Source organism: Lolium rigidum, chromosome 4 (assembly GCF_022539505.1).
Source record: "Lolium rigidum isolate FL_2022 chromosome 4, APGP_CSIRO_Lrig_0.1, whole genome shotgun sequence".
Classification (NCBI taxonomy): Eukaryota; Viridiplantae; Streptophyta; class Magnoliopsida; order Poales; family Poaceae; genus Lolium; species Lolium rigidum.
The window spans coordinates 222,369,038-222,512,518 of record NC_061511.1 but is presented as its reverse complement, the minus strand read 5'-3'; the positions used below and the strand labels follow the sequence as shown (position 1 = coordinate 222,512,518).

The following is a 143,481-nucleotide window of genomic DNA, read 5'->3' as shown; positions in this document are numbered from 1 at the left end:
TCATCCAGAGTCGGTTTGTTGGCGTTAGCCAAACATGTAAGCTTATGCCTCGGCAATCCTCCTCTCTGCAGTCCACCAATAAAGGCGTACATGGCGGTGGTGTGATCGACGTTTTCGCACTCGTTCCTGCATGCCAACCATCGTGTGAGGAAGTTTCTTGAGGTTTCTCCCTTCTTCGGATACAAGCTTGTAGGTCGCTTCTGTGTGGCGGGTCTTTTGTAGGTGCCCTCGAAGTGTTTCTCAAAAGCGGTCTTCGGGTCGAACCAACAAAAGATGGAGTTTTTCTCGAGGTCAGCGAGCCGGATCCGGGCTGGTCCTACAAGGTACAAGCTGGAGCATGCGGCGGGCGATATTAGGGGTTCCTCCGGCAAAGGTTCTTGCGTTGTAGTAGTCCTCAATCCAGGTATCCGGCCTTTCGGTGCCATCATAATGCTTCAGATTTCCGGGTAGCTTGAGGGAGCTCCTTGGCTTTGGTTCCTCTCGAATCATTACTGCCAAAGCACTTCGGACCAATGTAGTCGGTTACTGTACTCGTTAAGGCGGTCCCGTGCGTCGCGTGAGCCGTGGCGGGGAGACTTTGAGCGCGAGCGAGATCTCCGGCCATTGCCTCCGCCTCCACCTCCGCCGCCACCGCTAGGTGGTGGTGAGAGACTGCGAGGTGGGCGGTCCGACTTCTTGCTTCCGCCATCTGAATCTCCACGACCTTCCTGGTGCGACTCCGGCTCCGTGGCTGCCTTCGCCTTGGCGGCTGGCTGCCCTGGTCATTCCGGCGAGGCTCGGGTCACGGCTCCGACGAGGCTGCGGGTCGCGGCTTCGACGAGGTTACGGATCGCGGTTCCGGCGAGGTTACGGACCGCGGTCTTCATTCCGACTCCTTCGGGCTCGGGCTCGGGAACATTGCTCCGGTTCGGCGAGGTTCCGGCGAACGCTCCCTGTTTCGTTTCTTGGCAGCACGTTGTCGCGGATAACAATCGCACCGTGCCCTATGGGCCTGGTGTTTCCGGCTGGACTACGGCGGCGAGGGGGTCGCGGGTAACCGTTGGGCGGAGGAGAGGGTTGCGGTATCTGTCTCGTCCGGAGTACATCGCATCCTTTCCCTTTCTTGGATCCGACGGAGGCGTACGTGATGGGACGGGGATCGGATTTGGGTGTTCCACGGCCCTTCTTCCGCGCTCCGAGGATCCGGTGTGTGATTCATCGTCGGGATGCCGATCGGCGCGGGCGTCCTTACGCGCGGTAGATACACGGTTATCCGGATTGGATTCCAACCTGCGCGAAGTATACGCCTTGCTCTGCTGCTGCATTCTTTGAAGCGACAAGTGTGCGGAGATGGTTGATATCAACTTCTTCGTCCTTCTTCTTCGGCAATTCCGTTGCTTTCGGCATGTTGTCCTTTGGAGTTTCCGGCGGGCTGGTGAGCTGCGGGCGTGTTGAAGGCTATCCTGCGAGGCGGAATTGCTTCTCGACAATACGATCAGCCTCGCTCTGCGCGTAGGTCATCTTTACCTCCCACTCAGCCCTCATGCTCTTGACGTGCTCGAGTGTGTTAGTAATCTCGCGGTCCTGTCTGTCGAAGTTTTCCAGCCAGGCGGCATGATCTGCCCTTCCTATCTTTAATGCGGCTTCGGCGTCGGCGAGCCTCTTGGCTGTGGCCGGCATCTCCTTTCACGGCGGTTTCTAGAGCCTCCGGATCTGCGGCGTGGCCCGGAGTTATAGGTGTGTTAAGAGCTGCTCGCGCGGCCACCTCTTCTGGCTGACGGGATTTCCTCCGAAGGAGAATCCCTTTGGGGTCGCACCGAGACATTGGGGATCCTTGTTGAGATGGCTCAGATTGGCTAACTTGGTCTCCGGATCCGGTTTGTCCCAGTGGCTGCTACCGTTGCGAGAACACCGCTTCGGGCTGGGCGGAGTTGACTTCGAGTCTGATCGCCGAGACCATACTCCTCCAACTTGCGCACGAAGTCATCGAGATTCCATGGACGGAGTGTCTCCGGAAGTGGGCTCGGATGCCCAAGATCGACTCTTCGGCCGGAGCTTCGCTTTCTCAGACGGAGCTGAGCCGATCCGGATCTGCGTTGTTTTCCGGTGCCTCTTCCTGCTCGGGACCAGCTCCGACTTCATGAGGGGCGGTTCCGGCGGTATGGGCCAAGAAGTGTACGAAGTGACACCTTTGCTTCTCTAACACACGGAGACCCGGGCGGATGCGCATTGGTCTTCCACCTTTGTTTCTTGCTCGGGGCGGATTGGGTGGGCTTTGATTTTTCCGGATCTAAGGCGGAATCTTCGCTAGGAAGTTCCGGCGTCTCGAGATCGGATCTTCGCGGCTGCGTCTGCTCGGCGGCGGTCGCGTCGGCGCTACTTACCGGTGGGTTTCCATCGGAATCGGCGGTTTCCCCGATGAAGATGTGTATGCCGCCAGCTTGGGACGATGGAGAGCTTGATGGGGTCGGTTTTAGCCGGAATCCAACACTCATCGGGAGGGACGATCGGCAGATTTCCGGCGTAAAGGACACGCCCCACAGCGATGGAGTCGTCGTAGCTTCCCATGGCGGAACCCTCCCGGTTCCGGCCTCCGAGCGCCCGCAGGCCCCACGGTGGGCGCCAGCTGTCGTTGCCCTAATCGACGGTACCTCGGAGGAGGGATCCTCACGAGGGGAGAAGAAGTAGGGGCCATAGGGCGGAGTGCACACGGGACGGTGGTGCGCGAGTTACCCGGCTTCGGAACACTGCACGATGACGGGGCCTCACTGCTGCTTGTGCCGGAATTATGCGGGCGCTTTCGCGTTGTTACAATGAGTTGTGGTTGTCAACGTGCCTCTAGGGCTCCGGGATCCGGCTTATAAAGGCGCACGGATCTAGGGTTTACATGAAGAGTCCTAGCCGGATTACGAGACGGCCTAACTACGGTACAATATCTTGCCGTGCACGTCACGGATCCGCCTTCCATATACGTCGATCTTGGATCCGGGTTCCTCATGGGCCTCCATGGATCCGGGTTACTCCTATGTCGGTACGGATCCGGCCTGCCGATCTGGGCTGGACTTCTTCCTTCATGATCAACAGCAACTGGGCCGCCCGATGGGCCACATGCCTCATCACCGTCTGTGGGCCACCCGGGCTTGCCGGATCTAGGCACTGTCGATGGTACACCCATGAAGTATACCCACAACAGTAATGTAATCAATAACTACATCCTCGGACATAGCATCAATGTTTTATCCCTAGTGGCAACAGCACAACACAACCTTAGAACTTTGCAGTCCATCGATCCCAGGTGTCAATGCGGGCATGAACCCACTATCGAGCATAAATACTCCCTCTTGGAGTTAAGAGCAAAAACTTGGCAGAGCCTCTACTAATAACGGAGAGCATGCAAGATCATAAACAACACATATGCAATAACTTGATAATTAACATAACATGGTATTCTCTATCCATCGGATCTGACAAACACAACATAGAGTATTACGAGATAGATGATCTTGATCATGTTAGGCAGCTCACAAGATCCAACAATGAAGCACAATGAGGAGAAGACAACCATCTAGCTACTTGCTATGGACCCATAGTCCAGGGGTGAACTACTCACTCATCACTCCGGGAGCGACCATGGCGGTGTAGAGTCCTTCGGGAGATGAATCCCCTCTCCCGGCAGGGTGCCGGAGGAGATCTCCGAATCCCCCGAGATGGGATTGGCGGCGGCGGCGTCTCTGGAAGGTTTTCCGTATCGTGGTTTTTTTGCATCAGGGGTTTCGCGACGGAGGCTTTAAGTAGGCGGAAGGGCAGAGTCGGGGGGCTGTGGAGAGGTTGTACTGGTTCCATTATACTGTTAACTAATGATGAGTACTATGAGATTTAATCAGGGCATTACGACAAAGTACACAAACCGCTATCCAGCATGCATCTATGCCTAAAAAGTCCACCTTCAGGTTATCATCCGAACCCCCTCCAGTATTAAGTTGTAAACAACAGACAATTGCATTAAGTATGGTGCGTAATGTAATCCACACAAATATCCTTAGACAAAGCATCGATGTTTTATCCCTAGTGGCAACAGCACATCCACAACCTTAGAACTTTTTGTCATTGTCCCAGATTTAATGGAGGCATGAACCCACTATCGAGCATAAATACTCCCTCTTGGAGTCACAAGTATCAACTTGGCCAGAGCCTCTACTAACAACGGAGAGCATGCAAGAACATAAATAACATATATGATAGATTGATAATCAACTTGACATAGTATTCAATATTCATAGGATACCACTTTATCATACTCTCTTATGAACATTGCAATCCTGCTTATATACATGATTCATGATGCTTATTATTAATTGTTGGTACCTCTTCATGATTGACATAGCTGTTAGATGATCTTATTTGCATGTATCCTATTATGAACTGCTTAAGTATTAGCCATATCATGAGAATATATACATCATATGAACAAATGTGTTCGTGAAAGTTCTTTTATCGCTCAGTTGTTAACTGAATTGCTTGAGGACAAGCAATAAGCTAAGCTTGGGGGGAGTTGATACGTCCAAAACGTATCTATAGGCAGCTCCCAAGATCTAACATGATAGCACAATGAGGAGAAGACAACCATCTAGCTACTGCTATGGACCCATAGTCCAGGGGTGGACTACTCACACATCGATCCGGAGGCGATCATGGCGATGAAGAGACCTCCGGGAGATGATTCCCCTCTCCGGCAGGGTGCCGGAGGCGATCTCCTGAATCCCCCGAGATGGGATTGGCGGCGGCGGCGGCGTCTCTGGAAGGTTTTCCGTATCGTGGCTCTCGGTACTGGGGGTTTCGCGACAAAGACTTTAAGTAGGCGGAAGGGCAGGTCAAGGGGCGTCACGAGGGGCCCACACGCTAGGGCCGCGCGGCCAGCACCTGGGCCGCGCCGCCCTGTTGTGTGGCCACCTCGTGGCCCCACTTCGTTTCCTCTCCGGTCTTCTGGAAGCTTCGTGGAAAAATAGGACCCTGGGCGTTGATTTCGTCCAATTCCGAGAATATTTCCTTACTAGGATTTCTGAAACCAAAAACAGCAGAAAACAACAACTGGCTCTTCGGCATCTCGTCAATAGGTTAGTGCCGGAAAATGCATAAATATGACATATAATGTGTATAAAACATGTGAGTATCATCATAAAAGTAGCATGGAACATAAGAAATTATAGATACGTTTGGGACGTATCAAGCATCCCCAAGCTTAGTTCCTACTCGCCCTCGAGTAGGTAAACGATAACAAAGATAATTTCTGAAGTGACATGCTATCATAATCTTGATCATACTATTGTAAAGCATATGAGATGAATGCAGCGATTCGAAGCAATGATGAAGATAATGAGTAAACAAATGAATCATATAGCAAAGACTTTTCATGAATAATACTTTCAAGACAAGTATCAATAAGACTTGCATAAGAGTTACTCATAAAGAAATAAATTCAAAGTAAAGGTATTGAAGCAACACAAAGGAAGATATAAGTTTCAGCGGTTGCTTTCAACTTCAACATATTTATCTCATGGATAATTGTCAACGCAAAGTAATATAACAAGTGCAATAAGTAAACATGTAAGAATCAATGCACACAGTTGACACAAGTGTTTGCTTCTGGGATAGAAAGAATAGGTAAACTGACTCAACAATAAAGTAAAAGATAGGCCCTTCGCAGAGGGAAGCATGGATTACTATTTTTGTGCTAGAGCTTTTCATTTTGAAAACAGGAAATAATTTTGTCAACGGTAGTAATAAAGCATATGTGTTATGTATAAGATATCCTATAAGTTGCAAGCCTCATGCATAGTATACCAATAGTGCTCGCACCTTGTCCTAATTAGCTTGGATTAACACGGATTATCATTGCATAGCATATGTTTTAACCAAGTGTCACAAAGGGGTACCTCTATGCCGCCTGTACAAAGGTCTAAGGAGAAAGCTCGCATTGGATTTCTCGCTTTTGATTATTCTCAACTTAGACATCCATACCGGGACAACATAGACAACAGATAATGGACTCCTCTTTAATGCATAAGCATTCATCAACAGTTAATTTTCTCATAAGAGATTGAGGATTAGTTGTCCAAACTGAAACTTCCACCATGAATCATGGCTTTAGTTAGCGGCCCAATGTTCTTCTCTAACATTATGCATACTCAAACCATTTGATCATGAAAATCGCCCTTACTTCAGACAAGACAAACATGCATAGCAACTCACATGATATTCAACAAAGATAAAAGTTGATGGCGTCCCCAGAAACATGGTTACCGCTCAACAAGCAACTTATTAAGAAATAAGACACATAAGTACATATTCTTCACCACAATAGTTTTTAAGGCTATTTGTCTCATGAGCTATATATTGCAAAGACAAAGAATAGAATTTTAAAGGTAGCACTCAAGTAATGTACTTTGGAATGGCAGGGAAATACCATGTGGTAGGTAGGTATGGTGGACACAAGTGGCATAGTATTTGGCTAAAGGATTTGGATGCACGAGAAGAATTCCTCTCAATACAAGGCTAGGCTAGCAAGGTTGTTTGAAGCAAACTCAAGTACAAAAGGTGCAGCAAATCTCACATATGAACATATTGTAAGTATTATAAGACTTTACATTGTCTCCTTGTTGTTCAAACACCTTAACCAGAAAATATCTAGACTCTAGAGATCAATCATGCAAACCAAATTTTAACAAGCTCTATGTAGTTATTCATTAATAGGTACAAGGTACATGATGCAAGAGCTTAAACATGATCAATATGAGCACAACAATTGCCAAGTATCACATTATTCAAGACATTATACCATTTACCACATGCGGCATTTTCCGTTTCCAAGCATATAACAATGAATGAAATAGTCCAACTTTCGCAATGAACATTAAAGATAAAGCTAAGAACATATGTGTTCATACGAAACAGCGAAGCGTGTCTCTCTCCCAAACAAAGAATGCTAGGATCCGATTTTATTCAAACAAAAAAAAACAAAAACAAACAGACGCTCCAAGTAAAGCACATAAGATGTGATGGAATAAAAATATAGTTTCACTAGAGGTGACCTGATAAGTTGTCGATGAAGAAGGGGATGCCTTGGGCATCCCCAAGCTTTGACGCTTGGGTCTTCTTAAAATATGCAGGGACGAACCACGGGGGCATCCCCAAGATTTGACTTTTCACTCTTCTTGATCATATTGTATCATCCTCCTCTCTTGACCCTTGAAAACTTCCTCCACACCAAACTCAAAACAAACTCATTAGAGGGTCGAGTGCATAATTCATATATTCAGAGGTGACATAATCATTCTGAACACTTCCGGACATTGCACAAAGCTACCGAAAGTTAATGGAACAAAGAAATCCATCAAACATAGCAAAACAGGCAATGCGAAATAAAAGGCGAGAATCTGTCAAAACGAACGGTCCGTAAAGACGAATTTTTTAGAGGCACCAGACTTGCTCGGATGAAAATTCCCAAATTGAATGAAAGTTGCGTACATATCCGAGGATCACGCACGTAAATTGGCAGATTCTTTAAAATTTTCTACGGAGACTACTTGCTCAAATTCGTGACGAGCAAGAAATCTGTTCATGCGCAGCAATCCAAATCTAGTATTGACTTTACTATCAAAGACTTTACTTGGCACAACAATGCAATAAAATAAAGATAAGGAGAGGTTGCTACAGTAATAACAACTTCCAAGACTCAAATATAAAACAAAAGTGCAGAAGTAAAATAATGGGTTGTCTCCCATAAGCGCTTTTCTTTAACGCCTTTCAGCTAGGCGCAGAAAGTGTGTATCAAGTATTATCAAGAGATGAAGCATCAACATCAATAGGTATCTTAGATGCTCCCCCATCTGTAGTGGTGCTAAGAGCTTTATCAATTTTAGGCCTATAATAGCTTTTTGGCTTAGGCACTTTAGATGCATACATGAATTTTTGCTCCTTACCCACATAAGCTTTCTCCTTAAACTTAAGAGAAGAAAAAGTTGAACCCAAGGTTACCATAGCTTCTTCAAGTTCACTAATCCTTTGGGTTCGATTACCATGAGTAGCACAAGTTTCTAAAACAGCAATTCTCTCATTAATTCCACCTAGAGATTTATCAAGTTTATTAGTGCTATTAAGTAATATTCCCAATTTAGTCTCAATACTTGGAAGATCTTTCTCTATGGCTTCCAACTTTTTCATGACATCTTCAAGAGAGATTTCAATTTTAGCTTCATTAACAGGTGGTATTCCAACTAGACTCTCAATAATGCAACTAGCTTCTAAAGCGAGGAGTGCCTAGGAAATTACCTCCCGCAAGAGTATCAAGAACATACCTATTCCAACTAGAGATACCAACATAAAAGTTCCTAAGTAGTATAATAGTGGAGTGTTTCTTAATGCACCTATGATGAGCATCACTAATTCTATACCAAGCATCTTTAAAACTTTCTCCCCCTTGTTGCTTAAAGGAATGAACTTCAACTTCCGGATTACTCATTTTTAGTAGTAGTAAATAAAGCAAACTAGATAAAGTAAATGCAAGTAACTAATTTTTTTTTGTGTTTTCAATATGTAGAGCAAGACAGTAAATAAAGTAAAGCTAGCAACTAATTTTTTTGTGTTTTTAATATAAGAGCAAACAAAGCAGTAAATAAAGTAAAATAAAGCAAGACAAAAACAAAGTAAAGAGATTGGAAGTGGGAGACTCCCCTTGCAGCGTGTCTTGATCTCCCCGACAACGGCGCCAGAAATTTAGCTTGATGACGCGTAAAGCACACGCCCGTTGGGAACCCCAAGTGGAAGGTGTGATGCGTACAGCAGCAAGTTTCCCTCAGTAAGAAACCAAGGCTTATCGAACCAGTAGGAGCCAAGAAGCACGTTGAAGGTTGTTGGTGGCGGAGTGTAGTGCGGCGCAACACCAGGGATTCCGACGCCAACGTGGAACCTGCACAACACAATCATAGTACTTTGTACCAACGTAACAGTGAGGTTGTCAATCTCACCGGCTTGCTGTAAACAAAGGATTAGATGTATAGTGTGGATGATGATGAGTGTTTGCAAAGAACAGTAAAGAACAATTGCAGTAGATTGTATTTCAGATGTAAAGAATAGGACCGGGGTCCACAGTTCACTAGTGGTGTCTCTCCCATAAGATAAACAGATGTTGGGTGAACAAATTACAGTTGGGCAATTGACAAATAAAGAAGGCATAACAATGCACATACATATACCATGATGAGTACTATGAGATTTAATCAGGGCATTACGACAAAGTACATAGACCGCTATCCAGCATGCATCTATGCCTAAAAAGTCCACCTTCGAGGTTATCATCCGAACCCCTCCAGTATTAAGTTGCAAACAACGGACAATTGCATTAAGTATGGTGCGTAATGTAATCAACACAAATATCCTTAGACAAAGCATCGATGTTTTATCCCTAGTGGCAACAAGCACATCCACAACCTTAGAACTTTCCATCACTGTCCCGGATTTAATGGAGGCATGAACCCACTATCGAGCATAAATACTCCCTCTTGGAGTCACAAGTATCAACTTGGCCAGAGCCTCTACTAGCAACGGAGAGCATGCAAGAACATAAATAACATATATGATAGATTGATAATCAACTTGACATAGTATTCAATATTCATCGTATCCCAACAAACAAAACATGTAGCATTATGATGTGCGTAGATGTCACGTCCATTGGGAACCCCAAGAGGAAGGTGTGATGCGCACAGCAGCAAGTTTTCCCTCAGTAAGAAACCAAGGTTATCGAACCAGTAGGAGCCAAGAAGCACGTTGAAGGTTGATGGCGGCGGAGTGTAGTGCGGCGCAACACCGGGGATTCCGGCGCCAACGTGGAACCTGCACAACGCAATCACAGTACTTTGCCCCAACGTAACGGTGAGGTTGTGAATCTCACCGGCTTGCTGAAAACAAAGGATTAGATGTATAGTGTGGATGATGATGATTGTTTGCGAAGAACGAGTAAAGAACAATTGCGGTAGATTGTATTTCGGATGTAAAGAATAGGACCGGGGTCCACAGTTCACTAGTGGTGTCTCTCCCATAAGATAAACAGATGTTGGGTGAACAAATTAGAGTTGGGCAATTGACAAATAAAGAAGGCATAACAATGCACATACATATATCATGATGAGTACTATGAGATTTAATCAGGGCATTACGACAAAGTACATAGACCGCTATCCAACATGCATCTATGCCTAAAAAGTCCACTTTCAGGTTATCATCCGAACCCCCTCTAGTATTAAGTTGTAAACAACAGACAATTGCATTAAGTATGGTGCGTAATGTAATCAACACAAATATCCTTAGACAAAGCATCGATGTTTTATCCCTAGTAGCAACAGCACATCCACAACCTTAGAACTTTCTGTCACTGTCCCAGATTTAATGGAGGCATGAACCCACTATCGAGCATAAATTCTCCCTCTTGGAGTCACAAGTATCAACTTGGCCAGAGCCTCTACTAGCAACGGAGAGCATGAAAGAACATAAATAACATATATGATAGATTGATAATCAACTTGACATAGTTTTCAATATTCATCGGATCCCAACAAACACAACATGTAGCATTACAAATAGATGATCTTGATCATGATAGGCAGCTCACAAGATCTAACATGATAGCACAATGAGGAGAAGACAACCATCTAGCTACTGCTATGGTGTTATCACCAGAATTTGACCGAGTCAGAGGTGGGCCGCGATCAAGATGGAGTCGAAGAATATACATAGAAGGAATACGTGAATCGGCCTTTTATACCAAGTTGGGCTAGACTGCCCATGTATCTGTAACATATTAGATCGCATCTTAGTTTAGAAGTTAAAGTTTTACCCGTGCACGGTTTAGTGCACGCCCACATTAGAAAGTCCGCTGGACTATAAATATGTATCTAGGGTTTATGGAATAAACAACAACCAACGTTCAACACAAACAAATCTCGGCGCATCGCCAACTCCTTCGTCTCGAGGGTTTCTCCGGTAAGCACCATGCTGCCTAGATCGCATCTTGCGATCTAGGCAGCACAAGCCTGCCCACGTTGTTCATGCGTTGCTCGTGTCTGAAGCCTTTTGATGGCGAGCAACGTAGTTATCTTAGATGTGTTAGGGTTAGCATTGTTCTTCGAATTACATGCTTTCGTTATGCAACCCTTGCACATCTAGCCGCCCTTACACCTGTCTCGGGTGTAGGGGCGGCACCCCGCTTGATCATAGTTTAGTAGATCTGATCCGTTACGGTTGCTCCTTGTTCATCAAGGATTAGTTTAACATCCGCAATAGTTAGGCCCTACAAAGGGTTGGAGGATCCAGCGGCGTGTAGGGTGACGTTTGCTAGCCCTAGAAAGGATGTTCCGGGGATCAACCTCGTGTTGGTTTTTAGGCCCTGTCTAGGATCGGCTTACGGTCACCGTGCGCGAGCGCGAGGCCCAATCGTGAGTGGGATGTTCCGATTATGCGGTGAAAACCCCAAATCGTCGTAGATCTCATTAGCTTTATCTTGATCAAGCAGGACCACCATATATTCGGACACCTTGTACGAATCATGGGTGGATCGGCTCTTTGAGCCGATTCACAGGATAACCTGAGAGCCGATCGAGGCTCGTATTTAATGTTTACGTGTATGCCATGCAGGAAACTAAGCGAGGCATCATCCACACCTTCCCGACCAGGTATAGGTCAGGTGGCACGCCCTTGCGATAGCATCGGACGTGTGACCGAGGAGGCTTTGCGGGCCGTCGCTCCGAGGGACCGGGGCCAGCCGCAGCCCTAGTTGTTCCCGGCTCTACTGTGTTGCCCGTCTCTGCCCGCCAGGGGGTTTCTGACGTCAACACATTCTGGCACGCCCGGTGGGACAACCTTCGACATCCACCACATCGCCATCTACATCCGAGATGGCGGAGGGCACTCCGGTCAAGTACGAGGATCTGCCTGATGAGCTCAAGAAGAAACATGACGAGATCAAGGCAACCCTCGAAGCCGAACTCATCGGCTCTTTCCACCGAACCCGCTCCCATGGCGTCAGGTGGAAGGGGTTCACACCTGAAGGCGCACTCGATGGAGTGGACCTGTCCGCCCCGTCAGAAGAACGCACCAGGTCGCTGCGTCGAGAAATCAACTACATGGTGGCTCATTCGCTGCACCGCCACTCTGAGAGCCTGGTGAACACCTTGGAGCGTGTCGCTCTGCGTGTGGTCCAGGAAATCATGAGCCACCGATATTCTCCGTCGGGACCAGCTCTGGGGACTTTCAAAGGAGAGATGCCACTCCAGCCCCAGCCTTTCGCATGGGCAGCACCGGAACTGCCGAACTCATCGGCATACGTCGTCTACAAGATTGGTGGTGATCCTAGTGACTACCAATTCCTACCTGAGGCACCCAAGGAGATCCTGCACGGATACGCGTGCGCATACGTGCCAGACTGCAACACCTGGGCACTCTCAAACCAGGCTGCGACGGCAGGGGCCTCTGGGACGGCAGGAGGAACGTCGGGAGCCGATCCTGAGAAGCAATCGTGGCTAGCTAAGTACGCCACTCCGACAAACCTCCAAAGCCCAGCTCCTGCAGTTGGCTTAGAACCAGAAAAGCAAGAATGGCTGGTTAAGTATGCCACCCCGGCGAATCTTCAGGGTTCGACACCTTCAGCCATCACAGCGGATCAGATTTGTGCAATCCTAAAAGATCAGTTCGGCATGATGCCGAAAAGGAAGACGTTCGGCTACACCAAGCCGTACCCCAACGACTACGAACTGATCCCGCTACCACCCAAATATCGGCTCCCGGACTTCACAAAGTTTAGTGGATCAGATGGTTCCAGCTCCATCGAGCATGTGAGCCGATATTTGGCTCAGCTCGGGCACGATCTCGGCATCGGACGAGTTGCGTGTGAGGTTCTTCGCACGAGTCCCTCACAGGATCGGCTTTCGGGTGGTACACATCGCTGCCACCGAACTCCATCCGGGCTTGGAAGCAGTTGGAAGAGCAGTTCCATGAGCAGTATCACTCAGAGGCTTCCGATGTCGGTATTGCCGATCTAGCACAAGTAAGACAGAAGCGCGGGGAGACAGTGGCAGAATACGTCCAGCGCTTCAGGACCATTAGGAACCGATGCTTTTCGGCTCATGTAAGTGAAAAAGAAGCAGTCGAGTTGGCGGTGGTGGGTCTCTCATCATCGATTAAGGACGTGGCCTCCCAAGCGGACTACCCTTCATTGGCGCACATGGTGCGAAGGCTGTCGGCATATGAGCAGCGCCACCCAGATGTTTACCAGGACAAATTCAAGCGTGCGGTGACCCTGGTTGAGGCAGACGAGGATGAAGGTGCTGCGGGAGATCGAGAGGTAGCAGTGGCTGAATGGACTCGAGCGACAGGCCCCGTGACCCGCAAATGGGTGAAGCCACAAGGCCCTCCAAAAGGGTTCGACTTCGACGTGACCAAGACTGAGCAGATTTTTGATCTCTTACTCACGGAGAAGCATATAAAGGTACCCGAAGGCCACAAGTTCCCCACGGTGCAAGAGCTGAACGGAAAGCCATACTGCAAGTGGCATAACACGTTCACCCACACCACCAACGACTGCAGGGTGTGGCGGCAGCAGATCCAAATGGCGATAGAAAACGGACGATTGATTTTCAACCAATACGCCATGAAGGTCGACACACGCCCCTTCCCCGCCGTAAACATGGTGGAGTATACTTACCATGGAGGGTGCTAGCCGGATTTCTCGTACAATATCAACATGGTAGGACCGGGACACCACTCTGGTAAGGACGGAGATGAGGGCAGCTGCTCTCATAGCAAAAATACAGAGGAAGCCGCTCCACGCGATCGGTTCCGCCAAGACGGCAAGCGCTACGTCACAGAGGGAGAGGTGAAAAACATAAGGTATCAACGACCTCTCTCTGATCACCTCCTCAACAAGTATGTGAGTCAGTATGACCAACGCCGGCGATTCAACGACGATGATGGAGAAGATCGTCTGGCTAAGGACGACAGGAGACGTCGTCGGCAGGATCGTGATGAGGAGGAGCACGTGCGCCGTGCCAAGGAAAAGTTGGGGGAGCAAGGCGACGAGGATAGGCACTGGGACTGTCCCTTCTTCAGACACTGCTGGGATTCAGGAATGAGCCGATTGCCCACAATCGGCAACTGCCCGTAATGCAACCAGAAGAAGAAGGAGACAGCCAACGTGTCCGTGTTCAAGCGCCTAGGGCCTCTCCCGCCACAAAGCAAACGAGCTGAGTCCCCTCGGTTGGAAGATCTCGAAGATTCAGAAGACGAGGGAGAAGAAGAAGACAGGTACCACCGGCCAAGGTGGTGCCCTGATGGACTCAGCCGTTCCCAGAAACGCAGGGTTCAGCGATTGCGCGGCCTGGAGGAAGCAGAGAGGTTATACTTGCATACATTAAGGAAGGCAAGGCCTGATCTGGCTGCAAAGGTTCAGCGAACCCTGGATGAAGAGGGTCGTCCACGGAAAATGGAGTGGCGCCCCAAGCAAAGGAAAGCCAATGATGAAACATCGGCTGGCACAAACATGGTGCTCGTTCTTCCAACGAAGCTTAGTGCTCCACGATTACACGATGTACTCAAGGTGAACGACAGCAAGCGCACCAACATGATAAAGTCAGAGATTGGGCTGGTTTCATCAACCGGCCTGAACGAGTAGCAAGAGCAAATCAATGAGCAAACATGGCGAGGCTGATCCATGTGATCGGCCCCAAAAAATTTATGAGGGGACATTACAAAACCTTCACCGAGCAAGCAACGTGGAGGCCGATTCCAGCAATCGGCCAAAATTATCCTCACCATCCATTCTGCCTGGGTTCAACATGTAATCCAACAGAGCCGATACCATCAATTCTCTTGACAGAATCGGCTCGGGGGGCACCCAGGTGGACAAAACACGAGGATATGCAGTAGAAGTGTCTCATCCTTTGGTGATGGGTATTAAAGTATGGGGGCCGATGCATAAATCGGCCGTAAAAAATCCAAAAATCCGAAATTTTTTGAGCACAGCCGATGTAGCAGACATCGACTTAAGGATATAAAAGCCGATGCAGGGCCATCGACTCAAGAGGGTCAATGGGCTATGAAGAGAAACACTAATGGAAGAACTCCTTAATGGAGTGGATCCTCTCTTCAAGAACAATGTCAAGAGCAGCGTTGGATGTGCAGATCGGGTTGAAGGGGGGTTGCATCAGATCCACCAAAGGAAGGAGCCAATCTGACCTGCAAAGGCAAAGAAGTGGATTGAAGAAGTTTGGGGGGCAGCTCACCCTGAAGTTTCTCTGCTCTGGGAAGCCGATTTTGTTGAAATCGGCTGGCTCTGTGTTATGATTTGAGGCCAATGGCGGCATATTGGGCTGACTCACTACCTTTCTCACCTCGACTAAGGCTCGGGGGGCAGCTTGCCCCGTAGGACCCTTTGTTACAGTGAGCCGATTTGGTTGAAATCGGTTGGTTTTTCATCTCAGCTTGAGTTAGCAATGGTCTCAGAGAGCCCCTGGAGGTGAAGGGGATTTGGAAAAGGAAGGGTCTGATACGTTGTTGTCGGCCTTGGTGTGATAAGTTGAAGGATTGAAATTGAACTAATTGAAAGATAAATCGGGAAAACAATTATCATTAGTTCGAAGGAGCAGCTTTACAAGAAGAGCCGATGGCTCTCAAAAGAGGGATCTGGTGCCTAGTGCACTGCTACTACTAGTCCTGCCCTACTAGTCGTCGCTGTCCTCATCATCGCCGTCGTCGAGGTCGTCGGCGCTACTCCCGGGAAGCTCCTCGTCGCTGCTGCCCCAGCCTTTGGACGGAGCTTCGTCCCCCTCGTCATCATCATCATCCTCGCTGTCCGCCCAAGAGCGGAAGCGTTTCGTCGGCGGGTACCCAGCGGAAGAGGAGGAATCATCTTCCTCCTCCTCCTCCTCTTCTTCCTCGTCATCATCTTCGTCCTCGCTGTCCGCCCACATGCGGGAGCGCTTCTTCAGAGGGAGCTTGGTGGAAGGGGAGGCCCTGGTCTTCTCTACTTCTCCTTCTTTCTCCTCCTTGTCGGAGGAGATGGGGTTCGCCCCGGAGTGGAGGGCGTCCTCATTCTTGTTCTTCGGCGACGGTTGGAGGGGGAGGCCTGAGGGGGAAGAGGAAGAGGAAGACATTGCTACAGGGAAGAGGGTTTTTGGGTACCGATGGCTAGAACAGAGGAAGAGAATGAAGAGGGCTAATCGGTCGGCACGGTTAAATAAAGAAGAAGCCCAGTGGAAATTTAATGCTGTTGCAATTTTCGAGGGAGTGATGCCGAGGCTATCGAAGATTTTTGCAGAGAAGCCCAGGAGGCGAGGCGAAATGATGAAAGATTCTGCGGCAGTTCTGCTCTGCCACGACATGACCCGACGAAAGGAAAGCGTAATGATTTTGGAAATGTCATTTCCAAAACCAGGGGGGCATGTGTTATCACCAGAATTTGACCGAGTCAGAGGTGGGCCGCGATCAAGATGGAGTCGAAGAATATACATAGAAGGAATACGTGAATCGGCCTTTTATACCAAGTTGGGCTAGACTGCCCATGTATCTGTAACATATTAGATCGCATCTTAGTTTAGAAGTTAAAGTTTTACCCGTGCACGGTTTAGTGCACGCCCACATTAGAAAGTCCGCTGGACTATAAATATGTATCTAGGGTTTATGGAATAAACAACAACCAACGTTCAACACAAACAAATCTCGGCGCATCGCCAACTCCTTCGTCTCGAGGGTTTCTCCGGTAAGCACCATGCTGCCTAGATCGCATCTTGCGATCTAGGCAGCACAAGCCTGCCCACGTTGTTCATGTGTTGCTCGTGCTCGAAGCCTTTTGATGGCGAGCAACGTAGTTATCTTAGATGTGTTAGGGTTAGCATTGTTCTTCGAATTACATGCTTTCGTTATGCAACCCTTGCACATCTAGCCGCCCTTACACCTGTCTCGGGTGTAGGGGCGGCACCCGCTTGATCATAGTTTAGTAGATCTGATCCGTTACGGTTGCTCCTTGTTCATCAAGGATTAGTTTAACATCCGCAATAGTTAGGCCCTACAAAGGGTTGGAGGATCCAGCGGCGTGTAGGGTGACGTTTGCTAGCCCTAGAAAGGATGTTCCGGGGATCAACCTCGTGTTGGTTTTTAGGCCCTGTCTAGGATCGGCTTACGGTCACCGTGCGCGAGCGCGAGGCCCAATCGTGAGTGGGATGTTCCGATTATGCGGTGAAAACCCCAAATCGTCGTAGATCTCATTAGCTTTATCTTGATCAAGCAGGACCACCATATATTCGGACACCTTGTACGAATCATGGGTGGATCGGCTCTTTGAGCCGATTCACGAGATAACTCGAGAGCCGATCGAGGCTCGTATTTAATGTTTACGTGTATGCCATGCAGGAAACTAAGCGAGGCATCATCCACACCTTCCCGACCGGGTATAGGTCAGGTGGCACGCCCTTGCGATAGCATCGGACGTGTGACCAGGAGGCTTTGCGGGCCGTCGCTCTGAGGGACTGGGGCCAGCCGCAGCCCTAGTTGTTCCCGGCTCTACTGTGTTGCCCGTCTCTGCCCGCCAGGGGGTTTCTGACGTCAACACATGGACCCATAGTCCAAGGGTGGACTACTCACACATCGATCCGGAGGCGATCATGGCGATGAAGAGACCTCCGGGAGATGATTCCCCTCTCCGGCAGGGTGCCGGAGGCGATCTCCTGAATCCCCGAGATGGGATTGGCGGCGGCGGCGTCTCTGGAAGGTTTTCCGTATCGTGGCTCTCGGTACCGGGGGTTTCGCGACGAAGACTTTAAGTAGGCGGAAGGGCAGGTCAAGGGGCGTCACGAGGGGCCCACACGCTAGGGCCGCGCGGCCAGCACCTGGGCCGCGCCGCCCTGTTGTGTGGCCACCTCGTGGCCCCACTACGTTTCCTCTCCGGTCTTCTAGAAGCTTCGTGGAAAAATAGGACCCTGGGCGTTGATTTCGTCCAATTCCGAGAATATTTCCTTACTAGGATTTCTGAAACCAAAAACAGCAGAAAACAGCAACTGGCTCTTCGGCATCTCGTCAATAGGTTAGTGCCGGAAAATGCATAAATATGACATATAATGTGTATAAAACATGTGAGTATCATCATAAAAGTAGCATGGAACATAAGAAATTATAGATACGTTTGGGACGTATCACATGTTAAGTGAGCTTGCATGCTTGTATTATGCTTAGATAAGTTGTTTTGATGTATGTTTAGTCCTCTTACAAGTCTCCATAGTGTTCTACTTCATTTGTTTGTCTCAAAATCATTTTTTATGTGGATTGTTATAAATTTCAGAGATGGAAGCAAATGTACACCAACTCATTCAGCATGAACTGGAGGTGGATGAAGTCATGATGGTCCGTCATGAAGAAGGCGTTTTCCCTTCTCTTTATCCATGTTCAGAGTTCATGAGGGCTGCAGGGATTCTGCAGGATTTTCAGACTTTGATCTCTAATGCAGGGATGGAACGTTTTGTTGATGGTGAACCTTACCAATATGAGAAACTAACTATGTCTATGATGCATGATTTTAGATGTAGTTAAAAATTTCCTAACTCCATGGTTCACTATAAAATTTACAATAAAACTATCAACTTGCCCTTTGATGATTTTTGTGCAGCCATTAGAGTGCCACAATGGGGATCGCGCGAAAGGATGAAAGAGCGACCTAAACTTTTGATGGGCCTCTATAAATAAAATTGCCAGGGGAGAAGCTTCTCAGATGAGAGTGGTAAAATTCGAAGTATTCAACTTCCATTGATTTGATATTTTGACTATTTCATTGCCAAGTGTGTTCTAGCTAGGAAGAATGCAAATAAATTATCTTCATATGATTTAGGTTTCATCGCTGCTGCCTTGAGAAGAGATAGGACCTATAATTTGGGTGCTTTGATAGCTTCTCGTCTTACTACTAACCGTGAGAAAGGAGGAATTTGTGGAGGCCTCATTGCCTCTCGTTTATTAGACTTTCACGGTGTATTCGCATGATTTAGACATTCAATTTCCATTAGAGAGGTTTGATCTTGATTCCATGGCACAACACAAATTTTTTTCTCTTCAAGCCAACATGGACAACCTACCTTATGAAATAACCCTTTTCAAGAAACCTGGGTGGAGAGTAGTTAAGTCTGGTCGTTTAGTCAATTTGCCTGCACCTCTTTTGTTTAACCTTGATGTCAGGGAAGGATCGTCGCTCATGGAGCATGAGCTTGACCCATACATAGAGGAGCACTGCCAGCACGTAGAGGATGATGGAGGGAAGGCCGAAGACAATCTTGTCTAGCCCTCCAACACTACAGGGTTCCCATATCAGCAACCTAACTATGACTATGGGCCTTTTGCTTCTTCTTCCTCACGAGAGCCAGGGTACGATCATGCTAGGGATGACCCGACAGCCTGGAGCTACTACTCGCGCTGGGATTGATCTCCACTTAGGCCAAAATCCTAAGCTTGGGGGGAGGTATATCGACATCTCACTCATCGAGACATCATATTTCGTCGGAACTTTGTATATCTATGTTTCGCTTTCTTTTGTTATTGTTCTTGTTTAGTTTATTTCTGAAATTTCTATTTTATTGAATCTTGGAAGTTATTACCACTGTAATAACCTCTACTTATCATATTTATTTCATTTTTATACCAAAGATAGCCTCTAATAGAAAGGAGGTAAGAATTGGGGAAGTTGCTGTCCCAAAACAGACTCTATGTTGTCACCGAAAAAAATCGTATTACCATCCAGAACGTCGTATTGAGCTGACAATTTTTGAGCATATGCCCCAGATTAATGTCTAACTTTCATTAGTTTTGCACTTTTCGATTTGAGCAACAGAAGATTTTCGAAAAAACCGATCTTTACCTGTTTGTTCTGTGTTGGCAGATTTCTGCCACTATTTGCATTTGTATATCTATGTTCATTTTCTTTTGTTATTCTTGTTTTGTTTCCACTTTCCAAAAACAAAAAAAAAACAAAAATATTTATGTTGTTTCTCTTTCATTTGATTCTTTAGTTTCTAAGCCTTAGTTTGTTTTATTTTCTAGTTATGGTTTGTTATTCGAAAATCCAAAAATATTTTGCTTTGATTCAAAATCGAAAACTCAAAAATATTTGTTACTCTTCTTTGGTTTTGTAGAGTTTACTGCAGGGTTCAACAGTCTTCCGTGACTCTATTGAAGCTTGGTTTTCATTTCATATTATGTAAATCACACAAGTAAAGAGCAATAATAACGATATGACAATTCAAGATGTGGTGAGAGGCTGGTATGAACTCTATTTGTTTTCGTTTTTGTACATATACTCATTTATGTGGACATGTTTAGTTTGTTCATGTAAGGTGTATGCTACTTAGTGATGCTTAGTAGTTTTTTGCTCTCTCATGATCAGTTCCAATTTACTAATAGTAGGTAACATGTCATATATATGTTTGCTTGCATTGCTCTATTCATAAAACGGTATGACATTGTGGTATTATCCTCTAAATGTTTCATTTTAATCGACTTGGCACATGTTCATGCATGCATAATACTAAACAAAAGTCATTTAAGACTTGATGTTTTATTTTGCCTCGGAGTTCTTGTATTACTTTTATGCTTCTGTTTATTTTTTTCTATCGCAAGCATGATTATGACAGTTACTGCTTTTTTGATTGTCGCTTCCCAGTCTATTGCTAGCATTCACTTGTACTGAGTATGAGCTCTACTCGTGCATCCAACTCCCAAAAACCAAAGTTTGCCAATTGTGTCCACCATACATACCTATATGTGGTATTTCACCACCACTCCAAAGTGAATTGCTTGTGTGCTACCTTTAAAACCTTCAAACATTACTACATGTTTTATGTTTTGTTTTAGCTCATGAGGAAGTATTGAATGCTTTATTGTATTTTCATGACTTCATACCGTAACTAGCATGAATAATGTGATGGTCCTTAATATTGCAAAAAGTGCAAGGCAACTAGGTGCCCAGCCCACAAAAATATAAAATAAACAAATAACCAAATAAAGCTCTGCACATTATGTACTGGAGAGATCCTAAATAATGGTGTGCAAATGGAGAACTACTTGGGAGCCGCTCTTGAAGTCACTATATGAAAGGATGATAAATCATTTGATGCCAGTCGTTGACATAGACATGCATACCTCTCAAAATATATTTTCAACACCTCTATATTATTCAAAATAAAAAGATCTAGGACATGAGTAATCTTGGTTCCCTCTGCGCAGGGCCAATCTTTAATTTTTATGTTGAGTCACCACCCTTTCTTTGAGCACCTTCTCGAGAGCATAGCTGCCATTCTTAGTGTAATATGCTTGTCCTGGAATAAGATTAATTGTGGTATAACTGTGATGCTTGAATCTTTCGATAATTTTACTTCTAGTCTTCTCTTGAACTTCAGTGCTGCCTTGGCATTTATGTTTTGCTTCACAAATAAGGGCAAGTGAGATGCCACTTTATCATATCATGTTATGAGCATTGCAATCCTACAGATACTTATGTTTCATGTTGCTTATTATTATGTTGGTATCTTTTCATAGCTTGCATGACTAACACGGACTAACGTTGTTTTCAGCAGAAATGCACTGATGTCTCGTTTTTGTGCAGACATCCAACTTTCAGGAAAATTCCCGGAAAATATCGCAAAGTCTCTATTTCACCGAAGACTCACGGAGCCAGAAGACGAGACGGAGAAGGGCCACGATGGGCCCACACCCATCCTAGGCGTGGGCCAGCCCTGGCCGCGCCTAGGGGTGGTGAGGCCGCCTCGGGCACCCCCTCGACCTCTCCTCCTGACTATATAAGAGCCTCTGACCTGAAAACATAGGGGGGTTCGACGTTTTTCCAGAAAGAGTTCCGCTGCTCCGCCGCCACCAGAAACCCCAATCTGGGAACCAGAAACTCCGTTCTAGCACCCTGCTGGGACGGGGAATTGGATGAGATCATCGCCATCATCATCACCGACGCCTCTCCATCAACCATTCATGATTCCCCCATCCATGTGTGAGTAATTCCCCCATTGTAGGCTGTAGGGGATGGTAGGGATTGGATGAGATTGTTCATGTAATAACTATAAAATTGTTAGGGGCATAGTTCCTAGTATCCGTTGTTAGTATTTTTGACATTGTTGCCGCCTATTATGCTTAATGCTTTTCACTTTGGGCCCAAGTGCCATGATCTCATATCCGAACATGTTATTAATTCATGAGGATACTTATTGTTTTTTATCATACATGCAAGTTGTATACACATATCGTTGTCCAGAACACGAGGCCTCAAAGTGACAATAATTGGGATAATCGGAGGGGATGGCTTTGATGTGAGGATCACGTGTGTTCACGGAGTACTAATGCTTTGCTCCGATATTCTATTAAAAGGAGTACCTTAATTACCAGTAGATTCCCTTGAGGCCCCGCTGCAAACGGGCTGGTAGGATAAAAGATGTCGTACAAGTTTCTCCTTGCGAGCACGTACGACTAAATAGGAACACACGCCTATGGTTATTTTATACTAGGATGTTTTTATCATTATTACCTGCAAATGCCCATGTCTTGCTTATTATATGAATTATCTTATCCATGCAGCGCCCATTCATCCATATCTATGCTTACAGTATTTTAATCCTGCTGTCTACTACAATCATCGCTACTGTTATTTTTATTTCATTACTGCTATTACTTCACTACTGCTACTGCTATAAAACTGTTACTACTGATAAACTGTTGCGATCAAGTCTATTTTCAGGTGTAGCTGAATTGACAACTCATCTGTTAAAGCTTATAAATATTCTTTGGCTTCCCTTGTGTCGAATCAATAAATTTGAGTTTTACTTCCCTCTAAGACTATTGTGATCCCCTATTGTTGTGGTCAGAAACCTACCGGCGAGCAACGACGGGCAACACAGTAGAGCCGGGAGGCTCCCAGAACTGCGGCTGGCCCTGGTCCCTCGAGCGACGGCCCGCAAAGCCTCGGCACGCACGTCCGATGCTGGTGCAGGGCGTGCCACCTGACCTATACCTGGTCGGGAAGGTGATGGATTTGCTTCGCTTAGTTTCCTGCATGGCATACACGTAAACATTAAATACGAGCCTCGATCGGCTCTCAGGTTATCCTGTGAATCGGCTCAAGGAGCCGATCCACCCATGATTCGTATGAGGTCTACAATCACATTGTGGTCCCGCTTGATCAAAATAAAGCTAAACGACCTACGATGATTTAGGGTTTTCACCACATAATCGGAACATCCTACGCGTGATTGAGCCTGGCAGCCACGCACGGTGATAATAAACCAACCCTAGACAAGGCCTAAAAACCAACATGAAGTTGATCCCCGGAACATCTTATCTAGGGCTAACAAACTACACCCTACGTGCTACTGGATCCTTCAACCCGTTTGCAAGGCCTAACTATGCAGATATTAAACTAATCCTTGAAGAACAAGGAGCAATCATAACGGATCGGATCTACTAAACAAAGATCAAGCGAGGTGCCGCCCTTACACCTAAGATAGGTGTAAGGGCGGCTAGACGTCTAAGGGTTGCATGGACAAAAGCATGTGACACGATGAAGCAATGCTAACCCTAACACATCTATGATAACTACGTTGCTCGCCATCAACAAAGCTTCAAGCACGAGCAACGCATGAACAACGAATAAACGTATATCGCCTAGATCGCAAGATGCGATCTAGGCAGCATGATACTTACCCGAAGAAACCCTCGAAACAAGGGGTTGGCGATGCGCCTAGATTGGTTTGTGATGAACGTGATTGTTGTCTTTCTCAATAACCCTAGATACATATTTATAGTCCGTAGACTTTCTAACGTGGGAATAATCCCAACCGTGCACGAGCCAAATTCTATCTAACCGACACGTATCCTACTATATTTACGGATACACGGGCAAACTAGCCCAAACTTTGTATACAAGGCCGATTCATGTATATCTTCCGTGTATATTCTTCAAGCCCATCTTAATCGCGGCCCACCTCTGATCCGGTCAAATTCTGGTGATAACACATGCCCCCTGGTTTTGGAAATGATAATTCCAAAATCACTCTGCTTTTTCTTCGTCGGGTCATGTCGTGGCAGAGCAGAACCGTCGCAGTACCCTTCATAATGATGCCTTGCCTTCTCAACTTCTCCGCGTGTTTTCTTTGGGAACCACTTCCTCAGAAACTGCCGTGGCATTGAATCTCCACTATATCCCCTTTCTCTGTTCTGGCCATCGGCACCAAGAAACCCCAATCTCAGAGCAATGTCTTCCTCCTCTTCCTCCTCCGCCTCGTCGGATCTCTCCTCCCAGTCCTTCTCCTCCTCCTCCTCCTCCTCCCGCGAACCCACGCCGAGTGGGATCCGATGGCGGCTTCGATGGCGGCGCACGACGAACGCGCCCCGCAGGAGTGGGACCAGGAGGACCACGCCTCCTCCGTCTCGGTCCGAGGACGACAAGTCCTTGACCAGCGGAGATGAAGACCTCCAGTTCCTCGCTGATGGGGAACTGGAATCGGAGAGCGAGGACGACTCGTTCTCCTGGGACGATTACACCTCCTCCGAGGAAGAGGAGGAGGAAGACGACGACGACGACTCCCTCGAGGATTACCCGCATGCGAAGCGCTTCCGCGCCGGGTCCGACGACGACAACGACGACGATGATGAAGATGAGGAGGCCCCCAATGAGGGCCACTGGAGCAGCGACGAGGAGCCCGCCGGCAGCAGCGCCGACGAGAGCTCCGATGCCGACGACGAGGGCAGCGACGGCCCGTAGACTAGGATCTACTAGTACAGGCCTAGTAGTAGTAGTAGCAGATTGGTCAATAGACCTTTGTTTTGTTCTTCCTCCCTTGAGCAATCAGCTCTTTCTTTGTAAGAAATCCTATTATTAATGAAGAAAATATTCCCCTATTAATTTTGCTTTCTTGTCAATTTTGCCGATTGTCAAACGAAGTCGCTGCACAAAGAGCCGATGGCAGGGCATCGGCTTGCACTATAAACACGATTTGAGGCCAAACAGCTTGCCTATTCACACGGTCAAACAGATCCAGTCCATGTCCAAACCATCCTCCAACCTCAAACGCGCGAGATTCAACTCCTCGACAAATCCACCGGGAGATTCATCTCGGATGTCATGATCTCCGGCTCCGAAACCGACTTGTTAACCTGCTCAATTGAGCTTGTTCCTCTAGAGTCGATGGCAATGCATCGGCTTTTTTATTATTCTGAAGTCGATGTCCGTGCATCGGCTGTACTAGTATACTTATTTCTCAAGTCGATGTCATCGGATCGGCTGTGATTTGTATAATTTTTTTTTACTGGCCGATTTCATGAATCGGCCCCCACATTTCACTGTTCGTCATCCCACATGCTTGGGAAATATTTCTTGAGATGTTGACCATTGACAGCTGTACTGGCCGATTTCATGAATCGGCCCCCACATTTCACTGTTCGTCATCCCACATGCTTGGGAATTATTTCTTGAGATGTTGACCATTGACAGCTGCTGGGAACTTAGCGCCGTCCAGCTGCTCCAGCATGTATGCATTACCCTTCAAAACCTGGACGACTTTGTAAGGACCGTGCCAATTAGGAGACCATTTGCCATATGCTTTATCCTTGGTTCCTAGTGGCAACACGGCTTCCCATACTAGATCACCAACTTGAAACTCCTTTGGTCTCACCTTCTTATTGTATGCACGAGCTACCCCGGCTTTGTTCTCTTTAATCTTCTCCAACGACCAAAGTCTAAGTTCCGTTGCATCCTCAATAGTGTCACTCATCAGGGCTGCATATTCTTCAGCTGTCAGGTCATTCTGAAACGTGACACGTCTCGATCCAGCCGTAATTTCCCAAGGTAATACGGCTTCCTGCCCATAGACAAGCTGGTATGGCGAAGTCTTTATAGCTCCATGGCATGACATGTGATAGGCCCACAAAGCTTCTGACAATGTCTCATGCCACACCCTAGGGTTCTCGTCAATCTTCGTCTTAATCAGCTTGATCATGCTTTGATTGGACGCTTCAGCTTGCCCGTTGGCTTGAGCATAGTATGGAGATGATCGGATCAGCTTAATCCCCATGTCATCGCAGAACTTTCTGAATTCTTTAGAAATAAAGACCGAACCTCCATCGGTCGTGATGGTTTGGGGAATCCCGAACCTATGAATGACGTGTTCATTGACAAATTTGATAACATCTTCCGATTTTACCTTCTTCATAGGAACGGCCTCCACCCATTTGGTGAAGTAATCTGTAATGGCCAGAATCCACTCGTGGCCTTTGCTCGACGCAGGATGGATTTTGCCGATCATATCCATGCCCCAACCTCGAAACGGCCAAGGCTTGATGATGGGGTTCATCACTGATGCGGGTACCATCTGAATCTTCCCGAACATCTGACACGCTTGGCATCCCTTGTAGTACTTGAAGCAGTCCTCAAGCATGGTGGGCCAATAAAACCCTGATCGCCTAATCAGCCACTTCATCTTATGAGCCGATTGGTGAGTTCCACGAGCGCCTTCATGCACCTCATGTAAGAGCCGATTAGACTCAGTTGGTCCCAGGCATTTGAGTAGTAACCCTTCCAACGTCCTGTAGAACATGTCGTCTCCTATAAGGACATATTTCATAGTCTTGTATCTTATCCGTTTAGGTGCCCCCCCGAGCCGAATCCTTCAAGTAATTGAAGATATCGGCTCTCCAGTCATCCTGTTCCGAGAACCGCACTCGAACTTCGACCCGTCTGGTATGTCCTTGTATCCTGACGCCATCTGCGCGAGATCATTGGCGTCGGTATTCTGAGACCTTGGGACCCAATTGAAATTGATGTACCGAAAATGTGTCATCAGCTCACGACATTCCATCCAATATGGGAAGAGTGACTCACTCTCGCACTTGTATTCGTCCGTGAGCTGGGAGATCACCAACTTCGAGTCTCCAAAAAGCTCTACCGCCTCTGCCCCGGCTTCCAAAAGCAACTCCATTCCCTTGCGCACTGCCTCATACTCAGCGATATTGTTGGTGCAAGGGGTAGATAGCCTGATGGCGAAAGAATATGTTGCCCCCGAGGCGACACGAGCAGTAATGCCGATGCCACAACCATCATCACAAGCCGATCCATCGAAGAACATAGCCCATGCACATACAGTATAGTGCTGCTATATTAGTATTAATCCGTTCAGCTATAAGATCGGCCAACGCTTGTCCCTTGATTGCTTTCGCAGGCCGATACCGAAGATCGAACTCCGACAACGCAAACATCCACTTACCAAGTCGGCCTTTCAAAACAGAGCCGACAAGCATGTGCTTGACAACGTCCGACTTGCATATGACGATGATCTCTGCCGTCAAAAGGATATGATGAAGCTTGGTGCAGGTGAAGAACAGTGCAGAGGCATAGCTTCTCGACCTCAGGATACCTTGTCTCTCGCATCCAACATCCTTCTGCTGAGGTAGAAAACGACCTTTTCAACACCCTCATAGAGTTGCACCACCACCGAAGCGATGGACGTGTCAGCTACTGATAAGTAGATATAGAACGGCATGTCTTGTTGGGGTGGAACTAGCACAGGCGGCGTTGTTAGATACCGCTTGATCTCGTCAAACGCCTGCTGCTGTTCTGCCCCCCAGTGAAACTCGTCATCACATTTAATCTTCACCAACGCCATGAACGGCTCAATTCGTCCTGACAGGTTAGAGATGAATCGTCGGACGAAGTTGATCTTGCCGATAAGACGTTGGAGCTCCTTCTTCGTGGTAGGCGGCTGCATGGTACGTACTGCCTCTTGACTTTTCGAGCCGATCTCAATTCCTCGTTCATGAACCGGAAAACCTAGGAACCGACCGGCCGTCACACCAAAGGCACACTTCTTTGGATTCATTCTCGGTCCGAATTTCCGAGTTCGGTCTAGGATGCGTCGCAAATCATCCAAGTGTCCCTCCATGGAGACAGACTTGACCACCACGTCATCGATGTAGATTTCCACCAACTTGCCGATCAGATCATGAAAAAATTCATGGCTCTTTGGTACGTTGCACCAGCATTCTTCAACCCAAAGGTCATGACTACATATTCAAACAAGCCCACTGACCCTGGTACTCTGAATGCAGTCTTGTGTATATCTTCTGGAGCCATGAAGATTTGGTTATAGCCGGCATTGCCATCCATGAAGCTCAACACCTTGTGGCCAGCAGCTGCACCGATCAACGTTTCGCCACGGGCATTGGATATTCATCCTTTGGAGTGGCTCGTTGAGATCTCGGAAATCTATGGCCACACGCCATCGGCCGTCCTTCTTCTCTACGAGTACGATATCGGAGATCCATTCAAGCATACCCGCATGGCCCGATGAACCCGGCGGCCAACATCTTCTCGATCTCTTTCTTGACCTCTTCCGGAATTTCGGCCTTCATCCGACGTGCTCGTTGTTGGAATGGCCGAAATCCTTTCTTAAGAGGGAGCCGATGCTCAATGATGCTCCTGTCTAACCTGGGCATCTCCGTGTAATCCCATGCAAAGCAATCTGGGTACTCTTTCAACAGAGCTATCATCTGGCTCCTGAGATGTGGATCTAACTTCTTGCTGATAAAAGTTGGTCGTGGCTTATCCCCAGGACCAATGTCGACTTCTTCTAGCTCATCAGCCGATGTAAACCTATACCCTAGCTTTCCGTCACCTGTGAGATCGACACTGAATACAGGTAAAACGTATGGTAAGGATAATATGGGCCGATTGCCTGGAATCGGCCCCCATTTTGATTGTATTGCTCAATGAAGGTTTACATCTTGGTCTTGCTTTACTATAACTACGTGACATGCTTGAGACAAGATTATCCCTTTTTATTTTTTGGGGCCGATCACAAGGATCGGCCTTGCCACGTACGTCCATAGATTTTGCTCTTGTTACACGGTCAGGCCGGTGGATAAGACCAGCCTCACCCCGTTTTTTGTCACGTCGATGCGCTCGCAGTCGTCCAAAGTGATGCCTGAGAGTGGCTCTTGGCCTGCCGTCTCCCAAACGTTCATGCCAGCCGTTGAAATCTCGGTTGTGTCATCTGCGTGGACGACCTCTACTTCATCTCCATCCCACTGTATTAAACATTGGTGCATCGTGGATGGAATGCAACAGTTGGCGTGGATCCAATCTCTCCCTAGCAGGACAGCATAGGTGCTCTTGCTATCGACAATAAAGAACGTCGTAGGGATGGTTTTTCTTCCTACGGTCGGATCCACGTTCAGAACACCTTGTGATTCAGATGCTTGGCCGTTGAAATCGCTCAGTGTAACGTTGGTCTTGATCAGATCCGAGCTAGAGCGTCCCAACCGACGTAGCATGGAGTATGGCATAATGTTGACTGACGCTCCGGTGTCCACCAACATCTTGTTGACAGGCTGCCCATTGATATAACCTCGTAAGTACAGGGCCTTCAGGTGTCTGTAGCTCCTTTCTCGTGGCTTCTCAAAGATAACTGGCCGTGGGCCGCAGTCAAGTTGTGCCACGGGTGCTTCGTCTAATCCTGGAGCACAAAACTCCGCTGGAAGGATGAACACCATGTTTGTACCAGCCGATGTCTCATCATCGGCTTTCCTTTGTTTGGGGCGCCACTCTTTCTTTTGTGGTCGACCTTCTTCGTCCAGAGTTCGCTGAATTTTCGCGGCCAGATCAGGCCGCGCCTTTCTTAACGTGTGCAGGTATAACCTTTCGGCTTCCTCCAAACCACGTAGTCGCTGAACCCTACGCTTTTGGGAACGGCCGAGTCCATCGGGGCACCACCTTGGCCGGTGGTACTTATCTTCTTCTTCTTCATCGTCGTCTTCTAACTCCTCGAGATCTTCCACCCGAGAGGACTCGGCGTGCTTGTTCCGAGATGGGAGAGGCCCTAGACGTTTGAATACCGACACGTCTCCCGCACCCTTCTTCTTCTGTCTACATTCTCGGGCGTTGCCGATTGTAGGCAATCGGCTCATTCCTGAATCCCAGCAGTGTCTGAAGAAGGGAAAGTCCCAGTGCCTATCCACGTCGTCTTGCTCTCTTGACTTTTCCTTGGCGTGGCGCTCATATCTCTCCTCGTCGCGATCATGTCGACGATGTCTCCTGGCGTCCCTGCTAGCCAGACGATCTTTTTCGTCATCGTCATCGTATCGTCGGCGTTGGTCGTATTGACTCACGTATTTGTTGAGGAGGTGATCAGAGAGAGGTCGCTGATATCGCACATTCTTCACTTCTCCCTCTGTGATGTAGCGCTTGCCATCGTGTCGGAGCCGATCGCGTGGAACAGCTTCTTCTTTGTCCTTGTTATGAGAGCGGCTGCCCTCATCTCTGTCCTTACCAGAGTGGTGCCCAGGCCCTACCATGTTGATGCTGAACGAGAAACCTGGCTGGCACCTCCCAGGGTAAGTGCACTCCACCATGTTAACGGCGGGGAAAGGGTGTGTGTCGACTTTCATGGCGTACTCGGCTGAAAATTAGACGCCCTTGTTCTATCGCCATTTGGATCCGCCGACGCCACACCCTGCAGTCGTTGGTGGTATGGGTGAACGTGTTATGCCACTTGCGGTATGGCTTTCCGTTCAGCTCCTCGTGCCGTGGGGATTTTGTGGCCTTCGGGTACCTTTAGTCGCTTCTCCTTAAGTAAGAGGTCGAAAATTTGCTCAGCTTTGGTCACATCGAAGTCAAACCCTCTTGGAGGACCTTGTGGCTTAACCCATTTGCAGGACACGGGGCTTGGCCCCCGAGTCCATTCAGCCACTGCTACCTCTTGATCTCCCGCAGAACCTTCATCTTCATCTGCCTCAACCAGGACTACCGCACGCTTGAATTTATCCTGGTACAACTCTGGGTGGCGCTGTTCATATAATGACAGCTTCTGAACCATATGCGCCAGTGAAGGGTAGTCTGCTTGGGAAGCCATATCCTTGATTGGTGATGCGAGACCCACCACCGCCAACTCGAATGCTTCTTTTTCAGTCAAACGAGCCGAATAGCATCGGTTCCTAACGGTCCTGAAGCGCTGGATGTATTCTGACACTGTTTCTCCGCGCTTCTGTCGTACTTGTGCTAGATCGGCAATGCCAGCCTCGGAAGCCTCCGAGTGATACCGCATGTGGAACTGTTCTTCCAACCGCTTCCAAGTCCGGATTGAGTCCGGTGGCAGCGATGTGTACCACCCGAAAGCCGATCCCGTGAGGGGCCGTGCGAAGAACCTCACACGTAGTTCATCCGATGCTGAGATCGTGCCCAGCTGCGCCAAATATCGGCTCACATGCTCGATTGAACTCGGAGCCATCTAACCCACTAAACTTGGAGAATTCAGGGAGCCGATATTTGGGTGGTAGTGGGATCAAATCGTACTCGTTGGGGTACGGCTTGGAATAGCCGATTTCCCTCCTTTTCGGCACCATGCCGAACCGGTCTCTCAAGATTGTACCGATCTGATCCGCGGTGCTGGCTGCAGGAGTCGAGCCCCGAAGATTCGCCGGAGTGGCGTACTTAGCCGGCCACGCTTGCTTCTCAAGCTCCGAGCTAGCCGTAGGAGTTGAGCTTTGGAGGTTTGTTGGAGTGGCATACTTAGCTAGCCACGTCCGCTTCTCACGATCCGAGCCAGCTGCAGGAGTTGAGCTCGGAGGTTCGTCGGAGTGGCATGCTTAGCTAGCCACGTCCGCTTCTCAAGATCCGATCCGAAGCTCCTCCCCGCCGTTCCGAAGTCCCTCGCTGTTGCGGTCCGGTTCGTGAGCGCCCGATCATCGCGAGTCCGGCACGTATGTGCACGTGTACCCGTGAGGGATCTCCTTAGGCGCCTCATACAAGAACTGGTAATCACTAGGGTCACCACCGATCTTGTAGACGACGAATGTCGGTGATCTCGGCACTTCTGGTGCTGCCAACGCGAACGGCAGCGGCGGTCGGGACTGGAGTGGTATCTCTCCTTGGTGAGTCCCTAGAGGAGGTCCTGACGGAGAGTACTGATGCCTCATGATTTCCTGGATCACCCGAAGGGCGACACGCTCCAAAGTGTTCACCAGGCTCTCAGAATGGCGGTGCAGTGAATGAGCTACCATGAAGTTAATCTCCCGACGCGAGACCCGGTGCGTTCTTCCGAAGGGGTAGACAGGTCCACTCCATCGAGCGCGCCTTCGGTGAGAACCCTTTCCACCTAATGCCGTGTGAGCGGGTCCTCTGGAAAGAGCCGATGAGGTCGGCTTCGAGGGTAGCTTTGACCTCGTCATACTTCTTCTTGAGCTCCTCAGTCAGATCTTCGTACGTGACTGGAGTACCTTCCGCCATCTCAGATGTAGATGGCGATGCAGTTGATGTCGAAGACGGTCCCATCGAGCGTGCCAGAATGTGTTGCGGTCAGAAACCCACCGGCGAGCAACGACGGGCAACACAGTAGAGCCGGGAGGCTCCCAGAACTGCGGCTTGCCCTGGTCCCTCGAGCGACGGCCCGCAAAGCCTCGGCACGCACGTCCGATGCTGGTGCAAGGGCGTGCCACCCGACCTATACCCGGTCGTGAAGGTGATGGATTTTCTTCGCTTAGTTTCCTCGCATGGCATACACGTAAATTAAATACGAGCCTCGATCGGCTCTCGAGTTGTCCTGTGAATCGGCTCAAGGAGCCGATCCACCCATGATTCGTATGAGGTCTACGATCACATGGTGGTCCTGCTTGATCAATATAAAGCTAAAACGACCTACGACGATTTAGGGTTTCACCACATAATCGGAACATCCTACGCGTGACTGAGCCTGGCAGCCACGCACGGTGATAATAAACCAACCCTAGACAAGGCCTAAAAACCAACATGAAGTTGATCCCCGGAACATCTTATCTAGGTCTAACAAACTACACCCTACGTGCTACTGGATCCTTCAACCTGTTTGCAAGGCCTAACTATGCAGATATTAAACTAATCTTTGAAGAACAAGGAGCAATCATAACGGATCGGATCTACTAAACAAAGATCAAGCGAGGTGTCGCCCTTACACCTAAGATAGGTGTAAGGGCGGCTAGACGTCTAAGGGTTGCATGGACAAAAGCATGTGACACGATGAAGCAATGCTAACCCTAACACATCTATGATAACTACGTTGCTCGCCATCAACAAAGCTTCAGCACGAGCAACGCATGAACAACGAATAAACGTATATTGCCTAGATCGCAAGATGCGATCTAGGCAGCATGATACTTACCCGGAAGAAACCCTCGAAACAAGGGGTTGGCGATGCGCCTAGATTGGTTTGTGATGAACGTGATTGTTGTCTTTCTCAATAACCCTAGATACATATTTATAGTCCGTAGACTTTCTAACGTGGGAATAATCCCAACCGTGCACGAGCCAAATTCTATCTAACCGACACGTATCCTACTATATTTACAGATACACGGGCAAACTAGCCCAAACTTTGTATACAAGGCCGATTCATGTATATCTTCCGTGTATATTCTTCAAGCCCATCTTAATCGCGGCCCACCTCTGATCCGGTCAAATTCTGGTGATAACACCTATACTTGTGGGTCATCAAGAATGCGCTCACCAAACTCACCGAGTCACATGAGCAACTTAAAGCTTCTTATCTAAAAGAGCATGCCAACTTGGCTTCTCCTATTGCTATTAATGATGATGCTTGTGCTACTAACTCTACATCTTGTGAAGCATCTATATTAAAGGAGAATGTTAAGCTAAGGGCTCAACTTAAATTGCTAACTAGCAATTATGGGAAATTGGAAGAAAGTCATGGAAAGCTCTCTAGCTCTCATGATGAACTTCTAGTCTTCCATGAGAAGCTAAAGTTAGATCATGAGGCTATCATGTCAAAGATAACATCTTGTGAGCTTCATGTGGACACTAGCACTATTTCTCAAAATTCTATATTGTCATGTGCTAGTCCTATTAATTCATCCACTCATAGTAGTGCAAAATCTTGTGATGAATTATCTTCCATGCATTGTTACTCTAACAATAAAGTCTCTACTTCCTCTAGTATTTGTGTTGTTACTAACCATATAGAAGAAATCAAATAACTCAAGATTCAAGTCACTTCCTTGAAGAAAGACTTAAAAAAGGGTCACGAAGGGAAATACAAACTTGGTACTGACCATTTTTGCAGAAGTTATCCTAAAGACTAGGCATCTGATATATACATGGTCTTTTCTTCACCCTTCAGAAATGTGTGTGCTTTTGAACTTTGGGCGCAACTATTTCAAGATGGTTGCACGAGGTATGTTCAACCAGTTTGGTTGGCGGCTAAAAGAATATAAATACGAATGCGTAAGGGTGCAATCTATTTTCTATTGTTTTGATTGAGCTATGTATCCATCCTTAATTTTGCACTTTCTGTATACATACACTAATTCAGTACTTTACAATCAATCATATCACGCATCTTTATGCATACGAATTACTACTGAAACTGAGATTAAATCAGCAGGGAGATCAATGCAGCTAGCTAATTGCTATCTACTGTCATCCACACACACAAACACAACCATATAGTTAACTCTACAAATTGATCACCATCCCGGCCCTACACGATAGGCGGGAACAGGTAGTCCCAATACTCGCTACCAATCTCCTCCAACTCCATCACCCGATTTGCAGCTCCTACATCACCGCTCATCATCACGTATCGACCCTGCACTGTTGTCCCGTGATCTCTCCCCGAGCCGGCGAACGACACCATCTGCATGTCGGAGCTTCCAGCCGCCCCAGCGTCGACGGTTCTTGCATAATCGGTGGCGGCAGCACCGCTCATCCTCCTCCTCTTGCGGCGCGCGCGGCTGGTGGCCTGGTGGCCGTCTGAGCCGGCAGCCAGGAGTTGCTCGTCGCGCTCCAGGCGGCGCTGCACGGTCTCCAGCGGGAAGTTGAGGTGCGCGCGTGGCCCGCGCATGCGCAGCGCCGCCACGTCGTATGCCATGGCGGCCTCGTCCGCCGTGGCGAAGGTGCCCAGCCACACCCGCGCGCCCCTCCTTCGCGTGTCCCGGATCTCCGCCGCGAACTTGCCCCACGGCCGCCGCCGCACCCCTCTGTAGCTCCTGGACGACGGCGCCTTGCTGGTGGTGCTCTGCGCTTCACCTCCAGGCGAGGCCGGCACCAGCGGGGGCTGCTCGTCGTCGTGGGACGGCGCCGCGGCTAGGTTGAGGAGCTCGTCCCACTCGTCGGCTCCCATGGAGATCCACCTGCCCAGGCTGGGCAGCCGCCGAAGGATGTCCGCGCCGGCCTGATCACCCGACGATGTCGACAGCGCCGCAGTCGACGATGCTGGCGTCTGCGTGCACCCTGACGGCGTCTCCGCAATGATGGTCGCCCACACATTCTCCAGGATGTTGCTTGCGTCGCGCGGTGGCTGGTGCGACGACCCTGGTGCTCCGATCGCCATGACTCCCTTGATTGTGGAGCAGTAATCTTGAATTAATTCCTTTTGTGATCAAGGGAAGAAGAGAATTGTGTGCGGTGCACAGGGGCTTATATACGTCTGGACGATCGGCCGAGCTCGTGGTGTCATGGCTGACACGGCCGGGATGGCTGGCTGGTAGTTGGCGATTCCCGACGATGCAAGTCAGAGCGTGGCCGCACTGTGAAGCTAGCTCGAAGAAGCTTAGCTGGGATGCAATGCAGAACGAGTAAATTCAAACGGAATTCAGTCACCGCAGCCGCCGCGCCGCGCAAGATCTCTGCACGAATTCAGCGACGTTCCTACGTGCATGGTATCTTTTGCACGGGATATGCTTTCTTTTCCGCTACAGGGTTGACTAAACGCATGGATGCCATGTTATGCAAGGTCAGCTTCAGCTCACTCAGCTGCTGTTTTTCTGTGCCCACAGGTCTGACTCACAGTTGCATTATTTGTTCTAGCTAAAACCAATAACATATTTCCATAGCAAAAGAAACTAGTATCCTACACTTTGAGCTTATGTATACTGCTAGTCTCAGTTTATAAGTTTGATGCAATTCGGTGCGGTTGAGGTTACAACTGAATACCGCTGCTGTTACCTGGTCATCTGAACTCTGAAGAGAATTTGACTGCAAATATTATAGTGTTCCGTCAGTCATGTATTGTACATTTCTACTAAACTATTGTATTGCCATACAACATCCACATCGATTCTCCAAAACAACAAGCCCCCGGGCCTCGATTAATCAAGTACTGATTCTCTTCATTGCCAAGGAAACCTGCTAATGATTGGGTCATCAAGACATCAACTGATCAACAGAACCAACACAGCACGGAAAGAGGTTTGGTTTTCTTCCCTGAATCCCGCTGCTTGATGTGCTTCGCAAGCCATGCAATGTACAGCCACTTGTTTCCATCATTGTATTTGCGTTCACATCGATATACCTCTCTACGTAAGTCTTACTCTTATCTCTGAACGCGCTCGATCATGATTTGTACAAAATTATATAGTTCATCCTTGCCTCACAAGTCAAATGCCCTGACAAAATCACTCAACGTGAACATTGTTTTCTTCTTCTTCTTGCTCTTCTTCGTCTGGGACACATATGCATGGAAGACTGCCATCAAGTTGCATTGCTTCTCTTTGATTCTGTACCGTACAATACGTTTAGTTTATTTGTCTATCAGCTTGAGCGAGAAGTCAGTTTAGTTAGTTTCATTATGTTTAATCATGTTGAGTTGGAAGCACTTCGCTGAAGCTGTAAGCTTGAAGCTCTGAATTTGTGGAGGAAATCGCGTTCGATCCATCACACGTACGTTCATTGGTTCGGGGGCTTCTGCCTGAAAATTTCCACGCGATGGGATGCTTCCCGGTGCAGGAACTGACCATGATACGTGCGTGCACTGGTAAAATATACAGATTGCACGTTCGCAGGTGGCTTGGGGAGGGAGGTTGGAGCAGAAGAATGTTTGAGGTTTCTGTGTCTGGACGCACGACCCGCTCTGGATTAGAGGAGGAAAATTTGCGACGAATACTCAAGAACGGTGGAGACATGAGTGCAGTGTGCTCACTCTAAATTCAAATTCTTGTACCGATTTTTGTTTTGTGTTTTTTTACAAAGAACATATATTAATATCGCGAAGAAACTAATTACACTCATCTTCTGCAATAATGCATTGCCCTAGAGGTATTACGGATGCACACTATCCAAAAAATTACAATAAAGAAAAGTCCCACTAAAATGATCTATTCCTTTTAGTAACAGTTGACTAACACCACCAAGACAGCATCAGAAGTCCAGCTTCTCCAAAAACGACGCTTCAAAAGGGCATAGTGCACAAGCGTCGTCGTCGCTCGATCATGGATCGTAGTTTTTCACCTTGGAGAAAGTCCTCCTGACAAAACAGGGTCTTCAACAAAGTCATTGCTAGGCACAACCAATTAAAGCCAAACCTTGGATTTACAGCCTGAAATGTAAGAATTTGAATTTCTCTTGTGTTATCGCCCCCTCTTACGGTACCACTGCTGCAAGTCACGAATCGCCAAGTCAATTCCTCATCGCCACGAAGACTCGAACCACCACTACTAGACGCTTGATGCACACAACTATATAGTATTATGTGCCAAATGCAGAGATTGCACAAGATTCAAGAAATAAAATCGTGACCAATTCTTTTGAGAAGAAAAATATCGAACAACTTGATATAAATGGACCAAGATTCAACATATGGTGCTCGACATTATGCATGCTTTGTTGAGCATATTCTTCAACTTCTATGTAAAATGTGAAGCATGTTTGCTTTTGAAACGTGTGCTCATACCTACATAATGACCGTGTAAGTACCTCCATCAACCGTGAAACATTTGAAGAAAACAATCGTGAAACATTTGCAGAACTATGTGAGTATATGAAAACATAATGACATGCACACGCTAAATGTTAGGTAGAACATCAGCAAAGAGAGTCAGCGGAGCAAAAGAGACGGAGAAATACTAGAGTAGTGTGAACTATGTAGTGGAGGAGGTCTAGGAGGTGGAAAGGCAAACAAGGTTTGTCTAGTCTAGAGAAAACACGCGAATGTATTTCACATATGGTCGATATGAGGGAAACAATTACATGAATGAGAGCAAGAATATAGAGAAAATGAAAACAACCAATAACAAGCACAAATGCCTAAACAAGCTACAATTATCCGATGGCTTTTGAAGATTGCAACGGAAGACGGTACAAAGTCAAGTCAAGCTAGTGCCAATAGTGTTATGGCTCAAGCTTGTGGGCGCTCCTCCGCGACCACTCTTGAAGACTCTAACTCTTAACATAATACCTAGCCAATCATTGTGAAGCAAATTACATCCTTATCCCTTATTATGACATAATCTTCAGTGCTACCAATACTTATAGCATGCCAGTAATAGCTAAAGAAATAATGTCGATATGAGAAAGTTATTGGAATCAGAGTATTTGGTGAACAACCACCTCCACCCATATAGGTCAAAGCACTGCCCAAGCAGTGGCGGCACCATGGGTATTCACGTGTATTCATATGAATACCGAAGATTCGATCATGTCTCTCCGCTATACTTCTATGGTCCATCGAGCATGACCGAAAGCCCTACAGGCTATCATCTTGTACACAGAATAAAAGTAAAGCAAACCGCTAGTCCGTCCAAGCATATTCGCACCCCTGCCTTGCACTGCTCCCATATGTTTATTTTTTCCTTGATTCTAGGGCCCGCGACTTGGTCACTTGATGTGGGGCATCCCATAGGCACCAGATCCAGGCAGCAGCAACAACAACAACGCTCGACTCAGGAAAACCAAGAAGGGCCCTCAAAAAGAATGCAAACCAAGAAGGCTGCGTGGGAGAAAAAGGCTCGACAACGTGAATCTACCTCTCCACCCAATGCTCGACTAAAACACAATCCTAGCAATTCTTCATATATTGTGTTGAGAACAATTTTTTACAATGAATACCAACCCGCCGCCTTCTCCATCTCCCGATGTATTATAGACTTATAGTTCGAATGCCTTTTTTCTGTTACGAGAAACGTGATACATCTTTTATACTTACAATACTCTTTTTTGATAGCCAATTCTTTTATACTTCCTTGAAAGTAGTTATTACATCTTTTTATGGAAAAAGTGGAGCATTAGTGTATGTACATTTTTTTTAGCAGAATTAGTGTATCTACATAGACTCCATCTTTCCATGGTGCGGCAGCTATCGGGGGCCCATATCTTATCAGGCGCAACTACCACCGGCCCAAAAGGGACCCACTTGTTCTGCTCATCACTCTGCCTGCCTCTCTCTGTCACAGCCAGCTTCACACAATCACACACCTCCTCCGTCGGCACGGAACGTCGTCCAAGTCAAAGGTCAACCGATCGACGCTCACCATGGGAGGCGGCCAGGACGACCCGGAGGCCGGCGCCGGCGGCGGCGGCAAGACGATGGGCCACGCCTCCTCCGGCCCGCTCCCGACGTCGGAGCCGCCGCACCTGCGGGGCCAGGCCCCCGCCCAGTACCAGTACGGCACCTTCCACCCCCCGCCCGTCGGCTACCCCCAGCCCGCGCCGCCTCCCGGATTCGGCGGCGGCTACCACAACCAGCAGCAGCCCTACGCGCACGCCGAGCCGTACCACGCGCAGGGGTACCAAGCCGTGCCAGGTTCAGGTACCGTCCGTCTCTCACTAGAACTACCTTCCGTGCTTAGTTGTAGTTGGGAAATGGGGAATTCTTGCAATTCGAGGTTTTGGTGATCCGTAGAGCAGTTACGCTCTCCTCGGAGATTCCATCCGTGTCGCGTGGATGCAGAATCTCACGGTTGTCTCTGAATGACCGGAAAGTGTCTGATCCTAACTTGCGTGCGTGATCCTAATTCTAAGTTTATAACACTCACCTTTTTTCTCATCGGATAGAAAATCATAGAGTGCTCAAATTTATACTCTGGTGAATGGACGCTAGGTGTAGGCGAATCAAATTCAGCACCTCGCCACATGGACTCTGAGCTAAAAAGGGATAACTGATGTTTAAACTGAAGCTACAAATTGGTACATGCTGTGTAGTCCTCTAGGTACTGCTAACTTTTGGTAATTTTGGTTAGTACTTGTAGCAGCAGTTGAGGTGTGGATCGTTACTTCGAAGCACATTTTGGGTGGTTGCAAATACATATAATTCAACAAAGTCGATAGCTGAATTCACTAGCCCGAAGACAATATTTCAAAGCCTATTGCTATTCATCTGTCGGTTACCTTATACCTCTAGAAGCAAACCTAGATATATAACTTCAAATCCTATTTGCATTGATTACCCTGGGGAAAAGGAAAACAAGTATGTTCTTAAGACTCACAAAATAACAAACAAATGGACCCAAGGCTGAAAAATAGACATCCATGCCGTATGACCATCCTCTTTCTGCTGTCTCAGGTTATGGGCCTGTTGCTGAAGGAAGACCCGTGAGAATGCATCGCCTTCCGTGCTGTGGACTCGGCATGGGCTGGCTTCTGTGAGTGCCTCTGTACACTTGCTATTTTACCTTACTTTCTAGTAAAATTAAACCAGCCTACTCACGAAGTTCCATTATCTTGCTGAAACAAAGGTTCATTGCCGGGTTCTTCCTTGCTGCCATTCCATGGTACGTTGGGGCTTTTATTCTCATATGTGTCCGGGTGCATGACCACAGAGAGAAACCAGGATATGTAGCCTGCACTATCGCTGTAAGTTACATTTCCGATACAGTTACACAATACGATACTATGCCGCTGTACTATTTTGATTTCACTTACTATACGGAAGAAGTTATGTCGGGTCGACCAGTACGTTAACTAAAAAAAAACAGCTGAAAGGCATATGCTCAGATGCTGCTTGGAATCTGCAAACACTCTTTCAATAAAGTAGATGTTAACTGTACAAGTTTAGCATTGCAAGTACTAGCACAGAAACTTTTAGAATAGCAAATTACGAGCTAAATGAATTCCTTTTTCTTCTAATACTTGACTAACTTTGCGCTGATATATTCTTTATCGTTCAAACAGGCTGTAATTGCGGCAATTGTTATGCTCCTTGGATTAGCGAAACACGAAGATTGGTGAATTGCCAACCAGGTCTTGGCATTGGCAGCTGTTACCGTAAAATTATCTTTGTCAGTTCCCAGTTACTTAGCTGGTTGTGTTTCATGTATGAGTATCATGTATACGTATCTGTACATTAAAGAGTGGAGCTGCATGGATTATGGGATGTCCTCTTGTATCTATGTTGGGTATTTCTACTTTGTAATAAAAGAATCCTACGTTTCAAGTTCAGCACTTACGTATGGGATCGAGTTCACAATAGTTCCTATAGTTGTTTACCCAAATTTCATCTTTTGTGTGCCTCGTTTAACCAAATTTCATGGGACATTATATTCTTAAAAAGGAAACGAGGGTAAACAAGTTCTATAAGCAACTGACAAACGCTAGCTAATTAGGAAAAACATGACCAACAGAAACTAACTATTAACACACGCAGATAATAACAGCCCATTTATACATGAGAGAATGCCTAATTGGGCCGGCCCACCGGATGCCAACGAATGAGAGTGGTAATAAAGCCCATAAAGCACGGCCCGTTAGGGTTCCTCGTCCGCCAAAGATAAATAGACCTCTGCTTCCGGCTCCTCCCCCGTCGCCGCCATCTCGTCCTTAGGTTTAGGTCTCCTCCGCCGCCGGTCTCCAGAGCTCGCCAAAATGGTCGCCCACAGGGTAAGCTTCTCCCCGGCGCCGCCGCCGCCGCCTTCCTGTTACCGCGCCTTCGATGTTTGACGGTGTGTCTGATCTCTGTGTTTGTTCATGCGCGCAGTTCCACCAGTACCAGGTGGTGGGTCGCGCGCTGCCGACCCCCGGCGATGAGCAGCCCAAGATCTATCGCATGAAGCTCTGGGCCACCAACGAGGTCCGCGCCAAGTCCAAGTTCTGGTCAGTCTCCCTCCCGAACCGCAGTGACAGAGCCATGAATCTTCGTTTTGTGCCGTTTTGATCTGTGGTCTCATGGAGCTTGTGTGTTTGCACCCAGGTACTTCCTGAGGAAGCTCAAGAAGGTGAAGAAGGCCAATGGACAGATGCTCGCCATCAACGAGGTATTACCCAGATACCATAATCCGTGAATGAAACTTTACACTGTTGGCTCGGACTAGATGTCGTGCTAGTGCAATAGATCAGATTTTTACTCTGGGAAGATGTTTGGTGTGCTGGATTGCTGTGTAGCGTTTGGCAGTCTGTGCTTTGCTGTTTAGGTTCTCTCGGCCTCATCTGTATGTGTAAGTTTATGGTGAAATAGGATATTTTGTGGATTTGATTACATATGTTGGTATCAGCCTCATTTGGTGCCAATGTAAGTTGAGTTTATAAATATACTGACAGAGTAGCTTCTACATATGCATGTAAATCAGAGGAGAGTACATTACAACATAAGAGCTGTTAGCCATCTTTTAGGATTAGTTGGTAATGTTGAAGTTCCACCCCCAGTTTTAGAACTGTTAGCTCTGTATGCACATTGATTTTCATTGCACAAGAAAATATCAATCTATTCCTGTTCCCTGTCATGCCAATTCTTCCCTGTCATTCGAGCTGTCCCAGCCATCTTCTCAGCAGTATGTACCCGTCATGAACTGATGTCCGTGACAGCTTGGCATCAAAGCTTACGGGATCATTCGCACTTGACACCATTGGGCTATCTTATTTGTGGGATATCTTAGTGGCCAGATGCTGGGCCACGACAAGTACAATGTTAAAAGTGCAATGACATCGTAAGCTCTGATACCAACTGTAACGCTCATACATTTCATGATGTGTATGTACAGTCATGAATATCACTGGGTCAGCTTGGCTGGTAGGGAGGCTAGATTGAACTGGCTGAGAATAGATTTGTAAATGTTCTTGTCAATAAAAATAGATGTGCCTAGCTTCTATAGAGCTGGTCTGGTCATGACATCAAATCAAACATATAGTTAGCAAGATCACTTGGTGTGTTCTGTGTTATTGCTGAGATAGGGTACTTGGTGGATCCATAGTAGATCATGTACATTGGTATCAGCCCCATTGGGTGCCCATACAAGTGGAGCTGAAACAGCAAGGGGACATTCTACTATGGCCAACTGTACCATTTTCATTAAAGAACTAACATAGTAACTTCTATATCTGTTAGCCACCTCTTTAGTTTTAGTTTGTAATGTTTGAAGTTCCACTTCCAGTCTTAAAGAGTCGTTAGCTCTGTATGCACATCTATTTTCATTAAGCAAGGAAGATGACAATCCATTCCTGGTTCTCTGTCATGCCAATATTTCATATATGATATATCCCTTCCTTCTCATTCGAGTTGTCCCAGTCATCTTTGCAGCAGTATGTACCTGTCCTGAACTGATGTTTCTGACAACTTGGTATCAAAGCTGATGATGTCTGTTGCACTTGATATCTTTGGGATATCTTTTTTGTTGAGTTCATAATGATCAGATGCAGGCCCACCTAAAGTAACACAGAGTCAAGTGCAACAGCATTGTGAGCTCTGATACCATTTGTTGGGACCATACAGTTCAAGATATGTATGTACGGTCATGAAGATCACTGGGTCAGTTTGGATGGTAGGGAGGCTAGGTTTAGAGTTGGCTGAGAACAGATTGGTACATGCTCTTGTTGAATAAAATTAGATACGTGTATCTTATAAAGCTGGTCACGACATCAATGCAAACTGACAGATAGTAGTATCCTATGTTCTTTAACTTCTTGTCCATAATTACTGTGACTTGCATGGTCTGCACCCTTGAGAAAGCCTTTATGTTCTTGTTTAGGCACTATGTTGTTATTTTTGTTTGTTTAGACTAGAATTTTAGAGTCACCAACTGTTTACCGCTATTAGTTGCTACTATTGTTCAAAAATTCATCAGCAACAATTTTATTTAATTAATTAATGTGGCTCTGTTCTATAGAATGCTGCCTAGCATGACTATTTCTCTTGAAGAAAATGCCAACTAATCCTATTTGTTTGCCATTTACGGCGATTGGTTGCTTAGAAGTGATTAAACTGGTTATTCTGTGCTTGTTAGGTGTTGCTTTCTCAGTAATTATCAGTGCTGTATAGTGTATACCATTCCCCTGTTTTCTAACAAGTATGCTGTACATCTTTCTCAGATCTTTGAGAAGAACCCGACCACCATAAAGAACTTCGGCATCTGGCTGCGCTACCAGAGCAGGACCGGTTACCACAACATGTACAAGGAGTACCGTGACACGACCCTGAATGGTGCCGTGGACCAGATGTACACGGAGATGGCTTCCCGCCACCGCGTGCGTTCCCCCTGCATCCAGATCATCAAGACGGCGACAGTCGACTTCAAGCTGTGCAAGAGGGAGAACACCAAGCAGTTCCACAACTCCAAGATCAAGTTCCCGCTGGTCTTCCAGAAGGTGAGGCCCCCCACCAGGAAGCTCAAGACTACCTACAAGGCGACGAGGCCCAACCTGTTCATGTGATTGGTTGCAGAAGTCTCACACCTGCTGTTCTGTGTTCCTAGATTATAAGTGTTTAAGATTGTTGTCTTCGAAAGTTTTGGTGCGCTGTGGTTTATGCACTTTGATGTTTTCAGTTGCTGCTGTGGATGATGCTTTGCAACTCTTGACTTTATTCGGTATTAGTAATGAGCAGATCTATTGTTGCTTCAGTATGGCTCTAGTGGTGTGAACGTTTGCAATTATACGTTTACTTTCTCTCAAAAACTCTTGCCTAGCTCCACCACAGGGAAGTAAGGCATCGACAGACAGACTAGACAAATTATGGTGAGTATGACCAGTTTACACTTAAAACCATCGCTGAACTGATGGGACGCTGTACAAGCTGTTGACCTAGCGGTCGTGCCAGAGTAGCTGCTATCGCCCGAACCAACTATGCACTTGGTGGAGGAAGAGTCCTCCAGTGTCTGGTGCGTTCATCCATCGGTCCGCAAGGCGTCAATAAGCGCAAGTATGTAGGTTGGGAGTACCCAAAGCAACCAAGAGATTTTGGTCTGTATACTTGTTTCCATTTGGTTTGGTTTATGTCTGCTTTCAAAGGCAGATTCTGGTGGTAAGTTGCTCGATTTGGCTCTATGCCGATCGACGGGTGATTGCTAGCGAATGGTGGTTGTTTTTTGGTTTATATCAGATCAACGTGCATGATTACGCTTCAGGTAGCTGTCTTGCTCCGGATTCCGGACCCTGTCACCTACTCCCATACTACGATCTCCGCAGAAAATCTCTTTGTTTAGACAAGGCCAAAGTTGCTACCCTAACATAGCTCCAAAACTCATCACAGGAGGAGACAGACAGGTGTGGTATTCCTGCAGTGAAATGATCGTTCATCATTTCTCCAATGTTTTGACCATGGCACAATGCCGTCCAGTTGTCTTCACATAACGTTCGACCCTAGTTATATAATGTTGTGTTTGGTTTTGTTATTTAGTCTAGTGAAGAGTTGCCTTCACCCAGTATCAGCGACGTCCAAACTAACATTTGCAGAACCATTTCAGAAAAAAAGAGCTATATGTATCTTAATTTTTCCATCACCGCTCTTGTCATAGCAGGGGAAGCAGATGATGGTGGCATGGACAATTGCAAGGCTGCCGCCCCAATCCACGCTTTTCCCATGTCTCTTGATTCGTGTGGACTTATTGAGCATGCTGGCCCATGACCTAATAAGTGCACTCGACGAAAAACAATGCAACTCATTGCCTCTCACCTTTGCCTCTCCTTTCTGAAAATTTCCTCTCCGGTGCTGAAGCCCCGAACCATGGCTGGCATCACCACATCGCATGTGACCGCGGCAGGTTACGTGCACCGGTGCTCGCTGGATTCTTCGCAGCCTAAAACTAGCTAAAGGTTTGCTTTGGGAGAGGAATGATTTGTTTCTCCTTTGGCTCGAGAAAAGGCTAAAAAGAAGGTCCAGATGGTCGGTTGTTCATTCATTACCCATTATTACCAAAAGATATATGATCATCATAGTCCCTTAGCTAGTTAATTAATTTGCTCGTACTGTCATACAGTTTGAGAAACCTATGAAGTGCTGCTGTTGTATCTGGAGTCCAAAACCACCCATCATTTGGGCATAAGTGGATTTGATACCCTTATCAGGACAAGCACACGTACCAGCGTATCACGGTTCACGGCAAACTTGTATATTATTCCTCAAGGCTACGGCGAGAATTAGTGGCAAACAGCCGGACAGCAAGAGGCGATAGACAGGATAGCGTCAGAGTGAGATGTAATCATGGATGCTGATCGAGCTCGTCGCTTTCCCGCTTGTTAGTACAGGAAATTCTCTATATCTTGACCTAAGCAGGACCCATTTAGGTTTGTCTGTCGTTGACATGGACTCCCTAACAGATCATCCCATTAGCAACAACTCCTGCTACGAACCTTTGTTTGACAACCATGCAAATCTCTCATGCAGCTTCGTCGATCAGCTTCCTTTGCTCCACCCTGAGCTTTATGCTTTAACTAATCTCCATGCAAAATCGATCACATCATCTGCCTAAAAGTGATCTACGATGGCTCCTCCTGATCAGACATACAAGGATCTTGCATGGGGATTGACATGGATGTAGAGAGGTAGCTAGGTACGTAGCAGACATGGAGTTGTTGGGAGACCGTGAGGACGCAGAGAGGCCGGACCTAGAACTCACTAGCTACCGTTGATTTGCGGCGTCGATGGTGGCGGTGTCTGCATCATTAGCCCGCTGTTTAAGCAACCTGAACCGGAACCGCTCAACTGCTAAGATCTGGAATCGTTCATGGGGTCTCGAATCACAGTGTACTAACTGTGATCAATCGACACGCAGGGCTACTAGCTGCACGTTTTTTTGGCAAGTTCGATGTACCCATGTGTGTGGATGGTGTCATGAAGCAATAGTGTGACGTTTCTTCAGAAAAAGAAAAGAGATAAAAGCAAATGCCATGACCCAAAGCAGCAAATGCTACTGTTGAACAACTCCCTAACTTTCAAAATGCTTTCTTCAAAAAAAAAAAAGGGTAGGCTCTGATACGACATCGAATAATATCTTGCTGGGGAAATTTGATTTTTTTGCTCCGACTTAGTGTGCACTTGATGTTTTGTGGTTCTGCCTTGTATGGTAATGAATTGAAGGGTACCTCTGGCCATCCTTTTTTATTACTACCTTAGACGCATTATAGTTGTAGATACATCCGTGTCTAGAAAAAGTTGAGACCCTTATTTTTAGACGGAGGAGTATTTCATATTTTGCACTCTTACTTTTAGGCACATCATGTGATCGATTTGTTATTTTATTTTTTTGATAAAGGAAATATATTAATATCCTCTGCAACAACGTAACATCCTAATGTTAGCACATATGCACACAATCAAAAATGAAAAGAAAAAAACTAAGAAAAGAAAAAGTCCCGCTATGGTATTCGAGCACTAGCAGCAACAAAAGAACCACCAGCAGAACAACTCCTGAACCAGTCTCTCCAAAAGCGGCGTCTCCAAGAAGTGAACAGTGCACAAGTACCGTCGTCGTCCGATCAAAAGATCTTAGGTTTTCATGTTAAAGATATTTCTCACTCTCAAAACAATGCCTTCAACAAGGTCATTGGCAGGCACAACCAATTAAGGCCAGACCTTGGATTTTCACCTGAGAAGTAAGACTCTGAATTTTACCTGCGCTGCCGCAGAGATCGCCGGTTTCCATGCCTCCCCAACTTGCCGTCAGGACTCGGTGATAGATCATCAGACCCACCACACCATCCTCAGGCCGACCATCTCCGGCGAACAAGAGGGCCGCCTCCACCATCATACCCGGGTTGCTGCCCCAGGCATCCTCATGCCGTGGGAGAAGCCTAGGAGCACCATATCGCTTCGTCAGGAGGCGGGGAGATGCAGCAGGTGCTACGACACAGATCGAAAACCTAGCCGCCGTCTACTGCTGGCCACCGCCGGCGTGTCGTCGCTTGAGAAAGGGGGAGCGGCCTGTACGAGACCTACGTCGCATATCAAGTCGCCACCGTCCACCCACCCTCCGCCGCTAGCATCGAGGAAGGTCCTGGCCACCGCTACCCAACGCAGCAGGAGGAGATCAGGCGGTGACACCGGCAGCGGCGAGAGGAGGGGTGCGGGAGGGTGGGCTAGATTTTTTTATTTCATATTTTGCACTCTTACAAACCGGGACCACACAATGGCCAGAGTATCCTTGTTCCATCGACGCATTTTATTTCTCTTGCCAGCCCTTGTGTGCTATCTTCCTGCAGATCCACCACAAAAGCCATATGTGTATGAATGGTGCCATGAATCAATGCCATGGCGTCTCTTCAGAAAAAAAAGGGAAAGAAATTAAAGTGAAAAATGCCATGACCCAAAGCGGAAGATAGATGACTTTGCTATATGTTGTGCTGGTCTTGATCGAAGGACATGTGCACTTTGCCTGCAAACCTGTACTGCTGAACAACACCCTACTTTCGCAACTGCTTTCTGCAAAAGAGAAATTCCTAGCAAGACGCTGAAACAACATCGAACAATATCTTGCTACCGTCAAGGCTTTGCGGCGTCGATGGAGGCATCATTAGTCCGCTGTTTAAGCAATCCGAACCAAACCACAACCGAGATCTCGAATCCCGTTACGACGACATCGATCACATTGTTACCAACTGTGAATCTGTGATCAAGCAACAGGCAGGGCTACTAACAACACGTTTTTCTGTCAAGTTTTTTTTGAACAAATTCTGTCAAGTTGATGTGCAGCGTAAACGTGTATGGATGGTTGTCACGGAGCAATACCATGACGTCTCCTCCACAAGAAGAACATTAAAAAAGGGATAACATGGACCAAACAAAGCAGAGATACCTTGATCTAGAAGGACTAGTGCACTTTGCCTACAGACTTAAGTGCACAGTTGAACCTCACAATTTGCTTTTTGCCAAAAAAGAAAAAAGGAAAAAAAAGAAAATGGTAGCTAGATGCTGATACAACATCCAACAATATCCTGCTTGCTGTTTGGGACCTTGGGTGCTTCCTGCTGCTCCACCACAAAAGCCATCCTTTCACACCACCATGATACACACAGAGCTGTAAAAGCCAAATGTGCTCAAAAGCGCCCGTCCCTCACCATATCCCATAGTCCATTCCATTCCCCAACAAAAGTCCACTATGCTACTAGGCAGCTCCTAGCTACACTACATAGTTGCTAAGCAGCTTCTGATTCCCAAATCATTCCATCCATCCAAAGGAGATAGCTAGCATAGACAGGCATAGGACAACTCCGTCAAGTTATCCTCGTAGACCAACTAAATCTTACATTCCTGAAAGATTGCTCGGCAGATTCTTGCATTCAGCTGCAAGTCATCCGGGAAGAAGAACATCGGTCGGAGGGTTAGCGGCTTGAGCAGGCATTGGTTTCTGCTCATTGTTTAGTGCAGTCAGGTCTCTTTTTTACTCTTGTTCGAATGCTGGTATTTAAGGTGAGGGAGAGCTCGCAAGGAAGGAATGGCTTGGAGTGCATTGTAGCATGAGGTGGCAGTGAGGGAGATTAGAGGGTAGAAGCTTTCCCTGTTCATCTTCTTCCCCTTCTACCACTGTTGGCGTAAGTACCTTAGGTGTGTGTCGATCGATCGATCTTGTTCAGCTTGGGTGCTTGCTCCTTTCGATCTTGGTGGTGCTGTTCTCGCTGAGAAGAGACGGGATTTGATCGGCAAGCATCAATGTTGCTGCTTGGAAGACGGAGACTGTTGTTCCCTGTACTGTCAGGATGTGTCCTGATTCTCTTGCTTGTAAACCCAGCCCTGGGTGCTTCAGATAGCCTGGAGGATTTGAATTTAAGCTACAGGACTGCTCAGCCTTTGGAGGTAAATTTCAGAGCTCATTTCGATTTTCACTACTGCATTTATCTCTACAAGGGTCATCTGAATGTCTGAATATCACTCACTGCCTGACAACAACACTTGTTTTGGTTGAACTGTTGTGCTGCAGCTGACGCCCAAGCTGTCGCTCCAACTGAAGCTGCACGCCTTCCTGCTGTGGTCGTCCGTCGGCTTCCTGATGCCGGTCGGGGTGCTGCTGATCAGGGTCTCGAGCAACGTCAGAAGCGCCAAGTCCGTCAGGGTCCTCTTCTACTGCCACGTCGCTGCGCAGATCGCCGCCGTGGTGCTGGCCACCGCCGGCGCGGTTCTGTCGGTGAAGAACTTCGAGAACGCGTTCAACAACACCCACCAGAGGATCGGGCTGGCCCTCTACGGCCTTATCTGGCTCCAGCCAGTCATCGGCTTCATCAGACCCGACAGGTTTAGCCTGAGCTCCATCAAGATTTTACATTTCTTCTGCATCTTCTTGTGTACTGTTCAGTGAAGCTTATCATCTGAACAATTTGTTTGATCAGGGGCGTGAAGGCGAGGAGCGTGTGGTACCTGGCGCACTGGCTCCTGGGCATCGTGGTGTGCGTGGTGGGGGTGGCCAACGTGTACATCGGCCTCCACACGTACCGGGAGAGGACCGGGAGGAGCGTCGGGCTCTGGACGGTGCTGCTCACCGTCGAGGTGTCGGCGGTGGCGCTCGCCTACCTCCTCCAGGACAGGTGGAACCACGTCGTGCGGCTGCGGCAAGAAGAAACCGCCGCCGTCGGAGACGGGCGGTCCGAGACGACGACGGAGGAGCCGGCGTACCCGGCCAACGATCACAAGGAGGTGGCCGTGATGCCGTAGAACGCCGATGGGAGCGGACTGTTCATGCTCGGTGACCGTTCCTGGATTATTGCATTTTCAATCGCTAATCGAATGGGCGTACGGCTCGCCGGCAGTAGATAGATGTACATATACACGTACTGTTGCGGTTTGCCCGGCCGGTGATTGCATGATTAAGACGAGATTTATTGCTGGTTGCGTGTCTAAAGAAGTCCACATACCCCCCCTCAGGTTTCAGTGTTGGGATGTTTAACCCCCCCAGGTTTCAGCTAGGCCACTTAACCCCCTTAGGTATCAAATACCGGGTAAATTACCCCCTCAGCCATTTGATGGCTATTTTAAGCTGATCTGGATAGCGGTTTTGCCACGTAGATCAAAAGAAAAAAAGATGGGAGAAAAGTCCAGTCCAGCGCTCGTGGCTCTCCTCCCTGCATCCGAGGTCAGCGCCCACCACCGACCCGCTGCTGCGCCGGCGTTGGTGCGCCGCCGCCCACACCATCCTGCTGCTGCACAACCATTGTTTCGCCTCCGCGCACACCATCCCGCCGATGCGCTGCCGTTGTTGCGCCAGAGTACGAGGTCTCGATTGATAGCGACTCGCTGGACGGAGGCTCACGCGCGGCCGCCCTTGCCGCCGGCAATGGAACCGCGTTGGCGGTCTTGGCGATTTGATAGCGGCCGCCCCAGATTTGCATCCCCAAATCAACCCGTCCTCGAGTCCGTGCTCACCGATTCCGTCCGTCCTCGGGTGCTCCTCGACAGAAATAGGAAAAAGGGGGAGGGGAACGAACTTCGACTGGTTCGAGGACCTCCCTCGAATCGCTGAGCATCGGAGCGGACGGGAGCGGCGGCGGGATCGGCTGGGATCGACCAGTTCCAACGCACTATTCCACGTGGACCAATACCACTCCCGAAAACTGCTAAACCAGTCTCAAACAGCCTAGAGGGGGTAATTTACCTGGTAATTGATATCTGAGGGGGTCATATGCTCCACTTAAAACCTGGGGGGTTAAACGTCCCAACCCTGAAACCTGAGGGGGGTATGTGGACTTCTTTCGTTGCGTGTCCTGCACTAACAGTTCCTGGTTGCTGAGGGGATGCCGAATTTGCAGGCTTGACAAGGCTCTGCAGACTAGGCAAATCGCGTAGAATGCATTTTACAGGCAAGCCAAACGACTTTTAGTCTACTGGGATATATACACAGCCACGCGAGCTCGGCATGGGGAAGGAAGACGCGACGCGGCCCGCCGTCGACGAACCGCCCCGGCGAGGTGAAAAATCCGTCGCGGCCACATTTTGGTGCCTGCTATAGATCAGTGTTTCGGCAGCAATGCTACACATACTGGCTGAAAACTAGGCACTAAAGTTACGGGATTAGGTGGAATCAGCCGATTGGTACAAAAATTAAGGAGAAGGTGGGCCACGTCTTTTTTCTTTGCCCCAAATTAAGCCATTTTTCGATAAAGGTAATATATTAATATTAGAAGATACCAATTACACCTAGCCCTGAAACAAAAGTCCTGCTACCAGTAATACATTCACCACCAGAACAACACTTGAAATACAGACTCTCCAAAAGCGAAGCCTCCAAGAAGAGAACAATGCACCAGCGTCGTCGTCGCCCGATCAAAGATCTTAGGTTTTCACCCTGTAGATAGTCCCCGCTCTCAAAACAATGCCTCCAACAAAGTCATTGCTAGGCGCAACCAGTTAAGGCTAGACCTTGCGTTTCCACCCTGAAAGGTAGGATTCTGAACTTCACCTGTGCTGCCGCCCCCACTAGCCCCACTAACATACCACTACTGCAAAGCCCGAACACCAAACAAGCCCCTCAACATCACGAAGACTTGAACCTCCTTAGCTAGTCCTCCAATTCGACCTTCATGATATTCTCTTCTTGTGAATTCACCATGGACCAAGTCACTTGTTGTCTACACATAACAGAGCTTTGTGCCGCTCCCTTCAGAACCAAACGGTCGGAATAAAAACATGGGTGCGCGCGACCGAATTCCACCCGATCCAGCAAATTTCAGGCAAAACATGCACTGTTCCATTCACCGGTGGAGCCTTCTGAAACTAATCACTCCGGCTAGATGAAGAAGGACCGGTATCCAGAAGATCTTCTTCTTGGCGCGTGAGAAACCCTAGGACCGCCGCCTTTGTGCAGGCCGAGCCCCCACGGAAACGGCCATCCTCACCGCCCGAAGATCCGGCAGGACAAATGGCTACACCGCCGCTCCCGACAGCCGCGAAACCGTAGTCCAACATGGGCCCAGATCAGGACCTGGCCGCACTATCGCGAGATGCAACCGTGGCCACCGCCGGTAGCAACCGCCGAGGGCCGCCGCTGCCGTAGCACAGCCTCCGCATCCCTCCACCAGCCGATCCACCACCCTGCACCCCTCCGTGCCGCCACAGGACAACGTGCCTAGGTGGGGGGCCTAGACCTGCGGCGAGCCATCACCATCCGGCGAGTAGCCACCGCCGCCAGGCCGGGGACACCGTCCCAACCTCCGCCCACGACAAAGACGTCGATGCCGTCCCAGCCGCACCAACGAATCGCCGCCGCTCCTCCATCCCAGCACCTTCGGTTCCAGAGGCCGCCGCCACCGCGGTAGACGCCGGCGGAAGCGGCGGGAGGGACTCCGCTCGAGGGAGGGTGCGGTGGTCGGGTCTGCCCCCCCCCCCCCGCACCCTGGGGAATGCCACTGGAGGGAGAGAGGTTCATGCGCAATATATTTCCCCCATATTAAGCCATGTACACCCCGTAACTCAAACCCGTAAGTTTAGCCTGTAAGCTAGCATTTTTTGTGCTTAGGTGGCTCGAATCCATCCGCAATTTGCGAGGTCAAAATCGAAGAGATTTAAGGGTACCTACAATGGTAGGGAAGAAACGCCTTCTCTTAGCAGTTTCACGTAATTTAGAGAAAACACTAAATATATATGTCATCTCTAGTAATCAATGAGAATTAATTATTTTTAGAAGGAGAATGGGTTGCTAAGGGAAGACAAATGGTAGTATGGTACTATGGAGATAATAGCCTTCTCTTATATTATAAAATACCATTCTTTAGCTAATGGAATAAACCCTTCTTTTTCTTCAATCTCTTTTCTCCAACTAAGTAAAAAATCTGATGTGATAATCGTAAGTGAAGGTTGACGTCACCCCATTATACATGCCCTGAGGTTACAGGAAAATAGCTACAACTCAGGCCTCCTTGAAGTCTCTATTCGGATTATCTTCTACGGAAAAACCGCATACCGGTCCAAAATTCGAACATGTATATTTCTTTTAGTTATATATTTTAAAAATCCTACAAAAATTCGTTTCGATAATATATAAATTTTGATTTTTGAAACACATTCAAATATGATTATAGACAATAAAACTCAATGAACCTAGTTTAAAACAAAGCAAGACTAAATGTTTCAAAACCAAGTTTCACGAAGTATCTACATTTTTCATCAAGTTTGAAAAGTTGGTTCTCTATAATCTCTGGAAAATTATTCACTTTTTGCAGCAAATCCTTAAATAGTCCTCTCGTACTCTAGAACATGTAGGGCCAGGGCGCGAGCTCGGTCGAGGGCCCCCCGATCTGCGTTTGTTGGAGGAAGAAGACGATCGAATATTTCCGATATATTACTTTTTAGGGTTTGCCAATGCAGGATCTTTTTCGCCGCAACACTTTTTGCACGTAAAAAACTTGATAAAGTTAACCGCAGATGTGTTTAGCGATTTTCCGTTTGCTGCTAGAGATGACTCAAGTATTCAAACAATTCGCAATTAAACTTGTGATTCAAAATGTAGAGTAGTTTTAAGTTTTAGTACTAGATGTAGTAATGGAGAAAGAAAAGCCGTGTACGGCAGAGCTGCATTTCTAAAACAAATTGCGCTTCAGGCAGATATGCGGTATCTAAAAATTTGCGGTTCAGACAGATATGCGGTATCTGAAAGTTGCTCAGCTCCCCGATCCCTAAGACTGCTCATAGTGGGAGTAACTTAGGTAGTAACATCACACATTTCAGTCAGTGAATGGGTTGATTCAATTCAGCTACCATACCAGATACCTGGAGGAGATTGTACATCAGCTCCGACAGCCATCATTAGAGCTCTAGATGCTGAGGTTCAGGCTCCTGTTCCCTTGCATGTCCATGCTCAGAGTAGTCCTATGGTGGAGTTTGATCAAGCTTCTAGAAGGATGGAGAAGAGGAGTCAAAAAACATCGAGGTTGGTGCTCTGGAGGGGTCCAGAGATCAGTGACACTCAGCAGGTGGGTGGTGGAGAATGCTCTGGTGGTGTGGAGGACTTTTTCCAACAACTTTGGCATATTCCATGGCATCCATCAACCCTTCCTCCACGCAAAGCTACTATAAAAAAGGGAGCCTCCTCTTTTAGGGTTCCTATTTTGGCCTCTTGGGTGGCGGCGGAGGAGATCTCTGGGGAGAGTCATTTTGGTGTGGAGATCTGTTCTGAAGATACTACAGTTATCATGGCTGGTAGAGGGGGTTACAAGGGTAGAGGTAGAGGTGGGGGTGGGAACATCCAAGATCAGTGGCAGCAGCAGCCAGGGCAGATGCAACCCCAACAGCAGCAGATGCCTATGGATTTCCCTCAACCAGGAGCTTTTGGTTATCCTCAACATCCTTTTGGGTTTGTCCCAAATCCCATGCCTCCTCCTTGGGCGTTTAATGGTTCATACCAGCAGTACCCTCCTAATACTGGCTTTGGTATGCAATCTAATCGGTGGCTGGCCTCCCAACAACCTGGTTTCCAACGGCCTCCTCAACAACCCCCGGTGCAGCGAGCAGCAGCAACAAGCAATCTCAGCAAGCAACAACAACCTCAACAGCAGCAGCAGCTGCAGCTTCCTGTTTCTGGTGGTGAGGGTTTGGGCAAGGCAAAGAACACAGCTAGAGGGAAGAAGAAGATTGGTGCTGTCCAACAGAAGTCTCCTTCTGCTAGCTCCTCCAATGCACTCCAGATGAGTTATACCAACACCATTTGTATGTGATGTGGAGAGCCTGGACATCATCAAGCTGCTTGTGGGAGAACTCCTATGTGTTTCATCTGTAAAGCCACTTCTCATCTGGTGGATGAATGCCCAGTCAGGAAAAGGCCACACCAGCTTGCTAAGTATGTTGGAAGTGGAGCTCCAGGTCTGGGTTTCTATCATATTGAGATGCCTGAGACAGTGATCAATCCAGTTGGGTCCACTAGAAACTGTGGTATTGTGATCATTGAGGGTGGTGAAGTTTCTAAGGAAGAGTTGTATGCTGAATTTGCTCAGATATACAAAACCAATTGGCCTTGGCAAATCAGAGGACTTGGACAGTCAGATGTATACCTGGTGAAATTCCCACCCCATCTTAAGGTAGAAGAGGTGATTGGCTACCCCAGATTTGGTCTTAAGAAGAAGGGCATCTGGGTCAAGGTGGAAGCTTGGAATGATGACCCAGAACCTGTGGAAGTGCTCAAAGAAGCCTGGATCAAAGTAACTGGGTTACAGACAAAATGGTGTGAATGGACTAGTCTGGACCAAGCTGTTTCAGTCTGTGGTTTGTTACAAGATGTAGACTGGCTAAGTGTGTTCAGGAACAATGCTCAAGAAGTTAGGGTTAAAGTTCTCTGCAGGGATCCCTCCAAACTACCTCCAGGAAGATTGTTTGGGTACCATGGGAACCTTTTCCACCTAGGCTTCACTCTAGAGAGTGTTATTTCCAGCAATGATGAGGATGATGACCTGCTTGGAGAAGAGCTTGATGATCAGAGCAAGAGAGATGCTGAAGGAAATATTCAAAGTGGTCAAGATAATGGGAATGGGTCTGGTGCTGCTGCTAGACCTCAATCCTTTTCTCTTGGGAACATTCAGCAAGCTTCTACCAATGACCAGTATTCCTAGAAGGACCAAGTGTTGGATGAGCCTCTTGGAGAAAACTGTGCTCCTCCAGAATCTAGTACTGCTGAGGTATATCAGAAGCTTCTTCAGAAGGGACTAGTTGATCAAGAGGGTGCTTTTGTGTGGGACAAAACTCCAATCTCTGCAGCTGCAAGTGAGGAAGTGAAGAAGTTCTGGTATAGTGAGAAAATGCTTCAAGGTAACCTGACCAACCAGTTTGAAGAGGCTGTGCCTGATGGTGATGATCATGAGTGGGAGCTTCCTGATGATATTATGCCAGAGGTGGAACTTCCCTTCATAGCTGCTGATCAAGTAACTGAGAAACAGCCAGCAAAAAAGAGATCAAAGTGGGGACCTGTGCAACCTGTTAGACAGAGCAACAGGATTGACAGGTCTAAGAACATCATGGAGAAGGCTCAGGAGATGAAGAAGATTAACAACCTGGAGATTCCAAGGATGAAAGGTATTATGTCCACCAATCCTTTTAATGTTTTACCTGTTGATGAACTAGATAATGCTGCCAAAATAGTTGGTATCAAATTAGAGCTAGAATCTGATAACATGCATTCAGCTTGTTCTTCCCCTAGAGCTGCTTCCTTGTCTGATAAGGACCAGCAAGAGGAACTGGCTGAGGAATGGATAGAAGTTATTAGGAAATCTCGGGGCAAGCACCCCAAGAAGTTTTACCCATGATATGTGGTTTTTGGATTAGCAGGGGTATTTCCGCCCCTGCGATGACAGCTTTTTATTAATGATAACTTAGTGCCTTTGAATCTAGATTACATTGGCTTTCAGGAAACTAAAAAAGGAGAGTTTAGTAACTCCTTTCTGAAAAACCTGCTAGGAAATAGGAATTTTGTTTGGAATTTATTACCTGCTATAGGCTCTGCTGGTGGTATCTTAGTAGGTATTAATGCTGACCTCTTAGAGGTCTTAGCATGGGAGATTAAGTCTTTTTCTGTTAGTGCTGTAGTTAAGAATAAGAGGAATGATTTTATTTGTAGAATTACTACTGTCTATGGATCTGCCTATGAGGAGAGGAAACAGGAGTTTATTTCTGAGCTTCATGAACTCTGTCTTAATTGGGAAGGTCCTTGGCTGATAGGTGGTGATTTTAACCTAGTTAGATTTGTTGAAGATAAAAATAATGGTAATATAGATTTCAAGTGGGCTGATAAATTTAATGCCTGGATAGAAATGTGGGCTCTCATGGAGATAGGGGTCGCTGGTAGGAATTATACTTGGGGGAATAATCGGGAGAACCTCGTCATGTGTAAACTTGACAGGATCTTCCGTTCCACCTCCTTTGATAGTTGCTTCCCCTTAGCTAGTGCAAAAGTGTTATCTAGATCGGGTAGTGATCATACCCCTCTTGTTTGGGACTCGGTGAGAGCAGAATTCAAAAAAGGGAGGTTTTAAGCTTGAGAAGTGGTGGTTAAATATTCCTGAATTTGCTGTGTTAGTAAATAGAGCTTGGAACCTAGAGGTGGCTGGTGATAATGTTGTTGATATTTGGCAACAAAAACTTAGACTATTTAGGAGATTAGCTAAAGGGTGGAGTTATAATTATGAGGCTGCAGTTAGGAAGCAGAAGAAAGAACTTATGAAGGAATATGATGCTCTTGACATTAAGTCTGAAACTTGTGTCCTCTCTCAGCTCGAGAGAGAGAGATGGGACTTCATCCTTAGAGAGTTGAACTCATTCTGGATCTTAGAGGAAACTAAAGCTAGACAGAGATCTAGAGATAGGAATATTTTAGAGGGAGACGTAAACACAGCATATTTTCATGCAGTGGCCAATCAGAGAAGGAGAAAAAAATGTATCCAGGTCTTAGATGGGCCTGAGGGCCCTGTGACTGAGGCTGGTGCAATGCTCAAAGTAGCTACAGACTTTTATAAAGATCTGTTTAAAAAAGAAAATAGACCAGATATCAGACTCCAAGATAATTTCTTCTCTGAAGATGAGAAAATATCTCTGGAGGAAAATGTTATGTTAGGGAGTGCCTTTACTGAGGAAGAGGTCAAAACTGCAGTTTTTGGGTCTTATGCAGATGGAGCCCCTGGCCCTGATGGTATTCCTTTTATGTTTTACCGAAGTTCCGGGATGTGGTCAAGTTTGACTTGATTAATATGTTTAATGCTTGGTTTGATGATAACCTAGATCTATATAGGCTGAATTTTGCCATGATCACACTTATACCTAAAGAGAATGAGGCTAGATCTATGAAAAAGTTTAGACCTATTAGCCTGTTAAATTGCTCTTTTAAGATTTTTACCAAAGTCCTAACCAATAGATTGGCTAAAGTCATTGATAGACTTATCTCTTATCACCAATCAGCCTTCATTAGGGGGAGATTTATTCTAGAAAGTGTGGTCACTGCACATGAGGTTATTCATGAAGTGCATAGGAATAAAGATAAAGGTTTAGTTTTAAAGCTTGACTATGAGAAGGCTTATGATAAAGTTAACCTAGATTTCCTATATGAGGTTTTGGAGCTCAGAGGCTTCAACCCCACCTTTATTAGATTTATTAAACAAATTACTCAAGGTGGGTCTGTTGGGGTAAAAGTTAATGATATTGAGGGAGATTTTTTCTTGACTGGCAAAGGATTAAGACAGGGGGACCCCATTGCCCCTCTCTTATTCAATTGCATTGTAGATGTTTTCTCTAGGATGTTAGTTAAAGGTGTAGATGGTGGTTTAATTAGTGGGCTCTGTCCCAATTTTTTACCTGGAGGTATTGTAAGTCTTCAATATGATGATGACACTCTTTTGTTCCTTAAAAATGATCAGAGAGTTGCTCTAAACTTAAGATGGATTCTTACTTGTTTTGAACAAATTTCTGGCATGAGGATTAACTTCCATAAGAGTGAGCTGATCCCTATTAACATGGATGCTAGTGAAACCCAACCTTTCTTAGATATTTTCCAATGTGTTATGGGAGTTTTCCCTGTTAAATATCTTGGTATCCCTCTGCATTATGACAGATTGAGAAGAGAGGATTTGCAACCTCTCATTGAAAACATTCTTAAAAGGATTACTGGCTGGAGGGGGAAGCTTTTATCCTCTGCAGCCAAGGAGAATTCTCATTCAATCTCGTTTAGCTAGTATTCCCATTTATCTGCTTTCTTTCTTTAAATTCCCAAAGTGGGCCCCGCATCCGATTGATTCCCGGATGGCTAACTTTATGTGGAATGATGAAGATGGCAACCATAAAATTCATTTAGCTAATTGGTCCTCCATCCGCATGAAAAAGGAGTTTGGAGGTTTAGGTATTCCAAATCTTCAAGATCTAAACATCCGTTTGATTGGGTCTTGGATTAAGAGATACATTCAGGGGGAAGGGGCCCTCCGGAGAAAAGTTTTGGATGCTAAATATAACACCAGGAACCCAAACATTCCGTCTCGTCATGATATCCAACCTTCCACTTTACGGAAAGGGGTTATGTGGGCCTCTAAAGCCGTGAAGTTTGGATACAAATGGCAGGTTGGGAATGGTAAATCTATAAAATTCTGGGAAGACATTTGGTTTGGTAACTCTCCTTTGGCTACCCAATTCTGGGATCTATATTTTGTTTCTAACCAGCAAAATAAAACTATCTCTGATATCTGGGATGGTCAGGAGATTAGAGGTACGTTTAGGAGAACCTTTACTGATGATATGATGGTCCAGTGGCTTGAATTGCTAGAGATTGCTAAATCTATATCCTTCTCTCAGGAGGAAGATCAGTTGATCTGGCAATATAACTCATCTGGGGTTTATTCATCTAGCTCTCTGTATGCTATTATTAATTTTAGAGGTGTTACTCCGATTTATTTACCTCGTTGTTTGGAAATTGAAAATCCCTCCTAGGATCCAAGTTTTCTTATGGTCTGTTCTCTCAGAATAAGATCATGACTAGAGATAATCCGAGAGCTAGAGGTATTCCTAAACCCATGAACTCGTGAGATGTGCTCTGAGTTTGAATCAGTTCACCACCTCTTGTTTGAATGTATTGTGGCTAGATCTATTTGGAACCTTTTTGAAGAGATTTTTGAGGTGCATGTTACTAACTTTGAATCAATTGCTTCTAAATGGCTATGTAACAAAAGGTTCATGCACTTTAATGTAGCTTCTTCAGCTGTTCTGTGGAGCCTATGGCTTAATAGAAATAGTTTGGTGTTTAACAAAACCACTTGGATTAATGTGAAACAGGTGTGGCGAAGGGTTCTCTTCCTCCTTCGGGATTGGTTGAAACCTTTCAAAGAGCTAGAATCCGGAGAAAACGGTCGATTCATGGACCTGCTGCTAACCGGTTTAAGAGCGCCTCTTTGCCTCCCGAGTGGGGTGAGATGTCCCTCCTTCGACTGGATCTCTTCCTGGAACTCAAGCTTCGATGGCAGAGCGTCGCTGGCCTACCTCCTGGACAACCCTGGTGAATCCCATAAGATTCATGTGGTCACCTGATTCGAGAGGGAGAAGAAGATAGTCTCAAGAGGTCGCTGGCAAGGAAAAAGAGCTGGAGAGTTTGGGAGTGTTGCTGGCAACCTCTTTCTGATCATTTTCTCTGTAATGGATTTAGCTATCGTATGCTCTTAGCCTGCACTTTATCTCTTTTTAGATCTTGTTCCCAGGTGTGCTGGTATTTTGGAGATTGGTTGGGATGGCAGCCAATCTCCCCAGCAAAATGCCTGTTCCTGTTTTCGTCTATGTGTGTTTTGTACTCTGTAAAACTTGGCTTCCTTTTTCAATGAAAAATGGAGCTGGGGGGAGACCCCTGTTGATCTAAAAAAAAAAAAACATGGCATAGCAATAAATGAAGAAAGAGAGAGATGTGGTAACTAGCTATGTTACCATAACATCACACACCCCAAGATAAAATGAGTCTACAGACTAATAAATGAGACTTTGCATGATACCATCTCTAAGTTACTTTCCACTATGAAGGTAGTAACATGAACTAGTAACTTATGTATGACACCACCTTATGTTACTTCTCACTATGAGTAGCCTAATCCTAACGTCAGGAATCTTGAGCACTACCATCCTCTCTCAGAGAATCCCAAGGTCAACGAGTGGAGCTAAAAGTCTTATCCCGAAAACCTCCACCTTTCCTCCGCTCCGATCCCAAGCTCTGGTTCCATCCATGGCGTCCCAGGATCACCACCACCACCACGGTGACCACTCCCACGATGGCCACGACGGCCACTCCCACGATGGCCACGACGGCCACCACCATCACCACTCCCACGGGTGCGTGCGTTTACCCTCCTCCGCGCCTGCGGCACGCCCGTTTTCCGCGCAGCTAACTCAGCATCGCCTGTTCCGCTCTGCGCTTGCAGGGATGCTGCCGCCGCGGCCGGGAAGGGCGCGGGGTCGTGGGTCGGCGAGGACGGCCGCGTGTGGCACTCCCACGACGGCCTGGCGCCGCACTCCCACGAGCCCATCTACTCCGCCGGGGACTTCACCAAGCGCGCGCCGCCGCTCGACTCCCGCCGCTTCGTCGACCGCGCCTTCACCGTCGGCATCGGCGGCCCCGTCGGCACCGGGTACGCCCAGCTCTATCATCCCCTCCCTGCGGCTGCTAGTACCGTGTTGACCGGCGATAGATGAGCGGCCGTCTCCGTTGCAGTTTTCTCTGAATCTGTTTGTGTCCCCCGCGTAGTGTTTGGTTCAAGTTTAGGTACAGGCTCTAGATTGGTTTCGGACCATGGCGTAGGCTTTGTTGATCTTCGGCGATGAATCTGCATGCTGTATTACATACCTTTAGTTGCTGAAATATTTTTTTCTGACTGAAATATGCTGTGAAATATTGGAGCTGAAGCATGACCATGGGCAGAAAAATAAGATGTTCATCAGTGTTTCCTGGTCTGATTACTGGTCGGGGTCATAATGTCATATGTTTTGGGTATTCTCTGATTTTGCCAATAATGATGCCGCATTTTCTGTGCATACATTGATACACAACTTTGTTCTTCTTACTGTTGGGATTTATGTTTCCGTAACACAATACCGTTGTTCTAGAGAGTTCGTCTGGTCAATTTGAAGAAATTTATGCATGCACTTTTTTTATACTCACAAAAAAAAACCTCTTCAAGTAAATGAAACAATGATTTACTTTTTTCTAAACTAGCATCTAGGAAATAAAGTGATATGACCCCCACAATCTTCTGTCTGTTCATCCTTATGCAGGAAGACTGCCCTGATGTTAGCACTCTGTACATGCCTGCGTGACAAATATAGTCTTGCGGCGGTATGTAACATGGTTCTAATCTCTGCTTCTCTTCAGTTATCCATTTAAAGATCTATTCGGGATGTCCTGTTTCTCAACTGCAAACAGTTACTCCCTCTGTTTCATTCTATAGTGCCTATAGTTTTTTAGCACGGAAATTAGCGCAAGAGTATTTTTTACAGAAGACCCCTAGCTGAACAATTTGAGACCAACGTAAAATTTGGGAAATCCATATCTTCCTAACTTATCATAAAAAATTTGGGAGCTAAACGATTTGGGAGCTGAACGGGGAGGGGGTAAATGAAAAAAAGCTAAGCTACAACCTTATATTCTGAAACAAATGCCAAAAATCTATAGGCACTATAGAAAGGAACGGAGGGAGTAAGTTATAAAATAAGTCAACTGAAAGCAACCTGTCCGTCAATGTTTACCGCTGGGCAGACATTGAAGTACAATTACTTGACATTCCTGTGATATTTTCTAAAATACAGAAGAAACATACTAATATGCTTGAATTTCAGTACACCCTTAGGCTTTCTCTTTCTCCACTATGTGTCAATTCATAGAACATGTCTCTAGAGGCTGCAGATCCAATAACCGAGTCAACTTTTTTATCGTATTTTCCTGAAGAGACAAACCTTTTAGTCTCCACCATCAGCTCAATATACACCCAGGTGAGTTTTATCTCACTGCTCCTTTGAAGTGCAGGTTACAAATGATATATTCACAAAAGAGGATGGGGAATTCTTGGTCAAGCATGGAGCTCTGCCTGAAGAGCGTATACGTGCCGTTGAAACTGGAGGCTGTCCTCATGCAGCTATACGTGAGGACATCAGCATAAATCTAGGTCCTCTGGAGGAGCTATCTAACTTGTACAAAGCGGATTTGCTACTCTGTGAATCTGGAGGAGGTATTGTCCTTGTTGCATTCAACATTGGAAGTTTTATTACCAATTGTTTAAACCAATCTACTGTCCATCTCGGTGCAATTCGGAAGAATATAGTCCTACCAGAATCATGTTAACAACGGAATGCTTGAAAAATGTTCTATAAACTTGCCCTCTTAGGGGATAGTGAATTTGGAGCTTGCCTTATCGAATTTATTTGAACCATTTTGTTGTTTCTTGGGTGTTCATGTTAGTTGAACATCTCCCATAGTTTCAAAGGGCTCTCCTTCTAGATAATGGGTGGCTGAAAAGTATGGTCATGGCCCCAATTCCTGCCATATTTTCATTAGGTCCATGGTTGGGCACTAAAGAGTTATTTGTACGTTCGTTTGCAGATAACTTGGCTGCCAACTTCAGCAGAGAGCTAGCAGACTACATAATCTACATCATCGATGTGTCTGGTGGGGACAAGATACCAAGGAAAGGTGGCCCTGGGATAACCCAAGCAGATCTCTTGGTGCGTTATTACACTTGCCAGACCTGCATTGTCAAACTGGTCTATCTTTTAACCTGCACCTGCCATTTTCACCAACTTTGATCATTTCATTCCAAATGCAGGTGATAAACAAGACCGACCTTGCAGCAGCTGTTGGAGCCGACCTATCCGTGATGGAGCGAGACGCGCTCCGCATGCGGGAAGGAGGGCCCTTTGTGTTTGCCCAGGTTCAGTATCAAATCCCGCATATGCTTGGTTCTCTCCTTTTCGACTTTTCAATGGTAATCTCACGAAGTCATACTGCTCCGCATTTGGCGATGCAGGTAAAACACGGTGTCGGTGTGGAGGAGATCGTGGACCACGTGCTGCGGGCCTGGGAGATCGCCACGGGCAACCGGCGGCGATAGATATAGGCTATCGTTCATGACTGACCGGTGCCATTTTCGGTTCATCGCGCTCGGGGTGTAAATCATGTACCCGTTTTCTGAATAAGTGGTGCCATTTTCGGTTCATCGCGCTCGGGGTGTAAATCATGTACCCGTTTTCTGAATAAGCAGCACATCCTTGGTTTTGGTGGCCTGGTGCTGCGCGCTGAAAATAATGTGGTATCTTTGCCAGTATGGTAATACTACGGAGTACCTTTTTTGATAGGCTGTGGCAATACTATTACCTTCTGCTCCAAGAACCGAAACCTGAAAGTTCCAAGTTCATTTGTGTTATGATGAGAAATAAAATCCGGGGTTACATGGTGTTAGGATGATCTCCACGGGATCGATCCCAACGGATCGATAACACCCTTGACCTCGTCCGCGCCCTGATCGGGGGCGCCCAACCCGTTATGGTTGGTGGGCCCCTGTGACCTGCGCTATATAAAGAGGTGGGGGCCGGGGCACACGGTACGAGGTTAACCGCGCCACCAGTCACCCCACCGACATTCCCTACCGATCTAGGGTTAGCGCAGTGCTCACGGGAAGCTCTGCCACCGCACGCTCACGCCACTCGCGCCGTCGCCATGGACAACGGCTCGAGCTCCTCCTCGAAGGGAGAAGGTTTGTCTCCCACACCCCTCTAGATCTCTCTCGGATCTGGCAGCATGCATACAGATACAGTCTTACCCGCATTAGATCTACCCTAGATGATCCTAGTAAAGTTAACATTGGTATCAGAGCACGGATAGTGTGTAGATCTAGATGTTTAACAGCTACCCTGTTCGTCCCATATACCGTACTGCAAAAGAAAAGAAAGGTAACCGGCCTGGCCCTCGGGCTCGCCGGCAAAGTATGCGCCGCCTCAGGGCCGCGCCGTTCCGCCCGATCCAGGTGCGCATCGGCAAGCCGAGGCACCTGGAAGAAGAACAACTCCTCTTCACTAGCTGCTAACGCGGCTGTGCGAGACGGGGCAAAGAAACAGTATACCTGCCGCAGTATGGTAAAATACAGCACCGCCTCTGCGCCGCTTGACGGCTACGCGCCCACCCTCGGGTGCACGCGCCGCTGGCAAGAGGGGCAGGGGGCGCCGCCGCGTCTTCTTCTCCGCTGTTTGGCCATCGGGTCTCTGGTGGTGATTAAGGAACGTGGGTGGTGAAAGAACAAAGAAAGAAAGGGGACAGGGAGGCTCCGCTGGGCAGGGAGGCTCCGCCGCTCGGCCACTGGCGTGCGGGAGCCGCCGGTCGGCGTCGTCGCGCGAGAAAGAAATGGGGTCGACGAGAGACAGAGAGGCCCCAGGGGCGGGCACGCCGTAGCAGCGGCGGCCGGGCCGCGCGTGCGTGCGGGAGGTGAGCCTCCGTGCCACCGCCGGAGTCTACAGAGAGCAGGGCTCGGGGGAAAAGTGATTAGGGTTAGGTTTTCTGCCGTTTCGGCGGTTTATAAACCATCCGAAAGTACAGGCCGACCGTCGGATCTCATCCGACGGCCAGCAGGCGGGTGCGCCGCGTGAAGGCAGCGTGGGCTGCGACGGCTCCGTCGCGTCCAGGCCGCGGGCGGGCCGCTGGCAGGCCGCCGCGTGGGCGCCGTGGCTCGGCCTCGTCCAGGCCGCGTGGGCTCCGTGGCCAGGCCGCGTTGGCGGGCCGCGTCGAGCAGGCCGCGTGGGCGCAGCGTCTGCTGCGTACCGCTCGGTGCGAGCAGCCCGCGTGGGCAGCGGGCCGCGTGGACAGTAACAGAACAGACAGTTTTTTACAGTTTTGCATAGTTTTATTAATTACAGAGGCATATTTTTAGGCAGTTTTGGCCAAAATTTTGTCTAGTTTTTTCTGAATAAATAGGACCAACGAAATATTTGTTCAGAAATGAAAAAGTAAAGGAAATGCCTCTGTAAAGTTCAAAGTTTAAAGTTTAAATTCGTAGTTTCCGCTGCAAAATAGAAAAGGAGCATTTTAAATGCAAAAGTGACAATTAAATTTAAAAGGTTGCTTAAAAGTGATTGTTGAAACAATTATGATCCTGTCATTTTATGACCAACGTCATTGATGGTATGATCATGTTTTGTTGCAATAATATGTGTAAAAGTGACAGTTAAAATGTTAAAGAGATGATTAAAGTGATTATCGTGACAATTATGGTTCTGTTATTTTTTAACCAACGTTATTAATGACATGATCTTGATCTGTTGCAATTAGAAGTGCATTTATCTCTATTTCTGCCCAACGGTGACATAGTTTTAATTGCACAAACAGTTGTATGTTCTAATTTTGACCAACGTTGGATTATTGCATGCAATTGTTGTTATGATCTCATTTCATTATGGTTTAAAGGAGGGTACTACTTGATGAGCTGCATCAAGGATGTTCCAACCCTCAAAGGTGACTACTACATTGAATGAAGAAAGAAGGTCGATTTGTGCTGAGGTGGACTGGGTTCCCCACAGCCGGTCAGACCAAAAGATCCAGTCAGAAATGACAAGAAAGATGATTCTGCATGGCAGAATAAAAGTGGCTAAGTGCCATTTATAAAGAATACAATTGAGAACGCTATTGTGGGCTCAATTACAGAGTGTGCTTCCGTATGGGAGTATCTTGAAAGAATAGAGAGCCAGTTCACTGGTTCTACAAAAGATATGTGCGACCCAGCTGCTGAAGCAACTGGTGACAGAAAAGTACACATGGATATGAAGGACATGGCAAGTGTGCCATATGGTGTAATAATGCTTATGTGGGTGATGTCTGTGTGTAATGCGAGTGAAAAAGTGTTGTCCGCGTTGGACAAAGAACAAAAGAAAAGAAAAGAACTGATGAATCGTCGAAATATGGCATTGTCGCTTAGGCCATATTTCGAGGGGGAGAATAGAAAGACTTGTTAAAATGGAATTCTTCCTCCATTAGAATTCTCAGACATAGAACAACGCATCGATTGCATGAAAGAAATATTTTGTAAAGGTTGATTAAAAAGGGTGCAAATCGATGCACAGCAACACTAGAAATAATTCACACCGAGATATGTGGATCATTTCCTGTGAAAAGTGTGGATGGCTATGATTCGTTCATAACATTCACGAATGATTACTCCCGATATGGTTATATTTATCCAATAAAAGAAAGAACAGAAGCGTTGGATAAATTTAAAATATTCAAAGCTAAAGTTGAAAATCAGCATGATAAAAGCATAAAGATAATCAGGTCTGATCGTGGAGGGGAGTACTACGGTCGACATACTCCATATGGCCAAGTCCCTGGACCCTTTGCAAGGTTCCTACAGGAGACTGGAATAGTCGCCCAGTACTCGATGCCGAGCGAATCTCAGCAGAATGGGGTAGGTGAAAGGCGCAACCGTACCGTACCCTTATGGATATGGTGCGCAGTATGATGATCTATTCCACCCTACCATTGGGATTGTGGATTGAGGCGTTAAAAAACGCCATTCACATTCTAAACAGAGTACCGAGCAAATCGGTGCCCAACACGCCGTATGAGCTATGGACAGGGAGAGTGCCTTCTCTAAACCACCTGAAAGTGTGGGGGAGTCCTGCTGAGGCCAAAGTACTCAATCCAAATATCGCAAGTTAGATACCAAAACAGTCAGCTGCCATTTTATTGTCTATCCTGAAAAGTCAAAAGGTTATCGTTTCTACTGCCCAGAGAAATACACAAAGTTTGTGGAAATGAGACATGATGTCTTCTTAGAGGACGAAATGATGAGGGGGAGCATGGTAGCTCGGAAAATTGATCTTGAGGAGAAGAGGGTGCATGCACCTAATTCGATGACTCAGGAGCCATTTTTTGCGCTACCATGTGCACCTGTACCGACGATCCCTGCGATTGTGGTGCAAGCGCCTGTTGTGACTCCACCCATGACAACGATGAGTGAAAATTCGGAACCTGTCCGTCAGGAACCGAATGAACCATTTGTTGAGCATGAAAGGGAGCATCAACAGCCGCCTCCTGAAAAGTACAAAGCACAACTTGTGGCAAAAGGATTTACACAAAGAGAAGGGATAGATTACAATGAGATATTTTCTCCAGTCTCATGTAAGGATTCCTTTAGAATCATCATGGCACTAGTTGCACATTTTGATTTAGAGTTGCATCAAATGGATGTAAAGACGGCATTTCTAAACGGGGATTTAGAAGAAAATGTCTACATGAAACAACCCAAGGGTTTTATCATGGAAGGCAAGGAAGAAATGGGATGCCGCCTAAAGAAATCCATTTATGGATTAAAGCAAGCCTCCGGACAGTGGTATCTAAAGTTCAATGAGACAATTAAGAGATTTGGATTTAAAGAAAATATTGAGGACAATTGCGTTTATGCAAAGTTTAAAAGTGGGAAATATATTTTCCTAATCTTGTATGTGGATGATATTCGCTTGCCGACGGTGATGTTAGTCTACCGCAAGAGACAAAGAAGTTCTTGTCCTCAAATTTTGATATGAAAGATCTTGGTGAAGCGTCATATGTTTTGGGCATAGAAATTCACCGAGATAGAAACAATGGAGTATTAGGACTATCGCAAAAGGCTTATTTAGAAAAGATTCTAAGTAAGTATAATATTCATAAGTGCAGTGCCACACCTGCCCCTATAGTCAAGGGCGACAGTTTTGGGAAACATCAAAGTCCCCAAAATCAATACGAGCTCGATCAAATGAAAGCGGTTCCATATGCTTCGGCCATTGGAAGCCTACAGTATGCACAAGTGTGCACTCGCCCGACTTAGCATTTATCACCGGAGTACTCGGTAGATATCAAGAAAATCCAGGTTTTGAACACTCGGAAAATGGTAAAGAAGGCATTACGTTATGTGAAAGGCACAAAGAGTTACATGCTAACATACAGAAGATCTGATTCCCTAGAAATAAGAGGGTATTCAGATGCAGATTTTGCGGGGATAAAGATGATAGAAAATCCACATCTGGATATGTATTCACCCTCGCAGGGGGAGCTATTTCGTGGAGAAGCTCCAAACAGGCGATAGTTGCATCATCCACGATGTATGCAGAATTTATAGCATGTTATGAAGCCACGGAGCAGGCATTATGGTTAAAGAAATTTATACCCGACTTGAAAGTGGTAGATTGTATTGACAAACCACTAAAGATGTACCGCGACAATGAGCTTGCAGTATTTTATGCTCACAACAACAAGTCGAGTAATGCTACGAAATCGATTGAGGTTAAGTATTATGTTGTGAAACACAAGGTCCAGGATGAAACTATAAGTCTCGAGCATATAAGGACAAAAGATATGCTTGCGGATCCGCTAACGAAAGGCTTACCACCCAGCGTGTTCAAGGAGCACGTAGCCGGCATTGGTTTAAGGGAAAGTCTTACCTATGGGGAAAATCCCAGGGCCCGAGTGCTCGCAGACGAACTTGTCGTCAGCGACGGACACGCCACCGACGCTGTTGCTCTTGGAGAGGCCGCCGCCTTGGTAGTCAGGAGTCGCGGGTTGGAGGACGCTACCGCTCTTGCTAGCGCCCTTCTCGCCTGTGCCCAGCGCGCGGGAGGTCTTCGCCGTGGAGGGGCCTCCGTTCGCGTACTTGCCCACTTCCTTGGGTGGCGACGAGGCATTGTAGGCCAGCAACGGGGTGGAGTCCGTGGCAGGCGACGCTGTCGATTCAGGCAGCGCTGGTGTGGTTGTGGGGGCGCCGAACGTGGGTGTGGGACGCGGTCGCCATGGATCCGAATCGGGGTATCCTGGATCATAAGAGGCCCAAAAGTAAAAGAATTTGTTTCAAAACAGAGAAGTGTATTGTGGCTGTCTGATTCTATCGGCAATAGAGCTGTGACGATGAAACATGCCCTATGGACCGATCCAAAATGAAACGAATAAAGTGAAAGTATAAAGTTAAAAGAAAAGTTGAGATCAAGGGGGAGAATGTTAGGATGATCTCCACGGGATCGATCCCAACGGATCGATAACACCCTTGACCTCGTCCGCGCCCTGATCGGGGCCGCCCAACCCGTTATGGTTGGTGGGCCCCTGTGACCTGCGCTATATAAAGAGGTGGGGGCCGGGGCACACGGTACGAGGTTAACCGCGCCGCCAGTCACCCCACCGACATTCCCTACCGATCTAGGGTTAGCGCAGTGCTCACGGGAAGCTCTGCCACCGCCGCCACCGCACGCTCACGCCACTCGCGCCGTCGCCATGGACAACGGCTCGAGCTCCTCCTCGAAGGGAGAAGGTTTGTCTCCCACACCCCTCTAGATCTCTCTCGGATCTGGCAGCATGCATACAGATACAGTCTTACCCGCATTAGATCTACCCTAGATGATCCTAGTAAAGCTAACACATGGAAGTGCCAGAGTTTTTTAGCCTTTTTTGAAGAATAGAAATGGTTCCGAATGTTTAGCTGTGACTTCAGTTTAAACCGACAGGCCAGGACATTAAACTTGATGGTGCGTTCGACGAAACAGATCATAGTATTCTTCATTGATCTTTTTCCCCATTTTGTGACATCCATCCCTGGATGACCGGATCGGCATGGCAGCCGCACCAAAGAATGGAAAAAATTATGCGACTCCGCTGGGGATCGAACCCAGAATCTCTGGTTTCGTAGACCAGCGCCTTATCCATTGGGCCACGGAGTCATTGTTGTTTAGTGAGTGTGTACCTTCAATAACAACGGCGCAGATTCTCCATTTGTTCAGTGAAATGTAAACAGGAAATAAAAAAGGAAATGGTGCTGCAATACATACGGTTACTCAAGAAAAAAGGATGCATGCTTGCCAGGGGACCCATTCTTATCCATGAGGTTATACATACATGTATGAGACAACTACATGCAAAATTGAAAAAAATCAACTTTCAAAATGTAAGTAAAATCTTCATATGGAGCACAAGAAGTGAGTGAGTAAGTTGCCCACATCTCTTTTGTTCAAAGGGGCAGCTTTTCCTCCCCAGTGCAAAGCATGCAAGAACAAGAGAAGCATAAGAAACACAGAAGACATTCCTCAGCCTATACCATTCTGTTAAGAACATGAGGTGTGCTTAGCCACACCAGCAATAGCCTGTTTAATTAACACAGAAAATAGGCAGCTAAGCTCATTTGCGTCCCCATTACTAAATTATGTTTCTATGCCATGCAGCCAACACAATCAATCTTATCTGTTGGAAAACAAACACAAAACATCCACAACATGGGGCATCATTGTCAACTAGAACCTGAATAGTTAACAAGTTTCTTGTCGACTGCGAAAAGGGCAGATGCAGCATCTGTAATAACAAGATGAAAAGAAAAAAAAAAGTGCACACAAGAGATGCTACTACTCGCTACATCACATACATGGCTCAGCCTGGAAGCTTTGAATAGCAAGCCACATAATAGGCGCAGTCTCTAAGAAGCCAATCATCTTGGATCACACTATGGTTCCCAGTGTTGATGTTGTATGATAAGAGCTTGTCTGAATCTCTGTCGACGAGGAAGAGAACCTCTCTATCCAGGTCAAGAGCCACAACCCTATAAGTAATCCAACGTAAGAAGCTTCCATAACTGTGAACAAGGTCATCCTTTCAGAACACATCCCTCGCGCTAAGGCGATGCTTCAAAGACCACTTGTAAGGACGACAGCTATCAAGATTGAAAACTGCAACCGTATCACCACTCTCCTCCGGAAATGCACACTGCAAGAACCCCGATGATTGACCAAAGCAACCATTCGCAAGCCTCCAAGGGTCATGCTGCATCTTGATAGTGAAATGATGGGGCGGAATGCCTGAAATCATTGCCTCCAAGCCCTTGAACACCAGATTCTCACGGCCGTAAGTCTGCACATACAACACTCCACCTATAAAGCCACGAGATTTATGAACCTGTATAGGAGAACTCCATGCAGCATCCACAAGCCACGTGGATAGCTCAGAGGAGAACACTTCAAGTTTCCTAACATCAAGTTGCAAATAATTGTCGTGGTGCCTCTTCTCAAAGTTAAAGACATAGAACTGCGATGACCATGATGGATCAAAGGCCAAAAGAGTTGTATACAAGGAGCCACCTGGACCATATGGGCTAGGATGGGTATCAGGAAGCGTCCTCCACTCTCGTGTTGCCGGGTTGCACACGATGAAGCGACAAATATCTGGAGAAGTATAGCTGCTCTTGTACTTGCAGAGAACTAGGCCATTGCAACAGTCCACAAATTCCAAATGCTCATGGTGCAGCAAGAATGTAAGAGCTCCATCAATTCCCTCGTCATTTGGGGACAGGCTAAGAAGCTGGACAGCAGACCCATCTTTGCCCTTGTGAAAAAGACCAGTGGGAATCTTCAGCAGTTTCTGATGGTAGTGCGGATCAGAGGAGAAAGCAAGCCAGGCCTTCGAGACACATTTGAAGCGGCAGAAAGACTTGTACGGCACCCAAGAGAGGATTTCCACCACTATATCATCAGTCAGAGTACCAGCAGTGAACACCTTCTTAGAGTCCATCTTTTATGGCCAGATTACTGGAAGGCAAAATTGACACGGTCAAAAAAAAAAAAGACCTATCTTTAAACACGGTAACAATAAGTCACAATGGAATTCAATCATTTGAATATCTTATTTTTAGTTGGAACAAAATAGTTGCTAGCAAACCAAGCTGCAGTCTATAGTTTTGCAGAATCAGAGAAAATAAATGGGTAAAACAGACCCACCCAGTCTATAGGTTTGTACTGAAGAAAGTGGAAAAGAATTTCGATTTCACATGTATCATTCAAGTAGGTGTAACCCATTAACCATGTATGCTAGAGCCACCCAACGCACATCGAGTGCCCACTTTCTTAGTGTGCTAGTTTTAGAATAACTAACATAACTGCATGTGGTGCACGCTAGGTTACATAAAACTTGTATTCATTCCATGGACAGAAATGTTCGAGATACATCAAGAATGTATATCTTTTTTGCACCAATCACCAGATTTATCAGATTACCTCCTGGTCTCCATCAGACCATTACCATCCTATCCATCCCAAGTTCCTAACTAGTATCTTAACTGATGGTTCTTGCTGCTCATAGTGGGCAATTGTTATAACAGAGCGGGGATCAGTCTCTTCGCACACATCTTGGAGTTCCGCACATAGTAAAAAAAATTGACGACATGGTCGCTGCTGAAGCAAAATAGAACCTGAAGCTAATAAAAAGGGCTCTTTCGGAATATTCGCACTGTTCTGACCAAACGATGTTACCTTCTTTAGATCTCTCCAGATGTGTGCCCTTGCATGAAAATCATAAGCTAAACAGCAATGTTGATTGGCCAATTAGTTAGGTGCCATCAAAGCATCAAGGATGGTGGGGGTAGGGGGGGGGGGTGCTAGGGTTTGGATTGGTATAGGACTATAAGACCAAGGAATGGTGAGCGACCACAGACCAGGTCCGTAGGGGGGAGAACAGAGGTGGGCGCTTACCAGTGGAGGGTCAAAGTAGCGAAATGGCGGATGCGCTCCGGCGAGGACAGTGAAGCCTTGTCGTCTGAAACTCTGAAAGTGGGCGGTGGGGGCTATGGCCCGCAATTCCTCTACACCGACCAGGTCGGCCCAGTTCGCCTGTTATTTCTGTTTTCTGTTTCCTTTTTTTCTTTTTTCTTTCCTTTTCCTTTTTTATTTTCTGTTTCTTTTTTTTCTTTTTTTGTTTCTTTTTTTTCCTGTTTATTTTTATTTTTGTTTAAATTTGAAAAACGTTCAAATATATAAAGCGTTCAAATTTGGAAAGATGTTTAAATTCAAAAAATATTCATAACTAAAATGTTAAATTTTTCGAAAAAATAAATTTTACAAATTTTAAAAAATGTTAAAATTTAAATTATGTCCATATCCGAAAATGTTCAAATTTCGAAAAAAAAATTAAATTAAAATCCGAACATTTTTAAAATTTCGAAATTTCGAATCTAAACAGATTTTAAAATTTGTTCTCCGAAAATATATTTTTAAAAGTTTAGATATTGAAAAAGAAAAATATTAACAGAAAAAAACAGCAAAAAAGAAAGAAGAAAAAACGTACCCACTCTTAATGGGTCGCGGCCCAACCAACCGACCTGGTCGCTGGGGTGTGCGGTATCCCGTATACGCCGACCAGGTCGGTGTATAGGTGCCCCCACTATGGCCGGCCACACCTAAAAATGGCGCGCGCAGATACGGTTAACGGGCCAAGTGAGCAAGCCCGTTCTCCTTGCCCTGGCTCGGGGTCTAAGCCCACTAGAAGCCCATCAACGTTCGAACCTTTCTCTGTCAGCAAAGCCCAGGCTCCAGACTCCATAGACTCGGAGCCGCCACGCCATCGTTCATCCCCATGCCGGCCGCGCGCCTCCAGCCTCTGCTGTGCTCGCCTGCTTCTGATCCGTACTCCTCGGCCGGTCCGCCCCAACACAAGCTACGCACTGCTGCCGTGCCGCCGCGCATCGCCGTCGTATTGTCGCCTCCCGAACCCCGGCTCCCCTCCCCTGCCGGCCGCCGCTGTGCTGGCTGAGCGCAGCGCGACTGCACCGCCTCCGTCCTGGTCCCTGATGAACGCAGCTGCTGCTTTCTGGTTCACCCCTCTGCCCGCTCAGCTGCTCGCTGACGACTTCTAGGGTAATTTCTAATTTGTAGGATCGTATCATTTCCCCCTCTAAACTATTGTATTCATGCATTTTGTTATCAATGCCATTGTACAGAAATAGAGGTGGTGAGGATATTTGATCCATCGGTGTCAGTACCACTCAACTGCCATGTCTGTAGTTAGTATCCTGCACGGTGCGTTCGATGACGTCCCCACCAAGTAACCCACCAAGTCCGCCGCCGTAGCCGCCACCGCCACCACTCCCTCCGCCGTCTTCAACCCCGCCGTCAAGAGTTGCTACCGGGGAACCGCCGCCGCTAGTTGAGCGCGCAGCGGTTTTCCTTTCCGCTCGAGATGGTCTTATTTCTCGTAGGGTTGGTGTTCTGATTCGGGATCGATTGACGACCCACTTGCTTGATCTAGATCGGAATTTCATCTGTGAAGCCGATCGCCATGATTTCGAGGTTGATCTTGGTGCTGCGCGGGAAATCAATGGGATTCGAATCGTGGTTGGCCCAGTTCTGGGATGCAGCATGGACCAGATTTTCTTTGGCCGAGCCCATCGCTACGGACCGCCCACCGCACGGGTTTGCGAAGTGGTTAGGTTGGATCGGAATAGCAGAGCTTTGAATACAGCGTCCATGGCGGCCTTTGGGAGAGACAGTGGGCTTCAGCCCAATACTGTGCATACGGGTGAACAATTTAGGCAGTTTCCCCCAGCTAGTTCCGGGCGAACCCTAGAAACGCAGAGACTGGAGCGGTCGTCTTCGTCTCGCTCCCTTTGTCGCCCAGATCCACTTTTCCATCCACCCAATCCATGCAGAGTTGGTCGGGGACGGCTGCCGGTGACCAGAGGTCGTTTGCGCAGGTCGTTGCTCAGCCCAGGATGGATCGGAGATTCGGCGGCCCGCGCCGCTCTCCTCCGAGAAGAGCTTCACCACGCAACTAGTTCGGATATCGTCCGAGGGCTGGATCTGATGCAGATCGACGTGATGAGTAACGTCGCTGGGAAGATGAGCGTCGCCGTGAAGATGAGTGGCGGCGGGAGGAGGATAACCGCCGCAGAGAAGAAGAGCAGCGCCTGGCGGATCAAGAGCGGCTCCGATTTGAAGAACGACGCAGAGTTGAGGAGCGTAGGCGACTCGATGAAGAGCGTCACCGGGAAGCAACCCGGATCTCTAAGAAGACGGCACGCGAGCGTGCTCTTGCAGAGAGGATCCGCAAAGAAGATGAGGGCAAGAGATCGGTGGGCTCATCGTGCTGAGATGATTCCTGGCGCTTCTTCCAACCCTACCTCTGCTCGATCTGTTGATGTAAGTCCGATTACCTCATCCCTACCATCCTCTAACGATGTAGCTGCAGATGTTGTAGCAGTAGCTCCTCAAATCCAAACTCAGACTCGGTCAGGGGTAGTTGCAGACAATTCACAATCTCTTGTTTCGTTGCCGGAGCCGGTGGGGTCCTCTGTACCTCCACCCGCTCCTGCTTCCTTGGTTCCTGCTGGTAGAAAGGTGGATAATACTCCTAGAAACTGCTGCTTCAGTGTTTGCAGTAACTATGGTGGTAATCATCATGTTTCTATTTGTCAAGAGTGTGATCCTTGGGAATACAATGCCCGTTTTTTGGCAGTGAAGAGTTTGGTTCTGGCTTCTACTCAATCCCTGCCCCGAGGAAGATAACTATCTTGTTGACCAGCTTAATTATGCACATATCACTGTGGAAAAGGGTGAGGTGAATTGCAGGAATATTGAGCATGAGTTTAATGTCTGGAATGAGTCTATGAAGATTAACTGGTGTTTTTTTTTTGCCGAAGAAGTTTCCTCCACTGAGTTTAGGACTAGATTTCTCTCTGCCAAAGCTATTGATGAATTGGCTCACTTTGGAAAGTTGTTCATGAGGACTGTACCTGGTGCTATCATTAGCTTAGAGAAATGGTCTGGAGACATTGAATCAATATCTATCATGCATGAGGCATGGTTCAGGATAAAAGGAATTCCAATGAAGTTTAGGAACAAGTCAACAGTGTTCTATGCAGCTAGTCTTGTGGGGAAGCCACTTGCTCTGGATAAAAAATTCCTCAGGCATTTCTCTTATGTGAGAGTGAATATTGGAAGTCAGGACCTAGCCCTTGTTCCCAATTCAAGGATTGACGAAATCAAGAAGGGATTCTATCAGTTTCCGTACACTAGGGAGCTGTTTGACCCTACCCCATTGCTGGTAACAAAGTCAGTGTGCCTGCTGATACTCAAGACAATGAGGGCAATCAAGGTACACCAAAAAGGCAGAGAACTGGGCTGCAAGAGTCTGATGCTGGCTCCCAATCTGCTCCTCCCAAAATCACTGGCAATTCACACACTGGTAACCATAGGCAGAACTCTGTTCAGATATCACCCTCTCCAAGAAACAAAGATACTGGTAAAAGGAAAATGTTTGAAGAAGATTCCTCCACTAATGCTTGTCAGCTGGAGGGAGAGCCAGACTCCTCTTCTGCTGCCATTGACAAATGTTCCCCTGTTCTGCCTGAGGTACACATAGAGGTGGTTGATGCGCTGGCTTATGTGCCATTGAAGGAAGGAGGAGGCTCTTCTAGTCAGAATGTGGATAATTCCTTTAGTAAATTCATCAATTCTCTGGCCAAGTCAAAAAGTGACAAAGCTTTTATGATACAAAAAGCCTATAGTGGGATCCTAGATCCAATTGTTGAAAATGTGAATGAAGGAGCTGGACCGGCTGATGAAATGGTGGACTATGACAACAGTGGAGAAAGCTCTCAAACCTCTGATGTTCCTTATCTCACACAGGGTCAGGGCGTCCTTGCTCTTGCTGCCCCTTCTCTCAGGCATGAAAGAACTGCAGTGGTTATTCCTATTGATGGCTCGCAACTAGAGCCTGATACACAAGAAGAACCTCTCTCTCAGGTTGATAATCCCCCTACTGACAATGAATCTCCAGGTGATGGCAATACTCTGATTGCTGGTGGTGGAGTACAACAGCCTGCGCCCAGGATGAGTTCCAGGTTGGAGTCTCTTGGAGTCCATAATACAAGAATCGACACTAGGGCTAGGGAGAATACTGAAGCTAGAAACATCCCAGGTACTAACTTAAACACTCATAATTCCTTTTCCTTACTAGATGATGATGATGTTATGAGTAGAGATTTGGAGATGGGTGTTAGACCTGATTATTTTTCTCTTGAGTAAATTAATTACTTGAAAGGTCTAGAAATTGCTAGACATGCTATTGTAGAGGTTCAGGACAATCCTGCTCCTCCTGATGCAACAGATATCAGTCAGGTTCTCCTGCTTGGGTTTGGTACTGATCAGAGTGGTACTGCACTGGAAGATGCTGATGGCTTCACTCCTGTTATGTCTAGGAGGAAAAAGAGAGAAAGAAAATCTGCTTGTAAGATTAGGAGGGGTGGATCACGATCAAAATCAGGTGATGCCACTGTGGGAGCACAATCAAAATCATGTGCTGCCTTGATGAAAGCCAACAGTGACCACCCTTTGATTGGCATTGTGGCTGGAACCAGGAGAAGGAAAAAACCCTAAGTATCTATGATAGGTGCAACTTTGAATTGCATAGGGGTTGGCAAAAAAGGTATGAGTGGTTTCCTGTCAAATTTACTGAAACATCAGCAGTTGGACTTCATTGGTCCCCGTAAACTATAAAGAAAGATATTCTCCCTCCTTTTTTAGGAGGATTGATCCCAGAGGTGAGTTTGATTGGAAATGGATCAGCTCAGTTGGTAGAAGAGATGGTATCCTGGGTGGTTTTAGGCTATCCAGGATTACCATTTGTGATACTTGTGTTGGCAAATTTCATATCAAGGTGACTTTGGTTGATTTGAAATTGATGGTAAAGTGGTGCTTGGTCATTGTCTATGGAGCAGCACAAATTTGTGATAAAGAAGAATTCCTTGCAGAATTAGGGAATGTCTCCAGCAATCAATCTTTGTCACTTTTGATTGGGGGAGACTTTAATCTGTTGAGATTCTCCTTTGAAAAGAATAAGCCTATGTGTCACAACAAATGGTCAGATATTTTCAACTCCATCATAAATACTTATGCTCTTAGAGAAATTCACATGTCTGGTGGTCAATACACTTGGTCTAATAATCATGCTGACCATACTCTGGAGAAACTTGATAGATTCCTGATGAGTAGCTCTTGGGAAGATATTTTCCCTTTGACTATTGTTCACAAGCTTGTGAGAGATTTATCTGATCATAATCCTTTGATTCTTGACACAATGGAAGCCAGAGCAAACATAAACAGAGATTTCAGATTTGAAAAAAGATGGGTGAAGGAAGAAGATTTCTTGGACAGGGTCAGGAGGAGTTGGGCACAATATGTGGTGGCCAATAATAGTTTGGACAGACTACAAAAGAAACTGAAAAATGTCAAGAAAAGCTTGAAGGGGTGGGGAGCTAATTTGAGAGGTACTGATATCAAGAAAAAGAAAGATATCTCTTTAGAGTTGAAAAATCTAGAGGAAAAAGAGGAAAATGAAAATTTATCTCCAGATCAACGGAAAAGGAAAATTTTGATACAGCAAGAGTTACTAAAAATCCTTGATAATGAGGAATGTTTTTAGCGCTAGAGGTCAAGAGAAAACTGGCTGCTACATGAAGATAGTAATTCTGCTTTCTTCCACAGAGCTTCCAATGGTTGCAAAAGGAAAAGGACTATTTTTTCCTTGAAAAAAGGTGATACTATTATTCAGGGTGATGATGCCTTATTGGATCATGCCACTTCTTTCTATAAGGACCTTTTTGGGCCTGTAGCTGACACAGGTATCATATTAGACGATGAGATTTGGGAAGAAAGGGAGAAACTGAATAATTTAGATCGTCTGGACATGGATAGAAGATCCTCTATGGAATAAATCAAAGATATTGTTGACCAGATGGAGAAAAATAAAGCTGTTGGTCCTGATGGGTTCCCAATTGAATTTTATCAACACTGTTGGGAGATTGTTAAACATGATGTCATGGCAGTATTTGATGATCTGTTTGACCAAAAAATTGATTTGGATAGAATTAACTATGGGATTATTACTTTGATCCCAAAATCTGTAGAGGCTGATATAATACAGAAGTTCAGGCCTATTTGTTTGCTCCAAGTTTTTTTCAAGATTGTGTCCAAAGCTTTGACTGTCAGAGCAGTTCTAGTAATGAATAAGTTGTTGCATCCCTATCAAACTGCATTTGTTGAAGGAAGATACATCACAGATGGAGTGATGCTGTTGCAAGAGGTTCTTAGAGAAAGCAAATTCAGGAAGCAACAAGGGGTTATCCTGAAAATTGACTTTGAAAAAGCCTATGATAAAGTAAACTGGGAATTCCTGTTTGATTGCTGCAAACAAAAAGGTTTTAGTGGTAACTGGATGACCTGGATTAGGAAAGTGGTTACAAGAGGGACCCTTAGTGTAAAAGTGAATGATAAGGCGGGACCTTTGTAAGGGTATATTGCCCCTATGTGTGGTTTTGGTAATTAGTGACAACCCCTATGGACTAATGTTTTCATTGAGTTTATATGAAGGAATATTCCATAGGTACTACTTGTAGTCCATGTGTTGGATTCAAGTATGGATGCCACGAAGATAAAGATATACCTTGAGTATTGGCATCAAGATCATCGATTTGAAGACATATATGTGATATGGTCAAGAAGAAGAAATCAAGATGGAGTTCCTATGTGGAACTCAATATTAGCCTTGCTCTAGCTTATGTGATAAGCAATGAATGATCAAGATCTTGAGTGCTTGATTCTAAGTGAAGAATTCAAGTTATGGCTCTAAGTCGGTGTCATGATAGTCTCATGAGTTGAGCTATGGTTGACTAAGATTTAGAGCATACAAACAAATGAAGAATTCTTTATACACCTCAAGATAGTATGATAGAGCATGAGAAGATACAAAGTTGACCAATACAAAGAGTGAAGAATAGATTCAAGATTGGTCAACACATGAAGCATGAAGAATGTGCCACGTGAAGTCATGTGGTATGGTAAGCCTTGTCAATTATGCTTCATGAACTAACCCATCATATATATGCCCTTGTGTTGTCTATGTGGGTTAGGTATCTTTCCATGGGCATGCATCAAAAGGGAGATCTCATATAGCCCATGAGAGGATGACATCAAGTTGTGATCGTCATCAAGGTTGAGTTGGGAAAGTTCAAGTTGAGCATCTCAAGAGGATCATATGCTTGAAGCTTGCCGTCCATTTGGTGATAATGGACAAGTGAAGATGTGCATCAATGGAGCTTTCCCATCATGGTGTATGGGGGAGCATTTGTGAGTCTTCACGGAGTAACGATGATCAAGTGAGGCATTCCGGCTTGAGTGGAGCTTGAAGAGTTATCATCAAGATCAAGCGGGATGCGCAAGGCAAAGGTATGGCCTTGCTAGGTTTTCCTTTTACCGGTCTCAAGGTGGATGTTGGGTGACCGGATTATAGGATAGATAGCCGCACTATCAAGAGGGGCTTTCGGTTGGGTAACTTGATCACATCGTCTTAGGGAGCTCAATCCTTTGCATACTTTGCATATCCCTATTGCTTCTTGGTGTTTCTCTGTGTGAGGTTCTTGAGCTTGTTGCTAGCTTTACAACAAGCCCAAGTTCATCGAAAACGGAATTCGCATGCATCTTCTATTGCGTTTTCGAGTTTGGACGCCTTCACCGTTTCTTGACGGTGGGAGACTCCCTCTCTAAAAACATCTAAAAATATCCTGTGAGGAGTCTCCATATCTAAAAAACGGAAGTCTCGCCCCGGTCACGAACCGGCTGGTCCGGTCTGTGGCCCGGTCTGACCGGGTCCTGCACCGTGCGGCCCGGTCTGTGGTCCGGTTGACCGGGCTCCTCGACGGTTGACTCAGCCCAACTTTTCCCCAACGGTTATATTTGCTCTTGGGCAATAAATAGCCCTTCTTTCACCTTGGGCTGGATAAGTTCTTCCATTCTCTCTCCTCCATTGTTGCCTTTGAAGAACTTGCCCTCTCTCTTGATTCCCCCCATGATTCTTGCTCATTCTTGAGGGATCTAAGAGAGGAGATCTAGATCTACAATCCCCACCAATCCATTTCTCCTCTAAGTGAGGGGAACTCTTTAGATCTAGATCTTGGAGTCTTTTGTTGACTTTCCCCATTGTTCTTCCTCTCTAATCTCATCCTAGCATCTGTTGCTTTGGTGGGATTTGAGTGTGAAGGATTTGAACACCTCTAGTGTTCTTGCTTTGCATCATTGCATAGTGTTGAGCTCTCCACCACGATTAGTTCGAGTGAGAGACCGTGAGCTTGTTACTCTTGGAGGGAGACCTCCTAGTTGGCTTGGCGGTTGGTGCTCCGGTGATCTCTTCAAGGAAGATTGTGAAGAGGCCCGGGATTCTCCTTCGTGGAGCTTGTGAAGTGGTTGTGGAGCTTGCCATCTCCGGAGTGGAGAAAAAGCTAACCATAAGGAAGGGGCCATTATCCTTCGTGGGTTTGGCTCGGAGAATAGGGTGAGCCTTCGTGGCGTTGGGGAATCCTTCGTGGGACCTCCACTCCTCCAAACGTGACGTACCTTCTTGCAAAGGAAGGGAACACGGGAATACATCCTCGTCTCCGCGTGCCTCGGTTATTTCTATACCCGAGCTTACTTTCCTTGTGATAGCCATCGTGCTTGAAGTACATATATCTTGCTATCACTTGTGCTACATATATCTTGTGCCTATCTTGCTTAGCTCTAGTTGTTGTTGTTGCACTTAGGTGAGCCTAGCATATTTAGGGTTTGTGCTTGTAGAATAAACATAGTTTAATTCCGCATTCTTACACGCCAAATCCGTAAGAGTTTTTAAACGCCTATTCACCCCCCCTCTAGGCGACATCTCGTCCTTTCAACCTTACTTTACTAGCTACAAAGGGGTGAGATAGGGTGATCTATTTGCCCCCTTCCTGTTCAATATGGCAGCAAACAGCTTGGCTAAAATGGTCCAATTGGCTCAACAAAATGGATTGCTCACTGGTTTGGCCATTAATCTGATCCATCATGGGGTTGCTATGTTACAATATGCTGATGATACCATTCTGCTGATTCAAGATGATTTGCAACATGCTATAAACTTGAAACTTTTGCTTTATATCTTTGAATCTATGTCTGGCTTGAAAATCAACTTTGAGAAAAGTGAGGTGATGTTGATTATGGAGGATGATATTAAATTAAACTGCTTTGCTGATTTGTTCAATTGTCAAAGAGGGAGCTGGCCCATCAAGTACCTGGGGACTCCTGTTTGTGCTAGAAGGACCACTGTAGGTGAGATGAGCTTCCTTGGTGATAAAACCAAGAAAAAAATGAGTGGCTAGATTAGTAATTCCATGTCCATTGGTGGAAGACTGGTGAAAATAGATGCCTGCTTGTCTAGTGCTGCAGTTTATCAGATGTCTATGAGATTGCTGCATAAAACAAATATTGAGCAAATGGACAAACCTATCAGATCCTTCTTCTGGGCTGGTAGTGCTGATAAAAGAAAATATCATTTTGTGAGATGGAAGTGGATATGTAAACCAAAGAGAAAAGGGGGCCTAGGTGTAAAAGATTTGTTCAAATTTAACATCAGTCTGATGTGCAAATGTTGGTAGAAACTGGAGCGAAAACTCTGGCCCTTAGCAAGATTTTATGAACTTAAAGTATCTCAAAGGCTCTGGTGTTTTCTATACCAAACACAGACTTGGAGATTCCCCCTTGTGGGCTGATATGCTACAGGTAAAGAAGCTGTACTTGTGTGGCAGAAGGATGCAGGTGGGGAATGGGGCTTGGACTAGTTTTTGGGGAGACTCCTGGTGCAGTATAAGCCCTTTAAAAGACATGTTCCCTGATCTCTATTGTATTTGCAATGAACAACTTGTGACAGTTGCTACAACTGCTCCTATGGGATGGATGTTTACCTTCAGGAGATGGCTAACACCTGATCTGATCCTGCAGAGAGATGGCTTATTGTCTCTGCTAAATCAGATCAATAATTTGAGTCAGGAAAAAGATGAGAAATGGGCTAAGTCAGTTTATAAACATCTGTGCAGCAATGAGATAGACAGATCCTTTAGACACTTGTGGAAAAGTAAAATTCCCCTAAAAATTAAGATATGGCTTTGGCTGATCTGGCACAATGCCATTGCTACCAAAGACAATTTGATCAGGCGCAACTGGACTGGAAGTCCTTTATGTCAGTTTTGTAGAGAACATGAAACCATCAGTCATCTTTTCTTTGGATGTGCTGCAGCCAAATTTGTCTGGAGCGCTGTTGCAGCAGCCATTGGCTCCCCTACTCGTCCTGGGAACTTTTCCCAATTTTGTTCCTACCAGCCGCAACACTCAGATTGCTGGTTTGGCAGCAATTTGCTGGGCAATCTGGAAACTGAGAAATAAAGGCTATTTCGAAAATAAGTTGATTCACTCCCCCTTTGAACTAATCAGCTATGCTGTTGTGTTTATGAACTATTGGGCAGGGCTCTATGGGGAGAAAGATGCTGCAGATATCCAGGCTGGAGCAGATAATCTCATGCGGCTGGCATCGACTGGAGGAAATGCTGAGACTGGGAATTCTAGCCCAGATCCTCCACTTCGCCTTGAAAACAAGAAGCCTGACGATGACAAAGAAACTAGAGATATTGCCTGAGGAAAAGCTTTGGGGATCCGTTTGGATGATGTTGTTTCATACTGTCTTTCGCCTGGTGCTCCTTTTTGCTTGGTGGCTTGATCTTGTGGGAGATCGTTTCTACATGTGTTGCCTCATCGTCGTTACCCTTGTAATAAGGCTACAAAGTTTATTTCGGTCGCTGTTCGTCGGACGCTAGCAGTAGGGCGGCGCTTTCCTTTTGTTTTTGTGTTTCTTGTAATCTGCCTGAACATGGTTTCGTTATCTCGCCGATAATAAAATTCGATCCCTTGTTGGATGGCTTGAAAAAAAGAAAAAAAAAGTACCACTCAACTGTACGAGCTGCACTAACTGAAGCAGCTCCACGGATCAGAGCTGCTGGTATACAGCCTTCAATCTCAACTCAAGCAAGTAACAACACTAGTGGTTAGCAATTGTGTTCAAATTAGATGCTCAATTGTGCAATCGAGCCAAAAAGAATTATGTCCTGACCATGATTTTTTATTTAAACGGAGGCAGCATCATTTAATTAATTAAGGAGAAGTTTAAGAAAGTTGCATTGGAAAAAAGAAAAAGGCTGCACTCCGGTTTAATCTCCCGGCAAAAATTCACTCAACTTCTTCACGCCCACGGTTACCCAATGTTTTGCCTCCTTTCTCATTTTTTCTAACATAGCCACCGTTGGAGCTTGCTTGTTGTGGAAGACCCTCGCGTTCCTCTCATTCCGAATGGCCATGAGTGTTTTCTGGGTGTAGTTGTAACTTATAAGCACACTTAGTTTTTGGTCAGCAACTTACCCGAATCCTGGCTCCGCTGCTAACCGTGGTCCAGCCGACGGAGATGAAGGCATGCGGTGCTAGTTGAAGTGGAAATCAGCCACACTGTGACAATCAAAGCGCTTGATTCTCTCGGAGTGGGTGAAGGTGACGAAGGAATGGGTGGAGGTGCCGACCGCCTCAACAGCCTCCCCGAAGCCGTCCTCCGTGACATCACCCCCCTTCTCAAAACCAAGGAAGGCACTTGCACCCGAATCCTCGCATCCCGGTGGCGCAATCTCTGGCTCTCCTCTTAATTTCGACTACAAGTGATCTCACTATCGTCGGCGGGGAGAGTCTCCATGTTGCCGATGTCTCACACATCCTTTCCTCCCACCATGGACCTAACCGTCGTCTCTATGTCAACACTTAAATCCGCAACATCCCAGCCGATACCGTGGAGGCTTGCCTCCGGTCCTCCTCTGTGGACAACCTTGAGGAGCTTGATTTCCTCGATAGTCAGTTAGAGACTTAGAGCAGCTGCAGCGGGCATTAATCTTCCGCTTCTCCCGCACCCTTTGTGTTGCCAACATCGGCGGATGCGACCTCTCCGACTTCACCTTCCAAGGTACGTCTCTCAGTTGCATTTTTGTGTGCAGAAAAGTTAACTATCACCTGACATGTGCATTGCATCATGTTGTCTTTCCTACTTGGTGAAAGGAATTGTGTGTTGATAAGCTGATAACGGAGGGGCACAAGGTCAAGATTGTAGCTCTTGACATGCACAGTCTTTGTTTGGACGTGACTATTGAGTTGATGAGATGCTTTTGTGCTTGGAGAAGTTGTACATTAAGGTGATGATTCTTCATTGATAGGTCAACTACTTCTGTAATCTACTTTTGGTCTGAAGTTGTTGATTTCATTGTTTGCCTATGTTCTTTTCAGTCATATAAATCAAAACCAGGCAATTTGTGGCGTTGTAAGCACCGTAACCTGATTATATGTCTTGACCTGCGCCTGAAGACAATAGTGTTGACAAACTATCAGGGCTTCGAGTCACAAGTTACCTTTCTTATTTTCTTTGTATTAGATGCAAATCTCCTATAGTCGCTGATGCTTGGCATGAAAGACGGAAAAAACAATGATGAGTTCTTGGCAGAACAATGAATGAAGCTTCAGGTAGAGAACGGGGCTTCTAAATTAAGATGCATGGTTTCATTTTACAACCGATACATGTTTCCACCGTTTTTCGTTATGTCATGGGTGTCTGTGATCCATCCACACGCATGTAGCTAGTAGTTCTTACCTGTTTGACTTATTCATTTTGTGTCCTGTCAAAACCTGTGTAGTTAGCCTACTTATAGCACTTTCGAGTTTGCTATATCTGGTACCTTAGTATAATGCCAGAAGACTATCTTGTATGATACCAGCGTGTAGTAACACTGGTACTGGTGTTATTTTCACTTTCTGTATTATGTGGGTTGTTTTCTTAATCGTTCTTTGTTGTTGCCACTGAAGTATTTCCTGAATTCTTCAATAGTAATGATATTTAAATGTTTGCTCAAAACTGAGCAAACTGCTGATTCTTGGTGATCGCTGAATGTAAAGCATATTGTTGCTGTAAAGTCCCCTTTTCCGAAGTTAAGTTACTCTCGACTCCGCTGATTATGTAGGATTTTCAACACCATTATCTGAAGGGTACTTTGTACAAAGTATGGGAGTGTTATTAGTTGGTCTCTTCATGATCAGACCACTGCCCAGATCTTATGAGTCATCTCTATTCGTTCTTTGTTCACTTTCTATTTCTGTCCTGATGTCTTTTTCCCCCACAAGGTCTGGGCAGTGGTCTGATCCCTGCATGAACCAATTTCTGAAGCTTGGTCTAGGCATCCACGTGCAGGAGATCTGAGAAATGTGCAAGAAAAGTTGGGAGCAACTATGGCCACCTTGAGAACCTGGAGAAACAAAAGCAAGGGCTGCAACAAGGTGACCTGAATGCAAATGGAAATGAAATTCGGAGAACAACATCGAGATTAGATGAACTGCTAGTCAGCGAAGTTTTGTTTTTAGAAGTTTTAAAAAATACTACTCCCTCGAGCCCAAAATATTTGTCGCAGATTTAGGGAAAATATAGGCTAAAATGTGTCAGATTCGTTGAACCTGTTACAAGTATTTTCTGCATCAGACACTCCGGATGAAAGGCTTTTCCCATGAATGGCACGCTTTAATTCACAACTTTATCTTTGGAGGAAGTGTTGCCATCAAAGTCAATAATGACGTTGGCAAATACTTCCAAACGAAGAAAGGGTTGAGGCAAGGCGATCCTCTATCCCTAATGTTATTTAACATTGTGACGGATATGCTAGCCATTTTAATTGAGCGCGCCAAGGGAGATGGTCAGATTGAAGGAGTCGTACCCCATTTAGTCGATGGGGGGTTTTCTATTCTGCAGTATGCTGACGATACAATTCTGTTTATGGAACATGACCTGGAAAAAGCAAGAAATCTGAAATTAATTTTATCAACTTTCGAGTTATTGTCTGGTCTAAAGATCAATTTCCATAAGAGTGAATTGTTTTGCTTCGGTGACGCCCAAGACGAAGCCAACCAATATGCCGAACTGTTCGGATGTGGTTTAGGCACCTTTCCAATTAGCTACCTTGGCATCCCGATTCATCATCGGAGGCTAACATTAGCTGAATGGAAAATTGTCGAGAAAAGATTGCAGAAAAGGCTTAGTAGTTGGAAAAGTAAATTGCTATCCCTGGGAGGAAGATTAGTTCTCATCAATTCAGTGCTCACAAACATGGTACTGTATATGATATCATTCTTCCAACTACCCAAAGGAATTCTTCATCGATTGGATTATCTCCGATCAAGATTCTTTTGGCAAGGGGATAGTGAAAAGAAAAAGTACCGGTTGACAAAATGGAATGTCGTATGTCGTCCTAAAGATCAAGGTGGACTCGGTATCCACGATCTAGAGTTGAAAAATAAGGCCTTACTTGGGAAGTGGTTGGCCAGATTTTTAACTGAGGATGGTGTATGGCAAAACCTATTGAGGAGAAAGTATGTAGGCTCAAAAGCAATGTCTCAGGTTTCTTGGAAACCCGAAGATTCACATTTTTGGGCTGGCATCATGGCAACTAAGAAGCACTTCTTCCCATACGGTTCCTTTTCCATTAGGGATGGGTCGGAGATACGGTCCTGGGAAGATAGATGGTTGGGTGCAACCACACTCCGAAAACAATATCCTGCCTTGTACAGGATAGTACGTCATAAGGATGTGACCCTTTAGGGAGTGATGGAAACATCCCCACCATCTATGACGTTCAGACGCGATGTAGTTGGTCCCCGGTTAACCGCTTGGAATGAACTGCTACAGAAATTAACTTCAATCCAATTGGTTCAAGGGAAGGATATATTTCGCTGGGAACTCACCAAGAATGGTGTATTCTCGGTAAAGTCCATGTACGAAGCGTTGATACAGCCTATACAACCGGTTTACAATAATAAATGCATTTGGTGGCTGAGGATACCACTAAAAACGAAGGTATTTGTTTGGTCTCTACGTCGGGGTGTTATCCTCACCAAAGATAACATTGCAAAACGTAATTGGCATGGTTGTAAGAAATGTGTTTTCTATCATGATGATGAGATAATAAAATATCTCTTCTTCCATTGCCGGTTGGTCAATCATTCAGATAGGATCTAGCTTGCATCCACCTCGAAGCATTGCAAATTTTTTGGCAATTGGCTAAATGGGGTAGAGGTTAGGTTTAAAAATCTTATCAGAGTGGGAGCGATCGCCGTTATTTGGTCGCTATGGCTATGTAGAAATGACAAGGTTTTTAATGACAAAAACTATTCTCTTATGCAGGTAATCTACCGGTCTACGGCTACACTCCGTTCATGGTCGTCGCTTCAACGTGTGAAGAACCGCGACCTATTTACGGAGGTGTCTACACGATTGGAGACTTCGGCCAAGGAGTTTATTACCCAACATGGGTAGCTGCATAGTCTGCGGATTGTGGCTCATATTCTATGATAGACTTCTGTTTCTCGTTACATTTCATTATGAACTAAAGTTGTAAGCTTGTCGAACGGCTGTGTGCATCCTAGCTATGCAGAGACCGGGTGTGTTACGTCAAAACTTTTGAGTAATAAAGCGCCCTTTTTCAAAAAAAGTATTTAGGGCCAGGGAGTACTAAGAAACACACTATGTTAGAACGGTGATGTGGCCGGCAACATCTTTTACCATACGAGTTAACCTAAGGATAGGCATTGACGAACTGGCACATGATGTATTCCTCTGGTACTACAGTACCTAAAATGGAAGAGAGTTTGCCTTTGAATAATTAATAGCACTAAACTTGTCCAGTTGACTCAAGCAAGATCCAAAGACTGACCAAATGCGCTCAGTTTGCTACACTCTGTATCGCAATTTCTATACTAGCTCTGGCGGTCAAAATTGGCGTCGAGAAAAATCTCGTTCAAAGTTGTAAACATGACTCTTGACCATTGAGTGACTATCAATAGAAATAGAAGCTAATGATAAGCCAGTGACCAGTGGGCCTGCAAGCTGTAGTGTTGTACACAGTACACTTAGTCTTGATAGTATGCTACGTCAAAGCTTTCCATTTGGCACTTTTCCACCGGCCTGCATGGCCTGGCCGCATGAACTGGCACCACAACCTTGGTCAGTGCGATGAGTATTTTAGCTGAAAAATCGAAGTGTTTTTGCTGACTGGAAGGGAAAAAGGACCATGATTGTGAAATAAATTGTCTCCATAGGAGGCTTCCATGGTGTACTGTGCCACATTATCTGATGCTCTTCCAGAACATCAGCTGGCTTTACAGGCTGAACTTTTCCTGGTCCGAAGAACAAAAACAAAATCCAGGAACTACTTCCAAATTTTCACAATAGAACAACATCTGGTCAAATGAGGAGAAAAGCCAAAAGCCTGAAAGTTCAAAGCTCTGGGTCTCAGGAGGACCATTCATTCTCTGAAGCTGATATCGCTGCAGAATTGCTTATAAGGAGCCCCCTCCCCTCTTGCATTTCATTGTACCAAACACACCTCAGGTTTCTAGCAATGACCGCTCCTCAGTTTGGAGCAGCACTCCTCACCGGCCTTCTTGCTCTTGCAACTCTTGCCAGCTGCAACACTGAAGGTACTACATTCTAATTAGTGATTCTCAAATAACTTCTTTTCTCAGAGATTTTGTGCTGATTTGCGATTTGTTGATATGCCCGAAGGTGACATCCTTTACACGCAGAGGCAGACATGGAAGGACCCTAACAATGTTCTCCAAAGCTGGGATCCAACCCTTGTGAATCCCTGCACTTGGTTTCATGTTACCTGCAACAATGACAACTCGGTTATCCGTGTGTATGTTACTTCGGTTTTTTCTTTTTTACCCTTTTTTTCAAGAGCGTTGTATTGTTGAATCTTTGCAGATCAATTAAATCATACTAGTATTTTTCCTGACTGTGCAGGGATTTGGGAAATGCAGGCCTCTCAGGCACCCTGGTTGCTGAACTGGGAGGAATGAAGAACCTGCAGTATCTGTAAGAACTTGATGCAGAGCTCTCTAATTGCACTGCAAATTTCAGCAGACTGATCTTCGCATCTTTGCAGCGAGCTTTATGGGAATAACTTCAGTGGACCGATACCGACAACACTGGGAAACCTGACAAGCCTTGTCAGCCTTGATCTTTACAGCAACAGTCTCACTGGCGCAATACCAACCTCGCTTGGGGCGGTGGGGACGCTGCGTTACCTGTACGAGTCTTGTCGGAACAATTTCAGACGGTGAAACGCTAAACAGAACGAACTAATAAGAAGTGTTGCGTGTGTGTCTGCAGGAGGCTGTATGGGAACAACCTGACAGGACCCATACCGGCATCGTTGGGCCGTCTGACGAACCTTAGAAATTTGGAGCTTCAAGAGAACGCCCTTAGTGGATCTATCCCGGCTTCCCTGGGCAACATCACGAAATTGCAGTACTTGTATGTCCTTGCTTATTCCTCAATTTTGTGAAATTAATATTACTTGCAAATGCAATACTCATGATTTTTTTCATATATCATAAAAAATCACAGTTGTCCGAAATCTAGACTCTAAACCCCGCAGAAACCATAGCAGAACGTTAGAAAAAGAACTGATAATTTTGGCCTCTTTTGTGCAGGCGGTTGTACGGCAACATGCTAACCGGCACGGTGCCGCTGGAGATCCTCTCTCTTGTTCTCGACGGGGACTTGGCTGAACTGTGAGTTCATTTCACACGCCACATTGCATTTACTTCCTTCCTTTCTCAATTACAACTTCCACTGACACAAGTTCTTTTTGTATCTTCACGCAGAAATGTTAGGAGAAACAATCTGGCCGGCACTGTCACCTCATCTAAACAAAGAGGTACCGATCTGCAATGGATTAAGCATTTAAGCTTTGTTTTTATATAGTACATACGTTTGGTTTAGTGCTTTCCGCTCACTGCAATTTTGGCATCCTTTGCAGTGAGCAACATCATCCAGGACACGCTCAAGACAGCAAATTGAGCGAGTAAAGGGAATGTATTTTCCTTGTGAAGCTGCTAGCAGTAGTAGCGGCAGCGTCAACCGTTGTAAACCTTCGTTCCGTTAATAATCCCGGGAGTTACCTCCGTTTTACATTGGAATAATGAATTTTGCTTGCTGTGCAACTTTGACGTGAATGGAGATCCAAATTGAGATGTGTGTCTATAGTAGGAGTAATTAAGCTCATGGTATATATAAAGTTCCAACACATGCCATCGTAGGATCAAGTAAAATGAGAGCAACAGGAAATTGTCGTTTAAAGAAAATAAGGGTTGGGGTTCGAATATTTATGGTCATACTAAAAGAAAATGGAGCTTAAAGAAGAGCTTGCTTCTATTGAAGCTTTAGAAGAAGTTAAGAATTGCCCCCTGACCTGAGCATTAGGAAGACTGAAACTTCAGTTGAGCTTATGAAAATCTATGCTAATGAGGAGTTGCTTTGGTACTAAAAAGCTCATGAAAAGTGGCTACTGGAAGGTGATTTGAATACCAACTACTTCCATCGCATGGCGAACGGCTGCAAGAGGAAGAATACAATGTTCTCTTTAAATGATAATGGGGTAAATATCGAAGGGACCGACAAGCTCATTGAACATGCCACCTCCTATTATAAAAACTTGTTTGGCCCAGCTCCTGGGAACATGCCTACCTCCGTTTCAAGGAATAAGGCGTCCCCGTTTTACGTGTTTTGTGTTTGACCAAGAATTACTTTAAACATATAAAGATTGTTTGTATGAAATTAGTATCATTAGAAAGTCCTTTTCAATACGAATCCAACGGTGCTAATTACAAATAATATAATCAAGATTTTGTTGCTCATTTTTTATGGTTAAAGTTCGTCTTGGAATACGCGTGCGCCTTATTCCTTGAAATGGAGGTAATATTAATCATGATGCATGTGGCTCTCATGAGAAACTGGACGATGGAGACAATGAGGTGCTAACTGCTAAGCAAACCTTTTATCATGGAAGAAGTCAAAGAAGCCCTTTTTTCTATGAAGAAAAACAAAGCCCCCAGCCCCGATAACATCCCCATAGAATTTTACCAGCACTGCTGGGAGATTGTGAAATATGACATTATGCGCTTATTTTATGCTTTTCATGCTGGTAACGTTGATGTGCACAGACTCAATTATGGCATAGTTACTTCCTCCCAAAAATTTCAGATGTTGATCAAATTAGCTAGTATAGGCTCATTTGTCTCCTCAGATGTATATACAAGCTCCTGACTAAAGTTTTGACATTTTTTTTCTTCGAAAAATGACTTGGCAGTCACTCCCATACGTACAGGTGTGAGAGGGGGGAGTTGTAGGGTTTTAGATTACATGATCGAGGTCCCGACCAGAATAGGGGACCTGAGAGAGAAAGAAAGTGCGGAGCGAGTCAAGCGCCGAACGGCCCGTCGCCTTGAACCACCACCGCCAGGTGGTGAGCTCCTCGCAGACCATCCGGAGGACGGAGACAGTCGATGGGGCGCCGTTGTTGAAGACGACCGCATTTCGCGCCTTCCAAATGCACCAGAGGACCACCGCGACGCCGGTGCGCCATAACTGATTGCCGATCATGGCGGGGGCCTAGAGCTAGCTCCCAGAAGGAGAACCGACCCGCAGGCACAGTCACCCTAAGTCGCGTCCAGACGGAGGCCACCAGGGGGCAGTCGAAGAGCAGGTGCCTGCACGTCTCGACAGCGGCGCAAGCGGCGCAAATGTCTGAGGACATGCAACCCTTGAAGAAGAGGTTGGCTCGCGAGCTGAGCCTGTCGATGCTGGCGAGGTAGGAGGAAATCTTTAGCTTCGTGGGAAGCCGCATCGCCCAGGCTATGCGGGCGGCGGGGTCGGGCGGGCGAGACAGCGAGAGCATGTGGTATGCCTGTCGCGAGCTGAAGGGGGCGCTGAGGGGGAGTCGATGTAGTGGCGGTCCTGACCAATGGTTAGCTCGACGTGGTCGATGATCTGGAAGATGAGGGAGAGCTCGTGCTCAACGACGGCGGACAGCCGAGGCTGAAGCTCCAGGTCATTCGTCGTCACCTTCGCCGCAGTCACCTGAAGCCGGGTGCAGTGGGAGAGCAGCGCGGGGAAGCGCTCAACGAGTGGCCGTGCGGGGAGCCAATTGTTGAACCAAAAGGACGTGGAGACGCCACCATCCACCTCCACCGACCACCCGCGTGATGGAGCGGTAGAGGGGGAGGCACTCCGCCACGATCCGCTCGAGCAACGAGGGGGAGGATGAAGCCACACCAAGATCGCATGCAGAGTTCCTGAAAAATCAATCCTTCCAAGGCAAAGAATCTAACTAGTGAAGTTTATGAATGAAATTAAGCAGCAGACACCTGCTTTGCCGGTGGAGGTCCTTGACGCCGAAACCACCCTCCTGTTTAGACAACAAAACCTTATCCCAAGCGATTAGACAGCGAGCACCCGAACAAGAATCTTTCCCGGTCCAGAAGAAAGCGCGGCACCTCTTATCGATACTTTCAACGACACCCACGGGGAGCAAATACCACTAGTAACAATTGGGGTTTCCATAACGATTTTAGTTCATCAGCGAATGTGCAAAATCCGTCATGGAGGACTCATGCTGACGGTTTGCAGGACCGTGGCGAACCTCGCGTCACAGATGGCCAGACTGACAGTTAGATTAGGCCGTCACGGATCCATGACAGATTTGTGCTGGCCCAGAGCCTGCCCGGCCCAAGTAGTTCTGACGCAAATAACCGTCATGAGCCGGCTCCCCTCACCGGCGACCACCATGTTAGGTGTGTCAGGCCAATGATTACCATGTCGGGACAATGATTAATGATTAACTTTTTAGACCAATCACTAAGCTATCAATCCGATCGACTCTAAGCTTTGTCGTCTAGCATGACGCTAGCATCGCCGTGGCATGGGTAACGTGGCGCATTAGGAAGCCAACACGCGTCTGTCTGATGATGACAACCTTACCAATTGATGCGTGCCACGTCGACAAATGAATAAGGACACGTTATCCAATAGCATCTCAATTCGTGGACAAATAGTAATAGGGCAAGAGGACCACTAGTATTTCGACACGTGCCAATTTTTAGGATGACATATTTTACACATCGACATGTGGCACATCCCGTTGACTGACACGTGTCCGTACTGGCATTGCTCTCTCCGCCAGGTGGACGAGTAAGAAATAGCCACGTGTTCGGAACCAGCAACGCGAGGCCTGCTTATAGCTGGGCCGTATTTCAAGTTTGGCCAGGTAAAAATAAGCCCGTCGGAAGCCCGCAAAGCGAGGCCTGCTTACTGCCGGGCCGGTTTTCTAGTTCGGCCCAGTAAAAATTATGACACGGCCCTTTATGAGGCGAGACATTTATATGTTAACGGCTGGATTATATTCGGCCCAGTTTGCCAGTTTTGTACATGACACGGTGTGCCATGGCCCATCATATAAAAGATATCAGTCTGCTATGATAAATTACAGACACAGGAATACGCATCGTACATGACATAAAATGGCCCAATGGAATTGCTTGCAGAAACCGAAGCCACGAAAGTAACAGGAATAATTACCGGCATATATAATAATATAATTACATTGAACGAGAATTATTACAAGCATACACACATCACAATTAAACGAGTACATTTGCAGGAACATTAGTTTAATGTGGACCATAACCATCCAACCATCTAAACCAATAGTTCAACATCGCACCACCAAAATAACTGTTCAGCCAATAACCAGCCAACCATCCAAAGCAACCGTTGAACATCGCACCACCAGTCCACCACAGCCATTATATGGGTTAGGAAGTCTACCTTTACTCGTGAATGAACCTGAGCAACTCCTCCATCTTTGCATATATCCCAGAGTGCAGGTCTTCATTTTCCTTCATCTTGCTGGCCAATTGATTTATTTGATTGCGCTGGGTGTTGACAAGATCCTTCAGTTCTGCAGTTACCATCTTCTCTTTCTTGAGCTCAGCAGCAATTTTGCTACTGCCGCGTCGAGAGGGCTGCTGATGCATGATCCCTGCAGTGTGCATAAAACTTGGTTGGGGAGGTCTCTTGGACAGGACATCATGTAAGCACTCGGCCTCAGTCTTGCTTCCTCCATCTGCTGTAACTCGATACAGCGCATGTTCCATCTCGGTCTTGTTTTGCGATGAAAAACATGGTTATCAGATACAGCAAGGTATAAACTTGGCCAAATCAGTGGGGACTCTTTGATAGATAACTTACAATTACATCTTGTACAGCAGGGGAGAAGCGTCTTTTCCAGTTAATGTGGCACTCCTTGAACATATCCAATGGACTGAGTTCTTGATTGTTGGACTTGGCCTTCTAAAAACAAAAACATACGTGCATCCAGCTTAAAGATTCTATGAGGGGAGTGTGAAAAAGAGTTTATATAACTGTTATCTGTTAAATGTTGGTTTGCATTTGGATAACAATTGAAAGCAATCTGAGCAGAGCATCTTGCTCGTAGACCAGATCAATGTGCTGAAAACTAATATAAAACAACTAATCATCAAAATAGATTTATTTAATTTGCATGGACCTGTCCATCACATATGTAAACAATTTATGTAGATGGCAAAGTTGGAATCATAAAAAAATGGTACACTCTACGATGTATAGTAAGTGACATGGTTGACCCCAACAATTATTATGGATCAGAGATTCAGAGGGAGTACCTAGAATTGGATACACTAGCACGAAATTCTTGAATACATATGAATGTGAATACACTCAAGTTATCAAACTAGAATCATGCAGAACCAGCATTCAGCAAAAAAATAACTAAATATCCATCAAACATGAAACATCTGTCAAGCTTCATGCACTAGCCTACGCAACCAAAACAACAAACTGATTGAAAGGGCTAGTACAATCGACTTATACATACATCAACAACATCCACTGCCGTTTATGTTGAGTCTGGGTCCTTACCAAGATTCCCAAGTGAGTTTCATAGCTCCGCGACCCAGTGGTTTGATGGAACAGAACCTTAGAACGGTTCCTTCTGTTCATATCGCAGACCGCCTGCAAACATTGTCGACTTAGTAACACAAAAGCATAATGTCAAGCTTCATGCAATAGCCAACGCAACAAAAGTCCGAACTGATGGAAAGGGCTAAGCAATCCACATATACACTCAACACTCCCCCTCACGTGTGACGGGAGACAAGTCAACACATGGAGACTCGGAGGTATAGCTCAAGAGGCATATACGTGGACTCCGAAGAGGGCAACGGAGGGCAGCAGCAATTTTTAGGATAAATTGCGAAAGCCAAGACTCAGAACTCGAGACTGTGGGCTCTGATACCATGTCAAGCTTCATGCAATAGCCAAGGCAACCAAAAGTCCGAACAGATGGAAAAGGCTAAGCAATCCACATATACACTCAACACATACAAAATATAGTAGCTTTGATTTCTGAAAGGAACCAACCTTTGTCTTGGGATCCATCCAATGCTGCACAAGCTCATTCCACTCGGAGTTGTTCATAGAATGGACAGGACTTGTTTTCGGCACATCATTGGGAAGATGGCAATCAAAATACTTGACTTTCAACATGTGCCGATGTTGCTGAATGCCTTTTTAAAGATGCTTTCTACATGCTGCTTTTGCTGGTGAAGCAGTTATATCCATACTAAACTTCGCCTGATGACATGTAAAACAGACATAAGAATGGATAGCTCTGCAGGCTGGCATCTGCATATAAACATCAAAGAGGGTAAAGGACCAGCAGTATGTACTTATAGCCACTCTGTTGTAATAACCATGGAGGATTTGAGTGTCACCCTTGTACTTGTTCCAGTACGAACGCACATGCACCCAATTCCTGACTGCAATGTTGCATTGACTTGCAAACTTTGCAGCGATTGCAGCTGAAACTGGCCTAGTCCTTCCCTTTGGAATGACTACTGGCAGTTTGGGAACCTTTGGGATTGCAGCTGAAGCTTTTGGGATGTTCTTGAAATTTCCATGTTTGAAACCCAAAACGACTTCTCTTCATGCTAGACTTCATAAGACAGAGTTTAAGGTTTAGGGGTATAGATACATGATTTGTCTGGTTTAAATATGTATAGACCTTGTTTATCAACTTGAATGCTTACTATATGGCATAAGAAAACTATGTGCTTTGGTTTTTCATTTTTCTGATTTTTTTAAATTTTGATGCCCATTTGAATCTTGGTCAAATCCTAAGTTTGACCAAGATTTAAACAAGTTTAAAACATGAAAATGAAAAGGGAAGCATGTATCCTTCTTAGTCACTCTAAAATGAAGTTTTTGGGAGGTTTTTGAAATTTCCATGTTTGAAACCCAAAACCAGTTCTCTTCATGCTTGACTTCATAAGACAGAGTTTAGGGGTTAGGGGTAGATACATGATTTGTATGGTTTGAATATGTCTAGACCTTGTTTATCAACTTTAATGCTTACTATATGACATAAGAACACTATGTGCTTTGGTTTTTCATTTTTCTGATTTTTAAATTTTAATGCCCATTTGAATCTTGGTCAAATCCTAGGTTTGACCAAGATTTAAAAAAGTTTAAAACATGAAAATGAAAAGGGAAGCATGTATACTTCTTAGTCACTCTAAAATGAAGTTTTTGGGAGGTTTTTGAAATTTCCATGTTTGAAACCCAAAACCACTTCTCTTCATGCTTGACTTCATAAGACAGAGTTTAGGGGTTAGGGGGTAGATACATGATTTGTATGGTTTGAATATGTCTAGACCTTGTTTATCACCTTTAATGCTTACTATATGACATAAGAAGACTATGTGCTTTGGTTTTTCATTTTTCTGTTTTTTTAATTTTCTGCCCATTTGAATCTTGGTCAAATCCTAGGTTTGACCAATATTTAGACAAGTTTAACACGTGAAAACGAACTGATAATCCCATTTGTTGACTCATTTAACTAGTTAATCCCATTTGTTGACTCTCTGTTGACCAGGCAGTTGAGGTAAAGCTGAGTATATTGCACTAGCCGGTATTAGTACTCAAGGGAAAAGCTGAGCACACAAAAAATGCTACGAGTATAAGACTCGAGAGTATATCTAAATTTCCGGGGTTAGACTCGAGTACGCGTGTTGCGGTGCGAAGTGGAAGACGTGCAATTGTTGACGGTGCGCGACGCGAGTCGCGGTGCGAAGTCGAAGACGTGCAATCGTGGACGCGTGTCGCGTTGCAGAAGCCCAAGACGTGCAGACGTTAAATGGTGGACGCGTAGGACGCGGGTCGCATTAACCAGCCCTCGCCTTTATAGACGCCTCCTCGCACTCTCTCTGTCACTCACACTCGCTCATGCAATGCCGCCTCTCACGTCCCATCATCTTCTCCAAAGCAAAAAACCCTCTCCCTCTCTGCCGGCGAGATGGACATGGAGAATGCGAATCCCATCGTCCATGACGCCGTCGGCTCCAAGCGCGACGCCTCCCTCTTCGACGTCGTCCCCTCAAAGGCCGTCGCCGCCGCCGGTGGCGGTCGTATCCCGCCGGGATGGGACCCCTATGAGCCGGTGCCGTACATCTCGCCTCCGAACCCCTACGACACCTGCATGGACGACCCATGGAACGAGGTAACTATGGTTTGCTCCCTTTTTGTTCCCCATTCCTTTTTGAACCCTATTTTTGCTGGTTCCCTAGTAACTATTAGTGCCGATCTGTAGATGGTTGAGTATTGGGTTAATATTTGCGCCGATTTTATTCCATTTTGCTTTGATCCCTTCTTGATTTCGTTTAAGATTTGGAGTTCGGCCGTTCGGTTAATTTATGCAAGTAATAATGGGATCTCAATCGGTTAATTTATGGGATCTCGATCGGTTATTTTATGCACGAATCAAAAGATATCAACCGTTTAATTTTGCAAATATTCGGAATCTGTTCAAAATCAGATCTGGAATCTGTTTCTTTGCCTATGATGAATCGTTGGGCACAAATTTTTACGAGTGGGTTCAGCGAACCATTGCTGTGTACAAATATGTTGTGCATGAGCTATGGTTCGCTAACACCATCCCTGTAGACATATAATCGTGTCCACTCTAACTGAGGCTGGCTCTGTTTTTCCTTACTTTGTTATCATGCACGTTAGTCATCGTTGCATCTCATTCACTAATAGTTCCCGTTTGATATGGATCAGCTGTGCGGCGGCGACGTCGGCGGCGACGACGAGCACCATGACGTCAAGACTCGCCGAGTGCTTCGCGGAGGCTGCAGGTCGGCCGATACGTCTCCTACTTCGACAAGGGTGTCTACAGGTGCCCCTTCGCACTAGGAGGCTCGGCCGCACCGACTTCAACCGCCTCCTCACGCATGCCGAGAACATCGGCAACACCAACCCCAAGGTCGGCGCGTCGGTGAACCCCCACTCCTTCCGCGCCAAGCACATGGCGCTCGGCATGCACCTCCGCGGCATCCAGCGGGTGGAGATCTCCGCCGGGCGCATGCCTCCGCTCAAGCCCAAGGCTCCCAAGGGGAGCAACAAGTGGAGGCGGAGGCGGATGGGGTAGGCGGAGTCCTGGACGTGTCTTCTGCTGCTGCAAAGCGGCTTCTATTTTGTTGTTAGCTAGGGATCCCTTGTTGTTATGTTGTTAGTATGATGGTGTTGTGAAGAACCTCGAACTCGTTGGCTGCTTGTGTATGCAGCTTATTATCTAGGGAGGGATCCCTATTATCTATCCCTATTCTATTGGAGTATATTTTGTTGGCCCTACTTTGTTTTCTCGATTTACTATTACTGTGAATTTGTCGTACGGAGTACATTACCCTGGAGATTTGCTTCTAGATTTAACTACATACATATGGACCAGAGGGAGTACTAGATTTGCTGCCATATTGGGAAAACAACGAGGGCCAAAAGGAACAAATAATTGAAGAAAGACAGAAATGCAAGCTTCTCTAGATTTGATACTAATTTGGTTAATAAAGACAAAGAGACAGAGAGGGGGAAAAGGTGCTCTTAAAAATGCCAATTCGCGCCGAGAGAGACAGAACCCAGCTCCTGCTCGCGTACAACCAAACGCGGTCTCGTCCTGTCCCACGCGGTCCCTTTCTACTAGCCCCACACGTCAGCACGGAACGGTCAACTAAACTGGAATCCTCCCGTCTGAGCTCCTTCTGCGGGTTACAAATAAGGGCTTGGCGAAAACTGAGGAAAAACATAAGGCAATCTTATTGACTAATATAGCTGCTTAATTAATAAAAGGATTAGCTACAACATGCTCAGTTTGCCCATTTATTAAAGTATAAGACTGGCAGGAGAGAAAGTAATCGCTAGTTTCCTCATTTTGCCCCTGCATGCTCGCACGATTAAAGCTCCTTCCGCACGCGCTGGACTCCTCGTTTCCTTAAACCTCCTCGTTTCTCGGGATAGACCAACAGTTTTTCAGGATCTTGGGTTTTTTTTTTTGACAATCAATACAACATATATTCATAGCAACAAATAGTACATGGTAGAGATACATGAACTGACTCCAACGATTACAAAATAAAGTCTAAAAGATAGTAACAAATCTTCGAGGTCTTCAATTTTTTCTTCTTCCAGAACACAATCTTGTACTTTTCTGAAGGCAGCCAAAAATAGATAACTAACCATAGACCTGTAGATACCGATGAAAGTTCTCCCATAATTTTTTGAGCCGCAATGCCAAAGCTGCGTGCACGCACGCAACCATTAAAGCAGTCATACAACATCGGCAAGAGTACCAACACCAGTATATCAGGGAATAATAACCGACTAGCTTTGTCATCGTCGATGGAGAGCCGAGAGTACGAATCACCATTGTCGAGGACGTAGCATCCGGGATAAAAACTGCGAGGATAATCCTCCCCACGGCAACAAAGACAAAAGATCCAAAATCGATCTGGCGAAGCAAGATCCAAAGGCCCATACCTAGAAAATTGTGATCGTTCAAGACCACCATTGACGCCGGGAAGAAGATCTCGTCGCCGAACGAAAGGCCGAAGATCACTTATTGCAGACGATGCCATCTCCATTGAGGGGAAACTAACAAGAAGGCGGCTACCAAAATCCTAACATAATCTAATATAATCTAATGAAAACAATACTTTTATTCGAAACTCCACGCATAGATCGGGTTCCCCACTCCTCCTGACGCCGGCGAAGCCAACCGGAGGAGGGGGAACCAATCTATGGAGGAGGAAGAAGCTGGAGGCGGCTAGGGTTGAGGCGGCGGCTTCGGGATCTTGGGTTAATGTGGCCAGGTTTCGACTTTCGACTAGTGGAAACGGGAAAGCAGGTGCAAATTAGGGAGATAAGCCGAACCACAACCACCCGCGCCTTAAGCATCGAGTAATATCGGGAAAAAATGCTCCTTTTGGCTATGATTACGATTTGACAAGGGCTCCCATCGGTATGGGGTGAACAAGCCCTCCCATCAGTATATCAGAGGAATTTGACAAGGGCTACAGGACGACTAGATACATCACCAAAAAGGTGATGCATGTCTCCTTCACCAAAACAGCTGAAACAAGTACATGAACGCAAGTACACCACCATAATAATACTACTACATTAACACAAGTACGAGTAACAAAGTAAGAGTACTACTCCCTCTAATCTAATTTAAACCAAAATAAAACTTAAACTTCATCCTAAATTTGAACTAGTGCCTCGTCCTCGTTCTTCGCTCATTTTCTGATCCAAGACGGCGTAGCATGGCACGGAACTCTTCATCGGTGGCATGCCATGGGCATGTCACCGGATGCATGATTTTTTTCGCAATGTTTTAAATTTGAATTTAGGCCGCATGTCACACGGTGACATGCAAAAGGTGCATGTCACCTGGTGGTGGTAGGCAACTACCCTCATTTACGGCGGCGTAGGCGGCTGGACGCCGCGTGGCCAGCCGCCGCCTCGTGGCCGCCTCGGTTTCCACGCGGGAGACCATTAAACGCCGACGACCAACCTTCCCGCGTCACGGTTAGCGACTATGACTATAAGGGCAAAACGCTAAACTCTCTCGTTCCATTCACTTTCTTCCTCTCTCCACCTAACAAACATTTGTTCGTCGCTCTCTCCTCCAGCAATGTCTTCAAAATTCAGGTCGTCGGCGGTCAAGTACGCGGAGAAAAAACGCCGGCTCGAAATTTCGAGAGACGCTTCCAGAAACCAAGTGGGCTCGCCGTCGCCGCCGCCGCCGCCGAAACGCGTCCGTGCTGTGCTCACCGGGTTAGTTTCCTTCGCCATGTACTTTCGTTCTTTCGTCGCTCTCTCCTCCAGCAATTAATGTGTCCAAACTTCAGGTCGCCGGCGGTCAAGTACGCGGATAAAAAACGCCGGCTCGAAATTTCGAGAGACGGTTCCAGAAACCAAGTGGGCTCGCCGTCGCCGCCGCTGCCGCCGCCGCCGAAACGCGTCCGTGCTGTGCTCACCGGGTTAGTTTCCTTCGCCATGTACTTTCGTTTCTTCTTGCCCGGGATCAAGCTCTTTAAGAGTCTCTATGGTTATACATCTTAAAGGGTTGGAAGTTCCAACGACGCCCGTACTGCACCAACTTCCACGACCAAGGAATCATCGTCGTCCGATGATTTCAACCCGGCCCTACCCCGGCGAAATGAGGTAGCACCAAGCACTGTGTAGTTATCTTCTTCTTCTTCTTCTTCTTCTTATTCTTCTTCTTCTTCCTTTGCGCTTACTTGCTACCGATGATTTCGCCCTGAATGGAGAAAAACGAGGAGCTCAGCTTAGAGTGTGATCGCCTCCGAGACGATTTGGCTGCCAAGAAGAAGAATTCGAAAACTCTTGTGGAGCTCATTTGCAGCCTTCGCAATGAGCGCGATATGTTGAAGAACGAGCTGATTAAGCAGAAAGAGAGGAACATTGCATCTGCGGAGAAAGCCAGCAGCATACTCAAGACTGTGTGCCTCGAAAGAGACAAGTCTGATATAGATTACAAAATCCTTCTTCAGGATAAAGTACAGCTCCAAAAGTTGAACCTTGAATATGCTGACATCGCCATCCTTGCCCTTCTCGAGAGGCAGAAGGCACAAGATAAGTTGATGCACCTGATGTTGGAGAGCTGCAGTGAAAGAGAAGAGACATTGAAAGAAGTGAGCAGTTTGGTAGGATACATGAGTGACGTCGGGCGAACTTCGCGAGAATCCGCCCGGCTGAGCTCAAATTCCAGCGGAACCAGCTTTCAGCAATGCATGTTATGCGCACCTACAACTTCTACTCATTGATTAGAGGTCGCACGACATGGCATTTTCCCTCGAAATAGTAGTATTGTACTAATAGTTGTACTACTTAATATGTACCTTTTTGTAAAATAATTTCTTACATGTATTAGAAACTACCCCTCTCGTTTCTGGATGCACCCGGGACATTGTCATCCGGCCCTCTTCTGGACAAACCCCCTCGGGAAGGACGGTATATTTTGCACATTTCGCTACTAGTACTTCTAATTCCACCGCTTATTTTTCTAATCCGTTAAATCGTTAATTGGATGACCAACTGATGGAAGCTGCGATAGATTAGACCAACAAGTGGTGAATTGTGCAAAAGATATGTCCGTGTTTTATGCAAAAGAGTGATATGGGGATCTGGTGGAATCTTGAATTTCCTCTTCAGTGGTAGGCATGCTTCACTTATAGCTGGAGTACATTGCGGACCTGGTGCATTTCGTTAGTACCGATCAGCTATTTTTGCTTATCCGGGAAGAAAAGGTAGTACTAGCCTTTTCAGTGAGATGTCTTTTCAGTGCTACGGAGTTGTCTGTTCACTGCTTGCTTTGTCTGTCGGTGACTTTGCCAAGCTGACTTTGCCATGACTTTGGGTGACTGATATGTGGACCACGAGTTGTAAGTGACTCAAAGTCACCGACTTTGGGGACTCTGAATGCTTCGTATATTTCGACGGTTTCGAATTATGTACTCCGTACAACTTTTGTAATATTGGTCAAACTAGTTTTGACCAGGGTTTGTGTAGGGTGGTTTTTTTTGGTTGGTCCAAATGGTGTTGTGTGGTCCAAATGTGATGTATCATCACACCACCATGTGCCCCCTCCCCCCACCCCACCCCTAGGTTTTGGTAATGCCATTCTGATACATGCTTCTTAGAAGGAGTACATTTTTTCCGTTAGGGCATGACAATTTTGAAAAATTCAAAAAAAATGGGAAGACAGAATGGTAACATCATTTTCCATGTGATGATGCACCCCTGTGCCAAATTTTGGTTCATTTTAAGAATGTAAGGTGACAAATTACTCGAGGAAGCTAGTTGGAGTAGACGGGCATGATCGGATTGGCATAGGGGATTTATTTTTTGAAGGATGTTACTTTTAATAGACAATATCTGACACAAAAAATAAAATGTTAAGGTCTCATATTATTCTGAATGATTTTGAATTACTTATGACGTTTGGAAGTATTGGTATACATGAGTCCCACATGAAGTTAAATGGTCCAAAAAAAGTTTCGTACACGTCTCCCGAAATTGGAAAGTCGAGTACATGCATGACTTCACGCGTCCACTACCGGATACGGAGAGTCAGAGGCTATAACATAATCGGCCTCATCATCTCTCGCGAGCTCGTCCTCTCCACTCCCCCAACTTGCCTCCCCCACACTGTGAAAACCCCCATCCACTCACCGCACCTCTGAGGCATCGACTTTCCCGTTTCCAACCGCAGCGAGCATGAAGATAGGTATTGCATACGAGGCGGAGCAATAGGCGACCGCCCACGCAGAGGATGCCTCTACGGTAGTGGCCGTCGCGGTGGGTGAGGCTTCACCGAGCACCCAGGCCGCTCGTCTCCTCTGCTTGTCGGATTCTTCGACCTCGGTCGAAATGGGCGTCCTGGCCGTCACGACGGGTGAGGCTTCACCGGGCACCCATGCCGCTCGTCTCCTCTGCTTGTCTGGTTCTTCGACCTCGGTCGAAACGGGCGTCCTGGCCGTCGAGCAGAAGGTGGATACCAACGTTGTTTATCCCGCCGAAGATGTGCACGGCATTGCAGGCCACCACGGCGAGGTCTTCCTAGGCCCGATGCTGGACGCGAACCTCGACCCCTTCGACGATTTCGGCCCAAACGTTCAGTTCCAGGAGGATGTTGAGGGTGATGACGAGGAGGTACTTCTCTTTTACCGAAACTGTCCCAGCCCTCTTTGTGTCATATTGCTGTTCACATGGTTTGCACGAGCCTGGTTCTTGATTGATTTGATATCCTACCTTGTTCTTGTAGATGTAATTGATTATATGATTCGTAAGATCAGATTCTAGTTTAATTTCGACTAATCTGCCATGTAGTCATATAATCAATTTATGTGTTCATACTTAGTGGACTTGCAATTGTTGTGGCTTATGTTCATGGTTGTTCATAGGGTTTCTCATGATTTATTACGATTTCTTCTGCCATTTACTTGTTCTACACATTTAATTTTAGGGTTTCTAAGGTTTGATTATGTTAGTGGAGTATTTATTCGATCTGTCATAAAAAACCTGATTATGTAGTACTTAATAATTCATAGGAGTATTCTGACGACATGGACAACAACAAGGTGCGCAGGAACCGGAAAAGCCGCTATGTTCTCAAGCGGCTGAAGGGTGGTGAAATTCGTTTCTGCATGCGCGGGGAGCTATTTTGCCCATTATGTGGCAAATTTCTCTAGAAGGACATCCACAGCCTGATCCAACATGCGATGGGTGTAGGCCTAAGTACATAGGGGGAAACACCGCCCTGCAACCAAGGCCAAGCACGCATCATATGGCCTCTTCCTCCAGAATTACGTCTTGCCTAGCTTGCTCCACGTCAACGCCCCTGCTGCTGGCCCTCATGCTCCTGGTCATGTTTAAAGTTCATATGTGTAATCTTAATCCCTTTGGAAGTTCAGCATTAAACTCTACTAGTACAACCGTGGTGGTCTTGTGATGTAGTACTCTTTTGATGCATTTGTGATGTAGTAGTACTTTTTTTTGAAATGATATAGTACTATCTAAGAAAAGTACTCCCTCCGATTCACATTCATTTCACATCAAGAAATATGGATCAGAGCGAGGGAGTAAATTAAACATGGCATCTCGTGCATGAAGCTTGACATATCGATCAGGTTGGCTAGAATAGCAATACAATGCTGCTCATTAGGCAAATGCATGCCATGTACGATAGTATACATCCGAGTAAAGAAGTCTATACTGACATAAAAAAACTACTTTGGGGATGAGAGTCAATTGGGGCATCTACAATATAGAAAATCTTGCTCGTAGATGATTTTGGCTAAGAGGGTTTTACTCACATTACACGTGCCACTTTCCTTGTCTGCAAAACTAGTTCCAATAAAGGGAGAGGAAAGAAGAGGGTATTGTGGGCGAGATTGAACACCTTTTTTATGTGTTAAGCTGAGGCCTCGTTTAGATGAGGATTTCGACTTATGCCTAACTGCTCAACACACCCACAAATAATTCTGCTTGCGCGCACCACCGTTCATTAAAAATAACAATATTAGCTCGCAAGATTAAGAACGAAGTGAATTTAAGTAACTTGGTAAGCTTTTCAAGCAATATATTCAGAGAAAGAGCACACATGTTCGGCTCAAAATAATCATAAGAGAAGAACAATAAATCTAAGGCACCACATGGATTCATACCTTGAGTCGACGCTGGCTCGTAGAAGGGCGGCCGCGCCTCGAGGATGCCGGGGACGTCTCCACCTCGGTCTCACATGTGACGGCTTATCGGCGGGTGGTGCGCCGCGCCATGTAGAAGATCTATCAAGAGAGGAGAGCCCGATGACGCTACCGACGCCTCAACCTTGATAGCACCGACCTGTTGCTCCGCACCGAGATGCGCCACGTGCAAGATTTAGCGGATGCACCAATTTTAGAGATATGTCATGATCATTGTAACAAATTTCAACGTGATGATGATTTGATCTTGTACTCGGCCTTGAACATAAGAACTAGTACAATCTCACATTTTTTTATCATTATCCTTTGCGAGATTTAGCGGATGCGCCAAATTCAGAGAAATATCATGATCATGGTAACACAATTTTCTATGTAATGATGATTTGATGTTGCACTCGACCTTGAACATAAGTACTAGTACGGTCTCACAAATTTGTATCATTATACTTTGCAAGTTTTAGTGGATGCGCCCATTTTCAGAGGTAGATCATGATCATGGTAAGTTGGTAACAAATTTTCAACGTGATGATGATTTGATTTTGCACTCGGCCTTGAACAGAGGTACTAGTACGGTCTCACAATTTTTTATCATTATACTTGGACGGTGGCCAAATTCAAAATCTCATAGCGGCAAAACTTGCCGCCCACAAAATACAAAAATTTCACACGCTTTCAAATTTCCATTCTACCCCTGTGGAGATGGCAGCAAAGTCGGTTGGTGGGGGGGTCTGCCCGTCATTTTTTGAATCACCACCTCCCTAGCCCGGAAACCCTCCCAAAAAAATTCATTTCCCTCAGACCACCCACCGGAACTTCCCAAGTCCCTCTCTCCCACCTCCACGACCATCGCACCGGAACATCCCCGCCGGACTTCCCTGGCCTACCCGAGCCCTCGCGATCCTCGTCATCCGGCTGCCTGCCGGAGCCGCTTCATCGACGCCGTCATCAACCGGACCGGATCATCCCCGCCGTACCTCGAAACCATATGCTCATCCGGCAGTCTACCGCAGTCGCTTCAGCTGCGGTATCGTCCACCCCACCGGAGCCGCTTCGCCGGATCCGTCGTCCACCGCATCGTATCTTGCTCACCGACACCGTTGTGCATGAACCGGATCTCGCTTCACCGGCGCCGTGCATGATCTAAACTCTTCTACTTGTCGCTTTTCTATTGCTTGCCTGCAAGTTCTTGTTTAATCTTGGGGGAGCTCGTTTGTGCTAACGACGCGCCGTTACGTTTTTGCGGATGAGATGAGTAACCATGAAGTGTAATGGCCGTCTCTCCAACCCCAAGTAGCACATGTAGCGTACTTCATCACCGGATCTATCAACCCCGGGAAGATCTGTCGTGACTCCCATAGAGTGCTTCTCCTAATGTAAGTCCCTTGTTTTAGCGCCATGTTCGGGTTCGGATGCTTGTTTGTCCGAAGCTCTTTTAGTTCATTCCTAGCTATGACCGTAACACGTTGCTATTTTCTACTTCATTGCTAACTTTAAGCGATTGAACATTTTGGTTTGCATTCCCTGCTCTCGTAGATGTAGCCATCATAACTTCTATCTTGCTCGGTCGTTGTTACAAAAATTATAGGTATTATAGTAACATCCTGCTATTATTTAGTTCATGGCCAATTTTAAGTAATTGCACATGTTGGTTCGCATTCCACGATCTATAGCTTTTGGCATCGTAACTTCTATATTTGGTTTACATTCCTCGCTCTGTAGATCTAGCCATCATAACTTTATCTTGCTCGGTCGTTGTTACAAAAATTATGGCCTGCTACTATGTTGTTTTTGCCAATTTTTTACTCCATGAACATGTTGGCTTGCATTCCCTGTACTACAGGTGATGCCATTGTTTTGTATCTAGTTCATTGTAAGCTAACAAAGTAAGGACTTAGTTTGGCATGCTATCACTCGCTATCTAGCTCGTAGTACAAATAAACTTGTCATACTACTAGATAATAATTTTGCGTGCCATCTTGTTCTTCAAAAGCTGCATTATTGACTTGTTTCTCTGACTTGGCATGACGCTCACATATGGAAAGCTGAACATATTGGTTTGCATTCCCTCTTATACAAGTTCACATGTGATCCCACTATATTCTGTATCCGGTCCATCCTAAGCTCCAGACATTAACTATCCTCTATGTGTTGCTCATTACAAGTTTATATCCCGAAACATCTTGATTTGCATCCCCTTCACTATAAGTTCGGGAGTATTATTTAGTTCACGGCCAAAATGAAGTAATTGCACTTGGCACATGTTGGTTCACATTCCCTCCTCTTTAGCTTTTGCCATCGTAACTTCTATTTTTGGTTTACATTCCCTGCTCTGTAGATGTAGCCACCATAACTTCATCTTGCTCAGTCGTTGTTACAAAATTTATAGCCTGCTACTTTGTTGTTCATGCCAATTTTGTACTCCCTGAACATGTTGGTTTGCATGGGACTCGACAGTAGTAAGTCTCGTTGTTTCATTCTAACATGCTCGTTATATTGGTCGTTGGTATGCGGCATGCACTCTTTGTTTGCTTATTGTGCGCATTACAATGATCTTGTTATAACGACGAAATGATGAGTTCCAAATTCTTTGGCAAACAATATTGCAGTGTCTTTGCGTTTCCATTGTTGATGTCTTAACTTGTAATGTCTTTGTTTCAGATATAGGTGCTTGCATGGACAACTTAAAAGATTGCCGGATCGCTTCATTGTATTGCTAGGTTTAATTACCATTCAATTTCTCTGGGTTCCGTAATATTTTTTCAAAGCCTTGCGAGCTGATGTAATATTTAGTTAGTTTTTATAGTTCTTTCGCGCATTTTTTCTTTGGTGCTTGTGGTAAGTGAGGCTATCCGACGAAATCAATGCTGCGTAAATATTCTCGATATCTAAATCACGAATTCCCATCCCTTAAACGGCCCAATTAAGCGAAATCACATACGTGCCGGCCCGCAAAATCCTAAAGCGCCTTTTACGCCGGCATATAAACGAGCAACTAAACGGGCTGGCCCACTTACTTATTGGGCCAGCCCACTTGATTTATTGTGGACCCCACACTTTTATTGGGCCGGCCCACTTGCTTTAAGGTGGACCCCACCCACTACTGGGCCGGCCCACTAACTAGTTGGGCCAGCCCAATTGCTTTTGTGGTGGTCCCCACATACTAAACGGGCTGGCCCTTTAAGACGAAAGTGGGACCCACCTGTGTTTTTGCCCCGGCCCACTAGCGTGTTGGGCCGACCCACTTGCTATATGGTGGACCCCACATACTAAATGGGCCGGCCCTTTAACAGGAAAGTGGGACCCACCTGTGTTTTTGGCCCGGCCCACTAGCGTGTTGGGCCGGCCCACTTGCTATACGGTGGACCCCACATACTAAATGGGCCGGCCCTTTAACCAGAAAGTGGGACCCACCGGTGTTTTGGCCCGGCCCACTATCTTGTTGGGCCGGCCCACTTGCTATATGGTGGACCCCGCATACTAAATGGGCCGGCCCTTTAAGCTGGAAAGTGGGACCCACTGTGTTTTTGGCCGGCCCACTATCTTGTTGGGCCGGCCCACTTGCTATATGGTGGACCCCACATACTAAATGGGCTGGCCCTTTAACGAGAAAGTGGGACCCACTGTGCTTTTGGCCGAGCCCATCGGCTTGTTGGGCCGACCCAGTTGATCTAATGTGGACCCCACGTACTAAATGGGTCGGCCCGATAGCAGGAAAGTGGGACCCACATGCTAATTGGGCCGGCCCAATAATTTTTTGGGCCGGCCCACTTGCTTTAAGGCGGACCCCACTTGTTAAATGGGCCGGCCCGATAACAGGAAAGTGGGTCCCACATGTCTTGTGGGCCGGCCCTTTTGCCTGTTGACAGGTCAAACGAGTGCATTCGGCCCGGCCCACATGCTTAGTGGGCCGACCCATTAAAGTTTTGACCAGTCAACTTTAGAGGTTAGGCCCGGTGTCGAGGGTGCTCCTCGGCAATGCCCTCCGATAGGGGCTTAGGGTTGATGGAATCCTGCAAGCTGACACGAGACATCGGTACACAGACAAGCGGGGAGAGCGATTTACCCAGGTTCGGGGCCCTCGGTGAGGTAAAACCCTTACGTCCTGCCTGTCTGTTCTTTGATTATGATGAAAACAGGTTACAATGGGGTGCCGAATAGTTCGGCTGTGATCTCGTCGAGATGCTAGTTGCTAGGGTAACCTAGTTCTAAGCTTCTGTTGGCTATTGTTGCTAAGATTGATTGTGTCCCTCGGCAGGCCCTCTCCTGGCCTTTATATAGGAGGCCGGGTCTCAAGGGTCCTACCCGAGGACGACTAGGTTTACGATAGATTAGATCTAATCTTTCCTTGTTTGTCCGTTTCCCGATCTTGTCCGCCAAGGAATCTTCGACGCACCGGCCTAGTGGCCCATCTCGCCTTCCGGTAGCTTCATGGGCCTCCAACTTGTCAATATCAGATAGGGCAATACTGGTTACCCGAAGGGTAATGCCCACGTCAGTAGCCCCCGAGTGTCTAGCCGAAAATAATTCGGGTAGAGACTGATGCATGTTTTCTTCTGATATTCTTCTCCTTCACTATTCTTGCTCATCTTAATTGTGCTTCATCTTCTTCTTATCGGGTGCGCGTCAGCGCTCCCGATGGGAGTAGCCCCCGAGTCTAGGTACGGATGCTTGCAATCCGTGCGTAGACTCAAGTTGTACCACTCGAATACTTTCCTCTGCCGAGGTCTTCATAAATCATCTGATATATTTTTTACGCAAAGGATAATGAGTAACGTGCCCAAATGTTGTTTGGTTAACTGCCGATGGCAAAACACCGTTACCCTACACAGAATCAAGTCCCCGGGCATGAACCTGGAGTGCAAAAAATTTCTATCGGGTGTGCATCACGAACTCCCGATGGGAGTAACAGGCCCCGAGTATCTGGGTGCGAGTGTTCTGTAACCGAGTGCTGGCTCAAAACTTTATCCTTCGACTGCTCATTCTGTCGAGTCCTCATTTATCGGGTGTGCGTCAGCGCTCCCGATGGGAGTAGCCCCCGAGTCTAGGTACGGATGCTTGCAATCCGTGCGTAGACTCAAGTCCTTCATCCGATAACTTTTCATGTTTCCTTCGAATGCTTTCAAGTTTTTCTTTATGACGTCATTGTTGACGTGCATCGTCTGTGACCTGATTGACAAGACTTGACCTGACGGACCCACCCTAGTTCTGCGCAGGCAGTTTTTAGGGCTTGATCAATGCACGCGTGGCGATTGAGGCGCCTCCTCGATTTTCGCACGACGTGGGAATAATGGGCCGCCGGTTTTACTCCTTATTCAGGCGCCACGTGTACAGCCAGATCTGCCCCACTTCCCACGACTCTTTGGAGAGTTATGGCCACGATTGGGCACAAATTCTTACGGGATAAATAGGGAGTCTCTCCTCTTTTTTATCTTTTACCTCGCTTACTGCTCATCTTCTTCCTCAAGCCCCCTTGTTCCTCCGCCTCTTCAGCAGGAGCTCCGTTCACCATGGGCAAGAAGAAGAGTGGCAGCACCTCGGAGGCGGACAAAGTCAGCCGCGATTGGAGCGCCTCCGCCATTTCCAGCCGCGATATCAACAAGCTTCGCGCCCTCGGCTTCATCTCCGCATCTGAGGAAGACATTCGTCTCCCAGGTCCAGTTACTCGCCCAAAACTTCCGAAGGGTTTCACCATTATGTTTGCTGCTTTCCTGTTTCGTGGTCTCTCTCTTCCGGCACACGAGTTTCTTCGCTCCCTCCTTTTCTTCTATGGGATTCAGCTCTGGCAGCTGACCCCAAATTCCATCCTTCATCTTTCCATATTTATTACCGTCTGCGAGGCTTTCCTCGGCATTGAGCCTCACTGGGGCCTTTGGAGGAAGATCTTCTATGTGAAACGTCACAATGACAGCAATGGCCCCCCTGTCGTTGGTGGCGTTGGTTTCGTCGTCAGGAAGGAGGTCGATTATTTCGACTACCCGATGAAGGAATCTGTCCAAGGCTGGCGCAACAAGTGGTTCTACCTGCGAGACCCCGCTATTCCTGGGCGGCGGTCAAACCTCCCCCCTTTTGACGATGTCTTGGTGGCTCACAAGAAGAAATCTTGGAACAACGCCTTTTCTCCCGAAGAAAAGGCAACAGCCGACGAGCTTTTCAAGCAAATTGTCATTTTGAAGAATTCAGGAGGCATGACGATGTGCGGTACTGAAGTAGTTTCAGTTTTCCTACAACGTCGAGTGCAGCCCCTGATGTCCCGCCCTCATCAGCTGTGGCTTTTACCGGTAAGAACGACAAGTCGAGAGTTAATTCCGCCGATCCGTCGGCAGAGGAGCTCCAGAACGAAGTTCGTCGGCTAACATGCCTCAGCACCAAGGACACTATTGTCTTGACATCGGCACGCCCTCCTTATGATTTGAAGCACCTTCCGTCCGAGGTAACCTTGTCATTCTTCGTTTACTGTCACTAGTAGAAATGCCCGTGCGTTGCCACGGGTTTTCAAATTTCATTTTTCAATGCATATATATAATTTGAGCTCAATATGAAAATTCAAATTCAAATCAAATCAGGAATATTATAATGTGCTATAGCATGATAATACAGAATATAATAACATGATATCATTTTCATAATACAACTACATTGCTTTAAAGAACGTTATACATGGTTGATCTCAGTAGGACGCAAGCAGTTGTAGAATTCTTGTACGTTATAAAAATTAAATAAGTACTCGACTAACTGTTTATACATGGTATCTGACCCTCAGGAAATACTTCATGCGCCCTGCACAACTGCTTTCTTCCATGGCACCGGCGTTGTGCCACACGACCCCCATCGCCGGCCAACTGCACCACTCGCTACCCTCCCCTCCACTTTCCAGATCGTCCGCCTTCTCCCCCTCCTCCGACGCGGTCCCGCTCCACTCCGTCCACCATCCATGCCTTCCCGTCCCAAGCTCCTAAATCGAGCAGCGCCGCCCGCGTGGAACCGACGTTTCTTCCCCAAACGCCGTGCTTCTCGGCCCAGATCCTTTCCTCGCTCTCCTCCAGCGTGACTCCCTACTCTCCTCCTGACCACCTTCTGTTCTATCGCGCGCAGCCGCAGACGAGCTCGCGAAGGTTGGGGAAGGCGGCGTCACGCGGGAGGGTGGCGGCGGCAGTGTGCTCTTCCTGCACAAGTTCTTGTTACAGATGTGTTGTCGTGTCGCGTCGCGTGGAGGAGTTGCACTGCATGTCGTCGGTGTCGCCGAAGCGCGGCTCCACAATGGTTGGAGGTCCTGAGACAAGTTTTGACATTGGCGACGCCGCCATGGCTGAGCTAAAGAGGACGAATTACAAGAACATTTAGGTCGGGGTATATTGGTCCAGGGTTCTTAGCCTGATGTTCAAATAAATAAAAAAATCAGAAAGGGCAAATTGTTAAAGCGCCAAGTAAAATCTATTGCAAAGTAATTGAGGGAAATCATAGAGGTGTCAAGTAAAGACTAAAGAGGGGCAAAAAATAAAGGGTGTGTTTGGTTTGTGCCCCAATTAGCCCCACCAAAATTTTGGCATGACCAATGCAAGGGCATGGCCAAAGTTTTGGCGAGCTGTTTTTGTTTGGATTGTAGCCATGCCATGTCCAATAACTTGACAGAATGGGTTAATGATTGGTTTGCAACTAACTGATTTGATAAGTAGTTATCTTCCGTAACTCTGTATATTCCACAAGTTAAGTAGATCGATATTAGGATGCAGTTAAAGGACGAAAATATCAAAACTTTGACACAACGCTGGAAGTTGCTACATAGGCGGTTTCTCGGGTGCATGCGCTCGCTAATTGTGTGGAGCCACTCATTCAATTACGATCTAAACTGATCAAATCACCAACTTGCATGCACCAGATAGCAATAAAAAAGGAAACAATATGTGAGATCCACCTAATCAGAGAGGGCAAGTCGCGTTGACAATTTTATGGCGGAGCTTCTGAGCGCCCTGGAATCGCCCCCGCTCGTTGGCGAGAAATATACGGGAGCGGGGCTGGCTGGGCGAGCCAATTCCTTGGCAACCATCCAAACGACTACCAAAATTTAAGGGTGAGCAAATATTTTGGTAGGGCCGGCTTTGGCTGCTATCCAAACACGCCCAAAATTCCCCTTCTTTCTCCCACCTCTCAACTTCCCGTCCATCCCTTTTTCTCACTGCTCTTCACTGTCGGCCGCCGCCGCCCCCGGCTTGGCTCACGTTGCCGCCCCGCGCCCTCCCTCTCGAAGCTCCTCCCGCTCCTCGCCTCCGCACCGCCCTCCCCGTCCTCTCCTCCGCCCTCTCGGGCGCGCTCCTCGCCGCGGTCGACGTCGCGGACCCCGCCTCCGCGCCGCTCGCCCGCGCCTTTCCTCGCCGCGGTCGACGTCGCGGACCCCGCCTCCGCGCCGCTCGCCTGCGCCTTTCCTCGCCGCCGCGGCCGCCCCCCCCCCCCCCCGCCGCTCCTCCCCGCTGACGCCGCGCTCATCGCCCAGCGGCTGCTCCTTGAGTTCGCGGGCACCGACGAGGCGCCGCCCAAGGCCAAGGGGAAGAGAGAGGACGCGGCGCATATGAAGAACCTGTTATAGGAACATAATTGCTTGGTATATTTCTCAATTCCTACCTTGCTTACTCTTAGAGAAAAAATCTGGAAGTGGATATGGACCCTCAAAGGAGGGTAATTCACCTAAGCATAAACTGATTGGGCTTCAAGTATGTTCCTATTTTGTTTTCTTTATAGTTTTGAGAGAAGAATAAGAACTGCCTTTTAACTACTTTCAGTTGTCCATACCCACTTACACCTATACTTCTCTTATTAAAAAAAATCGTAGGGTCCATTTAGTTAGGCTTCCAAGCCATTGGGGACTGTGTATTATTGCAAACTGCTATTTTTTTGTCTGGATAATTAAACACGGTATTTCTGGCTTGACTAACTGATGCAATTTTGCATGAACATTACTTTGGGTCAGGTTCTTTTGTCGTACTAAAGATTTGCGGGTGGGATAAGTATCAAGAATTTTGAGGAGCTAGATTGCCTTTTTTCCCATAAGCTAGACTGTGGTAATTAGTAATTAGTCAGTAGTTATTCAAAAACAGATTCAAGCAGGTTATGCAAATCATATTGCATAAGGAAGGTGATCTTCTCATCTTAATTATGGAGAGCTTATGATGGAATTTTTGTTTCCTCGTAATCCTACCGCATGCTGGCATCTTTCTTGCATCGTTTGCATTAATCGCACTATCAATCAAATCGTTGCTTGCCAAAAATAGCTTCCACGAGAATGACTGTTGATTTGTACATGTTGAGCCCAAATGTTGTGTCCCTGTCTGAATTTCGCCATCTACAGATTTCCCTCGTATAATTATTTCTGATCCTTCCATGCAACAGACTGAATCAAAGAGTGAAATGCTATTGTTAATTAGAGATTTCTATGCCCGAGCTGAAATATATGATATTTAAGAGTTTGGGTGCTCTAGGTACAGTCTCAATGGTGTAAAGGGATTAATTGTTGATGCTGATTATGCTGTTTCACCTATGTTCATAATGTGGACATATCCAAATATTTCTCTCGGTTATTTGCCATCTTTAAGTTAGCTCTGCAGCATTTCACTTACTGCCTCTAATTATGCTATGAATTTAGGATGTGTTGAAAACATTTTAAGTTCTAACCACAATATCTTTAAGTACCCCTGCAGCCACTCACACTATTTTCAGTTGTAACCACACGTATTGGTGATTAGTCACAACACCACATCACCTCGTATTAGTGATTCTCCACACCTATGGGAAATTTCCTTCAGTCAATCTTACACACAAGGGTTTCAGTCGATCATGTGCTCTGCACGTACTGGTTTTCATGCTCTAAAGGACATTTCATCTAACCGACAGTATTATTTTGTATTTTCCAATCAAATAAATGTTCTAATTTTGCTTCCTGCATTTTATTGGCGTTTGTTGGTAGGGTCTTCTCCCTAAGATGAGCTCCTGATTTTGGGTAAAGACATCATATACTGAGCAGAACATATACATCATAATCCAGTTTCAGTTTTTCTCGTATCAAGCATGGCGGACGCTTGAAGACGGCACACACAGTTTTCGAGCGTATTTCGACTCACCTAGCAATGAACTAATAACCTCTAAGGCATAACATCGTATCTTGGAGGTGTAATATATATGAGTTTGGCATGTCACTTATGGATTGGCAGCGTGACTTATGGAGGTGATTAGGAAGCATTACAACGATGGGTCCGATTGGTTTGGCATGAAAGTTAATTGTTTGTGAGAGTGAGTTTGGCATGTGAATTATTGTGCGATTTGCTGATTGCCTTCGATTATTTTGGCATGTGACTTATTGTGCGATTTGCTGATTGTCTTTGATTATTTTGGCATGTGAATTATTGCGTGATTATTGCTGATTTCCGTTCCTTGTTGTTTTGCTGATTTCCGTTATTTGGTGATGGTTGACGAAAGATGATGGCAGAAAATGGAGGAAGTTCCTCTTTTTTATATAGTAGAGATTAATTCCTTTTTCTGCTTGCGCCTTATGTGTTTTTTATCCTTTCGCAGGCTCTCACTGTCGCCCGATGTTATCCTCCCTCACCCGAGAGCGGAGTGGTATTAGAAGACGACGATGACGACTCCGAGGGAACCGAGGATGCTCAGCATGCCCTTGAGGACAGCGATGTCCAAGAGGAGGAAACTGCTGAAGATGACGCCTTCTTCAGGAGCAAACGTCGCAAGCAGGTACATGATGATCTTATCGCTTCGGCTGAATCAAGTTCTTCGGGAGGAGATAATGATGCCGACGAAGCTGCTTCACCTCCTCCTGCTAAGAAGGGTTCAACAAGTTTCTTCGTGGACGAAGATGATCTGGACCTGTGAGCATTTATACTCTTTGTTACTTTTATTTCTTGTCACCTTGTATACTAACTGCTCGCCATACTTGAACAGTTCTGCCGATGACGATGACGATGTTCCTCTCGCAAAGAGGGCTAAACTAGTCTCTGAAAGAGTAGCATCGGCTAAGGAATTGAACCCTTCTCCTGCCAAGTCGACACCTCCATCCCGAACGGGTGTAGAGAAGGTCCCGGTGTCAAGAGTTATTCCTTCCGATGATGCTCCCACCCCGCCGGCTGGCCGAGATCACGTAAGTATTTTAATCTGTCAAGCTTTGCTGGATTTCCATCACCTGACTCCTCTTGACTTTTTCCTGGCTGCAGCCAATTTACGCCACAGTCGATGCTGTAGCGGACTTTGCGGAACAATTTACCCGCCTCGAAGCCGAAAACTCCCAACTTCGGAAGGCCGTCAGATCTTCGGCTGATCAGGTAGTCGAAGCCAACAGGCTTGCTGCCGATGCCAAAAGTGAAAATGCCTTGCTGAAGGAAGAAGTAAGTCGGCTGAAGCGTCAAATGAAGGATGACCAAGATGCCAGGCGTGCAGCGGCGGCTGTGATTGATGAGAAGGAGGGTGTCCTCCGTGATTCTATCAAGGATTTATTGGGTAGAAATCCTTACGGTGCTCCATCCCTTTCTTGATGCTTTCTCCGTTGATTACTAATACTCTCTTTTTCAGAGGCCGCCGATTTAACTGTCAGCCGACGTCATCAGCTTCGGGAGGATTCTACGGCCGACGCCTTGTCGCTGGCTGCTGAGTCAAATGTCCAGATCCTCAGATTACTGCAGAAGTCCAAGGGAGCACTATCGAAGTTATACTCGATGATCTTCCCTAAGGCGAAGTTGGACAAGACTCTCGACGAGATGGCTGAAGCCTTCCTTGTCGATCCCTCCGAACCTATAGAGGTATTGAAACGTCGCAGCCGCTTGATTGGTGCAGTTCTTACTTTCCAGTTGCTTATGGGCCACGGGATGGGGTCGGAATTGGAAGAGTTCTCTAAGGCATCGCCTGTTGATGATGAAAATCATCGAGTCGACCTTGAGCCTTTCAAAAGATCGGCAATTACCTGCGCCAACCGGCTTCTGAAGTTGGTGGATGAAGCACGAGCCGAGCCTGCTCCCGAGTCAGCCCCTGTTTCAACGTCGGCTGATCCTTGAACTGTTATTTGATTTGTTGTACATAACAATTGTTTAAATTCGGCTCTGTTGCCAAACATCCTTTTGCCTGTATGATGTGCACTTAATGCTCCCGATGGGAGTTTCTTTTGTATATGAATGCATTGGTCTGAAGTAAGGACGTATTGCAGATTCCCTCGTCTTCTTCCCGTGCTGAGCTTTTTCCGAATTCTTCGGATAATGATGAATCATGCCTTGTTCGTCAGTTACGCGACCAGGTGTCTAGTCTAAATAAAGACATTACTTCTCTTCGTGCGATGGCTGCCTTGGTGAAGAAGAAGGGAGAGATAGCGACTGCCATTGAACAATACGCTCTTGATGGTCTTCATGTTGCTACCGAAAGCTTGAACTGTGAGTGTTTGCCCGCCTCCTGTTTCTAGGTATAGCTTGAATGTTTTAACATTCGTTCCTTTTCCAGTCGTGGCTTCGGATGCAGCTGAGGAAAACAGAAAGATCCATGAAGAGGTTGAAGCCATGACTGACGTTGCGCATCCGAATCATGGTTTGTGGTTGCATCGTCCGAAGGTTGTCGTCATGGCGAAGTTTAAATATCGGGTGGGAAAGGCGCATTATTATTTTGATAAGTTCCATGCTCATCTTATGATGTTTTGGAACACCTTGTTTCCTCTAGACCGGGCACCCGAAAACTTATCCGCCTTGTTCACCCGATTCAAGTCTCCCGAAAGGATTCGGTCTGTTGGTACGGAAGGAACTCCTGGCTGGTGCAGAGCTTGCTTTTTCTTCAATACTGGCATGCCATCCATCTTTAGATTTGGGAGCCGTGGCGAATACTGAGAGGAGCTTAGGCCAGTATTATGATGCTGCTAGGGGTCCTGCTTTCACCATCGTTTCTCGGATGGAGTCCTGCCTTGAGAAGGACCTGAAGTCTCATTGGGAGCGGGGAGTTCGACCATGAATGTAATGGCCTTATTTCCTGCATGAAATGATTTTGTGTAAATTTATTGCATACGTTGTATGTTATATTAATTCGATTGATATTTTGTTTGCCGCGGGCGGCTGAGTGATCAGTTCAGCCTGCTCTCCTGACGACTTCGTTGGATTATGCAACGTTATTGCGAAGCCTTTGCGTAAGTTTTTGCAAGAGCGAGACCCATCGACTTAGTCGAGGGAATTAGACGCTTGGCATCGTCATGCGGTGCACCGGTTTGAGCCTTGTTTTATGATAATGTAACCATCGACTGCAGCACTCATATATTTTCTCGAGGCTTGGATTGGTTGTTTTTTCTTTTGGTGTGCCACTAATCTTAGCTCTCGCTGAGAGTATTTAATTAATGACACTGCATGTTTCTTGGGCCAACGCTCCCGATGGGAGTAAGAGCCGATGGTAGGGGCCTCAGTCGACCTGTTCGGGTGGTGGGGCCTGAATTTAAGAAAAGAGGCGGAAAACCTGATTAAGACTTTATTTATAAAGTAAAGCAACCTTAAGGGCTGTAAAAAACGAAAAACAATCGCGCCCTATGTATAAAATCGTCGCAGGTGTGCAACATTCCATGGATTGTCGACATCTTTTCCTGAAGTTGGATTTTTGAGCCTATATGCTCCTCCTGGTATCACTTCGGTGATGATGTAGGGTCCCTCCCATGGAGACTCGAGTTTCGAGGGTCGTTTTTGCTTTAGCCGAAGTACCATATCTCCAACGTTAAAGCATCGGTTGCGTATTCGTCGGCTGTGGTAATTCCTCAACGCCTGCTGGTATACCGTGGTTCGGGCTAAAGCAATGTCTCTGGCTTCATCCAGTAGGTCAACAACATCTTGCAGTGCAATGTTGGAGGAAAGTTCTGTGTATGCCGTCACTCGAGGTGCTTCGAATCGAACATCAGCTGGTAGGACTGCCTCGGCCCCATGTACCAGAAAGAAAGGAGTGTACTGAGTCGACCTATTCGGCGTGGTACGCAAACTCCAAAGTACTGATGGCAACTCTTCGACCCAAGCTCTCGCTGCGCTCGTAAGGCGTTTCTTGAGGCCGTCTCCTATTAGACCGTTGATCCTCTCCACCTGCCCGTTTGTTTGCGGGTGAGCCACTGATGCAAATTTCAACTTTATTCCTCTGTCGTCACAAAATTCTCGGAACTCTTTGGAGTCAAAGTTAGTCCCATTATTTGTGACGATACTGTGAGGTACTCCAAATCGACATGTTATTTCCTTGAAGAATTGGACTGCTGTTGTTGCCTTCTGGTTTCGTACTGGCACTGCTTCGATCCACTTTGTGAATTTATCAACTGCGACTAGTAAGTACGTGTGTCCCCCAGGCGATGACCTCGGCAGTGGCCCAACTTGATCGAGTCCCCATTGGGCGAACGGCCACGCCAAGGGTATCGGCATTAGATCCGTTGCAGGAGCGTGTGGTTTTGGGGAGAACCGTTGGCAGGGGTCGCACTTCATGACCAGATCCCGGGCGTCTGTGATGGCGTGTATTTCACACGTTCGTTGGGCAACCCCAAGAGGAAGGTATGATGCGCACAGCAGCAAGTTTTCCCTCAGAAAGAAACCAAGGTTTATCGAACCAGGAGGAGCCAAGAAGCACGTTGAAGGTTGATGGCGGCGGGATGTAGTGCGGCGCAACACCGGGGATTCCGGTGCCAACATGGAACCCGCACAACACAACCAAAGTACTTTGCCCCAACGAAACGAGTGAGGTTGTCAATCTCACCGGCTTGCTCGTAACAAAGGATTAACCGAATTGTGTGGAAGATGATTGTTTGCGAGAGAAAACGAGTAGAACAAGTATTGCAACAGATTTGTATTTCGAGTATTAAAGAATGGACCGGGGTCCACAGTTCACTAGAGGTGTCTCTCCCATAAGATAAAAGCATGTTGGGTGAACAAATTACAGTCGGGCAATTGACAAATAGAGAGGGCATAACAATGCACATACATGTCATGATAAGTATAGTGAGATTTAATTGGGCATTACGACAAAGTACATAGACCGCCATCCAACCGCATCTATGCCTAAAAAGTCCACCTTCGAGTTATCGTCCGAACCCCTTCCAGGTATTAAGTTGCAAAGCAACGAGACAATTGCATTAAGTATGGTGCGTAATGTAATCAACAACTACATCCTCGGACATAGCGCCAATGTTTTATCCCTAGTGGCAACGAGCACAACACAACCTTAGAACTTTCACGTCATCGTCCCGGTGTCAATGCGGGCATGAACCCACTATCGAGCATAAATACTCCCTCTTGGAGTTAAAAGCAAAAACTTGGCCGAGCCTCTACTAGTAACGGAGAGCATGCAAGATCATAAACAACACATATGTAATAACTTGATAATTAACATAACATGGTATTCTCTATCCATCGGATCCCGACAAACACAACATAGAGTATTACGGATAGATGATCTTGATCATGTTAGGCAGCTCACAAGATCCAACAATGAAGCACAATGAGGAGAAGACAACCATCTAGCTACTGCTATGGACCCATAGTCCAGGGGTGAACTACTCACTCATCACTCCGGAGGCGACCATGGCGGTGTAGAGTCCTCCGGGAGATGAATCCCCTCTCCGGCAGGGTGCCGGAGGAGATCTCCGGAATCCCCCGAGATGGGATCGGCGGCGGCGGCGTCTTAGTAAGGTTTTCCGTATCGTGGTTTTTCGCCTCGGGGGTTTTGCGACGGAGGCTTTAAGTAGGCGGAAGGGCGAGTCGGGGGCCGACGAGGGGCCCACACCACGGGCGGCGCGGGCCCCCTTGGCCGCGCCGCCATGTGGTTTGGCCACCTCGTGGCCCCACTTCGTATGCTCTTCGGTCTTCCGGAAGGTTCGTGGCGAAATAGGCCCCCGGGTCTTTGTTTCGTCCAATTCCGAGAATATTTCGTTACTAGGATTTCGAAACCAAAAACAGCGAGAAAACGAGAACCGGCACTTCGGCATCTTGTTAATAGGTTAGTTCCGGAAAATGCACGAATATGACATAAAGTGTGCATAAAACATGTAGGTATCATCAATAATATGGCATAGAACATAAGAAATTATCGATACGTCGGAGACGTATCAAGCATCCCCAAGCTTAGTTACGCTCGTCCCGAGCGGAGTAAAACGATAACAAAGATAATTTCTGAAGTGACATGCCATCATAACCTTGATCATACTATTTGTAAACATATGTAGTGAATGCAGCGATCAAAACAATGGTAATGACATGAGTAAACAACTGAATCATAAAGCAAAGACTTTTCATGAATAGTACTTCAAGACAAGCATCAATAAGTCTTGCATAAGAGTTAACTCATAAAGCAATAAATCAAAGTAAAGGCATTGAAGAAACACAAAGGAAGATTAAGTTTCAGCGGTTGCTTTCAACTTGTAACATGTATATCTCATGGATAATTGTCAACATAGAGTAATATAACAAGTACAATATGCAAGTATGTAGGAATCAATGCACAGTTCACACAAGTGTTTGCTTCTTGAGGTGGAGAGAGATAGGTGAACTGAATCAACATAAAAGTAAAGAGAATGGTCCTTCAAAGAGGAAAGCATCGATTGCTATATTTGTGCTAGAGCTTTTATTTTGAAAACATGAAACAATTTTGTCAACGGTAGTAATAAAGCATATGAGTTATGAAAATTATATCTTACAAGTTGCAAGCCTCATGCATAGTATACTAATAGTGCCCGCACCTTGTCCCAATTAGCTTGGACTACCGGATCTTTGCAATGCACGTGTTTTAACCAAGTGTCACAATGGGGTACCTCCATGCCGCCTCGTACAAAGGTCTAAGGAGAAAGCTCGCATTTTGGATTTCTCGCTTTTGATTATTCTCAACTTAGACATCCATACCGGGACAACATGGACAACAGATAATGGACTCCTCTTTAATGCATAAGCATGTGGCAACAATTATTATTCTCATATGAGATTGAGGATGTATGTCCAAAACTGAAACTTCCACCATGAATCATGGCTTTAGTTAGCGGCCCAATGTTCTTCTCTAACAATATGCATGCTCCAACCATAAAGGTGGTAGATCTCTCTTACTTCGGACAAGACGGACATGCATAGCAACTCACATGATATTCAACAAGGAATAGTTGATGGCGCCCCAGAAGCATGGTTATCGCACAACAAGCAACTTAATAAGAGATAAAATGCATAAGTACATATTCAATACCACAATAGTTTTTAAGCTATTTGTCCCATGAGCTATATATTGCAAAGATGAATGATGGAATTTTAAAGGTAGCACTCAAGCAATTTACTTTGGAATGGCGGATAAATACCATGTAGTAGGTAGGTATGGTGGACACAAATGGCATAGTGGTTGGCTCAAGTATTTTGGATGCATGAGAAGTACTCCCTCTCGATACAAGGTTTAGGCTAGCAAGGTTATTTGAAACAAACTCAAGGATGAACGGTACAACAAAACTCACATAAAAGACATATTGTAAACATTATAAGACTCCATACAGTCTTCCTTGTTGTTCAAAACTCAATACTAGATGTTATCTAGACTCTAGAGAAACCAAATATGCAAACCAAATTAGCAAGCTCTAAGTGTTTCTTCATTAATGGGTGTAAAGTATATGATGCAAGAGCTTAAACATGAGCACAACAATTGGCAAGTATCAAATTATCCAAGACATTTTAGAATTACTACATGTAGCATTTTCCAATTCCAACCATATAACAAATTAACGAAGAAGAAACTTCGCCATGAATACTATGAGTAGAGCCTAAGGACATATTTGTCCATATGCTACAGCGGAGCGTGTCTCTCTCCCATAAAGTGAATGCTAGGATCCATTTTATTCAAACAAAACAAAAAACAAAAACAAACCGACGCTCCAAGCAAAGTGCATAAGATGTGACGGAATAAAAATATAATTTCAGGGGAGGAACCTGATAATGTTGTCGATGAAGAAGGGGATGCCTTGGGCATCCCCAAGCTTAGACGCTTGAGTCTTCTTAGAATATGCAGGGGTGAACCACCGGGGCATCCCCAAGCTTAGAGCTTTCACTCTCCTTGATCATATTGCATCATACTCCTCTCTTGATCCTTGAAAACTTCCTCCACACCAAACTCGAAACAACTCATTAGAGGGTTAGTGCACAATAAAAATTAACATGTTCAGAGGTGACACAATCATTCTTAACACTTCTGGACATTGCATAAAGCTACTGGACATTAATGGATCAAAGAAATTCATCCAACATAGCAAAAGAGGCAATGCGAAATAAAAGACAGAATCTGTCAAAACAGAACAGTCCGTAAAGATGGATTTTATTAGGCCACCAGACTTGCTCAAATGAAAATGCTCAAATTGAATGAAAGTTGTGTACATATCTGAGGATCATGCACGTAAATTTTCTTAATTTTCTGAGCTACCTACAGGGAGGTAGACCCAGATTCGTGACAGCAAAGAAATCTGTAACTGCGCAGTAATCCAAATCTAGTACTTACTTTTCTATCAAAGACTTTACTTGGCACAACAAAACTCAAAACTAAGATAAGGAGAGGTTGCTACAGTAGTAAACAACTTCCAAGACACAAATATAAAACAAAAATACTGGAGTAAAAACATGGGTTGTCTCCCATAAGCGCTTTTCTTTAACGCCTTTCAGCTAGGCGCAGAAAGTGTATCTCAAGTGACATCGAGAGATGAAGCATTGACATTACCTTGGGCTTTACCCTTACCTTTCTTGTCCTTACTCTTTGGCTTAGGGAATATATGACTACCCCCGGGTGTAGAGGTGAATTTTATGGTGCCTTCTCTCACGTCTATGACTGCTCCCAATAATTTCAGCAGGGATCTTCCGAGTGTGATTTGTCCTGTTCCTGCGCATTCAATGACAAGGTAATCAACGAATATTGTTATCCCAAGAATGGTTGTATGCACACCCGCAGCTATCCCTTTAGGAATTATAACAGAGTTATCAATAAGAGTTATTCCTTCTCCCCTTCAGTGAATTCCCAAAGTTTCAAAGATTTATGAATCCCCTTAGGCATTAGGCAAAATTCAGTCATAATATCACAATTAGCACGAAGAGTTTGGTTACCTATGACAATTTTAATAGTAGGTTTCCACAATGAAGGTTCAGAGTTCACTAAAACTTGATCACGACGGTTACGAATGTATCCATAATTTTCATTTAAGCGAGATGCACTTGTCTCAAGAGTATTTAATCTATTATGAATGCTAATAAGGGCTGAATCAAAATTATTAGATGAATCATGTGATGCAACCAACTTCTTTATGGCATTAAAAGCTTGATCCCCATTACAATGGAGGAAATCTCCTCCCACTAGAGCATCCAAGGCATATCTATAGCGAATCATAAGACCAAAATAAAAATTACTAAGGAGCAAACTTAGAGTCATTTGAGGTTCAGTTTTACGATAAGAAGTAAAAATTCTAGACCAAGCATCCTTAAAACTTTCCTCATCCCCTTGTTTAAAAGTAAAGACTAATTCCTCAGGTGAAGAAGTAGCAGGTACAGAGCTAGACACGATAACAAAAGTAAACTAAATGCAAGTAAACTAAATTTTTTGTGTTTTTGATATAGCAAACAAGACAGTAAATAAAGTAAAGCTAGCAACTAATTTTTTTGTCTTTTGATATAAGTGCAGCAAACAAAGTAGTAAATAAAATAAAGCAAGACAAAAACAAAGTAAAGAGGTTGGGAAGTGGAGACTCCCCTTGCAGCGTGTCTTGATCTCCCCGCAACGGTGCCGGAAAAAGAGCTTGATGGCGTGTATTTCACACGTTCGTTGGGCAACCCCAAGAGGAAGGTATGATGCGCACAGCAGCAAGTTTTCCCTCGAAAGAAACCAAGGTTTATCGAACCAGGAGGAGCCAAGAAGCACGTTGAAGGTTGATGGCGGCGGGATGTAGTGCGGCGCAACACCGGGGATTCCGGCGCCAACGTGGAACCTGCACAACACAACCAAAGTACTTTGCCCCAACGAAATAGTGAGGTTGTCAATCTCACCGGCTTGCTCGTAACAAAGGATTAACCGAATTGTGTGGAAGATGATTGTTTGCGAGAGAAAACAGTAGAACAAGTATTGCAGCAGATTTGTATTTCAGTATTAAAGAATGGACCGGGGTCCACAGTTCACTAGAGGTGTCTCTCCCATAAGCTAAAAGCATGTTGGGTGAACAAATTACAGTCGGGCAATTGACAAATAGAGAGGGCATAACAATGCACATACATGGCATGATAAGTATAGTGAGATTTAATTGGGCATTACGACAAAGTACATAGACCGCCATCCAACTGCATCTATGCCTAAAAAGTCCACCTTCGGGTTATCGTCCGAACCCCTTCCAGTATTAAGTTGCAAAGCAACAGACAATTGCATTAAGTATGGTGCGTAATGTAATCAACAACTACATCCTCGGACATAGCGCCAATGTTTTATCCCTAGTGGCAACAGCACAACACAACCTTAGAACTTTCACGTCACTCGTCCCGGTGTCAATGCGGGCATGAACCCACTATCGAGCATAAATACTCCCTCTTGGAGTTAAAAGCAAAAACTTGGCCGAGCCTCTACTAGTAACGGAGAGCATGCAAGATCATAAACAACACATATGTAATAACTTGATAATTAACATAACATGGTATTCTCTATCCATCGGATCCCGACAAACACAACATAGAGTATTACGGATAGATGATCTTGATCATGTTAGGCAGCTCACAAGATCCAACAATGAAGCACAATGAGGAGAAGACAACCATCTAGCTACTGCTATGGACCCATAGTCCAGGGGTGAACTACTCACTCATCACTCCGGAGGCGACCATGGCGGTGTAGAGTCCTCCGGGAGATGAATCCCCTCTCCGGCAGGGTGCCGGAGGAGATCTCCAGAATCCCCCGAGATGGGATCGGCGGCGGCAGCGTCTCAGTAAGGTTTTCCGTATCGTGGTTTTTCGCCTCAGGGGTTTCGCGACGGAGGCTTTAAGTAGGCGGAAGGGCAGAGTCGGGGGGCTGACGAGGGGCCCACACCACAGGGCGGCGCGGGCCCCCTTGGCCGCGCCGCCATGTGGTTTGGCCACCTCGTGGCCCCACTTCGTATGCTCTTCGGTCTTCTGGAAGGTTCGTGGCGAAATAGGCCCCTGGGTCTTTGTTTCGTCCAATTCCGAGAATATTTCGTTACTAGGATTTCGAAACCAAAAACAGCAGAAAACGAGAACCGGCACTTCGGCATCTTGTTAATAGGTTAGTTCCAGAAAATGCACGAATATGACATAAAGTGTGCATAAAACATGTAGGTATCATCAATAATATGGCATAGAACATAAGAAATTATCGATACGTCGGAGACGTATCAGTCTGCTGCCGCTGTTGGCCAGTAAAATCCTGCCCTGAAGGCTTTTGCTACAAGAGCCCTACTTCCTGCATGATGCCCGCAAGTCCCCTCGTGTATCTCGCGCAGCAATGCCCTTCCGTCGTCAATGGAGATGCACCTTTGGAAGATACCAGATATGCTACGCTTGTAGAGTTCACCATTTACTATGGTGAAAGCTTTCGATCGCCTGACGATTCGTTTTGCTTCTAATGGATCCGCCGGCAGTTCCTGTCTTGCAAGATACGCCAGGAATGGCTTAGTCCATAGCGGTTCGAGGAGGAGGACTTGTGCGGTCGGCGTTTCGTTGGTTACTTGTTGCGGGTTTGGTTCTGCATCCTCAGTCGATGGTTTCAAGGGCGTCAGCGCCTTCTCTTTTATCGATCGCTGAGTAATTACTTCGTAAAATACTCCATCCGGGATGGGAGAGCACATAGAGCCGATGTTCGCTAAGGTGTCGGCTTCCTCGTTGCTGGCTCTGCCGATATGCTTGAGTTCACACCCCTCGAACTTGGCTTCCATATTTTGATACAGCTGCCGATAGGCGACCATGTTGTCACTAACTGCGTCACACAGATTCATCGACTATTGTACTACCAAGTTGGAGTCCCCGTAGATTTCCAGGCGAGTCGCTCCGCATGCCTTTGCCATCTTCATTCCGTGCAGCAGTGCTTCGTATTCTGCTTCATTGTTTGTCGGCAGAGAAAAGTTCATACGTAGTATATATTTCATCTTATCTCCTTGTGGTGATATCAGCACCACTCCTGCTGCAGCGCCTGTGCTTCGCTTTGACCCGTCGAAATACATTACCCATGATCCCGACATGTCGGGTGCTGCCGGTGTCTGGGATTGGATCCAGTCTGCCACAAAGTCTGGGAGGATTTGGGATTTTATGGCCGTCCGGTTAACGTAAGTTATGTCGTGAGGTGCTATCTCGATGGCCCATTGAGACACTCGACCGGTGGCCTCTGGATTGGTCATTATGTTTTTCAACGGAGCTTCACTCACGATGACGATTGGATGCTCTGTGAAGTAATGCCGTAGTTTGCTGGCTGACCTCCAAACTGCATATGCCAGCTTCTGATGATGAGGGTACCTCTGTCTTGCGGGTGTGAGTACTTCGCTGAGATAGTAAACGGGCCTTTGCACGCCGTGTACTCTTCCTGCCTCTTCTCGTTCGACGACCAAGACGCCGTTGAAGACTTGAACTGTCGCAGCGATGTACATGAGCAGCGTTTCCTTCTCGCGGGGGGTTACAAGGACTGGAGACGTCGACAAGATCCTCTTTAGATTATCGAAGGATTCCTGTGCCTCCTTCGTCCACTCGAACTTTTCCGATTTTTTCATCAAATTGTAGAAAGGAAAAGCTTTTTCTCCTAGCTTGGCAATAAACCTGTCGAGTGCTGCCAAACGTCCCGCCAATTGCTGCACTTGGTGCGGATTCTTTGGCGGCTCCATGTCGAGAATAGCTTTGATTTTCAAAGGATTGGCTTCAATTCCCCTGGCCGAGATGAAGTACCCTAGTACTTGCCCCCCTGGTACTCCAAAGAAGCATTTTTTGGGATTTAACTTGATCTTGTACCTATCCAGGTTATCGAAGGTTTCCCGCAAATCGTCGACGAGGGTGGCAGCGTGCTTCGTTTTCACTACAATATCGTCGATGTAAACTTCGATGTTACGCCCGATCTGCTCACCAAGGCAAGCTTGCATGCAGCGTTGGTAAGTTGCTCCCGCATTTTTCAGCCCGAAGGTCATGACGTTGTAACAGAAAACGCCGTGTGGGGTGATGAACGCGGTTAGCTCCTGATCTTCTTTCTTCAATTTGATTTGATTATACCCAGAATAGGCATCGAGGAAGGAGAGACGATCGCATCCAGCTGTGGAATCAACTATCTGATCAGTCCGAGGCAACGGGAAGTGATCTTTCGGACAGTGCTTGTTAAGGCCGGTGTAGTCGATACACATGCGCAGAGCGGTGGTGTCCTTCTTGGGTACCATGACAGGATTAGCCACCCATTCCGATTCCTTGAGCTCTCGGATGAATCCTGCTTTGCGAAGTCGATTGATCTCTTCGCCAATTGCTCTCCGCTTGGGCTCAGAGAATCGACGCATCGACTGTTGCACTGGTTTGGCTGTTGGGTCAACATTAAGGGCGTGCTCAGCGAGTTCCCTGGGGATACCTGGCATGTCGGATGGTTCCCATGCAAATATCTCCCAGCGCTCACGGAGGAACTCGATGAGCGCGCCTTCCTATGCGATCGCGAGGTCAGCCGATATATTGACCGTTTTCTTCGGGTCATTGGGGTGCACCTGCAGTTTCTTGGCTTCCTTTGTAGTGTCGAACTCGTCGTATCTTACGTTTCGGTTGTCGGCTGGTGGTTGCGTATGATCTACTGCTGCGTCGATTGCGTTGAGTTCCTCCTTGGCGCCGAATTTCGAAGCGATCTTCTGAAACTCCCTATCACAGGTGTCTGACCGAGAAAAACTCCCGTGAACGGTTATTGGGGTCCCGTTGTTGCCTTGCATCTTTAGCTTTAGGTACGCATAATGAGGTACGGCCATAAACTTGGCGAACGCTGGCCTGCCGAGGATGGCATGGTACTGGGATTCCCAGTCGACGACTTCAAACTCGATCTTTTCTTTCCTAAAATTGGTGGGCGTGCCGAAGACTACATCCAACGATGTTTTCCCAAGAGAATAAGCGGGTCGAGTCGGTATAATGCCATGGAATCTCGTATCGGATTCCTTCAGCATATCGACTGTTAAACCCATTGCTTTCATTGTGTTGGCAAATAGTAAATTTAGGCCGCTTCCTCCGTCCATGAATACTTTGCTCATGTTATACCCTCCGATCTGTGCCTCAAGGACTAGAGCTGCATGGCCGGGTCTAGGAACGGCTTTCGGGTGATCCGTTCGTCGAAGGAGATGCTTTGTTCCGACCAGTTGATGAATTCGGGTGTGTCGACCATAGCGACTTCTGCATACTTCACTTCCCGCGAGAATTTCTTGATTTCTCTTTTTGAAAAGCTGGTTTTATGAATCATGCTGACCTGCCCACGCGGCTCTGGGAATACCTCGGCTGGTGCATACTCGTCCTTCTCCATTGGTTCGTATGGCTTCTGCACGTATGGCTCTGGCACGTACGGCTCTGCCCGATAGCTGTAGGATCTCGCTCTCTTCTCCATCATGTGGACTCTTGATATAGCTTCACTCCTGAGGTCATCGCAGAACTGACGGATCTCCAAGAAGTGTCGGCAGTTCCTTAACAGGTGACTGGATTTCTCTCGACCGTCCTTTGGGTCGAAATAGGAGTGGAGATAGCATGGTGCGTTGAGTTGCTCCGTGGCCGTCAGGTGCGGCGAACGGGCGCGGCCATGGATCGATTGCACGCCCTCCTGTTCCCGTTCGGACTGGCGATGATGAGGCGCTGCATGTTCTTCTTCTCCATAGCATAATTCCCTTCGCCTTTTCTTCCTTGCTGTCGCGAGGTCAAAACTTCCTCGGCTGTTTCCATGCATGCTCCTGGGCGGAATTCCCGAAGTTGCTGCCAAGGTATCCTCTGCCGAAACCGAGGGCCCAAAATCGGACGTATCCGTCGTTGGAAGACGAAGAAAGCCCTTGGGGTCGATGATAAAGTGGACGCCTCCAAAGGTAGTGGTCATGTTGTCACACGATTCCGTAGGAACTGAGTGCGACATTTTGAGGTGAGGTACGAACTCGAAAGATCCGCAGCGGATCGAATCCTTCGGGTTTGGGGGTGTTGGTGACTCAAGCACGAACGCCGCGGATGTGATCGGTACCGCCGATGCTCCGCCTTGTGCCGACAGGGTTCCCACGGACGGTGCCAATTGTCGAGGGTGCTCCTCGGCAATGCCCTCCGATAGGGGCTTAGGGTTGATGGAATCCCGCAAGCTGACACGAGACATCGGTACACAGACAAGCGGGGAGAGCGATTTACCCAGGTTCGGGGCCCTCGGTGAGGTAAAACCCTTACGTCCTGCCTGTCTGTTCTTTGATTATGATGAAAACAGGTTACAATGGGATGCCGAATAGTTCGGCTGTGATCTCGTCGAGATGCTAGTTGCTAGGGTAACCTAGTTCTAAGCTTCTGTTGGCTATTGTTGCTAAGATTGATTGTGTCCCTCGGCAGGCCCTCTCCTGGCCTTTATATAGGAGGCCGGGTCTCAAGGGTCCTACCCGAGGACGACTAGGTTTACGATGAGATTAGATCTAATCTTTCCTTGTTTGTCCGTTTCCTGATCTTGTCCGCCAAGGAATCTTCTGACGCACCGGCCTAGTGGCCCATCTCGCCTTCTGGTAGCTTCATAGGCCTCCAACTTGTCAATATCAGATAGGGCAATACTGGTTACCCAAAGGGTAATGCCCACGTCACCCGGCCCACGTAACTAATGGACCAGCCCAGCTATATAGTTGACCGGTCAAACTAAGTCAGCTTGCCCGACCCGTAAACTTAATGGGCCGGCCCGCTTAAGACGTGGCAGGCCTCGTGTGGGCCTACCATCTACCACGGGGTTTCAGCCGGTTAACGCCGTTAACTGCCAGTTAACGGTGTCTGCCACGTGTCAGTTTGCATGACGTCAGCAGTCAACGGGCTCCCGGAAACACTTGGGCAACGGTCCGATTTTCCGTGGTGGAAGGGCGCCCAAGCACGACGGACCGAAAAAATCGTCGTAGGACTTTGCCTGACGCAGTTTCGACAACAGAACCCATATCGTCGGGTTAGGCCCATAGGCGACGAAAAATACCCCTTAGCGGACGATTTTGAGACGTTGTCTATCAGAACTTTTCTTGTAGTGCACCCAACGCCATTAGTTTAATCAGCCTGCTCTATAAGATTGGTGCTGATCGAGAGTTTCCGATTTTGCCCCTCCTCATCGAGAGTTCGGGAGAGACTCGCTGCAGCCATTTGTGATGAACTGATGATGCGGTAGTCTGATGGTAGGGCTGCCATTATTCATCGACGAAATAACAAAGGTCTAGCAGAATAGTAGCGAGTAGTAAGTGGAACGGCAACGTCGAAGCATTGCTGTCCATGGTGCATCCCTCACTGTCACTAGCAGTTAGAGCCATGAAGACTTGGAGAGCCAAGCGTGGCTCTTAATTTTCTCCCTTTTGCTACCTTCTGTCCAAACACGATGAATCGATAGGAATTTAGTTAAACCTGATCGTCCACTAGTAGAAAAGAGGGCTTTGGTTTTTTGCTCCAAAGAGCATTAGCACCGGATGTGGCACGAACCGGTGCTAAAGGGGTCATTAGCACCGGTTCGTGCGGTCTGGACGTCCAGGGGACCAGCCGCGGCATTAGCACCGGTTCGTGCGGGACCTTTAGCACCGGTTCGTGCCACGAACCGGTGCTAAAGGGTTGGCGTCAGCCGTGAACCCTTTAGCACCGGTTCGTGTTACGAACCGGTGCCAAAGGTCTACCCTTTAGCACCGGTTCGTATTAGGTTTTTCTGCTCCCCACGCACCTCCACCCCCCCTGGATCGCCTTTTTAAACTCTGTAAAATAGAAAAGAAAATGATAGAAAATTCAAAAAATAATATCTTTTAGGATTCCTGTATGTTACGCAACCTACTATTAGGGAAAATTAACAAATTTGAATTTCGAATTTTTTTCCATAAAAAGTTTAGAAAAAGGTAAAATGGCATTAACTTTTGCCTACGACGTCGGAAAAAAACGTATAATATATCAAAATGATCGTGGGAAAAAGTTACATCCCTCAAGAACTTATCCTCTCTTAGATCCCTCAAGAATGAGAAAGAATCATGGGGGGAATCAAGAGATAGGGCAAGTTCTTCAAAGTCAACAATGGAGGAGAGAGAGTGGAAGAACTTATCCAGCCCAAGGTGGAAGAAGGCCTATTTATAGTCTAGGGAAAAATAGAACCGTTGGGTGAGAAAACGGGAAAAAATTGACCCAGCCGGTCCACCGGGCCGGGCGCTGGATAGGCCGGTGCACAGGCCGGCAGCGCCGGCTGACAGGCTGGGCTGGGGCAGGCGGGCCACGCAGCGGCCAAAAGGTCCCAACCGGAGGGTGGGCCGGTCGATCGGGCGCTGGGCCGGACGGTCCGGCGGCCACCGGGCCAGGACCGGACAAGGGCCGGGGAACACCTGGAGCGGGCCGGTGTGCACGAGCCCAACGGTCGGTGCGCACCGGATGGGCCGGTGGCAGGCTCGGCCTTGCCGGGCGGTGGGCCGGGAATTGCTTCAGGCCAAAACCTTTTCTTTTTCTTTTAAAACAGAAAATGCTCCCGAACTCCGATTGACATGAAACCAATTTTGTTGGAAAGATAATGACAAATAGAACCCCAACAATTACTGGAAATATTGAGACTCCTCACAGAATATTTTTAGATGATTCTAGAGAGGAAGTCTCCCAACGTCAAGAAACGGTAAAGACGTCCAAACTCAAAAACGCAATAGAAGATGCATGCGGATTCCATTTTCGATAAACTTGGGCTTGTTGAAAAGCTAGCAACAAGCTCAAGAACCTCACACAGAGAAATACCAAGAAGCAATATGGATATGCAAAGTATGCAAAGGATTGAGCTCCCTAAGACGATATGTAACATCCCAAATTTTAAAACAAAGAGAAAAGGAATTTCCTATTTCCAAAAATGAGAACCAACAAAAACTTTTATTAAATGAGATACTATGCATAGTGCTCATGCTTGATCCTTGTGTTATTTCCATGATGATTCTTGGTATGCTTATCAAATGTTCCTAAAACCCTAAACCTTACTTTTCTTTTCACCATCCAAGATAAAACAAAATAAAAAGAAAGTAAATTAAAAAGAAAAGGCCTAGGTAAGCTTATGGCTATTCTTGCAAATAATAAACTAAGCCATGATCTATCTTGTTTAGATGGTTTGAAAAAAAAAACATCAACAAACCAAACCTATAACTTACCAACTAAATCAAAGGTGAAACAAAAATAAAACAAAAATATGCATAGAGGCATATGTGGCACATATCCATAATGACAAGACCTATGCCCTCATACCTTACCCAAATGATTTGAAACCTTTACCAAACTCAATCCAACACTAAATAAACACTAAACCATGCCTAAGTGAAGCAAAGAAAAAGAAAAGAAGAAAATAAGAAAAATGCAATTCATCACATACATGTGCTTATGGCTATTTTGCAAAACTTTGACCTAGGCCAATTTAGCTTGTGACATTGGTTGGATAATGTCACTAAACACTTATGAATACTTTTTGAATCAAAGAAACTCAAATCAAATCAAATTTGAATTCAAATTGAGCTCACATGAGATAATGGTCAAAACTGCCATTTATTTCATGATGCCCACTTTGAGCTTCTGCATTAAGAGATTTCCAAACTAAACAACCTCAACTCTTTTCACCTCATCCAACACCACATCAAGGTGAACAACTTTTCTCAAAACCACCCCTGCAAATTCCTTCCAAATTTCAAATGATGATCAAGCAAAGTAGCAACCTTGACACAAAAACAAGATCATACCCTTTTTGGGTTTTTGCAATTCAACTCAATTTTGAACACCACCACCACCATTGTGTGCCAATTATTATATGAATAAACTCCACCAAATTTCATTTCAAAATTTGAAAATTTATTTCTTTCGGCCATTTGGTCGAGCACCTTGCAGGCAGGGGCTAGAATTGAGCCCATGCTGAATTTGTAAAAGTGGACCAAGTCCAACCTTGGTCACCCCTGCATCCCTGAGACCCTGGCACCTCCCTTGGCATCAGTGCACCACCACTGCACCCTCTCCCATCTCCTAGCACATCAGGACATGGCCATGCCGTGGTGATCATGACCTCACCATGCCACTCCTCTCTCTGGCCGAATCCAACGTGCACCACCGTGTCACATAGCCTCCTCCCACTCTCCTGAACCTGCTAGACACGCTGGTCGAAGAAATGGAGCACGCCACGCGCCAGCCCGAGCGTGCCTAGAGACGCCCACGACGCGCCAGAGCACGACGTGACAAGCTCTGGACGCGCCAGAGCGTCACTACCCCTCGTCACCCTCGTCCTCCCCTTGACCCCTCCGCGCGCACACGCACTCCACAGTGACCCAGCAACTCCCCTGACACGCTCACATGCGCCGGAGAGGACGGTGGCCATCGTCACCATCGACGACTTCCGCCGCGGCACCGTGCGCTCGCATCACGCGCCTGCCCTCGTCTCCGCCTAGTTTTCACCGCAATCAGGCCTGGCGTGACCGCCGTGACATCGCCGAACCGCTCGCGTCATCACCAGCCACTCCGCGCCCATGTAGCCGCATCGCCATGACCGCCACCTCCGCAACACCACGGCCTCGCCCAGCCGCTATAAAAGGAGCACCCCCGCGCCTCCATTCACCACACCAGCACCTTCCCCTCCTCTCCCTCGCTCTCCTCGACACCTCTCTGCTCGACATTGCCCACTAGTACCGCCCAATTGCACCACCGTAGCCCGTAGCACCGCCGCGGAAGAAGGAGGAGCTAGGAGCTTCCCCAGGAGACGCTGTCTGTTCGAGGAGATCCGCCGTCGTCCACAACGCCACCGCAGCACATCGCCGACGATCGCCGCGTCGCCGGTGAGCCTCCGACCCCCTGCCCTCGCCGCGCCAGTGAGCTGTGCTCGCCGTCGACGACGACGCACCAGCGCCGCACGATCCCCTTCTAATCCTACGCCCCACATTCACCCTTACCGTTTCGCTCGTTAAGTGAGACTGACGCGTGGGTCCCAGCGTCAGGCGGCCCGCGTGTGCGAGACGCACTGCTGGGCCGGCCCGTTTAATTTTCTCTGTGCAGCCCAGTTACATTTCCCGCCTAGGCCCAGTGATTCAAATTTAAATATTTCGAATTTGTCAAATTGAGTACTGCATCCATTTTCAAATTTAAATAGAATCCAATCTACTTGGCCAAATTTAACAAAATTTATATATCTGGAAAGCTTATAAATTTTTCTAAACAACTACACTGGTCTCACCCATAGATTCATTATAGAATTAATGTGACAAAAATAACAAGGCAGGGCCTTTTTCAACTTCAAACAATTATTAAAAATCAACCAAAAATGCTTTTGAGTTGATTCCAACTCTCAAAAATCACATTTCCTATTGTCTATCAGAATATATAAAAATATGACATAGTTGTTTGTATGATCATGGTCTAGATTAAAAAAATGGCTCTATGGCTATTTCTAGTTCATTTAAATTGTGCAAAATTCTTTATTAAATAGTATGGGAGCATTTACCTCATTTAAATCTTGTCTCAAATAACTCAACATGAGGTAGTGACTATGGTCTAATTGATCTCATATTGAACTAATTGATGACATTAAATCATTACTATGTTAGGATTAAATTGCAGGAGGTGTATCACCTCATTTAAATCATTTTCCCAAATGATGATTATGAAGAAGTTGACCTTGGTCAACCTAGGTCATATATTATTATTGGAGGAGATTAAATCTTAACAAGAGGAAATTATTTCTCCAAAGAATTGAATAGAAACCCTAATTAATATTTGTAATGAGAGGAAATTATTTTTCTTAAGAAGAAAACAAAGTCAACCAACATAATAATAATGTTGTGATGCTAGCCTAGCTTGTGTGACTCGTGTGTGTGCTTAGTCTAGCTTCTAAGATTTGTACGGTGATTGTGTATTCCGTATCCATTTTTAGACGCTAGTACCGAGGAGTACCAAGAGGAGGAGGAGGTCTACTTCCAAGGAGAAGAAGACCACTTTGATCAGTACACCACCCAAGGCAAGCTAATATTCTTGCAAGTGCAAAGCTCTAAATAGAGCAAGGCACCATTACATAATACTTTATGCTTAATGATCCCATCCCAAGTTTTATTCTTGCAAAGTTTTTACTTTATTTATTAAAGCTTACTTTTATAGTTAACTTTGGTCTAAGTATAGTGAAGTACAAGAGCATCAAACTTAGCCTAGATAGCTACAAATTAATTAGCACCCCTCATGACTAGTTGCTAGTGCTAACAAATAAAATTGACTACTCTAGATGGGAACATGTGAAATGAAATGACTTTGAAAGGTTTTGAAGGTGAATATGACTTGAATGACATGATGAATTTGATAAAAACCGATGGTTGGGTTCGGATGCGATACCATTCCAATTTACAAGTACCCCCACAATACCTGATTATGGGTAGGGCTTAACTGGAAGTTTATGTGTCTTAGTATGGGTTCCCTCTAAACAAGCGTCATAGGGGTTATGCCGAGGCTGCCTCCGAGAAATGTGAAATGACGTGAAATGAGGTGAATGTCCGGCCCAAGCCCTCGTGCGCTTCCCGAGCCGACGGTTTGTCTTCACTGGGAGGCCAAGCTCATGGGGAGAGGTGCCTATACTAGGGGATGTAAGTGAAAGGTTATGGTTGATGATCCGCGTACTGAGTTACGATTATTCAGGGTTACCCCTGACGGATGTAATCAAATGTTGTGGCACAAGTGTGCGACCTCTGCAGAGTGTAAAACTATTCGAATAGCCGTGTCCACGGTTATGGACGGTTGGATGGCCATACTGTTCCGTTGTCAGATGTTTTCCAATAATGAATGAGGAATTGAAAGGTGAATTTGACTTGACCACAACAGGAGTTGTGGGAATGACACTAATGTTCCCACTTGAGTTAGTTAGCAAATGAAGAGTCTTTTACTAAATACTTATGAACTAAAATTTGGCTTTATGCAAATAAACTTAGAGCCTAGCATCCCCTAAATAAATTTGATAGTGCTTACACCAGTATGAGTTTGCGAGTACTTTAAGAGTACTCACGGCTGTGTCCCCGGCTATTCAAATGGCCAGACTATGAAGAGGAGCAGCAGTATGAAGATGACGGCCAGCAGGACGTCTACAACAACTAGGAGTTCTTCTAACGTCAAGCGTTGACCTGTGGAATTAGATAGTCCACTACTATTACGCTTCCTCTATGCATTGTTCGTTGATCATTAGATCAACTATTTGTGTAATATTGGATCATGTGATCTACTTTTGTAAGACGATTATGGTTTGTAATGAATGATGACTTATGATATCAACTGTTATGTCTTGCAACAACAATCTTCCTGGGATTGCGATGTATGGCATAATAGGCATCTGGACTTAAAAATCCGGGTGTTGACAAGTTGGTATCAGAGCCATTGTTTGACCTTAGGAGACCCTAGTTAGAATGGACGTCTGAAAAACTTAGTTTCAAAACAAATGAAGTGAATATTTATGAAAACTTATTCTCATCCTTATCCTTGAGATCTTTTTCCAAAAAGAAATTCATACTATACTTTTCTTTGTAAATCTACATAAAAGTTTGCACACTTGATCACCTCTCTAACTTACTCATCCTAAATGGTTCACAGATGGAGTACAACTGTGAGTTCTATCAGCTTGGCCACGGAGGAGCCCTAATGTTCGAGAAGGATTTGGAGCAACTAGTTGAATATTTAGGACGCCCGTATCCCGAGTTCTTTGGAGTACCACTCAATAACCAGTCGGGAAAACAACCTCAGTGGGTAGTTACTGCAGATCTGAGAGGAAAGCTAGGAGCCCCAATATGGGAAACCATATGGTTTTCTGTAACGGGAAACACTTGGAAGGATGGAATAGCCAAAGCCATGCAAGAAGCAATTTCCCGTCTGTGTGGACAAAATGTGAACAAGATCAAGAACACTCGCTTCTTCTACTACCCCAGACATGATCCCATGGGAAGACCAATAACCATGCCACCGCACCCGGAGATGAACCACTATGTTGCATACCTAGATTTCATGCTGTACAAGACCCGCAAGGAGTTGGACAACGCTCGCGCCTTTCACCAAGCACATTACCCATAAAGACGGAGAACTCACCATTCCGGATGAAGAGTAGTATCACTAAATCACTTGAGTAGGTGTGAGTTGGTATCTGTCCCCTTGTATCGTAGAACGAATGAATGGTTCCTAAAACCAACGGTGTGTTAGCTTTGTAATGTGTGATGATTGGTATGAATGAAAAAGTGTTGTTGGTTTTTACCCCCTCAACACTACTCAAGTTTTCAAGTTTTGAACTCTTCAAAAATTAACCAAACAAACCATAGAAATTTCCCTCTTATCTCATGATCTACCACAATGTTCAGATGGCCCCACCAACCCGCATCACCAACCAGGACGCAATGCTGCAGATGCTCCAGATGATGATGACAGACCGAGAAGCCGAGAGAGCTGAACGCCAAGCCAATATTGCAGCACTACAGCAGATAGCTCAGAACAATCAAGGCCACGGAAACCACGATCACCCTGGATCGAAGTTGAAGAATTTTCAGAACACCAACCCTCCAATGTTCAGCAAGACAGAAGAGCCCTTAGATGCTGATGACTGGCTCCAGACAATGGAGAACAACCTGGAAGTTGCGGGAGTAGAAGCGGCAGAGAAAGTACTGTTCGCCACCCACTACCTATCAGGACCTGCCAGAGCCTGGTGGACAAGTGCCCGCGCAATGAATGCCGAACAAATGATGACTTGGGAAGACTTCAAACTCAAGTTCAGCAAATACCATGTACCCCAGGGACTGATCAAGAAGATGAGAGACGAGTTCCGCGAACTCAAGCAAGGAAGGATGTCCGTGGTGGAATACCGCGACAGGTTTCTCAATCTGTCGAGGTACGCCCCGGATGAGACCGACACCAACGAGAAGAGGAAGGAAAGATTTCTGAATGGACTGCATGATGAAATGCAAACTGTGTTAGTGAACATTCCGTTCGCTGACTTGGAAGCCCTTGTGGACTCAGCCATCCAGATGGAAGGAAAACTGCATCAAGCCAACGAGAACCGCAAACGCCGTAGGATGAACCAGAATGGACCCAACAATGCACAGAAGTACCGCAACAATTCAACTGGAGGATTTGCCCCAAGGTACAACAAGCCCCCTGCTCAGACATACCGCCCAAACTACCCCACCAATAATGGAGGACACCCGAAGCCCGGAGGCCACAACAACAACAACAACAACAACAACAACAGCAACCACAACAGCAACAACAACCCCCTCAATGGTAACAATAACCACCCCAATACTGCCCCAAGGACTGGAAGCAACGCTATCTCCGTCACCCCAAAAGACAAGTCAACCGTGAACTGCTATGAATGTGGAGTTGTGGGTCACTACTCCAATGAGTGCCCCAAAAGGTTAGCCAAGACTGCCCCAATACCGCTGCACCTGCCCAGCAACAGCGCCGTTTTGCAGCTAGAAGGAACTCGAACAACCGCAACGGCCGCCTCTACCACATGAATGCAACAGAAGCACAAGAAGCACCTCAGGCCATGCCAAGTATGTTTTCCTGTTAATCCAATTGCCCAATCTCTCTTAGGAACCTAACTTTTCTTAAAATCTCGGGACGAGATTTGTTTAAGGGGGAAGGGTTTGTAACATCCCAAATTTTAAAACAAAGAGAAAAGGAATTTCCTATTTCCAAAAATGAGAACCAACAAAAACTTTTATTAAATGAGATACTATGCATAGTGCTCATGCTTGATCCTTGTGTTATTGCCATGATGATTGTTGGTATGCTTATCAAATGTTCCTAAAACCCTAAACCTTACTTTTCTTTTCATCATCCAAGATAAAACAAAATAAAAAGAAAGTAAATTAAAAAGAAAAGGCCTAGGTAAGCCTATGGCTATTCTTGCAAATAATAAACTATGCCATGATCTATCTTGTTTAGATGGTTTGAAAAAAAAAACATCAACAAACCCAACCTATCACTTACCAACTAAATCAAAGGTGAAACAAAAATAAAACAAAAATATGCATAGAGGCATATGTGGCACATATCCATAATGACAAATCTTGACCTATGCCCTCATACCTTACCCAAATGGTTTGAAACCTTTACCAAACTCAATCCAACACTAAATAAACACTAAACCATGCCTAAGTGAAGCAAAGAAAAAGAAAAGAAGAAAATAAGAAAAATGCAATTCATCACATACATGTGCTTATGGCTATTTTGCAAAACTTTGACCTAGGCCAATTTAGCTTGTGCCATTGGTTGGATAATGTCACTAAACACTTATGAACACTTTTTGAATCAAAGAAACTCAAATCAAATCAAATTTGAATTCAAATTGAGCTCACATGAGATAATGGTCAAAACTGCCATTTATTTCATGATGCCCACTTTGAGCTTCTGCATTAAGAGATTTCCAAACTAAACAACCTCAACTCTTTGCACCTCATCCAAGAACACATCAAGGTGAACAACTTTTCTCAAAACCACCCCTGCAAATTCCTTCCAAATTTCAAATGATGATCAAGCAAAGTAGCAACCTTGACACAAAAACAAGATCATACCCTTTTTGGGTTTTTGCAATTCAACTCAATTTTGAACACCACCACCACCATTGTGTGCCAATTATTATATGAATCAACTCCACCAAATTTCATTTCAAAATT

The 143,481-nt window shown here is 46.2% G+C and overlaps 6 protein-coding genes and 1 non-coding gene across 8 annotated transcripts; 5 read left to right on the top strand and 2 right to left on the bottom strand.

Annotated features, from left to right (window-relative positions):
• The first annotated feature begins 39,280 nt into the window (after window positions 1–39,280).
• On the top strand, window positions 39,281–41,245 carry LOC124707122 (60S ribosomal protein L18a-like protein). Its single transcript, XM_047238781.1, has 4 exons — window positions 39,281–39,617; window positions 40,371–40,449; window positions 40,543–40,660; window positions 40,979–41,245. The coding sequence occupies exons 1-4, from the start codon at window positions 39,341–39,343 to the stop codon at window positions 41,033–41,035; spliced, it is 531 nt and encodes a 176-aa protein (XP_047094737.1). The 5' UTR covers window positions 39,281–39,340; the 3' UTR covers window positions 41,036–41,245.
• A 344-nt stretch (window positions 41,246–41,589) lies between these two features.
• On the top strand, window positions 41,590–44,634 carry LOC124707121 (60S ribosomal protein L18a-2). Its single transcript, XM_047238780.1, has 4 exons — window positions 41,590–41,683; window positions 41,781–41,896; window positions 41,994–42,057; window positions 44,105–44,634. Exons 1-4 carry the CDS (start codon window positions 41,669–41,671, stop codon window positions 44,444–44,446), a joined length of 537 nt encoding a protein of 178 aa, XP_047094736.1. The 5' UTR covers window positions 41,590–41,668; the 3' UTR covers window positions 44,447–44,634.
• A 4,491-nt stretch (window positions 44,635–49,125) lies between these two features.
• Window positions 49,126–50,719, top strand: LOC124649792 (cytochrome b561 domain-containing protein At2g30890-like). Its single transcript, XM_047189362.1, has 4 exons — window positions 49,126–49,329; window positions 49,419–49,802; window positions 49,927–50,237; window positions 50,333–50,719. The coding sequence occupies exons 2-4, from the start codon at window positions 49,659–49,661 to the stop codon at window positions 50,652–50,654; spliced, it is 777 nt and encodes a 258-aa protein (XP_047045318.1). The 5' UTR covers window positions 49,126–49,329; window positions 49,419–49,658; the 3' UTR covers window positions 50,655–50,719.
• Window positions 50,720–61,588: 10,869 nt separating this feature from the next.
• LOC124707120 (urease accessory protein G) lies at window positions 61,589–64,772 on the top strand. Its single transcript, XM_047238779.1, has 7 exons — window positions 61,589–61,739; window positions 61,871–62,059; window positions 62,703–62,763; window positions 63,451–63,652; window positions 64,024–64,145; window positions 64,247–64,351; window positions 64,448–64,772. Exons 1-7 carry the CDS (start codon window positions 61,657–61,659, stop codon window positions 64,529–64,531), a joined length of 846 nt encoding a protein of 281 aa, XP_047094735.1. The 5' UTR covers window positions 61,589–61,656; the 3' UTR covers window positions 64,532–64,772.
• Window positions 64,773–71,071: 6,299 nt separating this feature from the next.
• On the bottom strand, window positions 71,072–71,144 carry TRNAR-ACG. The gene has a single exon. It is a non-coding gene; the product is annotated as a tRNA-Arg (tRNA).
• Window positions 71,145–71,759: 615 nt separating this feature from the next.
• LOC124650590 (F-box protein At5g07610-like) lies at window positions 71,760–73,760 on the bottom strand. 2 transcript variants are annotated; one of them, XM_047190105.1, is made up of 4 exons: window positions 73,716–73,739; window positions 73,539–73,637; window positions 73,461–73,503; window positions 71,760–72,995 (listed from the first exon to the last, which is right to left on the bottom strand). In XM_047190105.1, exon 4 carries the CDS (start codon window positions 72,976–72,978, stop codon window positions 72,067–72,069), a length of 912 nt encoding a protein of 303 aa, XP_047046061.1. In that variant the 5' UTR covers window positions 72,979–72,995; window positions 73,461–73,503; window positions 73,539–73,637; window positions 73,716–73,739; the 3' UTR covers window positions 71,760–72,066. The 2 variants fall into 2 exon arrangements, with proteins under 2 accessions (XP_047046061.1, XP_047046062.1); XM_047190106.1 differs by lacking the exons at window positions 73,461–73,503; window positions 73,539–73,637 and having other exon boundaries at window positions 73,716–73,760.
• A 16,754-nt stretch (window positions 73,761–90,514) lies between these two features.
• LOC124649568 (somatic embryogenesis receptor kinase 1-like) lies at window positions 90,515–92,152 on the top strand. Its single transcript, XM_047189174.1, has 8 exons — window positions 90,515–90,623; window positions 90,709–90,841; window positions 90,949–91,020; window positions 91,091–91,234; window positions 91,318–91,461; window positions 91,641–91,721; window positions 91,815–91,867; window positions 91,970–92,152. Exons 1-8 carry the CDS (start codon window positions 90,545–90,547, stop codon window positions 92,008–92,010), a joined length of 747 nt encoding a protein of 248 aa, XP_047045130.1. The 5' UTR covers window positions 90,515–90,544; the 3' UTR covers window positions 92,011–92,152.
• The last annotated feature ends 51,329 nt before the right edge of the window (window positions 92,153–143,481 follow it).

What these genes read in the sequence shown, in the direction of transcription:
- LOC124707121 (XM_047238780.1), top strand. An exon ending in CGCGCCAAGTCCAAGTTCTG is followed by an intron (nt 41,897 to 41,993) that starts GTCAGTCTCCCT and finishes GTTTGCACCCAG; the next exon opens with GTACTTCCTGAGGAAGCTCA. An exon ending in AGATGCTCGCCATCAACGAG is followed by an intron (nt 42,058 to 44,104) that starts GTATTACCCAGA and finishes CATCTTTCTCAG; the next exon opens with ATCTTTGAGAAGAACCCGAC.
- LOC124649568 (XM_047189174.1), top strand. Translation starts at nt 90,545, where the DNA reads ATGACCGCTCCTCAGTTTGGAGCAGCACTCCTCACCGGCCTTCTTGCT. An exon ending in ATCACGAAATTGCAGTACTT is followed by an intron (nt 91,462 to 91,640) that starts GTATGTCCTTGC and finishes TCTTTTGTGCAG; the next exon opens with GCGGTTGTACGGCAACATGC. An exon ending in CACCTCATCTAAACAAAGAG is followed by an intron (nt 91,868 to 91,969) that starts GTACCGATCTGC and finishes CATCCTTTGCAG; the next exon opens with TGAGCAACATCATCCAGGAC.
- LOC124650590 (XM_047190106.1), bottom strand. Translation starts at nt 72,978, where the DNA reads ATGGACTCTAAGAAGGTGTTCACTGCTGGTACTCTGACTGATGATATA.
- LOC124707120 (XM_047238779.1), top strand. Translation starts at nt 61,657, where the DNA reads ATGGCGTCCCAGGATCACCACCACCACCACGGTGACCACTCCCACGAT. An exon ending in TCCCACGATGGCCACGACGG is followed by an intron (nt 61,740 to 61,870) that starts CCACCACCATCA and finishes TGCCGCCGCGGC; the next exon opens with CGGGAAGGGCGCGGGGTCGT. An exon ending in ACAAATATAGTCTTGCGGCG is followed by an intron (nt 62,764 to 63,450) that starts GTATGTAACATG and finishes TTTGAAGTGCAG; the next exon opens with GTTACAAATGATATATTCAC.
- LOC124649792 (XM_047189362.1), top strand. Translation starts at nt 49,659, where the DNA reads ATGTTGCTGCTTGGAAGACGGAGACTGTTGTTCCCTGTACTGTCAGGA. An exon ending in GGACTGCTCAGCCTTTGGAG is followed by an intron (nt 49,803 to 49,926) that starts GTAAATTTCAGA and finishes GTTGTGCTGCAG; the next exon opens with CTGACGCCCAAGCTGTCGCT. An exon ending in GGCTTCATCAGACCCGACAG is followed by an intron (nt 50,238 to 50,332) that starts GTTTAGCCTGAG and finishes TTGTTTGATCAG; the next exon opens with GGGCGTGAAGGCGAGGAGCG.
- LOC124707122 (XM_047238781.1), top strand. Translation starts at nt 39,341, where the DNA reads ATGGGAGGCGGCCAGGACGACCCGGAGGCCGGCGCCGGCGGCGGCGGC. An exon ending in CCAAGCCGTGCCAGGTTCAG is followed by an intron (nt 39,618 to 40,370) that starts GTACCGTCCGTC and finishes CTGCTGTCTCAG; the next exon opens with GTTATGGGCCTGTTGCTGAA. An exon ending in CTCGGCATGGGCTGGCTTCT is followed by an intron (nt 40,450 to 40,542) that starts GTGAGTGCCTCT and finishes GCTGAAACAAAG; the next exon opens with GTTCATTGCCGGGTTCTTCC.